The 144,179-nt window shown below is 46.3% G+C and overlaps 1 protein-coding gene across 1 annotated transcript; it reads right to left on the reverse strand.

Annotated features, from left to right (window-relative positions):
• Positions 1-229: 229 nt before the first annotated feature.
• On the reverse strand, positions 230-83,068 carry ENTPD2 (ectonucleoside triphosphate diphosphohydrolase 2). The gene is made up of 9 exons (XM_088459138.1): positions 82,911-83,068; positions 41,893-42,010; positions 34,016-34,166; positions 27,870-28,029; positions 20,075-20,302; positions 16,431-16,700; positions 15,179-15,298; positions 13,520-13,657; positions 230-4,322 (listed from the first exon to the last, which is right to left on the reverse strand). The coding sequence occupies exons 1-9, from the start codon at positions 83,025-83,027 to the stop codon at positions 4,119-4,121; spliced, it is 1,506 nt and encodes a 501-aa protein (XP_088315264.1). The 5' UTR covers positions 83,028-83,068; the 3' UTR covers positions 230-4,118.
• Positions 83,069-144,179: the final 61,111 nt, after the last annotated feature.

The raw sequence follows: 144,179 nt of genomic DNA on the forward strand, positions 1-144,179 counted from the left end.
CGCATGCGTATTAAGATGCATGCGCAGTTGGCCAAACTTCGCTCGGAACGAACGAGCGGCCGCTTACGAGCGGCTCTGAATCGGGCCGCATGCTTTACCAGTGTCTGCAATCGGTCCAGAGTTCAGCCATGCCTATGCTATAATCCTACCCAGCCAAACCCAGTAAGCTCTGACAAAACATCTTCTTACACTAAATGTTTATTTTTGAATAATAAAGAGTCTAGAGACATAGTTTTATCGCCTTTATTCCAGTCATGAACAAGCATGAAAGCACCCACTGGTTATGCCCGTCCATAGTATTCCTTCTGTTACTCAATAACCACATTAACCTTTTAACCTTCAAAAAAAGGAAAAGAAAACTGTCCACAACAACCGATGGTTTAATGCTATTATAACATGGGTACATTTTATTATGTTTGTCAACCTTATGGCCCGTATTCAATTTGAGGCGAAAAGTCCAGATATTTCGGCTGCTGGACTTTTCGCCTCCTTCGCCTGTTTTCCAGGCGGAAAAGTATCGCGCGCGTGCCTGCTATTCCCCGTATTCAATTCCAAAGTAGGCGAAAACGGGAACAGACGAAACTTGGATCACCGAAAAAATACGGGAATTTTTGGGAAATAATTGTAGGACCCCCTAAAGATGTCCAGACCTGGGGGATCACTATGGGTACCCCCGTTTTTGCCTGCAGAAGAAAGTCGGGGTTTTTAAATAGATGCGACAGGTGGTTATTTTTCCCGACATTGAAGAAGTGATGCAGAAGAGCACTTAGGTTTTTTTTTTCATTTTTAAAAGTGGTCCCATCAAATTTGCGGTACATGAAAATGGGGGTAAGCATATTTTTAAGTCCTCTAAAGTTATTTTTACAAATCTGCAAAATTGCACCTGCCGCTTGTCCCCGCAATGAAGAAAACACCTGCCGCATACATGGGGACCCGACCTGAATTAATTTAGATAGATTGGCACTTTGTTCCCCCTTTTTTTTTTTTTTACCCCCAAAACTAAACAATTTTTTTGGGGTGTCCCGAATATTTTTCAACTTTTCTTTGACGCAGTTTACCTTGGACTGTCTTAAGGCTGCACGGGGGTTCCCGCAATATTGTAGCCCAAAAACGCAATTCTGCACTTTTTTCCGCCTGCTATTCATAGGCGAAACTTTTTCGCCTATTACATTGCATTGACTCTCCGCTTAGGCGAAAAGTCTTCCAAATTGAATACGGAGGAAACTCAAAACAGGTGAAAATTAAGTCATCGGCAAAAAAGTATCGCGGAAACGGACTTTTCGCCTTAAATTGAATACGGCCCTAAGTTGGAGGCTGGATACAACGGTACTGCTATTACTGACGGCGCCTTAGTTAGTACCAGATTATTGCCTGCAGGTGTCAGCATAGCTCTCCTCACTGTGGTGTAATCTGTATAAAGCTCTTATCTTAATACACAGCGAAAGCAACACCGACTCCTGCAAGCTATAACAAACATACTGGCATCATAACCAAACTATAATCATTTTACACAACATTTACACATACATATAGCTTGTTAAGATTTCCCTTTTAAAACAATGCAGTGTAATGGTGCATACACACGATCAGATTTTTTCTTCAGATATGGACGATAACGATTTAAAAATCGTTCAGTCGTTCATATCTGAAGGAAAATCGTTCATATCTGACATGCCTGAACGATGGACGATCAACGATGCGCGTTCCCGTTTGTCAGATAACGATATCTGACATCTGATGGGTTTGCAGTCAGACTTGGACGATTCCATTCATTTTAATGCAGTCAAAAATCGTTCAATCGTTCAAATCGTTTAATCGTTCAAATCGTTCAGTCGTTCATCTGACAAGTCTGACAAATCTGACCGTGTGTACGCTCCATAACAAATGAAATGTGTATACACATCAAAGAATTTTTATTCAACCTTCATTATTTCCATGTAAACCACCAATAAACCTCTGTGCAGGAAACATACACAATGACAACTGATTTAACAGATTATCTAAAGGGATATGGTCACACAAGTCAGTAAAACAATGGCTTTTTAGTATGGCGTCAAGGGGTCTATGTACTAAGTCGTGAAGAGAGATAAAGTACCAATCAACTCCTAACTGTCATTTTTCAACACAGCCTGTAAAGTGACAGTTAGGAGCTGATTGGTTGGTACTTTGGGGTCTATTCATGAAGCAGTGAAGTGTCCCGTTTAGCTGAAAACAGGGCGCTTCTCTGCTTCGAGCTATTCATAGAGCATGTTTCTGCTGGAGAAGCTTATTAGGGGAGAAGAGCAGCGAAAACAGCGGTCTTCCTGAGGAGGGGGAGGATGTAACAGTGCAAAAAGGGTTCAGATTGGCATTTGGAAGCCATAAAAAGAGTACACTCTGTAGAATTATAAATATTTAACAGCAGCCTGAAAAACAAGCCAAAGAAAATAGTGCACATCAAGATTATTATAGTCTGCCATGGTGATTTATCTATTTAACAAACTGTATATGCTAGATGTAGTTGCAAGTTATCCCTCTTTGTAAATTCAGAGCTTTCTATCGGTTACCTATTTGAATGCTCATCATTATTTTTGCACACATTTATTGCCCTGGCCACACCCCCCCACAACGTTCTACTCTGCTACCAAAGTCATCATGTATATATAATGACATTAGGCCACACCCCCTCCAAGCTAATGTATTGTGAGAAGATTATCACAGCTCTGTATGACTGACAAGAAGGTACCTGGCATGTGATAAGGGGAAATAATGTAACGCTACTAAATGAGCCCTGCAAATAGACTTACTGGCACCACCATAGAAGCTAGGCACAGTTCTAGAACAAAAAATATTTTTATACAATTAACATGTTTGTATTAAAAAAAAAAATACAAAAAGGAAAAATAAAAAGAAATATTGGGTCAAAATCCCTTTAAAATCATCCTATGCAATAAGTGTCAGCTGATACAGCAGTCAGGTTAAAAACAAGCCCAGAGATCTACATATCGGACAAGTTATACAGAACAGTTGGTACAAAATAAAAAAACAAATAAAAATAAGGACAATTTCCAAGGACAAAATTTTCAAATGCTGGGACTGAAAATAATGGACAGTTCGCTACTGTGGTGAAATAGACTTTAGTAAAACTATGCAAACCTAAGTTATTTCTTTCCTCAATTACCTCTTGAGAGACCAAATGTAATGACTTACTGGACAATGCACAGGTGTCCTAAAATATATGTGTTTAATTGTGTCTATGTTATATGTGTTACTATTCATTTATGTTATCGCATGTGCAATATACATCTCAGCGGTGCCTGCGGTTCAATTATCTCAGACCAAAGATTGCATTGTTAGGTGTTACCATGCAGAAGTACAAGATTGTTTTGTTATCAGGGGATCATGGAACCAGGACACCAACAAAGGTGGTCTACTGAATGCTCAGCTCTGGCAGCAAACTTTATGACGCATTGATAGAAGCGAAGTAAAAGTCTTTTTAAAGTATTTTTCGGTCATATTGATTTCTCTTGTTTTGTGTTGTTTATTTTTACACAAATTTAAAAAAAAAACCATAAAATACATTTCGTGTGCCTTTAACTTACGGAGATAGCATAATTATCCTGCATGTTTTTGCACACGAGATCAACAGTACATGCATAGTCTGACTGAAAAGTCTTTCAAAGAGATTCTAATTCCTGTAATCGGTAGTGTGTGTGTGTGTGTGTATGTGCGTATAAATGTATGGGAGTGTATAGATGTTTGATACCATAGGAGTTTCACATTATAGCAGACTAGACATTTCTGGAAAAAAAACAAACAACATTGTGCGCAAGACGTGAATGAGAGTCCACTTCAGGGAAAGGGATAGCGAGCAGACTTTTGATTCCCATAGTGACAATTAGAACATAAACGTCAAAGAGGTGGAAATTTCCATCCTATCAAGAGAAGATGTGACCTATATTTCCAATTCATTATCATGTTTCGTTGCCCGGGCTTTAGAAAAAAAAGTGACCAGCTGTATAAAGGTCATCAAATCGCTTTGTGAAGAGTATGGAGCTTGTACTGAATATGCGGCAAAATCCTCTTCGTTTTGCACGGGGATGGCATGTAAGGCTCAAAGCATTGTCCTCCGGTGGGAATCAGATGGTTTGCTGCTGTTTACTCGACCTGAAGGTGCTGGAAAGGATGATCACAGCCAAAATAATAAGGAGGACGAAGAGGAAGATTAGAGCAGCCCAGGAGCTGAAGTTGGTAGCTTTGAGAATGGAGGTTTCCTCAGCGGGGATCATGTTGGTGAGATTCAGCATGTATCCAAGGGCCCAGCCGATAGAGGTGTCTCCAGCCTGCGGAAAAAAAAAAACATGTACCACAAGATCAACATCATCTCACATCTTAACCCAACACATTAATCATCATCACTGAATGTAACACAACACAACACAATGACCATAACCTATCAAAACATTTTTAGAATAAACATGAAAAGTAACTAAATGATATACCCAAGGAAGAAGCCATTGCATAGGTGGGTGGTGCACCTCTATCCTACAACAGTGCAAAGCCAAAGCTTGTAAGATCGCCTGGCAAGTTTCAAAAGTTACAGAGGTTACAGTACGTTTGGTGATGGCAATGTGTGGATTCATACACAAAAATAGAGCCAGTTATGTCACATGGAGATTTTTTTTCCCCCTGAATAAAATCCCAATGGAGTTTTTCCTTAGGATATGGCTTTCGGCCTACATCAACAAAGAGGAAATCAATTATTTATTTATTAATATGTGTTTATATAGTGCCACCATATTACTTTGTGCCATTAAAATACAATAATCAAATGAGACTGGGTTATACAAGACAGACAGACAGAGAGGTAAGAGTGACCATTTTCAACCTTACAATCTAGAGGGGAATAGGAGTTTGATACATGACGTTAAGTGCTAACATAATGCATGTAGGTCCAGCCAGATTGTAAGGGTACTAAGTGTTTAGTTGGCTATGTGATCCAGTCACACAGCAATGACGGCCTGGGGTCAGGGGGTTGTTTGAATATGAAAACGGAACACAAGTAAAACTTGTGTGAACTGTGTAGAGGGGTGGCAATCGGGGAGAATAGCTTAGGGAGGTTATGTGGGTGGCTCTGGAATACGATAAGCTGCCTGAAGCGAGTTTTAAGGGAACATCTGAAGATTTAGTGGCCACAGGAAAGTCTTGTTGTGCAAGGGAAGGCGTTCCACAGAGTGGGTGCATCCTAAAATAAGGAACTGTGAATGGGAGCAGGTAATGAGGCTGGATGATAGACGCAGATCTTGTGGAGAGCGAAGGGGGTCAAACTGGGTGATATTTTCGAGACCACAGAAGAGATGTATGTTGGTGTCATTTTATTTGTGGCCTTGTATAGTAGCAGAAGTTATTTATATTGGATTCTGTAAAATACAGGCAAACAATGCATGGACTGACAGATCGGAACAATAATTAGGGGTGAGCGGGTTCGGATTTCTGAAATCCGAACCCCCCCGAGCCCCCCCGATCCGAGTCCGATCCGAGTCAGGCTCGACTTTTCCCGCCTGACTCGGATCTGAAATCGAGGCAAAACGTCATCTTCCCGCCTTCCGAGTCTCGCGGGTTTTGGATCCTATATAAGGTACACACGTCGGCGCCATTTTCTCACTCGGCTGTGGACAGTGAAGAGGGAGGGTGGGAGTTAGGGCTGTGTAGTGTAGTGTAGTGTAGTGCTGCTGTTGTCCACTACTTCAAAGTCCATAGGGGCTGGCTGTGTTGTGCTGTGCTGCTGTTGTTAATAGGGGCTGTGTCCACTACTTCAAAGTCCATAGGGGCTGGCTGGACTGTGTTGTGCAGTCAGTTCTCCATAGGGGCTGTGTCCACTCCAAAGTCCTGTGCAGTGTCCCAGTCCTAAAGGAGTGCTGTAGTGTTGTCCAGGGGGTGCTCTGTCCATCAGGGGTGCTCCCCCCAAGTGCTAAAAAAATAATATATTTTCTGTGTTTGTGAATTGTGTGCGCAGTAGCCGCACGTGCATCAACAAAGTAGTGCCAAGCGTGCGCCTGTGTCATAAGTAAAGGGCCGGCTGGCTTGACCGTTAAGGGTGCTGTAACCCCCGAAAGTACACTCCAGTCCAAACCAAAAAAAAAATTATTTTCTGTGTTTGTGAATTGTGTGCGCAGTAGCCGCACGTGCATCAACAAAGTAGTGCCAAGCGTGCGCCTGTGTCATAAGTAAAGGGCCGGCTGGCTTGACCGTTAAGGGTGCTGTAACCCCCGAAAGTACACTCCAGTCCAAACCAAAAAAAAAATTATTTTCTGTGTTTGTGAATTGTGTGCGCAGTAGCCGCACGTGCATCAACAAAGTAGTGCCAAGCGTGCGCCTGTGTCATAAGTAAAGGGCCGGCTGGCTTGACCGTTAAGGGTGCTGTAACCCCCGAAAGTACACTCCAGTCCAAACCAAAAAAAATATTATTTTCTGTGTTTGTGAATTGTGTGCGCAGTAGTCGCACGTGCATCAACAAAGTAGTGCCAAGCGTGCGCCTGTGTCATAAGTAAAGGGCCGGCTGGCTTGACCGTTAAGGGTGCTGTAACCCCCGAAAGTACACTCCAGTCCAAACCAAAAAAAAAATTATTTTCTGTGTTTGTGAATTGTGTGCGCAGTAGCCGCACGTGCATCAACAAAGTAGTGCCAAGCGTGCGCCTGTGTCATAAGTAAAGGGCCGGCTGGCTTGACCGTTAAGGGTGCTGTAACCCCCGAAAGTACACTCCAGTCCAAACCAAAAAAAATATTATTTTCTGTGTTTGTGAATTGTGTGCGCAGTAGTCGCACGTGCATCAACAAAGTAGTGCCAAGCGTGCGCCTGTGTCATAAGTAAAGGGCCGGCTGGCTTGACCGTTAAAGGGTGCTGTAACCCCCAAGTACACTCCAGTCCAAACCAAAAAAAAAATTATTTTCTGTGTTTGTGAATTGTGTGCGCAGTAGCCGCACGTGCATCAACAAAGTAGTGCCAAGCGTGCGCCTGTGTCATAAGTAAAGGGCCGGCTGGCTTGACCGTTAAGGGTGCTGTAACCCCCGAAAGTACACTCCAGTCCAAACCAAAAAAAAAATTATTTTCTGTGTTTGTGAATTGTGTGCGCAGTAGCCGCACGTGCATCAACAAAGTAGTGCCAAGCGTGCGCCTGTGTCATAAGTAAAGGGCCGGCTGGCTTGACCGTTAAAGGGTGCTGTAACCCCCGAAAGTACACTCCAGTCCTAACCAAAAAAAAATTATTTTCTGTGTTTGTGAATTGTGTGCGCAGTAGCCGCACGTGCATCAACAAAGTAGTGCCAAGAGTGCGCCTGTGTCATAAGTAAAGGGCCGGCTGGCTTGACCGTTAAGGGTGCTGTAACCCCCGAAAGTACACTCCAGTCCAAACCAAAAAAAAAATTATTTTCTGTGTTTGTGAATTGTGTGCGCAGTAGCCGCACGTGCATCAACAAAGTAGTGCCAAGCGTGCGCCTGTGTCATAAGTAAAGGGCCGGCTGGCTTGACCGTTAAGGGTGCTGTAACCCCCGAAAGTACACTCCAGTCCAAACCAAAAAAAAATTATTTTCTGTGTTTGTGAATTGTGTGCGCAGTAGCCGCACGTGCATCAACAAAGTAGTGCCAAGCGTGCGCCTGTGTCATAAGTAAAGGGCCGGCTGGCTTGACCGTTAAGGGTGCTGTAACCCCCGAAAGTACACTCCAGTCCAAACCAAAAAAAAATTATTTTCTGTGTTTGTGAATTGTGTGCGCAGTAGCCGCACGTGCATCAACAAAGTAGTGCCAAGCGTGCGCCTGTGTCATAAGTAAAGGGCCGGCTGGCTTGACCGTTAAGGGTGCTGTAACCCCCGAAAGTACACTCCAGTCCAAACCAAAAAAAAAATTATTTTCTGTGTTTGTGAATTGTGTGCGCAGTAGCCACACGTGCATCAACAAAGTAGTGCCAAGCGTGCGCCTGTGTCATAAGTAAAGGGCCGGCTGGCTTGACCGTTAAGGGTGCTGTAACCCCCGAAAGTACACTCCAGTCCAAACCAAAAAAAAAATTATTTTCTGTGTTTGTGAATTGTGTGCGCAGTAGCCGCACGTGCATCAACAAAGTAGTGCCAAGCGTGCGCCTGTGTCATAAGTAAAGGGCCGGCTGGCTTGACCGTTAAGGGTGCTGTAACCCCCAAAGTACACTCCAGTCCAAACCAAAAAAAAATTATTTTCTGTGTTTGTGAATTGTGTGCGCAGTAGCCGCACGTGCATCAACAAAGTAGTGCCAAGCGTGCGCCTGTGTCATAAGTAAAGGGCCGGCTGGCTTGACCGTTAAGGGTGCTGTAACCCCCGAAAGTACACTCCAGTCCAAACCAAAAAAAAAATTATTTTCTGTGTTTGTGAATTGTGTGCGCAGTAGCCACACGTGCATCAACAAAGTAGTGCCAAGCGTGCGCCTGTGTCATAAGTAAAGGGCCGGCTGGCTTGACCGTTAAGGGTGCTGTAACCCCCGAAAGTACACTCCAGTCCAAACCAAAAAAAAAATTATTTTCTGTGTTTGTGAATTGTGTGCGCAGTAGCCACACGTGCATCAACAAAGTAGTGCCAAGCGTGCGCCTGTGTCATAAGTAAAGGGCCGGCTGGCTTGACCGTTAAGGGTGCTGTAACCCCCGAAAGTACACTCCAGTCCAAACCAAAAAAAAAATTATTTTCTGTGTTTGTGAATTGTGTGCGCAGTAGCCGCACGTGCATCAACAAAGTAGTGCCAAGCGTGCGCCTGTGTCATAAGTAAAGGGCCGGCTGGCTTGACCGTTAAAGGGTGCTGTAACCCCCGAAAGTACACTCCAGTCCAAACCAAAAAAAAAATTATTTTCTGTGTTTGTGAATTGTGTGCGCAGTAGCCGCACGTGCATCAACAAAGTAGTGCCAAGCGTGCGCCTGTGTCATAAGTAAAGGGCCGGCTGGCTTGACCGTTAAGGGTGCTGTAACCCCCGAAAGTACACTCCAGTCCAAACCAAAAAAAAATTATTTTCTGTGTTTGTGAATTGTGTGCGCAGTAGCCGCACGTGCATCAACAAAGTAGTGCCAAGCGTGCGCCTGTGTCATAAGTAAAGGGCCGGCTGGCTTGACCGTTAAAGGGTGCTGTAACCCCCAAAGTACACTCCAGTCCAAACCAAAAAAAAATTATTTTCTGTGTTTGTGAATTGTGTGCGCAGTAGCCGCACGTGCATCAACAAAGTAGTGCCAAGAGTGCGCCTGTGTCATAAGTAAAGGGCCGGCTGGCTTGACCGTTAAAGGGTGCTGTAACCCACAAAGTACACTCCAGTCCGAACCAAAAAAAAATTTATTTTCTGTGTTTAGCCGCACGTATATATCAAATCGATATAACATAAATGGAGGACCAAACTTTCTCCGATAAAAATAAAATAGAGAAAGATCAAGAACCACTTCCTCCTAGTGCTGAAGCTGCTGCCACTAGTCATGACATAGACGATAACATGCCATCAACGTCGTCTGCCAAGGCCGATGCCCAATGTCATAGTAGAGGGCACATACAATCCCAAATGGCAAAGTTCAGGAAAATGACCTTGAAAAAGACATTTAAATCAGCTGAAGAGAAACGTAAACTTGCCAATATGCCATTTACGACACGGAGTGGCAAGGAACGGCTAAGGTCGATCCCTAGTATGTTCATGACTAGTGGTTCAGCTTCACATGACGATGGAAGCACTCCTCCCACTAAAAAAATCAAAAGAGTTAAGCTGGCAAAAGCACAGCGAAGAACTGTGCTTTCTAAGAAGATATCACAAATCCCCAAAGAGAGTCCAAGTGTGGTGATGGTTGCGATGCCTGACCTTCCCAGCACTGGACGGGAAGAGGTGGCTCTTTCCACCATTTGCACGCCCCCTGCAAGTGCTGAAAGGAGCACCCACAGTCCACTTGCTGATATGCAAATTGAAGATGTCACTGTTGAAGTACAACAGGATGAGGATACTGGTGTAGCTGGCGCTGAGGAGGAAGTTGGCGAGGAGGATTCTGATGGTGATGTGGTTTGTTTAAATCAGGCTCCGGGGGAGACAGTTGTTGTCCGTGGGATGAAAAAGCCCATCACGGTCATGCCTGGGCAGAAGACCAAACATTCCACCTCTTTGGTCTGGCAATATTTCTATCCAAATCCGGACAACAACTGTCTTGCCATATGTACCATATGTAAAGGTGAAATAAGTAGGGGTAGGGACGTCAACCACCTAGGAACATCCTCCCTTATACGGCACCTGCAGCGCGTTCATAAAAAGTTACTGTCAAGTTCAGAAACTTTGGCTCAGACCGTAAGCAGTCCAGGGACACCTAAATCCCGTTGTCCTGTTGTATCCAAGCGCCTGCAAACCACACCGTCAACTCCCTCCTCGTCAATTTCCTCCTTAGTCAGGATCGGAAGTAGTCCTGCAGGCCATATCACTGGCATGACTGACTCTCCTATCCGGGATTCCTCCGGAGGATCCTGCATTGCTACGCCTACTGCTGCCGCTGCTGCTGTTGCTGCTGCTGCTGGGAGTCGTTCATCATCCCAGAGAGGAAGTAGGAACACCACTACTTTTACTAAACAATTGACCCTCCAACAGTCCTTAGCGAGGAGGATGAAGTACGACAGCAGTCATCCTGAAGCAAAACGTATAACTGAGGCCTTGACTGCTATGTTGGTGTTAGACGTGCGTCCGGTATCCGCCATTAGTGCAGTGGGATTTAGACAATTGATGGAGGTAGTGTGTCCCCGGTTCCAAATCCCGTCTAGATTCCACTTCACTAGGCAGGCGATACCGAGACTGTACAGAAACGTCAGAAAAAGTGTCCTCAGTGTCCTGAAAAATGCCGTTGTACACAATGTCCACTTAACCACGGACATGTGGACAAGTGGAACAGGGCAGACTAAGGACTATATGACTGTGACAGCCCACTGGGTAGATGTATCACCTTACGCAGCAACAGCAGCAGCGTCACCAGTAGCAGCATCTCAGAAACGCCAGCTCGTTACAAGGCAGGCTACGCTGTGTATCACCGGTTTCAGTAAGAGGCACACCGCCGACAACCTCTTAGAGAAACTGAGGGAAATCATCGCCCAGTGGCTTACCCCACTTAGACTCTCCTGGGGATTTGTGATATCTGACAACGCCACCAATATTGTGCGGGCATTACATCTGGGCAAATTCCAGCACGTCCCATGTTTTGCTCACACAATAAACTTGGTGGTGCAGAATTTTCTGAAAAGCGACAGGGGCGTGCAGGAGACGCTTTGGGTGGCCCGAAAAATTTCTGGCCACTTTCGCCATTCAGCGACTGCGTGCCGAAGACTGGAGCGCCAGCAAACACTCTTGAACCTGCCCCGCCATCACCTGAAGCAAGAGGTTGTGACGCGGTGGAACTCAACCCTCTATATGCTTCAGAGGATGGAGGAGCAGCAAAAGGCCATACAAGCCTATACATCCACCTATGACATAGGCAAAGGAGGGGGTATGCACCTGACTCAAGCGCAGTGGAGAATGATTTCCGTGTTGTGCAAGGTTCTTCAGCCCTTCGAACTTGCCACACGTGAAGTCAGTTCAGACACTGCCAGCTTGAGTCAGGTCATTCCCCTCATCAGGCTTTTGCAGAAGCAGCTGGAGAAAGTGAAGGAGGAGCTAAGACGGAGCGATTCCGCTCGGCATGTGGGACTTGTGGATGAAGCCCTTCATTCGCTTTGCCAGGATTCCAGGGTGGTCAATCTGTTGAAATCAGACCACTACATTTTGGCCACCGTGCTCGATCCTAGGTTTAAAGCCTATGTGGTGTCTCTCTTTCCGGCCGACACAAGCCTGCAGAGGTGCAAAGACCTGCTGGTGAACACACTGTCAGCTGAAGCGGAACGTGACACGTCAACGGCTCCTTCTTCATTTTCTCCCGCAACTGGGGCTGCCAGGAAAAAACTTAGGTATCCTAAGCAACCCGCTGGCGGTGATGCAGGGCAGGCAGGACCAAGTTTGGACATCTGGTCCGGACTGAAGGACCTGGCAACAATTTCTGACATGTCTACTGTCACTGCATATGATACTGTCACCATTGACAGAATGGTGGAGGATTACATCGGTGACAGCATCCAAGTAGGCATGTCAGACAGTCCATACCTGTACTGGCAGGAAAAAGAGGCAATTTGGAGGCCCCTGTACAAACTGGCTCTATTTTACCTGAGTTGCCCCCCCTCCAGTGTGTACTCCGAAAGAGTGTTTAGTGCAGCCGGGAACCTTGTCAGCGAAAGGCGTAGGAGGTTGCTTCCACAGAATGTGGAGAAGATGATGTTCATCAAAATGAATTATCAGCTCTTCCAGGGAGACCAGCCTCCAGAAGGTACAGAGGGACCTGTGGTGGTGGATTCAAGTGGGGACGAGTTAATACTTTGTGAGGATGAGGATGTACACACTGAAGAGGGTGAGGAATCGGTGGATGAGGAGGATGAGGATGACATCTTGCCTCCGTAGAGCCAGTTTGTGCAGGGACACATTAATTGCCAGCTTGTTTTGTGGGGGCCCAAACGAACCAATCATTTCAGCCACAGTTGTGTGGCAGACCCTGGCGCTGAAATGATTGATTTGTTAAAGTGTGCATGTCCTGTTTATACAACATAAGGGTGGGTGGGAGGGCCCAAGGACAATTCCATCTTGCACCTCTTTTTTTCTTTGCATTATGTACAGTTTGGGGCCTAGTTTTTCTAACTGCCATCCTGCCTGCCACTGCAGTGTCACTCCTAGATGGGTCACGTGTTTGTGCCGCCCACTCGTGTCGCTTAGCATAGTCATCCAGCTACCTCGGTGCAACCTTTTGGACATAAAAACACTATTGTGAGGTGTGAGGTGTTCAGAATAGACTGGAAATGAGTGGAAATTAAGGTTATTGAGGTTAATAATAGCATAGGAGCAGAAAAACCTACAAATTCTGTGATTTTAGCTGTTTTTATGCTTTTTTTCAAAAAAATACAGATCCAAAACACAAAACCCAGAACCCAAAACACGGAAGGGTGGTTTTGGCAAAACCAATCCAGATCCAAAACACGAAGAAAGATCCAGATCCAAAACCAAAACACAAAACACGAAAAGTGGCCGGTGCACACCCCTAACAATAATAAAAGAAAATTTTCAAGGAAAACTAGTCTAGGTGCTGCATTCAAATCAGATTGTAGGGGTGAAAGTCTGGTTAAGAGAAGTCCAGCAGGGAGGCTATTGCAATAGCTATTACGGGAGATAATGAGGGCATCAATGTGAGTTTTTGAAATGTCATCTGAGATATTGTCGCATTCTGGAAATATATCTTGGGTGTATGCAACAGGATTTGGATTGAATGTGGGGAACATAGGACAGTTCTGAGTCTACTTCTGCAGTACAGTCTGCTTCATATATATATATAAAAAATTATACCAAACGCATTGGTGCAATATTGAATCAAACTTCATAAGAAGGATAAAATTGATGCGCAAAAGAGGAAAATATTGGGGGACAAGCACAGGGATTCTGTACTCACCTTCCGCTCAAAAGAGATGCCTGGGAAGGTCTCATTGTCAAACTTGTATCCTTTGCTGACTAGCAGGTAGATGAAGCTTGAGGTGGTGCAGTAACCGTGGAGGTGTTTCTGCACGTTGGGCGGTGACTTGCTCGACAGCTGTAGGACACAGAGAGAGAGAGAGAGAGAGGAGAATTTATATCCTGGTCAGACAGTGGAATGGGACATGAACCTAGATCAGGGACACATTGGGACAGAATTACAGGTAGGACACAAAGGTGGTTTCCAGTCTCACTAGTCACAAGGTCACACCTACTGCTTCTAATGTGCAATCTCCAATTGCAGCCCGACTTGGGAACCGTACTGCTGGCTGAACCCCCCACACAGGATCATATGGGAATAAAGGATGGATTATTAAATGGCTTCAATAGAAGCAGAACAATTGAAGCCATTCAATGATCTAACTGCCTCGGGTGAGTTCCCAACTGCCTTGGGAATACACCCAAGGCAGTTGCTAGGGTACCCGACGCGTTTCAGTGTGCAGCCACTTTTAGAAATGAGAGTGGAACCATCAGTGCTTTGTATCTGGGAATGTGAAATAAGACATTATTACAGGAAAGTTGCACAATGAACCAGTTTTATGATGAGAAATGTCAGCCATCTGACCCACCACTGCCATTCAAGTTCCAGAGCAAATATTCCAGCTATGGTAGTTTTTTCCCCCTCCCAAACAGTTAGAGGTCGATGTGTTATGGTGTCCCGTCAATGATGACCCTAACCATTCGGGTAACTGCCTAACACTAAAGTAAGTGCCTAACCCTAACAAAACAAAAAAGCAGCATATGTCAACCATTTGACCCTGTCGACCATTTGTACATGTCAACCTTCTTTTAACTGTCTGTCTATAGTCTGGATACCATTATTTTAAATCTAAAATAGAGTAAAATTAAAAATAATTGTTTTTTTTAGATTTTAGACCCAGTTTTCGGGGTTTTTACCGCATTTTCATATGTACTAAGCCCCGGCCGCCCGATTTTTTATGCGGAGAGTAACGCCAGGTTTTTCTGGCCTATGAGTTTCTTACCGCATCCTGCTCCCCGCCGCTTCACCGCCCCGCACCTCTCCCTGCCCCCCCCTGTCCTTTGCGATACTAATCGCATATGTTAGTACATATGCGATTTTGTGGTGACTGGCAGGATGTACACCGCAAAGTTAGTACTTCCCGGCCTAAAACATTTATTTTAATGATAATAATCTAACATTAAAAGTTATTAGATTATCTCCACACGAAGAAAAACTTACGAAGTTTACAAACATTATCCATCTTTGACCATTGAATATCCAACCTATAATGATCGTCAACTTGGGTAATCTAACAGAACAGCTATTGCGGCAAAATTGAAAAACCCCCTATGTGAGCCAATGGATGCGGATTGTAGCGTAAGAAGGTCCATTAAGGCAGGGGGCGTGCTCAGGTGCAGTAGTAAAGTGTGAATTATTTTAAAACATTGGTAACTATGTATTGATGAACAGAAAATGTCACGATGAAAACGGAGCCACGACGTGTCAGGAATAAGGATGATTTTAGGAGTAACTATAGAATCATACTTGTTGATTAAGCCCCCATGTAATGACATTACACAGAAACCATGGAGTTATTCCGCTCATAGAGTGACTCACCTCAGTGTAAGAGGAGGAACAGATGGCATCGGTAGCTGTACGGAGATCCTCCAGGGATTCCACTGGCATCTTCATCACCGATTTTATGAAGTCTATGGTGTAATAAAAAGCTGCAAAAGCCTGAAAGAAAAGCAACAGTCATTAATGTACCATTGTGTCCACTAACAGAGGTCTTTTATAGAGCTATAGATTGGTTTTATTTTACGATCGCTATAGAGGCCTGAAACCTGCGCTAGAGTGTTGTCATGACAACAGCAGACCTGGTTTGTAGCGGATTGCATGTGGGATGAATATTAAACATATGGCAAATGTTGTGCAAGATGATTTGTTTTCCAGTAAACGCTAATTCCCAAAAGTATCAAGTGACCGTACAGGAAGTAAAAGCGTTAATACAGTAAACAGAAATTAGAACTAATGTGTTCAAAGACCGGAATAATGAACTACAGGTCTGATGCTGGGTGAACACACGTAAGTTTTAAGAGCAACTTGCGTATTTTCGTATTGGGCACGCATGAACGGGAAATGCTGACTCATGCCCCACTTGCGTCTTCATTGGCAACTAAAGGGGCAGTATTTGGTTATAACGAGGTGTATTCACGTAGGCAGTGAGGCAAACTCTGTCCTCAAGGCACCTTAACAGTCCAGGTTTTCAGGATATCCATACTTAAGCACAGCATACTTGTGTAGCAGACTGCAGCAATTACTTACAATATACAGACTGATATTATTGTGTTTCCATTTGCATCGGGCAGCTTGCCCAGAGTGACGGCTATTAAAAGAATTGGTCAATTCCCTTAAAATGTAGTTTAAAGCTGCATTACCATCACAAGTGACCATTTTAGAGCAGGGGAGAGGGTGGGGGGTGCGGGCGGGAGAGAACCAATCAGAAGCCTCAATGTCCCCGAATCCAGATTACCACTGGCTCACACACTCCATCCGATGTGCCACATTCTGTTTAGAAACTATGCAAAACAGGGGCGGAACAACGTATCACCACACGCCCAAGCAATGTTTCATACATGGTACCAGGCGATGCGGTCCATGGTCATGTGACCCATTCATTGCAGGGAATTTGCGCATACACTGTGAGGCCATGTTTCGGCTTCACCGCTCTGACAGGATAGTGGTTACGGGCAGCGATGGAACTACCTCCCTCCGACCTCATAGGTGCTGCAACGGCAACAACGCCGCCAATGATGCAAAAAAAAAAAAAAAGATAGAAGTTATATTTTTAATATAGCGTTAAACTTACGATGAATTTCCCAGACACTTGGGGCTGGAAGATTTTATCAATGGAACAGGAGGAGAAAGGGCAGACCGAGAACTGAAAGAGGTTATTCACATGTCTCTGGCACTGTCCGCCGTCTCCGCTCCCAGTCATGGTGATGGCCACGGTAGGATCATAGTTCGCAGGTCTCTCATTGGACGTGCAGGGGCTCTCATAAATGTCTGCAAAGGTCAATGGTTTGGTGTAATTTTTTGGCCAGCACGGATTCTGGACGGTAACGGAGTAGGACTGTTCCTGCAAGTAAAAGAATCACATACTGAATATAATACATTTGTAACAGGAGACTTCCCTTTGGTTATTTTAAGAACTTTAAGTTACCAGACTGTGTCCTATGTCCAGGGAAAATATTAATTATTCATAAACAAAACAAAAGTAATAATAATAAAATAAAATAAGCTTAAAACACGTTTACACTTTATTCTACCACAAGATGGCGCTGGAGTTCCAGATTTTAAGAAGTGCATTTCTCAATGGGAGCAACTAAACTTTTTCTTTGGCAGGGAAACATTTTTCACCCCCGCAAAAGTGAACTCATTTCACACGGGGGCTTCTTGCTTTTGCATGGAAGAAAAATGAACTTCTCATGTGCAAAGTATGTGAAAAGCTCTGGCAGCACACTGTTCAATTCATGGCATAAGTACTGTTCTCACATGTGCCGTGGATGGTTATCCCCTGAATCTGCTCCATGGGTGGCGAGAAGACTCTGGGACAGCGGGACTGTTACCTTATTACAATAGAATTTACAGATGTGTCCGCATGCACTGTTGCTCTAGTAGCGCCAAATAGCCCCTCTCTGCGGGCAAAGTCCCTTTGTGCTTCATCTGCAACTTTGTATGGTTGTTTTTCCAATTTCTGTGCGTGGAAAGTCGCAGCCTAGCATCTCTAAGTACATTGAGTGTCTTATCGCTCTTCTGAGATGCGACTAAGCCGCGACTAAGGACCGTATTCAAATTAGAAGCGAAAAGCATTTGTTCGCATGGTTTTTAGCAATGATTTTGCTTCTTTTTTTTTTTCACTCTGTATTCAATTCCATTCCGTTTCGCCTATGCGGAAAGTCAAGGCACTGAAATAGGAGATACCTTTACTCTACAGAATAGCAGGAGAAAAAAAAGTGCAAATTCTATATTTTGAGGTGCAGATGTTGGGAAACCACCCAGAACCCTTGGTCAGGGGTGTATCTAGGGATCCAAACACCCCTGGCAAGGTAATGGACTGACGTCCCCCTCCTCGCATAATTTCAGGAAGTGCCCCCAATAGTAGTAGTCCCCCTATGCAGTGCCCTCAGTAGTACTAGTCCCCCGTATGCAGTGCCCCCAGTAGTAGTAGTCCCCCCTATGCAGTTCCGCCAGTAGTAGTAGTCCCTCCTATGCAGTGCCCCCAGTAGTAGACCCTATGCAGTGCTCCCAGTAGTAGTAGTCCCTAAGCAGTGCCCCCAGTAGTAGTAGTCCCTATGCAGTGCCCCCAGTAGTAGTAGTCCCCAATATGCAGTTCCCCCAGTTGTGGTAGTCGCCCCCTATGCAGTGCCCCCAGTAGTAGTAGCCCCTCCTGTGCAGTGCCCCCAGTAGTAGTCCCTATGCAGTGCCCCCAATAGTAGTAGTCCCTCCTATGCAGTGCCCCCAGTAGTAGTAGTCCCTCCTATGCAGTGCCCCTAGTAGTAGTCCCTCCTATGCAGTGCCCCCAGTAGTAGTCCCTATGCAGTGCCCCCAGTAGTAGTAGTCCCTATGCAGTACCCCCAGTAGTAGTCCCTCCTATGCAGTGCCCCCAGTAGTCCCCCCTATGTAGTGCCCCCAGTAGTAGTAGTCCCCCCTATGCAGTTCCCCCAGTAGTAGTAGCCCCTCCTATGCAGTGCCCCCAGTAGTAGTAGCCCCTCCTATGCAGTGCCCCCAGTAGTAGTAGTCCCTCCTATGCAGTGCCCCCAGTAGTAGAAGTCCCTATGCAGTGCCCCCAGTAGTAGTAGTCCCTATGCAGTACCCCCAGTAGTAGTCCCTCCTATGCAGTGCCCCCAGTAGTCCCCCCTATGTAGTGCCCCCAGTAGTAGTAGTCCCCCCTATGCAGTTCCCCCAGTAGTAGTAGTCCCTCCTATGCAGTGCCCCCAGTAGTAGTAGCCCCTCCTATGCAGTGCCCCCAGTAGTAGTAGTCCCTCCTATGCAGTGCCCCCAGTAGTAGTCCCTATGCAGTGCCCCCAGTAGTAGTAGTCCCTATGCAGTACCCCCAGTAGTAGTCCCTCCTATGCAGTGCCCCCAGTAGTCCCCCCTATGTAGTGCCCCCAGTAGTAGTAGTCCCCCCTATGCAGTTCCCCCAGTAGTAGTAGCCCCTCCTATGCAGTGCCCCCAGTAGTAGTAGCCCCTCCTATGCAGTGCCCCCAGTAGTAGTAGTCCCTCCTATGCAGTGCCCCCAGTAGTAGAAGTCCCTATGCAGTGCCCCCAGTAGTAGTAGTCCCTATGCAGTACCCCCAGTAGTAGTCCCTCCTATGCAGTGCCCCCAGTAGTCCCCCCTATGTAGTGCCCCCAGTAGTAGTAGTCCCCCCTATGCAGTTCCCCCAGTAGTAGTAGTCCCTCCTATGCAGTGCCCCCAGTAGTAGTAGCCCCTCCTATGCAGTGCCCCCAGTAGTAGTAGTCCCTCCTATGCAGTGCCCCCAGTAGTAGAAGTCCCTATGCAGTGCCCCCAGTAGTAGTAGTCCCTCCTATGCAGTGCCCCCAGTAGTAGTAGTCCCTATGCAGTGCTCTCCGTAGTAGTAGCCCCTATGCATTGCCCCCAGTAGTAGTCCCTCCTATGCAGTGCCCCCAGTAGAAGTAGTCCCCCCTATGTAGTGCCCCCAGTAGTAGTAGTCCCTATGCAGTGCCCCCAGTAGAAGTAGTCCCCCCTATGTAGTGCCCCCAGTAGTAGTAGTCCCTTCTATGCAGTGCCCCCAGTAGTAGTAGTCCCTATGCAGTGCCCCCAGTAGTAGTAGTTCCCCCTATGTAGTGCCCCCAGTAGTAGTAGTCCCTATGCAGTGCCCCCAGTAGTAGTAGTCCCCCCTATGCAGTGCACCCAGTAGTAGTAGTCCCTATACAGTGCCCCCAGTATCAGCCACCCCCCCCCATAATGTGCCCCCAGTAGCGCCCTCCCCTACACAGTGCCCCATCTTTTTCTGGGGTTCAATGTGATTCCCCCAATTCTGGCAGTACTTTTCGCCTGTTTCACATTCGCCGAGTCCAGTTTTCTCCTGTTTTGGAATTGAATACGGAGTAAATCGGGAGCGCGCCTGATAAGTTTCTGCAATGTCGGCAAAAAGTCCGGCAGGCAAAACTTTTCCGCGGGGGTGAAACGAATGGAATACAAGCCTAAGACGCAAAATTTTAAGAAAAAGACAATACGCTATAGATCTCGTGACGTAAGATGCTAGGTGTATGTAAAATGGTCTATTAAATCTAAACAGACAAACTCTTGGGCGGGAAACTCCACTAATGACAAGTAAGGCATTAATCCCCTTTTTCTTCTCGCTTGGGAGTGATTCGAACCATTGTGTATTATAAATCGCGCCATGCCTCTACCCTACGCTCGCAGGTATCGCACCCCAATCTGCTATACTGCATCACATTGGACCAGGCTATTATCCGTTTCCATACCTTCATCACTTTGGACAGGACTCTCTTCAGCACCTGGTCCCTCCCGTAGCAGAGGAAGCTGTGGGTGTACAACCGGTAGGACTGACCGTAAAGCCGCAAGTTCAGTTCGTTCTCTCCGCTGTCTATCTTGGCCGCGGTCTCGAAGGTAATTTGGGTAGAGGCCCCACCAAGATCCATGGCCCCAATTGTCCCTTTCCTGGGTTGGAACCACTGTCCGATCCAGCTAAACTGTGGAACAAATGTAAGAGCCGACACCGCGGCGTGACATCACATAGGACGTAAAGAAAAATGCATTTGTTTAGAGAATATCTATAATCAGAATATTGTTCATTTGGTCTTTCAGACATAACCCAACTTCATCTATCTAATGTAATAATGCGTCTTACACAAGTGAAGTTCAATATTTAATCTATGCATGGCTTGCAAACGTTACCCCCTGATGCCAGCCTTGTTGGGTATCTGCTAATTAGCTCCAGGGCGGGGCTAATCGTGCTTTGGATACAATGACATTAGCAGTTCTAGAAGATGGGGACTACATTAACATGCACACAAATCTACTTCCTGTGTGATAATCATGAAGCTCTTTATAAGCTCTTTATAAGCTTGCCTGACACTATGGGCCTGATTCAGACCCACTCGCGAGCGGCTGTCCGCTCGCAAGTGGGTAGATGTTATGGACTGAGCATGCGCACGACGGAGGGAGCTCCGTCGTGCGCATGCGCCAGACGCGACGAGCGAAGGAAAGTCCTTCGCTCGTTGTGTCCGATCAAAGGGGGCGTGCTGTCAATGTTGATTGACAGCACGCCCCCTTTGGTGGGCGTGCCGGGGGCGTGCCTCCCTGACGGGGGCGTTCCCACGGGAACGCCTCCCGTCAGAAGCCGGCCCACTGACATCACTAGTGATGTCAGTGGGAGTGATTTTGGCTCTGATAGAGCCAAAATCACTCCGGAGCTTGCGGTTGAAAACCTCAACCGCAGGCTCCGGCTCGCAAATTCGATGGTCGCGATGGTCTCGACCATCGCGACCATCACAATGCACGCTCGTATAGCCTGTGGGTGGTGAACCACAGCTATACGAGCGTCCAGGAGGACGCTCCATGAAAATGGAGCCCGGCCCTCATTCAGAGCGTGCGCTCTGCTCAGAGCGTACGGCTCTGAATGAGGGCCTATATTGCTAAACATGAAAAAGTGGAATAGTCTGTTCATCCATTACCCTTATTCATCAACCTCTTCAGCTCATGGATAAGAAAACACAAATGCAAATAGCAGCTGTATGGTCTGTTATTTTTATCTTAAAAAGTAGACACTCTTTGAGAATGACGCACTGTGGAAGCAGCCATTTTATGGGCTGGACCAATCATAAGGGTACTCCCTGTAATTTAGGAGCAAGGGTCACCATTTTGTTTGGTGCCACAGTGATGTCACTAGTTCCAAGCTCATAGGCTGAGCACTGGCTCATCACACAAAATGGTTACCACCCAATGAAACGATGACTAGTTGCGGGGTTGCATAAAATTTGGATTTAAAAACAAAAAACAAAAACTGATTTATTTGATTTAAATAAAAATTATTTAAATAAACGTTTACAAATGTAAAACATTTACTTGAAAAAAAATTTTTTTTGATAAAGAAAATCGTATTTAAATGCAAAGAATCTGATTTAAATCAAATAAATCCGTTTGATTTTTTTTTTTTTTTTTTTTATTTCTTAAATCCAATTTTATGCAACCAGATAGGCACCTTGCAGTTCCCATCCCTGACCAGTTCCTTCAGCATAACCTGGGTCAGACGAATGGGAATGAAACCCGGAACTTCTTGTTTTACAGGGGAAATCTGCGGGTTACAACAGGTGAAGTTCCTCCAGATTTTCAGACGTCATATACTGTAACTAGTACGCTTCAGAACTTCTACTCCCCGAATAAATAATAATTAGCTCAGTGACAGGCTGAAATTATGACCCGCTCCACGTCAGTCATCACTTCCACAGACAGACTGACTATCAGGGGAACAGTAGCATCCGGAAGAGTTAGGGCCGTGCACCGTTTTCCCAGAGCATGAAAGTGATACTGTGGTTCTGGCAGAGGTGCCAGGTTATACGAGCCGCCAGGTTCATGGTTCTGGAAACCCATCATGCCCTACCGGGAATGGTCCAATGAATGTAGGAAGCCCGTTATAAAGCCCCATAATTCATCTGGGTTTTAAGGAAAAATAGAGGGTTTTGGTGCCTGCCAGGCGTTACTGCTCAGGGAACGTAGGGTTTTGATTGACAATGTTAAGACGTTTACATTTAGTCCTTCTTGGAATTAGCCAGGGTGCTGAGACAATGGTAAATACTGCCCTAGCGCTAAAGATCCAATTAGGTGCGAGTTGGCTTGTGCTAGCGGTTCTCATGGGGAACTCCCACTGAAAATTGCAGTTGAAATCTAATCCTTGCAATTTTTTTTTTTTTCAGAGGAAAATCACAGGGTTTTTTTGTGCGCACCGATTTGAAGGTGCGAAAAGGTAGAGAGACATTGGCCCGATTCATTACTGATCGCAACTGCGATTGCAATAGTGATTACGCACGCAGTCTCACTGCGATGATATGCTTATACATTGCGATCGCTATGCCACCGCAGCACAACATAATGATGCCCACTTTACCTTACACACATCCGTAATCCTTAGCAAGACTGCGAAACCATCGATAACATCGAGTACCATCGCAGCCTCACGCACACTTGCACAAGCTCTGACCTTACTCAGGAATTGCTAACTTCAGCGCACGCTGTGAGTACTCAGGCTGCGTGGGGCATCGCGGTGGATAGTTTATGCACGCCCCTGCAACGGCGTTCAAACGCACTGGAACGCCTGCGTTTCGTCACCTCCCACAAACGGCACTTCCTGTCAATTACTCTGCGATAGGTCTGCGTGGTCACTGCGATCGCAGTTCCGATTGCAGTGGCCGGTTCGCGCACTGCAAAATGCATACATTATTGTATGCAACAATCGGCCGATTGCGTGCGTAACCGCAGTTGCGATCTGGAATGAATCAGGCCTACAGTACAGAACACCACAAGTTCCGGTGCCCTAGACTGCAGCCTAATGATCCTAATGGTTAATCAGGTGCTGAAGATATGCTCAGAGTATTTTATGCGGTTTATAATATAACAATGGGTATGTGACCAATTACGAATCAAATTCATAGTGTCGATAGTGTCTTAAAGTCAACTGACATGTCGACATTCACAATGTTGACTCTGGCATGATGCCGACATGCTCATCCTGTCAACATTATCCATTCTGAACATAACTACATACCATAAAACCAGCCCTGTGAGTAACACCAAATAACTGTCCATACTTTGCTTATGGCCAATAAAAGCCTCCAGCACAGTAAGATTTACTTATTTTTGACACTTTTTTGGAGTTAAGGATGATTCCTCCCTTCTTTCATACACTACACAAAGGGCCAGATTCAGAGCCGCTCGCGAGCGCACAGCGCTCGCAAGCGGTTCGATGTTTGGCCTCTGCGCATGCGCTACGTCCGGTGTGCGCATGCGCGAGCCCCGCCGAGCAACTGTACTTCAGTCGCTACGGGGCTCGCTACAAGACGGGGCAACTGTCGATGGTGAGTGACAGCTCGCCCCATTTTGTAGGCGGGGTGGTTACACAAACGCAGGCGTTCCCTTAGGAACGCCTGGCGTTTGTGGGAGGACCTACTGACATCACTAGTGATGTCAGTAGTGGACTTCCTGCTCTATTAGAGCAGGGAGTCCACTCGGGCTTGCGGCAGCAGAGACCCTACCCCAGGGTCTTGTCGCAAGCCCGATGGTCGCGATAATCGTCGGTCTCCAGCCCGCTCGCACATCCACAGCTTTGCGAGCGGCCTGGACACACACACAAAAAAAAAAAAAACGCCCACAGACGCTGCAAGAGCCCCAGAGAGCAGTTATCGTCCTGTAAGCTCAGACAACGTGCTGCTAGCGATTGGAGAACCTTACAGATAAGTCCTGGGTCCTATATGTGTAAGGTTTCCTGCTTGGCTAAAACACTCACTCTTGAGAAAGGCGGGCTTGCCGAAACGCGTTGGATAATGTACACCGAAGCTGAGCCGGCACAAATGTATCTGTAGCACATCCCCGGCACATGCACCATGAAAAGCCCAGCTGCCTGTGATAACCGGTAAGTGGAAACCATAAACGGTGAGACGCCGCCGTCAAATACAGTTTCTACACACTGGTGACACACAAAGACTTTGCCAAACCAGGGCCACACCAGCAATGGGTGCAGGATATGAGATGCACACGGGACCATGGGTCCAGGGGGGCCCACACCGCACACCCTGCACCCATTATTAATACGTACCTCTCCGGCGTCACGCGTCGGCACTGCTGTAGCAGTGCACATCACCGGGAAAATGGCCATTCTCCCAGAAGTTTGCAAAATGCGCAGTAGAGGTGTCTCAAGCTCCACGTTACCGGAGACCTGCGCAGTAGACTGGTGCAATGCCAGAGTCTACTGTATCAGAGAGAGATGGGGGGCTCGCACCTGGGCCCCCTCCTCTCTGACACCACCCCTGTATATAGCTAAGCTATGCCTCAAGTGTATTCTTGAAGCAAAACCGTACCCCAGATACCAGCAGGGGTCCTCATTGACAAATGGGAGTATACCGGTCTCCTCCCGGTTCACACACTCACCGTTCACATCACACTCCATCGGAGCTACATCACCCCTACGGTTTTCACTCATTTCACCCCCACCGTTCCCCTACTGCAGTGCTACCCAAAGTCACACCCACCGAGCGCTGTGTACCCACCATCATGACGTCACTCTCGCTGCCACAACACCATGGAGACTCCGTGTGAGAGCCCAAAATCAGGATCTCTGGGGGAGGAATTACCACAGCTTTTGCCTTTTCTGCTCAGAGTCAGGCAGCTGCAGGGGGGCCCCCCCGAAACTTGTGGGTAGCTGAGCCAGGGCGGCACACCGCCACTTGGACTGGCACCCCTGGCGAGTGCCATCCTGGCCCATCGATAGTTACAACCCTGGGCAACATATCAGTTGCTGGACATGTAGAGCAGGGGTATTCAACATGCAGCCCTCCAGCTGCTGTGGCACTACACATCCCAGCATGTGTTGCCACAGTTTTGCCATTAGGGGATGTAGAGCGTAGAGTGAAGTCGGGGACAAAAGTGCAAAAGTGATAGGATAGAAATATTTAAATCTATCAAAAGAAATATTAGTGGTTCCGGAGGGCAGAATGTTTTTCAAAAAAATATAATATAAAAGAATGTCTGGAAAAAACGAGAACACACAGAAATTGGAGGGAAAAAAAAAAAAGACTGAAAGGGAAGGATTTTATACAGAAAGGGTGATCGATGCGTGCCGTTTGCCAGGAGTTTGGGCACAGTTAAAATGAAAAAATACCACCACAAAAAATGGGAGACTAGATGGACCTGTAGGTCCTTTTCTTCCGTCAAAGTCTATGTTTCCATATGTACGAATCCAGTGCCGTAGCTAGGGTAGTGTGGCCGGTGCCATCGCACAGGGCACCACAGGTCAGGGGGCGCTGTTTGGGCCTGTCAAATTTCTGTTTATTATCATTCTTGCTTGTAGCTTCCTCTTATTTCATCCCCAGCATCTCCTGGCCTCCCCTATCTCTTCCCTGGCCCTTCCCCATGAAGCCATGGACCTTTCTTGGGTGCATTATGTCCCTTTGAAAAATGATGGGGGCGCCAATGCTCTTTCTGGCACAGGGCAACAAAAAGTCTAGTTACGGATCTCAACAAATCTACTGCAGGGGGTCGGCCTTTAAACTCAATACATAGGAGTTTTGTCCGACTTGCCTAACTGCTCCCAGTTTTGATTTAATGTTTGATTGTTCTACAGTTGCTAACATGGAACACTTTGACTTCGTGACCAGGTCTCCTAGGTGTGCGCAGGTGCACAGAGGCTGCACGTATCACCTGTTCACGTCCTGGCACAGGGAGCAGGGAACCCGTCCAGGTTTCTCGTCTCTTTTCATGCCCTACAGAACGATTAATCCTCCATGAATACTCCGTCCTCCATTACCACAAACTCTGTTCTATAGAAAGCAGACGGCCATCCCTTATCCAGAACAAGCAGCCATTAGCGAGGCCTGGAGGCACATAGACTGGGGAACATAGACAGTGGTGTTTTCCCTGAGACACACCCTGTGCTTTCCAAACAGGGCCATGAGGTTATAAAATAATTAAAGCTATTCAATCCAATAAGCACAATGGGAATACTATATTTATTTATTTTATTTATTACTTATATATTTATATAGCGCACACATTTTCCGCAGCGCTTTACAGAGAATATTTGGCCATTCACATCAGTCCCTGCCCCAGTGGAGCTTACACTCTATATTCCCTATCACACATACACACTAGGGGTAATTTTGTTAGGAGCCAATTAACCTACTAGTATATTTTTGGAGTGTGGGAGGAAACCGGAGTACCCGGAGGAAACCCACGCAAGCACAGGGAGAACATACAAACTCCACACAGTTAGGGCCGTAGTGGGTATCGAACCAACGACCTCAGTGCTGTGAGGCAGTAATGCTATCCATTACACCATCTGTGCTGCCCACTATATCTGGATTTGTATTGCAATAAATAATGGGTGAATAATGCTAAATATCAGAGATAGATAACTGAATTATATTCTGTTGTAGAACTACAAATCCTACAAGAAGATTGTGTAAAGTCTATACCCGCTTTACACAATGCTCCAATACGATTGCATTCCAATTATGAACCTATAGGTGGGTTGTATTTGATATCAGTAACTACTAATTGAATTCCATACCCCTTATGAAACTAGTTATAATTCCTGGAGAAACGCGTTAGAAAAGTGTTATCGGCTTGCTGGGATTCTAGGCTTTAGTCACACGCTGCTATTTGTAGCATTACAATAGGATCAACTTTGCACTCTAAGGATGTAACCAGTTGATGACAGAATTATCTGACTTCCACTGCGAGTCACAATTGGGATATCTGGAGCTTGGCATCAGCCCCCATTATACATGGGCCAGTTGGGTGCAAGGAGGACAATAAATTACAGCCGTTGGCAAGCGCTATGGTTCATTGAAAGGTCATGGAGTTACCATTATTTCTGGAGGACTTTTTATCCGCATTAGCCAGAATATAACGTCTTCTCCCATATGGAGAACTGTGGTGCTTCATTCCATAATACATAAAGCAAGTTACTTGGCAACTCACTCAGTTATCGTCAGATGGGGGAGATGTATCAAAGCGTGGAGAGAGAAAAATTGGAGCGATAAAGTACCAAACAATCAGCCCCTCATGCTGGGTGCAGACTGGGCGATATACCAGCCCTTCAATCGAACGTCTGATATGTCGCAAGTGCGTCCGCGGGTGTGTACCCCGATATGTCTGTGAACGACGTCGTTCACAGACATATTGTGTCAGCTGTGCAGCACAGCCAATAGCTGATGTATCTGTAGACATACCGACACATCAGGCGATGGGCACGGGCGTTCCGTCAACCAACCGAACGCTTGCTGCAGGGACTGCAGTCACAGCTGGGCGAACAAATTCAAATGTCCCGTGATGTCGTGTCGAGCGGCCAATTGGTAAGTGTGTTTACTTACCTGAATCGGCTGCCCGCTTGGCAAAGTGCCCGTCGGCTGTCAAGTCGACCTGGTGTGTACCCAGATTAACTGTCATTTTTTCCAACACAGCCGGTAAAGTGACAGAAAATGATTGGTTGGTACATTCGCTCTCAATAAAGAAAAGTTTTTTTAGGGGTTGCACTAATTGAATTACCTTGATAAACTTTTCCAGGAGATAGTTGGCAGTGACCCAGCCGAAGACCCCCTCATCCTGACCCGACAGGATCTTGGCCCCTCGAAAACTGAAAGGATAGGACTTCAGGGTGGAGCCAACGGCTTCCAGAACCAGATCAGATGCACTCGGATTGGTCCAGCTGCAGACAGAGAACACTCCTTATAAATGGCGCCTGTTTACATTTCCAATTGTAAAGCGCAACGGAATATGCTGATGCTATAGAAGTAACTGATAATTAACGTTAATAAATAAATACATTTTCCGGCTTGTTTTCATTTCTCTACATAGAGGTTTGCTGCCGTCGGTTTCATGCATTACCTGGAATTGGAGATCTAGACCATAGCCCCAGGGTGTTATGCTTGCCACGCAGCTAACAATCCAACCAATCTATCGCTCTGACCATTGAACTGTACAAACACTACAAACAATTCAGAGCAGTTCAGGTAACATTGATCATTTGTGGCCCCACTCACAGTGCAAATCCCATCTGGCAACCCAGACCAACCGTCTATAAAGAACCTAATGCTGGGTACACACTTAGCGATAAATTGCTGGTTCTATCGACGAGCGATATATCGCGAGTGTATCGGCGGGTGTGTACACCCAAGATGTCTGAACGCTGTTCGCAGACATATCAGGTTGGCCCTGCAGGTCAGCTTATGCATTTGGCTGTGTGTACGAGTGACCCGCCGTCTGTCCGTACACTGGCTGCAGGGAATTTAAACACCCGCCTAGTTGTGATGTCAGCCTAGACACATGGAGTGGCTGATTGGTAAGCTATACGCACTTATCAATCGTCCAATTTGTTGTCAAAGTGTGCACCCAGCACAGGGGTGCTCAGCAGCAGGGCCAGATTAACAATGGGGCAGATGGAGCTACAGCTCCAGGCCTCCACATAAAAATAGGCCCATTGTCATGACAACATGATGTTGACTGGCCATCTGCTCCCCACATGGTCAGCCATAAATCATAAGTAGTAAAATTGTATTCTGTTTACCTCACAAAATTAAGCATTTTTTTATTTTACGTATTTAGGGAGACATTTGGACTGAGAGTATAGGGGGTACACGCCAACGTGACACTGGTCACACCTCCTGTGCTCCTCATAATAGGCCCTTGTTCATTTTCAGCTCCAGGCCCATGTGGCCCTCAATCCGGCCCTGCTCAGCAATAATGATTGTTTTTAAAACTGGACGCACTGACGCAGTATTTTCCAATACTAAGGGGTCTATTTACTAAGCAGTGTTAGGAGACAGAGTGAAAAGTGATAAGAAAGTGATAAGGTGCCAGCCAATCAGCTCCCAACTGTCATCTCACAGGCTGTGTTTGAAAAATGACAGTTGGGAGCTGATTGGCTGGTATCACTTCTCACTCTGTCTCCTAACACTGCTTAGTAAATAGACCCCAAAGTATTTTGGTGCCCAGACACTCAAATAATATGTGGAGAATTAAATAAACTAATCCCACACATTAGTGCCCGATCTTCCACATGGTTAGTCTTTAATTGGTTACCATTTCAAAGGGACAATTGGTAAACATGTTCAGGCTGATGTGGGACTTTGATAAGAGTTAAAGGTTGAGAAAAACTTCCTGTTTCTGAGGAAGGATACTATTCCTCTGAAACGCGTCACAGAGAACACTACAGCCTGGCGGATCCACCATTACCAGGGCGGACATCAGAGGCTGCCTAACCACTATGGGGTTAAATAAGTCAGCTTCCATGAGAACTGATCTCTTTCAAAAATGGACAACATTGATCATTTAATATATATTTGAATGTCGCTTTTCAGCAGGTTTGACCTAGAAAATGTAAACGCGTCACCAATATTAGGTCCGGCCTGTTCTGCACTTAATATTAGCGACGCTTTAAATTTCGAAGGGAAGAGGCGGCATGCAGAAGTCGCCATTTAGTAAACATACTCCTATGATTTAAATCACCTGCTGTAACAGTGGGGGGGGGGGTGATGCAGCACTGACCAGGCACCTGTGTCAGCACGCATCTAGTGCGTTTTCCCAAAGCCGAGCATACTGAAATACAGCCAGTGCAAAATGGCATCTCCACTTGCGAATGAAGAGGCGTAACTGGGAAAGAACGCTTGCTTCCAGATGTATCATTTGCACTAAGAATAAGAGCCGGATTAAGGAGGAGGGTGTTCAAAAGTTTCTGTTGAGTAATCCTCGCCTTACATCACGTTTTTTTTTTTTAATGTTTAAAAGTAAGGATGTGCAGGCTCGGATTAGTTCGGATTTTCCCGCCAAGTTCGGATTTTTCCCGCCAAAAATCGGGTCTCAGAAAGAGGCAAAATTTCATCTTTCGTGGACAAACATCATCATTCCTGGGCAAAGGTCCATTAAAGATGATGTTTGTCCATGAAAGATGACGTTTTGCCTCTTTCTGAGACCCGATTTTTGTCGGGAAAATCTGAAGTAATCCGAGCCTGCACATCCCTATTTAAAAGTAGATTTTGTTGAAAGTACCAATAAATCTAAAGGTTTTATTCTATTAAGAGTTTACATTTTTATTCCCGTGAATGGGTGGGTAGGGGCCCCAGTGCATTGCGGTAGCCAGGGTCTACAATTCTGCCATGACAGCCCTGCATACCAGTGAATAAGCGCTTTTATATCAGTGCACACTAAGCAGGAGCATATACTGAGCATCACGCCCCGTAAGTGCCATTCATACGCTTACTTAGCAGTTTATTAATTTTGCACGTGATCTACTGGAAGTTTATCCCGGTCTCCAGCATTCTCCATACTTCCTATAATTCTATAAAAGACTGATGGGCCAGCGTTTACTGGGCCTAGGTGCACAGAGCCGTAACTAGACTTTCTGGTGCCCTGTGCCAGAAAGAGCATTGGCACCCCCCTCATTTTTCAAAGGGACATAATGCACCCAAAAAAGGGCCATGGCTTCATGGGGAAGGGCCAGGAAATGATAGGGGAGGCCAGGAGATGCTGGGGATGAAATAAGAGGAAGCTAAAAGTAAGAATGATAATAAACAGAAATTTGACAGGCCCAAACAGCGCCACTGACCTGTGGTGCCCTGTGCGATGGCACCGGCCGCACTACCCTAGCTACGGCCCTGCTAGGCGGTCCCAGTTTAGCGTAGCAACAGGACTAACATCACTAGGATTTTAAAAACACTTCCCTTGAAATAGAAATTGTTATTGCCACAAAACGCATAGAGCTTCTAGTCTCCCTTTAAAAGGAATTTTTTGCATAAATCCCTCCCCAAGATCAACCTGCTCTAAAAATAAAACACCACACATGATGGGGAATCCGCGCCAAGCAATGTCAGGTGCTGCACAAGGGAAGGGATTTAATAAAAGAAAAAAAAAACTGGGATGAACTTTTAAACTCAGCATGACTGTAAAACAGAATGTTATACGAGGGACTCGTACATAACCAAACACATGTTCCATTTATGGAGAGTCTGCTGTCCCCATAGGTGGTCTCCAGAGCAGATGTTCTCCAGTAGTAAACACAAAATTACACTAGATAGGCCCGAAGCAAACTTCTAGCCCAGGGGGTGAATACATTATGGACAGTATATATAAAAAATTAGCAGAGTTAGTGTATGGAAACCAAAGACTACTGACTGAGGGGCTGATTCAGCAGAGGTCAGGATGGCGAAGTCGCACACAAACAGCTTTGCAATTGCGTCCTTGCAAATACGCAAATGCAGCAGGTGTGTCTGACACCACTAAAGTCGCAGGCTGGGATAATTATTGTGACGTGGACGGCGCCAGCCACTGAGTAAGTCCAGGATTTTACATCCATGGACGCAGATCCTGTCCCCACCCCCTCAACGTCTCTTAAATGCCTCTGCTTGTCAATCAGACAGAGGCATAGTAGGAACTGAGGGCTTCATTGAAAGGCGGCCGTACGGTCTACGACCGCCTCGATGTTTGTCCAGTGCGCATGCGCACGAGGGAGCCGACTCCTTCGTGCGCATGCGTGAGACCCGCTACAACCGACAGCGACGGTCGTAGCGGGTTTCTTTCCAAAGGAGGCGAGCTGTCGATGTTGATTGACAGCTCGCCCCGTTTGGAAGGAGGGCCGGGGGGGTGGCAGCCCAAACGGAGGCGTTCCCATGGGAACGCCTGCCGTTTGGGGGAGGCTCCACTGACATCACTAGTGATGTCAGTGGAGAGCTTCCGGCTCTGACAGAGCCAGAAGCTCTCCGGGGCTTACGACAAGTGAGACCCTACCCTAGGGTCTCGTCGTAAGCCCCGACCATCGCGACCATCACCCTAGCGGTCGTTAGAGCTGTGGGTGTAAACCCACAGCCTAACGACCGAAACAGAGGCGGCCGGTCAGGATGCAAGCGGCCGCCCAGTTTCTGAGAGACCGCTTGCATCCTCCGACCGCCTCTGAATGAGGGCCAGCGTTTGATCACGCAGGACCCGTCCTGCACATTCACAGAACGGGTCCTGCACAGATTCACAATAATCAGGAATCTGCGTACAGCAGTGCACGTAATCAGGCCCTTAAGATGCGTACGCACAAGACGATATTCTCCCCGAACGAAATCATCCAGTGTGTCACCGGCAGGGCTGTGCTCAGGGTTGTTAACGACACTGAGCACAAACACTGAATGAAATCAAGAACGATTTAGTTTAGTGCCGGGCTCCCTCCCTCAACCCCGAACATGTTCAACCTGACATTATCGTCAGGTTGGACTGGAGGCTTGGGCGATGAACGGCAACTACCGACTACAAACGGGAGCGCGTATTGGAAATTATCGTTCACTGTTTTGGGGCTGAAACTGGACGTTTTTTGGACGACTGAACGATAACGGCATCGTTATCGTTCAGTCGTCCCAAAAAAACAATCGACCCGTTTGTACTCATCTTAAGGCTGCTGGACTGCGTCCTGGTCCCATAACCTATCGGCAGAGTAACTAGCGCTGTGGGGTGCAATGGAATGATGCTATATATATTTATTATCCAGCCAGATTATCTACCAGGATGAAAGACACTTGGCCAGAGTATTAAAGAACAAGAAGCAGCAGCTCATTTATAAATTAATACGTCACTCATAATTTATAGGATACTATCCATAATTAATTTCATAGCAATTCCATGGAATATTCGCAACCTAAGCAACAACGCAATGTAATAACCCCAATATAGGGCCCGATTCAGAATCGCACGCTATGCCGATAATGATCAAACAGCCAATGTTGTTTCTTACGCGCATGTGTCTAAGTCGCGCAGAGCATGCGGCACAAACTTGTTCGTACAGAGTCGCAGATTTAGATGCACGGTAGGAGAAATGTAAGAGCGTTCCTGGATGGTGACTGGGAGGAACCTGGGGCGGGGAATGGGACAATAAAGATACAGGGAGATGATGAGTCTTATGCGAGTGTCACGGGCGCATCGCTGGATAGCGGCCGTGTACAATGACGCACAGCCGCTCACGTAGGCCATACTCTGACAAAAACTGTCCAGGGACTTCGGAAGTTGGAAAGGCTGCTGCCAGGTCCCCATTGCCGGAATTGGGGGGACCGCATCGCACTCGCCATCTAAAGATGGCGAGAGTGACGCAGTGACAAATAGCGGTAATCTTAGATTACCGCTGCTTGTTAAATACAGAAAGGAGTGCCAGTGGCGTCCCTCCCTGCGGTGTCACGTTTTGAGCGCCCCGAAAAGGGGGTGTGGCCTCGTGCGAAGGGGCGTGGCCTCGTGGTGCGGGGCATGGCCTCACGGCCCGATCCCCTGTGGTCCCGTTTCTTAAGATTACTTGGAGAGGGGGGTGCCGACTGCTTGTGTTGCAGTGCCGGTTCCCTCACAGTGTCAGGAGCTCCTGTCAAGGGGTCAAGGTGCAGCTCCTGTCTGCACCTTGGTGTCACCCCCCGGTGGGTGACACACGGGTGCGGGCCGCACCCCCCTTGTGACACCACTGAGGAGTGCTAAAGGGGGTTATGCTTCGTTGTTAAATGTCCTATAAGCTTTAGTATGCTATACAATTCTGCTTCTAGCCTGCCAATAACTTGCAAACACTTTGGAAATAATGTAAGGGGGATGTTTTTTTTTCCCGTCCACATATTGTCAGAAACATGAAGTTGAAGACTAGAGAAAGACCTCTTTATGCCTGCACTTGGCCCCCAGCCCATACATACTTAAGGAGCCTCATGCCTGCCGTGGCCCCCAGGTACAGGGGGGTGATGGAATGTCGGCTGGACGGCACCTCCTCTACCGCCTTGTTCAGACAGTCTTCCAAACTCTTTCCAGCATCTGGGGGGCTCTGCCAATAGCTGGATATCCCGGGACCTGGCAGCGGAAGACACAGAGCAGATGCATGAAGACAAGGTCAGCGCACACTTTATAGGGATCACATTCTCATGGACTAAAAGCTCATGAGCCTGGAAAAGCATCAGGAGCCAGAGGAGAACGGCAAAACAATAAAACAAAAGAAAAACATTATTTCAGGGGTTCTTATCTTTGTTTTTTGTTTTTTTTTAAAAGCAATTATTTATTTAGCTAACAATTCGTTGTAATGAGCATGGAAAGGAGGAGGGGGAGCAAGAATAAGTTACAGATTTCTTTTTTAAAGTTTATTTTACAAATCTAAGGGGGAGATGTATCAAACCTTGGAGAACAGGTGGATGAAGATAAAGTACCAATCAATCAGTTCCTAGCTGTCATTTTTCAAACATAGCCTGTAAAGTGAGTTAGGAGCCAATTGGTTGGTACTTTATTTCTCTCCACGATGTAATAAATCTCCCTCCAAGGGCCATATTTAATTAGAGGCGAGAAGTCCGTTTTTGGTGATAATTTATCGCCGATTACGTCATTTTCACTTATCCCCATATTCAATTTCAAGGACTTTTCACAGGTGCTTTGTTAAAAAACGGGGATAAGTTTCACCACTGCATAGGTGGCGAAAAAAAGTGCAGAATTGGGTTTTTTGGGGTGCAGAATTAAAAAAAAAAAAAGTACCCTGCAGCCTTTGGAATGTCCCCTTAAAAGTAAATGTTTAATAAAAATGTTTTAAAAAATATCCATAGGAAACCCCAAAAAAAAGGGGTTTCATTTTGGGGGCAAAAAATAAAAAAATAAAAAGTTGGGGGACAATGTTAAAAACTAGCGAAATTGACTCAGGGTGTCCCCAAGTATGCGGGAGGTTTTTTCTAGAATGCGGGTGGTTGCGCCAGGTAGATTTTTTAAAGTTTTTAAAAATCTTTTTAGGGACTTAAAAATATGCTTACACCCATTTTCATGTACCCCAAATTTTATGGAACGATTTAGTTTTTCAAAAAAATAAAGCTAAATGTTATTCTTCACCACTTCTTCAAAGACACATTTATGCACCTGCCGTGGCTGTTTAAAAACCCCAATTACCTTCAGCAGGCCAAACCGGGGGTACCCATAGTGATCCCCAATGTCAGACCATCTTTTAGGGGGTGACAGGCTGATTTCCCCAAAAGTGACAGGACTTTGATACTTACCTTTCCGCCGGGTCCCGTTTTCGGCGATTCCTAATTGAATATGGGGATAAGCGGGCACGCGCCCGATACTTTATCCCTTACAAAAATGGCGATGATGGCAAAAAGTCCGACCTCGGACTTTTCGCTTCAAATTGAATACGGACCTAAGTTTGTTAATTACTCCTGGAGCAAACAGGCCTGTCTTCACAATGCAGTTCCAGTAATGAGCACAGGGGGCGCTGACTCCAGGAGGGTGGATCGCAGATCACACACTTTAGGATAGGGATGGCAATCGGTGGTCTTACCATCAATGGTTACCATCGATGACAATTTAGCAAGTGACAATCGATAGTAACCAACTATGCAGTGGATGACAATCGATAGTTTCACCAGAGCATGGTCATTCATGCTCTTTAACTGACTGGCCCGTGGGCCAATCAGAACCTGGGGGCTGGGCTATGCGGTTGTCAGGACCAGGCTCTGCATTGTACACTTGGCCACTAGGAACCGGGTTCTGCACAGTACACGGCTACCAAGGACCGGGTTCTGCATCATACATGTGGGGTTAATATTTACTAAAGATCAGTTTTTCAAAGCTGAGGATTCTCTTTGGCTATGAAGGTTGGTTTTTAATAATGCTAAATGCAAAACAGGCCTGATTGCCCGTGCATTACTGTTACCCATTAAAATCCAGCCCTTAAACCCGCTGAAAATTGTCAGCTTTGCCGCACGTTGTATACAACCTGCTCTAGGCTGTAATTTGTCCACCAAGAAGATGTCGTTGTATTACCAATCTCAGAAAACATTTCATCATTTACTACCCCACTGTTTGTGCTACTGACATCCCACCTCCCCCAACACAGCACTAGATCAGTCACCGCCTGGTGCGACAGGATGGGTAGAGCAGTAGAAAGTAGCGATGAGGGTAGTGGGGATGAGCCCCTTCTGAATCTGACTGCAGGCAGGGGAAAGGGACTGTGCCGACCAATAGTGTCAACTTGGTCAGACCCCCTACTAGGCTGTATGTGCAGCGCACTCTCCTTTCACCAAAACCGTCCAAGGAACCTCAGGGTGTCAGAGTACACAAGCAGCCGCATCGGTGCCTAAGCTGGTCTTGTGACAAAGATAAGAGGCTGACTCTCTGGCACCCCCTTTCTGCCTGGCTCTGCCCAAATAATGGAGTCCACACACATTTTTGGGCAAAATCGGTCACAGCTTTATTTATTCACATATCACACAAATACCAACACCAGAGATCGCAGGGCACGGAAAGAATTGGTGGGCAAGGCTCTCTGTGGGGGGGAGGCATGCTCTGCTGACCTTGCAAACACGCAACAACCACCCTCCCTCTTCGCACCATATGGGTGAGGGCATGCGCGGCCGACCTTGCGGACACGCAGCAAACCGACCCCCTGTTCCCCACATGGGAGTGCATGCTCGGCTGACCTTGCGGACACGCAGCAACCAGCCCCTCCCCTTTTCCAACCTGAGGACCAGCTACCATGCGCCATATCACCCTCACTTGGCACGCAGCCCGTATGGCCCAACCGCCACAAGCTGGCACCAGGCGTGCGGCCTATTCCTTGGTGAATATGCCTGGCGCTCTGTAATGCCCCTGCATAAGATTCCATTTCATGCCTTGCTCACCTCTTTCCCCCACTGCTTGTCAACGGTGACATTCCTAAGATGGCCACATCACCGTTCTAGGCACTCATTTATTTATATATTATTTTTTTTGACATTTATTTTTATCTCTTTATTCATTCATTCTTTTATATTCCAAACATACAATGACATGATCAAATATTTACACACATAAATGAACACACAGCAAATGCAAACAAACATCTGCCTACTACCTCTACTGCTGCCCCCACAAAACTACAACTGTACGCAACTATCTAATGGGATGGGTGGGCGGGGATCTTCTGTACGAGAGTACTAACCCCTTCCTCCCCGCTGCACTTTATAACTGTCTCCCTGCTCCTTCCCCCTCCAGGTCAGCCCATTTAGGGGAATTCAATTAGAGGCAAAGTTATCGCCTGTCCGACTTTTCGCCTCATTCGCCTGTTTCAGAGGCGAATTTATTCCGTGCACGTCCCCGCTTTTCACCTAATTCAATTGCAAAACAGGCGAAAACGGAAATAGGCGAATGCGGAACAGGCGAAAAGTACTGAAAGAAGTCAGTCTGTACCCCAGAAAAAGATGCACTAACATAGGAAATCAATATAGATGTGTACAAATAGCGCTAATAAGACTATTTTGGGTACTTAAGTTGTGTAAATTGCCTGCTATTAGCGTCTAGGTAAAAGTGGTGAAGAATGGCATTATGCAGTATTTTTGGGGGAAAATAAGTAGTCCTGTCAAATTTGGGGTACTTATAAATGGGAGCTGGCATATTTTTATGTCTCTAAAGTGAACTTTTTCAAAACATGAAAAATCCCCCTGCTGCACGCACCTGCAATCCCAAAAACACCTGACCCATACTTGGGGACCCCCAAGAAGTTTATTTCGCTACTTTTTATGTTTATCCCCCCACTTTTTAAAATTTCACCCCAAAAATGACATGTCTTTATTGGGGTGTTCTTAGGCTTTTGTTTTATTTTTGCAGATTTGTCCTTTGGGGGGCCGTCTCAAGGGGTCTGAGTCGTTTCCCCACGTTTGCACCCCAAAATAAAGATTTAGCATTTCTTTTCACCTGCTATTGATTGGAGAATCTTTTTTGGAGAATTGTTTCCGCTTAGGCGAAATTGTCCTGGAATTGAATTTGGCAAAAAAAATTTTAGGCAAAATTTTCTCCAAAAAAACAGGCGAATATGGCTTTTCGCCTCTAATTGAACATGGCCCATTGTCTCACTGGCCAACTGGTTGCCTGAGGTGTTGAAACGTGGATGGGCCCACTTGCCCATCCCCACCGATTTTGTGTCGCAGGCCTGCGGGGCTGCCTCGCCCCCCTCTCCCTTACCGAGCGCCATCGCCATGTTGGCATCCTCTGCCCCCGTTCTCTTTCCTATTGCAGATGCCAGCTGTTTGTCCGTCTCTCTCTCATTATTGGCAGGGAGTGGCTTGGATGAGATCAGAGTAGGTCTCCTGTTATTTGATGCTAACCGTGGATACTTGCTATACGCCTGGTCGGTGTGTACGCGGAAGGGATGCTCAGCCCTCCCTGTATGCTTTATCGGTGATCCAGCGTGGTTTCCCTGCTGCTGTTGGCGAACAATGCCTCGGCTCCGTGTGCCAGATCACTTGCTTGCTGCTGCCTCTTCCTTCTCAGGCGGACAATCTTGGGGCTCGTATTTAATAGGGTCTCCCTGCCTCCTCTTTACTGCAGGCTGGTGGATTATGTGGTCCGATCGATCCCGCCATAGAGACGGAATCGGTATGAAATACCGCTGGCCGCAGAGTTCCCGGCAGCGGAAGCCCGACAGCGCTGGAAATCCCGATCGTCGATAGGTAAGTACTGACTAACCTAACCCCCTAACCCTAAATAGGGGTGCCTAACCCTAACCCCCCCCAAGTGCCTAACCCTAATCCCCCCTCTAAGTGCCTAACCCTAACCCCCCCTTCCCCGCTGCCTAACCCTAAGTCCCCCCCGGGGGTGCCTAACCCTAACCCTCCCTCCCCCTAGCCTAACCCTGACCCTCCCGGGGGGGTGCCTAACCCTAAGTCCCCTCCAGGTGCCCTAAACCTAACCCTCCCCCCCCAGCGGCTGTCCGCTCGCGGCGCCCGGCATCCCTTCGATCAGGATGCTGGGCGCCGGTCTCCGGCGTCGGGGAAATGTCAGGCATCTACATCTAGACGCCCGCCATTACACCCTCGCCGGGATATGACAGTCGGGAAGCCGGCTGCCGGTATTAAGGCAGCCGGCTTCCCGATTGTATACCATAGAGACCACCACCTTGCAAAGTGCGAACGCTCCATGGGAAAATGCACAGCGCACGTGCCTGTCACTGATGGCCACTGACTGCACATGTCAGGGACAGATGCCTTAGGTAATTATATAATAGATTAAGGGATGGGAAGACGCACCCCATGCTGTACACTGTACGGTTATAAAAGCACAAGGCTGTCTATCGAACACTTTTACCCATGTTACCGATATCGAAGGTGACTTGTAATATCTTTAATAGTTTACAGCAGAGGGTGCATTACGCCTAATACAAGTTTTCCCGATAACACTGCAGTGATTACATAAGAAAACACCAATTATAAGAGGTTACATTGGAATATGGATATTATTTACAAAAATAAATATTGCGTATTGCAATAAAAAGGAACTTCAGTAATAATACTAACAATAATAAAATAGTTCAATTATCAGTCTTCTAACTAAACATTTTTAATGTAATAATTTGTTTAAAAATGCAACAAAATCTCATTAGACAACCAGCTGTTGTCGGCGGCTTCGCCAGCGATGAAATCGCTTCTGCCCACATTGTTTTATTTGTGGTGTTCTAGTTGTATTGCTTTGCATAGGGGCCCTGTGGCAGGAGTTGCCCCACCTGACCAGCAGCACTATACAGACTGGTGGCAGCAGCACCTTCACCCACCACTCACACCAATGTCACTGTGTGCCCTGTGCACAGACTGCTATGTAACCTATCCTATTCACCCACCACTCACACCTATGTCACTGTGTGCCCTGTGCACAGACTGCTATGTAACCTATCCTATTCACCCACCACTCACACCTATGTCACTGTGTGCCCTGTGCACAGACTGCTATGTAACCTCTCCTATTCACCCACCACTCACACCAATGTCACTGTGTGCCCTGTGCACAGACTGCTATGTAGCCTCTCCTATTCACCCACCACTCACACCAATGTCACTGTGTGCCCTGTGCACAGACTGCTATGTAACCTCTCCTATTCACCCACCTCTCACACCAATGTCACTGTGTGCCCTGTGCACAGACTGCTATGTAACCTCTCCTATTCACCCACCACTCACACCAATGTCACTGTGTGCCCTGTGCACAGACTGCTATGTAGCCTATCCTATTCACCCACCACTCACACCAATGTCACTGTGTGCCCTGTGCAGTGGCGGGCTGGGCCGGGGGGCAGGGTGCCATGTGCCCCCCCGGCCGCAGCGTCATGAGGGCCGCGGGCCGTCTGTGTCACTGTGACACAGACTGCACCGCGTGTGTAGCGCTGACCGAATGGAGTTCGGTCAGCGCTACACAAGTGACAAACACACAGCCGCCGGCTCCGGCAGCTGTGTGTTTGTTTTGATCAGCAGCCAATGAGAGTCTGTCAGACTCTCATTAGCTGCTGCTGCGCCCACTGAGGGAGCCGCTCCATCTTCCGGCTCCCGCAGTGGGCAATGGGAGAGGCGTCATGACGTCATATGATGTCTCTCCCATAATGCAGAGCGGCCCAGCCCCGGAAGGACAGACGGAGGAGCGGATGGCGACGGCAGGAGCGGGGATTCAGGTAAGAGGTTTTTTTTTCTTACTACGCGTGTCTACTGGGGGGGAGGCTGGCACTACAAGGGGGAGACCACTACTGGGGGCACCACTACTGGAGGCACTGCAAGGGGGGGACTACTACTAATGGGGGCAATACAAGGGGGGGACTACTACTACTGGGGGCACTACAAGGGGGGGGGGCTACTGGTGGCACTACAAAGGGGGAACCACTACTGGACTGGGGGCACTACAAGAGGGAGGGACTACTACTGGGGGTACTACAAGGGGGAGATCACTACTGGGGGCACTACAGGGGGGAAAGCACTACAAAGGGGGACCACTACTGGGGATTATAACTGGGGGCACTTCAAGGGGGGGGACTACTACTGGGGGCACTACAAGGGGGGGACTACTATTACAAGGGGGGACTACTACTACTAGGGGCACTACAAGGGGAGGGGACAACTACTAGGGGCACTGCATAGGGGGGACCACTACTGGGGGCACTGTATAAGTGGCACTGCATAGGGGGGATCACTACTGGAGGCCTGCATAAGGGGGTCCTCTCCTGGGGCACAGGGGGGCACTGCATATGGACACCACGATGGGGCTGTTCCTAATCTTTATTTTCACTTTACATTAATCCCATATGGACCCGCCTCCTCCCTGGAACACTTGAGGGGGGGGGGGGGGGGGGCGCCGTAGCACGCACGTTCTTCAGGCACCCTGGCTACACGCTACCCCTCTGCCAGGGCCGCCTGCATGCATTTGCCCCCCAGGCTAAAAGTTGCCAGCCAGCCCCTGGCCCTGTGCACAGACTGCTATGTAGCCTATCCTAGTCATGTGACCGCGGGCCCAAAGCACCTCTCCCCCCGCCCCTTACCGGCTGCACGCATGGTGCCACACCTATCTCTTGCATTGATGTCAAATAAGTTTTGCTTTTGTTATTGTTCAGCTTTAACTTGACGGATGGAGATGAAACAGAGTGCAGGTTATTTCTAGGCGTTTCCAGTACACAATGATGCAGTTTTCATGAAAAGTAGTTCAGTAGTTTTTGCGCCAACTAGCAACAGACAAACAGACACAACGTTCACATAATAGTATAGATAGGTAGAGTGTTGAGCGAAACATGGAGGGCAGCGGAGCTTCCACTTACCTTTCACATCGCACATACTGTACTGACTGACAATACCAGTATCGTTCTCTTTATCTGCCGGCCACTTGTAGATGAAGAGAGCGGTGTGGGAGGAGCCTGCGTCCAGGACGATGCCATACTGTACAAAACAAATGCAGAGACCATGAGCACATCGAACATTAAGAGAAGGCGGCTTAAACAGATCTACTCATTTGTGCATTATTATAATATAGTAGAGTAGCCTTGTATACCGTCTGTACAGATACAGGTGGCATGAAGGTTACCGTGTCATGGTTGTTACCATGGTCACCGATGCCGAACTGCACCGACATTCACATTATCTAAGCCTAACGTTCACCATTTCCCTGCCTGTGGTGGGGGGGGGGGGGATTTCCTGTAGTGTGAATAGTCCTTGCTATGTCCTACTGTAGTGATGGGGGAAGGGAGCAGTTTAATAATTAACAATCATCTATTATTCATCAGGTCCAAAAAACGGCAGAAATCTTTGTGACAACACCACATATGGCTGCCCTCAGGCATCAATGAACTGGAGCTGTATTGTAAGCAGGAAAGGGCCATAACTATTATAATATAATGTAAGAGATACAAACAGAAAACGATTGCTTACATATCGTCTACAGATTATTGCACAACTACTGAATCATGGGGTGTACTGGCAGTGAAACACATGGCTTCTACTGATTGTCATTACTTACAAAAAAAAAAATTAATAAGACAAATTAAATCAGTTATGGGTTATTTGTCACATTACATCGCACTCGCCTATTCTCCCGGGATGCCTAGGAGACTCACAAATCTCGGGTGGCTCACCCAGACGCCCGGAAGAGTAGGCAAGAGTCCCAGAGGCCGGCTGCCTGCCGGAAACCCACCTCCCGACTGAAGTGAGTGTTCAGGGAGGTCAATGACGCCATTAATTTGCGCTGAAGCACCGCCCCTGTGGTAATCACAGCATTGTATGGAAGGGGACAGGACATCGACGATGCAATCATGCTGTCAGACCCCTTCCCCTACCCTGCGCCGCCCACTTAGCCATGCCACGCTCCCTGCATCTCCAACCTGGCCATATATTTATCACATTTTAGGCCTTGGTGATGAATAGATGATTGTCAAAACAGATTTGAAAATGAGTGTATACAGCAAACCCTTTAAAGATGGGATCAATGATCCCAACAAAGCAATTTGTTTATTTTTCCTGTGACGGAGACCACTTTGTCTACACAGATTACTGAGCAAAATGGGCACAATTCTGAGCTGCACACAGGTCCGTATTTTTTCCCGCATCTAGCGAATCTCTACACTGGCCGCGGTCTGCAATCAGAGGCCCGCCCCCTCACAATGTAATGACGCAATTTGCAAAGTCTGTGGGGTGGGGAAAGGTCCAGGACTACGTGATTCTATGAGAAACGCTTCATTATGGTTTAAAACCGCTTGTGGTGATCCAAAATGGGTTTAAACACAATGCACTCCCATACAATAATGGACTATTTTAAGTGCAGTACCACGTTTTGACAGCCTGAAATCGATGAAGCATTTGTCCCTTCCTTCCCTCCCCCCAACAAAGTGCAGCAACACAAGTGCACTCACACAAAGGGGCATGCATGGCATTATAGGCACAAGTCAGGTGCGGTGTTTCCGTGTCAGTGGGTAACTAGCCTAATGCTGGCCACACACTAGACCAACTTATATCCAACTAGTTGATTGGTTGGAATGAAAATCTGGTAAGGTATGAAAGCAAACGACAATCAGCAATTTGCTCCCAAACACCGGAAAATGGACAAAAAAACTGTTGTTTGAACAAATTGTTTAGATCAAACATTTAACAAACTTGTCTGACGACCATTTTCATCTGTTTTCTGGCATTTAGGAGCAAATTGCTGATCGTCATTTACACCCATACTTTACCAGATTTTCATTCCAACCAATCAACTAGTTGGCTGGTTGGATGAAAGTTGGTCTAGTGTGTGGCCAGCTTAAGGCGGTTATTATTACAGAAGCTTAATAATAACAGTCCTGCAACACCGTCGTGCCCTCTAAAGCTGGCCACACACTAGACCAACTTTCATCCAACAAGTTGATTGGTTGGAATGAAAATCTGGTAAGGAATGGGAGTAACTGATGATCAGCAATTTGCTCCTAAATGCCAGAAAACAGATGAAAATGGTCGTCAGACAAGTTTGTTAAATGTTTGATCAAAACAATTTGTTCAAACAACAGTTTTTAGTCCATTTTCCGGCATTTGGGAGCAAATTGCTGATGGTCATTTGCTTTCATACCTTGCCAGATTTTCATTCCAACCAATCAACTAGTTGGATGGTTGGATGTAAGTTGGTCTAGTGTGTAGCCCGCTTAAGCCTTCTGCTTTACAAACTGGAAGAGAAACTTCACTCATTCTCCTGGCAAGACCATGTGAATGAGGGGTAATGGAATTATACTATTTTAATGAACTATTGGTCAAGGATGTTACATGTATATTGGCATACAAAGACTTTTCCTGTATCAATGATCCCTATTGTTCTCCCGTCACTAATGGTTCTTGAACGTGAACAAGACTCTTTGCCAGAGGTAACAGGAGATTATGTCTGTATACAGGAACAGAATACATCTAATCAGAAACTTGTACCCTCTGCGAAGTTCCACTTTTGCATCAGAGGTGCCCCAAACCCTTCATCAGACACACACACACACACACACACACACACACACACACACACACACACACACACACACACACACACACACACACACACACACACACACTTTATATATTACACACACAAATACTGTGTATTAATTATTTATGTTGTTAATTGAGCCTATGCTAAATGATCAGCCTGCTGAGATTGGAACATTTGCGGTGATTGATTTCATTGGAAGGAGAGTTGGATACCTCTGAATTGTGTGTGGAAATGGGCTTACAGAGGGACCCCCGTTTTCTAGGCCGATGGGCTCATAGAAAGCCCCCCCCACCCATTTCCTAGGCTGATGGGCTCACAGACAGACCCCCACTTCCTAGGCTGATGGGCTCACAGATTGTCCCCCATTTCCTAGGCTGATAGGCTGGCCGGAGGAACCCATCATGGGCTCAAGGGCTGGCAGAAGGACCCCATCATCGGTCCAATTTTCTGTAAATAGCCTGGCAGGTGGAGATACTGTAATAATTGGGCTTTTTTTTAAAAAAAAATCAAATAAATTTTATTGTGTAAAGCACCAAAAAGTGTCAACATACATAATTCTAACTGGCCGTTCTTTTCTTCATCACTATACATTCCCAATACATACATAATGTGAACAAAAGCCGACAGGTTACCCTGACAATACTTGTCTGGCCTCATTATTTATAGAGATTACATGTTAAGTGGTTACTGCTGAAGGGGATTAGCAGGGCTGTCATCAGCCAATAGGCTCTTCTCTTCGACAGCAATGCATGCAAAGTCGTTATATTATGTATAACCGTTAATAAAATCTGCAATGCACATAGAATAAGTGGTATAGTGATAAAGGACAATAGTCGGGAAAACGAAAACTCACTCGTGGAAGAACTTTAAGTTTCATTCCTGTCTCTGTCCTCAAACAGACCTCTGGTTTTCTTCACGCTGAATGGATAAGTAAAACTTTGGCGTCTCGGGAAATAAATGGAATGTCCGTACTGTATATACACTGGAAAAAACACTGTACTCTAAGAAATTCTCTAATGGCTAATATTATATAAACAGAAATCCATAAATCAGAAACAGCTGGCGCGTCGCACAGGCCACTTATGTATTCTAAGTTTTGTGCTTTTCAACATAAAATATATTTATTCCGATGATAAGATGCTGTTCATGCAAGCAGCTGCGGGACAATTATCATTGCTGCAATATTTCCAGCGTACACGGATGGTGTCCCGACCTCTACCCTCATTTAAATCCCCATGGTGACAGGACAGAGCTACAGACATTTAGCACATTGTGAAATCTACAAACGCGGCGCTAGGAACCTGGAATGCAGATATTCCCAGTTCGCCAAAAGACCTTTTGTTTGAAATATGGAGAAAAGATACGAAAGCATGAAAATATGGCAAGAATGTGTGAAAGACGAATTTTCACCATTGCACACACACAATGCCGCTTATTGCAAACCAAAAATAGACTGGACACACGGAGCTACTGAATAATTAATCTAATTTAATTGGAGAGAAATCTTTGTAGCCATGGGAATCCCCGCACGGTAGTAATGCAGAGGACGCTAATGGAATGTACATTAACTTTGTAGTGTCAATCAAGTGCTTCCTTTCTGTCTGTTGTAGGACCACAGTCAAGAGCCTCGCCTGTGACTGCATGATGTGTAGGCGTGAAAGGGTTAATCAAAACAAAGGGCCCTGATTCAGATCCACTCGCGAGCGGCTGTCCGCTCGCAAGTGGGTCGATGGTCTGCACTGCGCATGCGCACGACGAAGGTAGCTCCGTCGTGCGCATGCGCGAGACGCGACGAGCGAAGGACTTTTCTTTGCTCGTAGTGTCTGATCAAAGGGGGCGTGCTGTCAATGTTGATTGACAGCACGCCCCCTTTGGCGGGCGTGCCTGCCAGACGGAGGCGTTCCCAAGGGAACGCCTACCGTCAGAAGCCGGCCCCACTGACATCACTAGTGATGTCAGTGGGAGTGATTTTGGCTCTGATAGAGCCAAAGTCACTCCTGGCCCTGCGGTTGAAAAACTCAACCGCAGGCTTCTGCTCGCAGTGGCGATGGTCGCGATGGTCAAGACCATCGCGACCATCATCCTGCACGCTCGTATATGCTGTGGGTGGTGACCCACAGCTATACGAGCGTCCAGGAGGACGCTCCATATTTATGGAGGTGGGCCCTGATTCAGAGCGAGCGCTCCGGTCAGAGCGTCCGGCTCTGAATCAGGGCCAAAGTCAACTGATCTACAAATGATGACATATCTCCTGTGGTACCTCCATATCCAATGGCAAATGCAGAGTCTTCTGGACCATCGCATATTTTACTGGAGAGGGATCCCCCGGATCCCTTCCAGTCGTCTCCCACTGACGCATGCACAGGCCGACAGCCGCGCATGCGCAGTACACGGAAACTGAGTGACAGGGGTAGCCATCACTTTCTTTCCAGCTCTTCGCCAAGACAGTTTTTTCCAGAATCTCTGTCCCAGTGCCCCAACTTTGGTAAATGCATGCCGTCATTTTCATGATACATTGGGCAAAATTTACTAAGCGGTGGTTTGACGGCGGTTTCTATTCTATTCTAAACCCCGGCGGTTTGGTGGCGGTTTCTATGCTATTCTAAACCCCCGGCGGTTTGGTGGCGGTTTCTATGCTATTCTAAACCCCTGGGGGTTTGGTGGCGGTTTTGCAGTGGTTTCTAAATGACAGCCCTGTTCTATTCTATTCTAAAATGTGTTCTGACTGTGGTTTGGCGGCGGTTTTGCTTTCTGCAGATTTACTAAGGCCAAAACCGCTGCAAAACTGCCATCAAAATACATTTTAGAATAGAATAGAACAGGGCTGTCATTTAGAAACCACTGCAAAACCACCACCAAACCCCTGGGGTTTAGAATAGAATAGAAACCGCCGTCAAACCGCCGCTTAGTAAATTTTGCCGATTGAGAGTTGGGGTGAGATTTTCATGCCACAACTGTATTTTACATGTGGTTGGTGGTAAAAATGTCCCTTAGTTCCAGATTGCATTCTGAGGAAATCCTTAGTTATTCCATAGCCAATCCCAAAATACAAATTAATCATACACCGTAATCCAAACAATTTCCTGAAATTATTTATGTAGCCGCTTGTAAAACCAAGCCTGGCAAGTGAAATACTTAAGAAGACAAAGACAGAAAACTATTAACTGGAATTTATTATGACAAAGTAAGTCACAACGCTAAAGGCACACATCCACTAGAAGACCTTCAAACGACTGCACAATTACGACATTGTACTGTAATCATGCAGTCGTTTGTCAATCTGTGCTGTGCCTACACTGAAAGAGCAGTTGTTCAGTGTAGACACATCAATCATTTCCTAAAATGCTCAACCTGACGTTATCGTCAGGTTGTACAGCTTGTTTGGCCAATGATAAATGTCTAAAACGACCAGCGAGAGCGCGCATCACTGGTCATTTTAGTGAATGATTTCCAAACGATTATTGAACGATATCGTTATCGTTCAAACACTCAATTTAATCGTCTAGTGCACAGGTTCTCAAACTCGGTCCTCAGGACCCCAAAGTGCATTTTTTCCAGGTCTCCTGACAAAATCACAAGTGAATTCATTATCACCACCTGTGGCTCTTTTAAAATGTGTCAGTGAGTAATGACTACACCTGTGCACCTGCTGGGTGACCTGGAAAACGTGACCTGTTTGGGGTCCTTAGGACCGAGTTTGAGAACCATTGGTCTAGTGGACGTGTGCCTTTAGAGTATACCAAAAAAAAGAAAAGAAAATTACAAATAGAAATACAACTTTAAAACAAAAACAGGTTACAAAAAGAAAAAACACATGCCGATACTCTGGACCAAGTGAGCATAAATCATTTGTATTCTGAACTGAGGATTATGCCATAATACAACAGCAATAATTTATTTCTTTTATTTTTTTTAAGCAGAAGTCATCCACTCTGCCTTTGAGACCTTGCACTCTACAGGAAGAGAGTCCTCTCCACCCAAAGTCTCACGTCTGTCCACCTCACACAACCCCAATGACATGTCTTCTGGCAAACCATCATCTCTTTTTCTTCCCGTCACACGAATGGAATTTGTACCTGCATGCGCGCCAACTGTAATTGCAGGCTCAGGACTCTCTATTTATAGGTTATTATGCTTATTTGCATTCATGCAGCTGTTATTATGTTTATTAAATTTGTGTAGGTCATATCGGTAGGTCGATTACCTGGTGCTACACAATCCGCAGTGCCCTACGAATAATGAAGCTTTATTTGACCACTTGGTCTCATCTTAGTTCTGCTATCAGGCTTTCCTATACCACTAAACAGTTCTCCTAACATAGAAAGGGAACAGGCGGACGGACCGTTGCAGTTTGCTCTTGTACAGTAACGCCTTCACTGCATTTTGTGTGCAAATTTACATAAGAGGCAGATATTTATAACAAGTTGGATGTCTAAGCTTAATTTTATGCAGAGGTCAGAGCAGAGCCGTAACTAGACTTTTTGGTACCCTGTGCCAGAAAGAGCATTGGCGCCCCCCCCCCCCTATATTTCAAATAGGGACATAACGCACACGAAAAATGGGGAAGGGTCAGAGAAGAGGAACACATGGGGGAGGGCCAGAGAAGAGATAGGGGGGGCCAGAATATGCTGGGGATAAAATAAGAGGAAGCTACAAGTGAGAATTATATTAAATAAAAAATTAACAGGCCGAAACAGCGCCCCCTGTCCTGCGGTGGTAACGCCACCCTAGGTGCGGCCCTGGGTCAGAGTACATCCCTGCCCACACATGCCTACCCTCCCGGTTTTCGCGGGAGGCTCACGATTTTTCGGGTAACCCCCCGCACCCCCGGAAGGGTAGGCATTTCTCCCGCTTTCTGCCCACTTCCTAGTGAAGTGGGCAGAATGCGGAGAACTTCCGCAGCACTCGCGGCTCTCTGTGTAGGGGGCGGGGCTTAATTACGCGATTCTGCGGGAATCGCATCATTTAGCCCCGCCCCTTATGCAAATCTACGCCAATTTGCCGTGAAGGGGGTGGGGCCTAATGATGCAAGATGCCAGGCCCCGCCCCCATCACGACCCGATCTTTCTCCTCTCTCCAAGTCTCCCGCAAAAGAGTACTACAATGTAGGTAAGTATGTCCCTGCCCCTACACCATAGCTTCCAACATGACCCTCTCCAGGAGGGACACAATGCTCTGGTCCTGGACTTCCCTGGTAAGAGGCGGGGCTGCAGCACAGGCCAAAATTCAAATAGGGGAGCCCCACCAACTGTCATTTCACACACTGCCAAACATCACTGGCTGGGACTCACTGGCAGTTGGTGAGACTCCCCTATTTGAATTTTGGACTGTGCTGCAGCCCCGCCTCTGGAGCTGCCACCAATCATAAATTACCAGGAAAGTCCAGGACCAGAGCATTGTGTCCCTCCTGGAGAGGGTCATGTTGGGAGGTATGCTACATGAATGAAAACAGATGTAAAAGCTGGAGGCCGGCACTTGCAGAAAACCTTGGGGTCTATGTACTAAGCAGTGATAAGTGACAGAGTGAAAAGTGATAAGTCTGTGATAAGGTGCCAGCCAATCAGCTCCCAACTGTCATTTTTCAAACACAGCCTGTGAGATGACAGTTGGAAGCTGATTGGCTGGTACTTATCACTTTTCACTCTGTCACTTATCACTGCTTAGTACATAGACCCCCTTTTCTTTTTCGATGAATGGAAACCTGCACAGCAAAAAGTTGTGGAAGAAGTGCATTTGCGCCATACTTGCCGACATTCAGCTCCCTCCTTCCGGGATGGAGCTGAATGCCTGCATTCTGTGGGGGGTGTGGCCGGACTGTGATGCCGTTTTGGGGGCGGGGCTGGGGGCGTGACCCACCGATTGCGTCGTCGTGGCCCCGCCCCCTCTTCACAATGCCGGAAAAAAGGCATTGTAAAGCAGGAGGCGGAGCCTCGATTACGCGATTCAGCGCGAATCGCGTCATCGGGTGTTTTACTAGTAGTCTGGGGGGGTAGGCAACAGCCGGGAGGCTTGCCTGCCTTTCCGGGGGGTCGGGAGCGGCACCCGATATTCGGGAGGCTCCCGACCAAATCGGGAGGGTAGGCAAGCCTGATTTGCGCTTTTGATAAGTTTTTCAGGTATATTAATACACTGAGTGGGACTCCATTCATTGAGTGGTAGGGGTCCCTGAAACAGGACTCCCTCACTTATGTTAGTTTCATGGAGTAGTGGGTGTTGGCTAAAAATTTGTTACTGGAAGTATCCTTTGAGCACAATTATTGCAAATTAATACAATTGCCATGTGGTTTTATAAAAAGATTTTATTTATCTTTTTGATACAGAGGTTGGATGCAATCACCTCTAATTCCGGAATCATTTCAGCCAATTGCAAATGTTCTTTATGTTCTAGACCAAGAGCATTGGATCAGCAGGAAAAAGGGACTTTGGAAAGTTAACCTGGGTGTTGGCTAATCTTCTAAATATAAAACCTCTTCATGGACGTCTTGGAATGGACCCAGAGACTATTAAACCGCCTAGAGGTACATAATTGTATCATAACCCTCCCCGAGAGGTTCATAAAGCAATTACGGGGGAGGGATTGATCTGTAAAAGGGAAAGAGATCCGTCTACCAAGAAACTCTCCACTTTCACAGATAGATATCGATCCTCCTGCATAGCGGCTGGGAGATTCTAGAGCGCAGATAATGGTCTTTTCGCCAGACGATTTTGTAAAACCAATTAATTCAATTTAGAATTAGCAGAAATAGGTTTTAAATGGGGTCTCCGCCTTCGTGCTGCTTTTATTTGACCTCCTGCAACTTTCACTTATAATGCGTAGTATGGAAGGTAAGTATTCTTCCATGGAAGATCAGTATTAGATCACATGGCCTAAAACTGGAGGGCAGAAACTTTAGAGAAAATCAGAGGCAGGAGTACTTTGCAAGATGGGTAGTATATAGAGCCTTCCAGTAGAGGTAGTAATGGTTTATATCAGGGCTTGACAAATTTTTCTAAAATCTAGGAGCCAGGATGAAAGTGTAGGAGCCAGACCACCATCCTCCCAAAAAATTACATGAGTGAGTGAGGAGCACAGCTCTGTGTGTTATGCAACTGCTATACACACTATACTAGTCCACAAAATGGTCACGGTTGAATGGATACAGTAAAATGAAGGCCCCCTCACTGCTCTGCACAGCCTCCCTGCTTCACCCCCCACCCTCCAGTAATAACTAGGGGTGTGCACCGGCCACTTTTCGTGTTTTGTGTTTTGGTTTTGGATCTGGATCTTTCTTCGTGTTTTGGATCTGGATTGGTTTTGCCAAAACCACCCTTCCGTGTTTTGGGTTCTGGGTTTTGTGTTTTGGATCTGTATTTTTTTTAAAAAAAGCATAAAAACAGCTAAAATCACAGAATGTGTTGGTTTTTCTGCTCCTATGCTATTATTAACCTCAATAACCTTAATTTCCACTCATTTCCAGTCTATTCTGAACACCTCACAATAGTGTTTTCATGTCCAAAAGGTTGCACCGAGGTAGCTGGATGACTATGCTAAGCGACACGAGTGGGCGGCACAAACACGTGACCCATCTAGGAGTGACACTGCAGTGGCAGACAGGATGGCAGTTAGAAAAACTAGGCCCCAAACTGTACATAATGCAAAGAAAAAAAAGAAGTGCAAGATGGAATTGTCCTTGGGCCCTCCCACCCACCCTTATGTTGTATAAACAGGACATGCACACTTTAACAAATCAATCATTTCAGCGCCAGGGTCTGCCACACAACTGTGGCTGAAATGATTGGTTCGTTTGGGCCCCCACAAAACAAGCTGGCAATTAATGTGTCCCTGCACAAACTGGCTCTACGGAGGCAAGATGTTATCCTCATCCTCCTCATCCACCGATTCCTCACCCTCTTCAGTGTGTACATCCTCATCCTCACAGAGTATTAATTCGTCCCTGCTGGAACCACAGGTCCCTCTGTACCTTCTGGAGGCTGGTCTCCCTGGAAGAGTTGATAATTCATTTTATGAACATCATCTTCTCCACATTTTGTGGAAGCAACCTCCTACGCCTTTCGCTGACAAGGTTCCCGGCTGCACTAAACACTCTTTCGGAGTACACACTGGAGGGGGGGCAACTCAGGTAAAATAGAGCCAGTTTGTACAGGGACCTCCAAATTGCTTCTTTTTCCTGCCAGTACAGGTACGGACTGTCTGACATGCCTACTTGGATGCTGTCACCGATGTAATCCTTTAACAGACAGACGCACGCTTGTCGCTGCTGCTTTAAGGATGCAGGTGCGGCTACAGCCCACACAATTCACATAGACAGAAAAAAAAAGAACAATATTTTAATTGTTTCTGTAGCACACTTTGAGGGTGTCACCACCCTTTAACAGACAGACGCACGCTTGTCGCTGCTGCTTTGAGGATGCAAGTGTGGCTACATCGCACACAAGTCACAAACACATTAAAAAAATAGTTTTTTATTTTTTGGAACACTTTGAGAGTTACACCACCCTTTAACAGACAGACGCACGCTTGTCGCTGCTGCTTTAAGGATGCAGGTGCGGCTACAGCCCACACAATTCACAAAGACAGAAAAAAGAACAATATTTTAATTGTTTGTGTAGCACACTTTGAGGGTGTCACCACCCTTTAACAGACAGACGCACGCTTGTCGCTGCTGCTTTAAGGATGCAGGTGCGGCTACAGCCCACACAATTCACAAAGACAGAAAAAAGAACAATATTTTAATTGTTTGTGTAGCACACTTTGAGGGTGTCACCACCCTTTAACAGACAGACGCACGCTTGTCGCTGCTGCTTTAAGGATGCAGGTGTGGCTACAGCCCACACATTTCACAAAGACCAAAAAAAAAAGAACAATATTTTAATTGTTTGTGTAGCACACTTTGAGGGTGTCACCACCCTTTAACAGACAGACGCACGCTTGTCGCTGCTGCTTTGAGGATGCAAGTGTGGCTACATCGCACACAAGTCACAAACACATTAAAAAAATAGTTTTTTATTTTTTGGAACACTTTGAGAGTTACACCACCCTTTAACAGACAGACGCACGCTTGTCGCTGCTGCTTTAAGGATGCAGGTGCGGCTACAGCCCACACATTTCACAAAGACCGAAAAAAAAGAACAATATTTTAATTGTTTGTGTAGAACACTTTGAGGATGTCACCACCCTTTAACAGACAGACGCACGCTTGTCGCTGCTGCTTTAAGGATGCAGGTGCGGCTACAGCCCACACAATTCACAAAGACAGAAAAAAAAAGAACAATATTTTAATTGTTTGTGTAGCACACTTTGAGGGTGTCACCACCCTTTAACAGACAGACGCACGCTTGTCGCTGCTGCTTTGAGGATGCAGGTGGAATCTAGACGGGATTTGGAACCGAGGACACACTACCTCCATCAATTGTCTAAATCCCACTGCACTAATGTCGGATACCGGACGCACGTCTAACACCAACATAGCAGTCAAGGCCTCAGTTATACGTTTTGCTTCAGGATGACTGCTGTCGTACTTCATCCTCATCGCTAGGGACTGTTGGAGGGTCAATTGTTTAGTAAAAGTAGTGATGTTCCTACTTCCTCTCTGGGATGATGAACAACTCCCAGCAGCAGCAACAGCACTAGGAGGAAGAGGTTCTTGATCTTTCCCTATTTTATTTTTATCGGAGAAAGTTTGGTCCTCCATTTATGTTATATTGATATATATACGTGCGGCTAAAGCGCACACAAACACAGAAAATATTATTTTATTTTTGCTGGAGAGTAGTGCACTTTGTGGGTTACACCACCCTTTAAGAAATGAGCCAGCCGGCTCTTTACTTATGGGACACAGGCGCACGCTTGGCGCTGCTCCTTTGTTGATGCACGTGCAGCCACAGTGCACACAATTCACAAACACAGAAAATAATTTTTTTTTTGGTTTGGACTGGAGTGTACTTTCGGGGGTTACAGCACCCTTAACGGTCAAGCCAGCCGGCCCTTTACTTATGACACAGGCGCACGCTTGGCACTACTTTGTTGATGCACGTGCGGCTACTGCGCACACAATTCACAAACACAGAAAATATTTTTTTTTTAGGTTTGGACTGGAGTGTACTTTCGGGGGTTACAGCACCCTTAACGGTCAAGCCAGCCGGCCCTTTACTTATGACACAGGCGCACGCTTGGCACTACTTTGTTGATGCACGTGCGGCTACTGCGCACACAATTCACAAACACAGAAAATAATTTTTTTTTGGTTTGGACTGGAGTGTACTTTCGGGGGTTACAGCACCCTTTAACGGTCAAGCCAGCCGGCCCTTTACTTATGACACAGGCGCACTCTTGGCACTACTTTGTTGATGCACGTGCGGCTACTGCGCACACAATTCACAAACACAGAAAATCATTTTTTTTTAGGTTTGGACTGGAGTGTACTTTCGGGGGTTACAGCACCCTTAACGGTCAAGCCAGCCGGCCCTTTACTTATGACACAGGCGCACGCTTGGCACTACTTTGTTGATGCACGTGCGGCTACTGCGCACACAATTCACAAACACAGAAAATAATTTTTTTTTTGGTTTGGACTGGAGTGTACTTTCGGGGGTTACAGCACCCTTAACGGTCAAGCCAGCCGGCCCTTTACTTATGACACAGGCGCACGCTTGGCACTACTTTGTTGATGCACGTGCGGCTACTGCGCACACAATTCACAAACACAGAAAATTATTTTTTTTTTGGTTTGGACTGGAGTGTACTTTCGGGGGTTACAGCACCCTTTAACGGTCAAGCCAGCCGGCCCTTTACTTATGACACAGGCGCACGCTTGGCACTACTTTGTTGATGCACGTGCGGCTACTGCGCACACAATTCACAAACACAGAAAATATATTATTTTTTTAGCACTTGGGGGGAGCACCCCTGATGGACAGAGCACCCCCTGGACAACACTACAGCACTCCTTTAGGACTGGGACACTGCACAGGATTTTGGAGTGGACACAGCCCCTATGGAGAACTGACTGCACAACACAGTCCAGCCAGCCCCTATGGACTTTGAAGTAGTGGACACAGCCCCTATTAACAACAGCAGCACAGCACAACACAGCCAGCCCCTATGGACTTTGAAGTAGTGGACAACAGCAGCACTACACTACACTATACTACACAGCCCTAACTCCCACCCTCTCTCTTCACTGTCCACAGCCGAGTGAGAAAATGGCGCCGACGCGGGTACCTTATATAGGATCCAAAACCCGCGAGACTCGGAAGGCGGGATGATGACGTTTTGCCTCGATTTCAGATCCGAGTCAGGCGGGAAAAGTCGAGCCTGACTCGGATCGGACTCGGATCGGGGGGGCTCGGGGGGGTTCGGATTTCAGAAATCCGAACCCGCTCACCCCTAGTAATAACGGACCACATTTCACATAAAATAATGGTGCCAGAAAGTACAACGAAATCCCCCTCCCCTCGTGGTCATACCACTATCCCTCTGAAGCCGCTCTGCAATCCCTGGCCACGCACAGACCCTACTACCGGAGAGCACTATGCAGCTGGAGATAGGAGCCAGTAGACAGCCAGGACGTACAGGGGGATCAGCGTAGACTGGGACAGACAGCAGGGATCAGAGCAGGTCAGGATGGAGAGGAGTCGTCAGTGCAGGCCAGGACGGACAGAGGCACAGCAGACACCGCAGGCGGGATTTGTCGAGCCCTGGGTTATATGGTAAGGGAAATATGACATGCTTGGGACAGCATTAAGGAGATCCTAAATCTGATGGTGAAAAAAAAGTAACTACAGATCGGATAGTGTCTGAGATGGTTAGCGATACATATAGGCAGACTAAATGGGCAACGTGGCTCTTTGTCTGCTGTGAAATTCTATACGACTTCCATTTCTGACTTACAGCCTTGAATTTATATCATCAGGCAACAGAGCCAAAACTTCAACGTGGTGGGTCCCCCAATGCTTTGGACACTCCAGCACAGCTGATCCCCTCTCAACCCCACGGTGGGCATTTGTAAAACTTACACGGGGGTTGTCAATGCCCCGCCTCTTAACTGTTCATTTTCCTGAAGGGGCCGTTCAGAGGAGGGGCACTGACAACCCAGCTGTTGAATAAGGTGTTGCCTAGCAACCAAACAAAAATGGCATTCACCTGTGGGATGCCTTGGCAGTATTGTACCCAGAGCATGTGAACAGAATGCAGGGACACTTCACAGTTTGGGGTGTTGGACTACTCTAAAAGGTGCGTACACAGTAGACAATATTTTGCACGATTCGCCCGATTTCGATTCATCGGGACAAATCGTGTAAAATATGTCCAAATTGTGAGTGTGGGCCCCGCACAGGGAGTGCACACAGGCCCCCTCCTCTCTTAAGACGCCCCTGGTGAGCACATTGTCTAGTGTGTACGCACCTTAAGGTCCACAGTCCTGGCTGCAGCATGTAGGATGTACCCTTATTGCTCATAATGGAATAATGGTAGGTCTTGCATAAAAGGTCTCAGTAGGGCTGGTGATTTTGCCTTACATTTTGAAACCCAACATAAACCATAGTAAATTCTGTCACCGTGGTTGTTTATTTCCATCGGGAGAAGGCTAGCTTACTTTGCTACCTGGGGGCAGGGATCCAAATAGTGTGGAACATATTTTGCAAGCCAGGAAAATACCTTCAGGGTCTACATAACCGGTTTCTGACAAGCTAAATACATGTGGTCAAAGGTTGTACTGCTGGGATCCAACCTCGAGATACACATTGTCAGCTGCATGGAAAATGAAGCCAAAAGCCATCACCGCCAGCAATGGGAGAAACAATACTGGAGCCAGCATCACTGGTCAGCTGTAAGTTAATAAACCAGTCGCTGTAGTGATAAGCTCCTAGCATCCAGGCTTTGACAACACATGGAAAAACACAGGTGGAAAACCTGGCGTTGCTCATAGCAACCAGATTCTGTCATTATAAAAAAAGCAAACAACTGGTTCTTATTGGTAATAATATCCATTTTTGTTTGCACCAAATTGGTTCCAATCCCTACAAAAATGAAAAACTTTCACTTGGATTTAACCTTCCTTAATAAAAAAAAAGAAAGAAAAAAAAAGGAAAAATAAAAAAAATAAAATAAAAAAGAAACTTATAAATTATCTTATCAGCCAACAAAGCTGTTCTGATATTTAAATAACTCCATCTTCTTAAAATGTAATGTATTTTATGTTCAGCACCATTTATTTTTGTATATATAATAACGGCCCACCACGTAATCACTTTTGCAGCGATTTGTAATAAGGGGCATATTTACTACATACTTACTGACTTTCTGGCAGCCAGGCCGCTGCAGCAGGGGATGTAGGCAGCACTGTATAGCAGGGGGTGGGGCTGTGAAGAGGCGATTCAGCGCTAATCACGTCACCCCCCCTGACCGCCCACTTTCGCTTGTTAAGTGGGTGCTACCGGGTGCAGGGGGACGGGCACCATGCTGTCTTGCCTACTCTTGCAGGGGGCTGGGAGCGGCACCTGATTTTCGGGAGGCTCCCGGCGTCCGGGGAGAGTAGGCAAGTATGATTTACTAATTATCGGTTTCAGACTCAATAATTAGAATTTCATATTGCCGCAATAAAAAATTCATTAATGTACTAAAAATGACACACAGGCACCATAGGCTATTATACGGTAACGCCAATCTAGAAACCTACGGGGGCTGCGGCTGCTGTCGGAGAAGGAGAGAGCCTTAAGGTGTGTGGGTATCCCCCGAAAACAGGCGTTTTAATGGTTGGGGATGGTGAGAGTAGGGATAGCCAAATATAATCGTAATATAGGAACAATTACAGGACAGAACCAGACAGTGTTTGCAGAAAAAAAAACCAGTGGTGAATCCATAATTGGTGCAGAGGGGCCCACACCACACACCCTGCACCCATTTTAGCTCTTTAAGGGGTCTAGTTACTAAGCAGTGTTAGGAGACAGAGTGAAAAGTGATAAGGTGCCAGCCAATCAGCTCCTAACTGTCATCTCACAGGCTGTGTTTGAAAAATGACAGTTGGGAGCTGATTGGCTGGCACCTTAATACTTTTCACTCTGTCTCCTAACACTGCTTAGTAAATAGACCCCTAAGGTTAATCTCTTTGGAATTCTGGTGCCTGCTCCATAGTTCTGAAGTAATCAACTGGAACATTGCATTGGCCGGTGCCATATTCCTGAAGAGAATGCAGGTTGATTGCACATGCACAGAAGAGACTGGCACAGTGTGTATGTGCTCCAGCTGAATTTTTTTTTATTTTTTTTTACAGATGCATATGAGCCCCCTCCAGTCTTACAACGCCACTGGAAATAACAGGATTTAGCAATCGTCGGGATAGCCGCTTCCTGACCCAGCAGCCACAGTATGAGCAAAATGACAAAAGGCCACAAAACAACATCCCTTATGGCAGTGACTCATGGTGAGAAGGGATGTTGGTTACTGGGGCAAATCTGCAGGAATGATCAATATTGACCCCCCATGGGCTGAATGGATGTTATTTTTCTTTTTATAGGCTTTCAGCAGGGCAGATGCTAACACTGGGTGAACAGGGTTTAGGAGGTCCCAATGCTAGTCATGGACTGAGAGTGTGGCACTGGGCAAGGATGTCACAGCCCAGCAACACACTTCTAGTCTGACAGAGGAGCAGAGGCTGCCGAAACTCCTCCAAGCTGGAACTCCTCAGCTACCCATGTCAGTGCCAAACAGACCATGGGGGAGTTGTATCAAGATTTGGAGACAGATATTGTGGAGCGAAAAATTACCCACCAATCAGCATCTGTCATTTTACAGGTAGTGTTTGAAAATTCAGTTAGGACACTGATTGGTTGGCACTTTATCTCTAAGGCTCAATACATCTCTCCCTATGATCCCTACTGACTTCATGAACTTTGGTCAGCTTAAGCCAACTAAATTAAACCCCTTTGGGGTCTATTTACTAAGCAGTGTTAGGAGACAGAGTGAAAAGTGATAAGGTGCCAGCCAATCAGCTCCCAACTGTCATTTTTCAAACACAGCCTGTGAGATGGCAGTTGGTAGCCGATTGGCTGGCACCTTATCACTTTTCACTCTGTCTCCTAACACTGCTTAGTAAATAGACCCCTAAAGACACTAAAGAACCATCTGTGAATCTAAAAGGGCTGATAACAGAGGGCAATAGGATGATGTCAGGTAGCTGATAAGGTTAAATGCTCTCACAGTATACAGGATCTATTACACACTTATTTTTGAGGTTTATTAGACAATTATTTTTAGGTTTTGTGGCTACGTACTGTGTTGCTTACGTCCGCGAGATGCCGGATGGTAAAATGCGTGGGAGTGAATAACTTCATCAGGTCCCTGGACCGCCTACTTCTCTACAACCCACCAGAGTAGCAGTGTATGATGTACTGTGGGGTACATCAATGTGTTCCCCACAGCCTCATTAGGCCGTGCTTTACCAATCGCTGTATAAAGGTCTACATGAAGGGATAATGGGTTTTACAAATATCAGGGTCTTGGAGTTTCCTATGGGAACCAATCACATTCTAGCGATCACCACTCTAGCACAGTTTAGAAAATGAAAGCAAACGTCTGATTGGTGTCATAAACATCCTTAATGTGCTCATGAAAGAAACCCTTCAGTGTGTAGCATGTGACATAAAATCAATGGCAGAATATACTGCCCACTAATGGCATTTCCCCATTGATCTGGCCTTTTATAGTTTGAGCAGATTTCTGAATGAATGAGGGAGACACCAACTAATTCATTTTAGTATTGATCCGCTCTCCACTTAATCTGAACTTTGGGCTGAGAAGCTGCTATTTCTATCATCTATCCTGGTCGTTCCCGAAACACTCTGCAGGTTCACATATCAGAGCCATTATCTAGATGTTATATTGTGGCTGAGTCCTTTTCATCTCCAGAGAGGTTTCGGGATCCATATTTGGAATGATTTCCAGTTTTTACAAATTTATCACTCAAAAGAGGCTTCAGTGCTAAAATCGTGCAGACCAACCACACAGATAGGTTTCAAATAATCTGAAGTAGAAAAATTATTTTTTTTAAGTATCCCTCCTATTACCCCCCCCCCCCCCCCCACGACCTTCTACGCATTTGCAGAAGGTTGCTAGAGAAACTTCTGGGTGTTGATCCCGGAAGTCCCTCTGCTCGGCAGCATCGCAAAGGACAGCTCTTATCGGAAGAGCTGACCTTTGCGATATCTTGGTACATACCGCAGCAATGACCAGCGGTATGTACCCGAAGTCAGGGGGAGGGGAATGTACCGCATCACGGAGGCGATGCTTAGTACATCCCGTCCATAGTTGGTAACTAACCTGTTTTTATAACCAGCTAAATAAAAGCGTGCTTTAATACAATCCCGTGCGCTCGGATTTCTAGTTCACATTTTACATTATCTTAGAAAGACTATTATTTTTTCTCGGTACTTTGCCTGATCTGTAATGGATGACACATACACCATCCTGTTAATTAGCACATGATATATCACACATGTACATGCGGTAAAACCTCAAACAACTACTGTTTCGGAGGTTAACCACAATACACGTGGATCGCCATATGTATTCTATGTTGCTGCCATGTGCCCACATGTAGCAAACTCCCAAAAGCGTAACCTACCGGAGCTTCTGTCAGATAGGCAAAGCCATCTATAGATGCCAATGCCTATAGATCTCTCTCTGTCCCCGGGTGGCTGCACATGCACATTAGGACTCCCGGGGTCTTGAACCCGAAAGTCACTTCTTCGTCTGGCCAACTGTATACCGGAAGAGCTGTCCCGGCAGGTAAGTACTCATGCATTAAAAAAACACCGGCATGCATTCGAATAGTGGCGGGATGTATCGTAATCAAATTGCTCTCTCTCCCTCAGGACACATCGCGCCATTTCAGATGGTCATCGACTACGCAAGTCGAATGTTCCGATAAATATAATTATATCTACTTGTCACACAGTAGGTATCCAATTTTGTTTGAGAGTATGCCATCAAAGTAGCATGACCATTCCGGGTGGTAAACTGCTTAATTCCCCTATTGAACTTTGTCTTGTTATATTAGGCCTGATTCAGAGAAGCGCGCTAATGCCGCCATTGCGTCTTTGTACGCAGCTGCTGTGCGAAAATATGCAAATGTTGCAGACAGCGAGGAATGTATTGGGACTCCCATCTGCGGCTTTGCAAATCCAAGCATCCGCATATAAAAACACATCATCGGTCACAGATCATTCCATTATTGGTCTTCTGAGCACTGGGAGCAAAAACCGAGACACTGGAGCAATTTTTCTTATGTACGGGGGTCGCAGATGCAGGATGTGGAGGGCCCCAGGAACGGTGGCGACAAGCTGGAGTTCTTTGCCACCACTCCTCATTACCTCCCCAAATGCTCCCTGACTGTCAATCACAGTGCGAGTAAATAGTCGCTGCGAGTCACTACGGTAATGTACCTTGACGCATGCGCAGTGAGACTTATCATGCACAGTTCCAAAGGCAAATTGCCGTATACGCCATTATTAATAAAGTCACAGGATATTATTAGCACAGATCCCAGACAGACTGTGCCTTATAGAATATAGAAGACAGAAAAAAAATTCACATACGCACACAAAAAAAACAAACAAAAAACTTCAACTTTGAAACGCGTTATAGTTTGCTGTGCACTCTTCTTTCTCATTTCACCATCCTATAAGCATGATTAGTTAATAATCAGAGGGAAAAGATTTTAGCGAGTAGACATCAGCGTTTCACTTATATTATAATAACTCCAAGTTGGACTTGGACATCTGTTTATATATATATATATATATATATAAATAATGAATTTTCATATACTATGATACTCTCTAACCACTAAATTACTTATTTATTGAGGATGTATGAATAATGCATTGAATAATTCATTATTGAACTTTGTAGGACTGTACACAGATGTGAATTATATGGTTGTAAAAAAATGTTACAGTACTACATTTGTTTTATATACATAAACTAAATAACTAAACTAATTAATTCACATATTTTAAATTCCAGTACCTAGATGTGCAATTTGAGTGCTTACTGTTAATAAATGTAGTGTTTTAGTTTAAGGGATTGTACTGGTACTATTTTAAAATATATTTTGTGATATATGTTTTGGTAGTAAGCAACTCAGCAGCAGCAGCCATTTAACAAAACCCCTCCCAAAAAAAAACCATATTGGGTAACAGTATAGATGTTTAAAAAAAAAGGCTTTAAAAATGCTGGTTTCTTTTACAAACGTAAAAATAAATAAATTCGAACAAAAAAATTAAAAAGTTATTTTGAGGCCACTTAAAAAGGTTTGTAAAATAAAACAAAACAACAAGTAAAAAGAACTTTAAAAAAAATAAATAAAATACTTTAGTTAAATTTGGGGAGCATAAAAATTGTTGATTTTTTTGGGGAGTAATTTGATGCATTTTCTTTTTTTTCTTTTTTTTTCTCAACCAATTAAGCTAAACTGAAAATTTCCAATTGCCTAATTAGTAATTCGTGGGGGCTTTATTCTGAACCAAGCACTGACATCTTTACCTTGCGATAGGTTTTTCTTTTTTTTTCAACTTTGCACCTGCTCCTGACATGCAAGAAAAAAAGGGGCAGACATTTGGTGAAATCTCTCGCGCCCAATTGAATAGCAAAAACATCATGCCTCAGACCCAGTGGTGCGAGATTTTTGAAAAATTTGTGGCCAATTGAATATGCCCCTAAGCGACCAGGGGGGAGATGAATACGACGCTCATACAAATGCATTAATTACCAGCTGTTTTTGTGCCCTATGGCGTAATACGTATGGAACGACTTAAACACTCAGCCAAAGGTTGCGACTCCTGGACTTCATACTTTTAAAATTAGCATCTGCGCCGCACCACAGCTACATCCAAAGTCGCTTATAGTGTCCAGGTTGCTTAGGATTTATGTCTTTTGACACAATCGAGCTGCTATATAGTCACACACTGAGCACAATGCTGCTTGGCAGTACGCTTGGTGTGCCTTACTTGCATCGGTTCCCAGTTTTTTGCAATTTTTTAGGTTAGCATCCGTGTGGCACACCACTACTGCATGCAACGCCAGTAAAAGTGCACAGTAATTGTGCGCTATACTATAATGGTGCAAATATGATGTACATTTGGGACAAAACTGTGTAGTGGGAGTCATGGTACTACTTAGTAAAATGTCTGTGGTGTGTCAAAGGGGGCTATTTAATAACGATAAAAAAAATATACTGTGTTTATACACAACCTTAAGATGCACAGAAACTCTAGGAAGGAACCTGAATTATGTCTTTAAATACGCTCCGAACCAGCTCTCTGGAATCTAAACAATCTCACCCTGTTTATTTCATAGTTCTAGCAAGAAATTGTCAAACTGTTTATGTAACAACCACACAGTCTGATATAACGGAGACCTCACGGTGTACATGGATTCCATTTCATTGGTACTAATGCGCTATCATTCCCCCAGCGCAACACTGTTCATTGATTTGGATTATTTCTGAAAAGCTCAGTGCTGGACATGCTCATTATTTGGACTCTTGAAGAGGAACGCAGTAGAGTTTCTGGAGTAATCAATTCTAAACAAAGCCTCTTTCTTCTATGGCAGTGCGTGTCTTATAATCTACAGGACGAGCTCAGTAAAAAAAAAAATATTGGTTTTAAATTAAGTTTCCGTTATGATGGTCCCTTAAAGGGAAAGAGCCACCGCTAAAATTATATACATTTTTGAAAAACAATAATAGAGTTATTTGCTTTCCATTGAAGACTATTTTTATGGGGCTCATTAATTAATGCACCAACTGCAGTCAATTCTCAGATACGCCTAATTCAGGCGCATCTGTAGCCGCCCTTCGTACGGCTGCAGCAGCCTGCTTGCTAGTTTATCCTAATGCGAGACCCCGCCTTTTTGTACACTAAAAATCTGCGGAAGCCTATCCCGACCACTGTTTTTACATCCATAAGTACGAGCCATCTCTGTCCAAGTGCGGGTATCTGAAAGCGCAGAATTCTCTCTTTGGCGCACGCACAATATGCTGAAATCTGCAAGATCCGTGCGCATTGCCTTTCACCCAGAGTCAGTCCCATTCTTTTATATATAAAGAAAAAAGGAATCAATTATTGGTGCGGGTGCACTCAATCCCTCCTAGAGGATTAAAATACTTTATCTTTATTGAATATACTTTAAAATTGTTCGGGCTATTTTTAATTGTAAATATTAGTGCTATTTATTGCTCATTACTCGCACCTCCTTACAATATACCAATACTATTTATTGCTGACTTCCATTCGATGCTTTTACATCATTAACAATATGCCCTAAAATAGGACCCTATAAAGCAAAATATAAAAAAGAGGTAATATAGAAATATAGGGCCTGATTCAGAACCACTCGTAAGCGGCAGCTCGTTCGCTCCGAGCGATGTTTGGCCAACTGCGCATGCGTACGGATCGTTATACGCATGCGCAAACCAGTCAGTGCGGTCGAAATTCATGTGCTCGCAAAATAGCGAATGCCTGACAATTTGAGTGACAGAATGAGGCGTATGTGGGTGATAACAGGGGAAGGTGCTTGAAAACGGGGAGTGGAAATCAGAACGCAGGCGTGCTTAAAGGTCAAAACGGGCGTTTTATGGGTGTGCATAATTAAAACAGCAGCGTCATTGACCACGTCACTGGGTTATTTTATAGCCAGAACTGCTCGCAAAGTTGTGGTAGCAAAAACCGACCACAAGAATAGCGAGCAGTTCATACCCTGTTTCGATGTACTCTATTAATCTAATAAATAGCGGACATGACGTAGGATGCGAGCGGCCAGGGGGCGTAGTTTCTCAAAAAACGACCGCAAGTTTTGTACGCTCGTTCAGACCTAGAGGTGTGAACAGACCGCAAACAGCGAACGGTTCATTTGAACAGCCACCCCTATTTTCAGGACGAGCGAGTGCTAATTGCGTCCGGCTCTGAATCAGGCCCATAGAGAGATGAAAAAACAAGAGGTTTGTGAAAAAAGTAAAGTACATTTAAAAACAAGGCCGTGTACTGTCTTTATTTGTGGAGGTATAGTATTATTTTGTGTATGTTGTTGTTTGTGTGAACTGAATAATAGTTCTAAATATTAGTGACTCCGGGCCTGATTCAGAGCCGGACGCTATTTGCGAACGGTCGTTCAGAAAAAGGGGCTGGCTATTTAAATTGAGCGCTCGCTCTTTGCGGTCTGTTGACGCCTCTATGTCTGAGCGTGCGCTCGCTATTTTGTAAAGACGCCCCCTGGCCGTTCGCATCACACGTCATCTCCGCTATTTATTAGATTAATCGAGTACATCGAAAGGCGTCTGAACTGCTCGCAGTGCTTGTGGTAGGTTTTACTTCCCGCAATCACTGCGAGCAGTTCAGGCTAAAAGACAACCAAGTGACGTGGCCGATGACGCTGCTTTGTTAATTATGCACACCCATTAAACGCCCGCTTTGACCATGTGGCACAACTGCGTTCGGATCTCCACTCCCCGTTTTCAAGCACCTTCCCCTGTTACCACCCACAAACGCCTCATTCTGTCACTCAAATTAGCAGGACCTCGCTGTTTTGCGAGCGCACGATTTCCGACCGCAATGACTGGTTGGCGCATGCGCATTACGACGCATGCGCAGATGTGCGAACATCGCTCGGGGCGAGTGGCCGCTTACGAGCGGCTCTGAATCAGGCCCTCTGTTCCAGTGTCCCAGCTGGTATTATTGGATAAAATTACCAAATTTATTTATGCACTAAATCAGAGCTGCTGTTTATTCGGAGATCTACTCCCAATTGTCTATTAATTCCATAATAATAATAATTTTATTTATATAGCGCTTTTCTCCTAAAGGACTCAAAGTGCTTTACATTTACAGTACAAAATACAAAATAAGCTTAAACAAGGGACATTAGTGAAATGCTTGGGTGAAGAGGTAAGTCTTGAGTCTGCGGGCCTGATTCAGAGCCGGACGCTCGCTCTGAATCAGGGCCCTCCTATCTAAACTTGGAGCGGCCTCTTGGACGCTCGCATAGCTGTGGGTTACCACCCACAGCTTATGCGAGCGTCCATGATGATGGTCGCGATGGTCAAGACCATCGCGACCATCGGGCTTGCGACGAGACCCTGCGGTAGGTTCTTGGTGACCGCAAGCCCTTGAGTGATTTTGGCTCTATCAGAGCCAAAATCACTCCCACTGACATCACTAGTGATGTCAGTGGGGCCGGACCCAGCCAGTAGGCGTTCCCATGGGAACGCCCCCGTCTGGCAGCCACGCCCCCGGCACGCCCACCAAAGGGGGCGTGCTATCAATCAACATCGACAGCACGCCCCCTTTGGTGCGAGACCTGGAGCGATGGAAATCGTGCGCTCTCGCAAAACGGCGAAGGGCTGCTAATTTGATTGACAGAATGTACCGTTTGTGGGTGGTAACAGGGGAAGGTTCTTGAAAACGGGGGAGTGGAGATCCGAACGCAGGCGTGCCTAACGGTCAAAAGGGCGTTTGATGGGAGTGCATAATTAGTACAGGAACGTCATCGACCACGTCACTTGGTTGTCTTTTAGCCTGAACTGCTCGCAGTGATAGCGGTAAGAAAATCCTACCACAAGCACTGCGAGCAGTTCAGACGCCTTTCGATGTACCCAATTAATCTAATAAATACCGGAGATGACGTGTGATGCGAACGGCAAAGGGGCATCTTTACAAAATAGCGAGCGCATTTTTCGTTTGCTCGCTCAGACATAGAGGCGTCAACAAACCGCAAAGAGCGAGCGCTCAATTTAAATAGCCGGCCCCTTTTTTGGAATGACCGTCCGCAAATAGCGTCCGGCTCTGAATCAGGCCCTGAGTTCCATAAGGTTGGAGCCACAAAACTGAAAGCTCAACCCCCAGACGAATTCCGGGAGAATCTAGGTACTGTTAATAGTCCTTCATCAATGGATCGCAGTAATCGAGTAAAGAGTCAGAAGCTGCATCAGGTACCCTGGGCCATGGTCATGTAGGGCTTTGTAAGTTAGTAAGACAATCTTGAAAACAGCTAGGTTTCAATCTCCATATGATGTAATAGATATTATGGCTGTGTTTTATAAATCAGCGTAAAGTCATATACAGTTGTTTATTATTACCATCATTCTGCCTTATTATACATAGGATGCTAGAGGTGATTATTACATCAGTAACACTCAGACCCTCTGCGATGTCTGTTTTCTGAATTCAACAATACTTTGCCATTATTATACTTTGCTTCATGCACGCTGGAATGTGAGTCATAGTAGCAAAATCAATGGACCTAAAACAGAGCCACATATATTTACTATATCTATATCAGACAGTACTCATGCGGCACGTCCCTGATACCCGGATCGGCATCACTAAAGTGCCCCCTGCACTATTCCACTAATATGAACGCGGTCTTTTGTGCTTAAATTACTATTCGCTAATGAAACCGATCTGGTTATTAATTTGATCATTTGTAACGGATGGCATTTCCTCTGGACCTCATTCAGAGTCGGTCGAAGCGGCCGCACGGTCGTACGGGAAAAGGGGCCGGATATGCAAATGATTCCCTCGCAAGTTGCGTCCCTAAGTTCCGATCGGTAGCTGGCCGACCAAGGGGAGGAAGCGGTCGGAAGACAAAAAAAATACGCCCCCTTCTCGTACGCATTGCACGTCATCTCCGGGCATATAAGGATTAATCGAGACCATCGGCAACCATCGAAACTGGTCGTAGAGCTTAAGGTTGACCATACCCTCTCTTAAGCTCTATGATCATGTCAGTGTAAAAACCTCCCATGTCACATGTGCCATGACGCTACTTAGTTAATTATGCACTCCCATAATCCGTATGCACTCCCATAAAACGCCGTTCGCATAATTAGGCACGCCTGCGTTCGGATCTCCACTCCCCCGTTTTCAAGCACCTTCCCCTGTTACCACCCACAAACGCCTCATTCTGTCACTCAAACTACCGACCTGGCTGTGTTCAAGGGGAGAGAAATTTCTGATCGTAGCGGCTAGTTTGCGCACGCGCATTGCGAACTTTATGCATGCGCAGTATAGCGAACATCGGTGGCGTACGACCGTGCGGCCGCTTCGACCGACTCTGAATGAGGTCCTCTGTCTTTCCAACAGTTACCTCGGTGTTGCTTAGACCCTCGGTGATATCTATTTCATACAATCAGCAATACTTTGCTTCTATTGCACTATGCTCCACACAAACAGCAATATCATTGCAGCAAAATCCATACACTTAAAGCTGCACACACACATAGCGATATTAATTTGGCCAATTTCGACGAATTGTGACAACAAATCGTGCAAAATATGCCCAAATCTTGAGTAAATCGTGAGTCCCAACTCACGATCACGATGCGATGCGCATCACCGCAGGTCGCACATCGCATCTTCAGATCTGCCGTGCTGTAGGGCAGATTTGGAAATCATACACGATGTCGGATCGTGAGCACATCGCTATGTGTGTGGGCACCTTTAGATAGAGCCACATTCATCTAATATATAGATATCAAGCAATCCTCGCGCAGCGCACCTCTGATGCCGGGATCGGCATTACTAAGGTGCTGTCTGCACTATTTCTCTAATATCCTCGTGGTCTCATGTTAAAGGTACTGATTGCTAATGCAGCAGATCTTGTTAGTTTAGTAGAAGCGGATGGTACTTCCTCAATCTTAACACCAACAACATATATACAGATCACATTTATCACATCACAAGACGAGCACACGGCAAACTCCAATGCGCATTTCGCTTAAACAGTTTTATCAAGGCTAAGAGAGAATAAATTTGCACCTCTCCCTCTCCCTCTCCCCTCTCCCCCTCTCCCCCCTCCCCTCCCCCCCCCCCCCCCAGATTTTGGCCTCTATTCACCACCACAATAGTTTTGAAATGAAACAAACAAGATGTGCTTTAACTGCAGACTTTCAGATTTTATTTGAGGGTAATTACATCCAAATCGGGTGAACGGTGTAGTAATTACAACAGTTTCTATATGTGCCTCCCACTTTTTAAGGGACCAAAAGTAATGGGACTATCAACTCAAAAGCTATTTCATGGACAGGTGTGGGCTATTCCCTCGTTATTTCATTATCAATTAAGCAGGTAAAAGGTCTGGAGTTGATTCTAGGTGTGACATTTGCATTTGGAATCAGTTGCTGTCAACTCTCAATATGAGATCCAAAGAGCTGTCACTATCAGTGAAGCCATCATTAGGCTGAAAAATCAAAACAAACCCATCAGAGAGATAGCAAAAACATTAGGTGTGGCCAAATCAACTGTTTGGAACATTCTTAAAAAGAAAGAACGCACCGGAGAGCTCAGCAACAACAAAAGACCCGGAAGACCATGGAAAACAACTGTGGTGGATGACAAAAGAATTATTTCCCTGGTGAAGAAAAACCCCTTCACAACAGTTGGCCAAATCAAGAACACTTTCCAGGAGGTAGATGTATATGTGTCAAAGTCAACAATCAAGAGAAAAATTCACAAGAGTGAATATAGAGGGTTCACCACAAGATGCAAACCATTGGTGAGCCACAAAAACAGGAAGACCAGATTAGAGTTTGCCAAACAACATCTAAAAAAGCCATTACAGTTCTGGAACAACATCCTATGGACAGATGAGACAAAGATCAACTTGGACCAGAGTGATGGGAAGAGAAGAGAAGGAAAGGAACTGCTCATGATCCAAAACATACCACCTCATCAGTGAAGCATGGTGGTGGTAGTGTCATGGCATGGGCATGTATGGCTGCCAATGGAACTGGTTCCCTTGTATTTATTGATGATGTGACTGCTGACAAATGCAGCAGAATGAATTCTGCAGTGTTTTGGGCAATATTATATGCTCATATTCAGTCAAATACTTCAGAACTCATTGGACGGCGCTTCACAGTGCAGATGGACAATGACCCGAAGCATACTGCATAAGCAACCAAGGAGTTTTTTAAGGCTAAAAAGTGGAATGTTATGCAATGACCAAGTCAATCCCCTGACCTGAATCCGATTGAGCATGCATTTCACTTGATGAAGACAAAACTGAAGGGAAAATGCCCCAAGAACAAGCAGGAACTGAAGACATTTGCAGTAGAGGCCTGGCAGAGCATCACCAGGGATGAAACCCAGCGTCTGGTGATGTCTATGCGTTCCAGACTTCAGGCTGTAATTGCCTGCAAAGGATTTGCAACAGAGTATTAAAAAGTGAAAGTTAGATTTAGGATTGTGTAGTTTGTCCCATTACTTTTGGCCCCTTAAAAAGTGTGAGGCACATATAGAAACCGTTGCAATTCCTACACCGTTCACCTGATTTGGATGTAATTACCCTCAAATTAAATCTGAAAGTCTGCAGTTAAAGCACATCTTGTTTGTTTCCTTTCAAAGCCATTGTGGTGGTGAATAGAGGACAAAATATGAAAATTCTGTCAATGTCCCAATATTTATGGACCTGACTGTGTATATATATATATATATATATATATATATATATAAATAACCTTGAATCAGTGGGTGGCACCTACATAGCATCTATAGTTTAATAAATATATTGAAATCTACAGGGATAGCTATGGGATTATCCCTCATTTATTTATTTTCAGTGCCATAGTGCGGGTTTTTCTTACATTTTTCAGTAATTTCAGTCCCATTCTTTGTTATTGGGGCTTCATAACATAAGGGTATAGGACAGAGGTTCACAAAACCCCACCATGACAGTCCACGTTTCAAGAATATCCATACCTGAGCTCAGGTGACTTAACTAGTACCTATGACGATTTGATTTAACCATCTGGATGCAAGCATGGAGATCCTCAGAGATTCCATCGTCTCCACTAGCAGCTGCTGCCGCCCTTCTGGCTAACTCTTGTATTACTTCATAAAGTTCATGGTGTGAATATTTTCATCTGTAACCCAACGGGTGTGGTATGAAAATGCAACGTTCATGTTTTTTTTGCTTATTTTAGTCTAAAACCAGATAAAAAAAATATATACATATCTAGAATAATAATAATAATAATAATAATAAAAAAAAGGAGGATAGACAGAACTTGCCCTAAGAACAGTTCCAAACACAAGTTTCTTATTGCTAGAGATAGTTCAATTTCCACACAGTATTTTTTTACATTGTATCAAATATTCTACCAATGGCAATGTAGGGCCTGATTAAGATCTGCATGCAAAGGCCATTGCAGCTGTGATCTCTCACGGTCGCAATTGCAAAAATATGCTAATGGCTCATCCGCTGCCCAGTGCCTAGAGACGCCCACTGACAGTGTCTCACATCTGCCGCTGACGCACAAAACCAAAAATATCGAATGCAGATACTGCATAAATATCGCCATTGCGTGCCGATCTGAATTAATATTATTATTTATTACCAGTTATTTATATAGCGCACGCATATTCCGCTGCGCTTTACAGAGATATTTGGCCATTCACATCAGTCCCTGCCCTAGTTTAGCTTACACTCTATATTCCCCTACCACATGCTCAGACACACTAGGGTTAATTTTACTGGGAGCCAATTAGCCTACCAGTATATTTTTGGAGTGTGTGAAGAAACAGGAGCACCCGGGGGAAACCCAGGAAAGCACAGGGAGAATATACAAACTCCACACAGTTAGAGCCAAGATGGGAATCGAACCCACGACCTCAGTGCTGTGAGGCAGTAATGCTAACCATTACACGGTCTGTGCTGCCCATAAACAAGAAAAAAAAACCAAACATTAGTGTAATACTGACTGGAATTTTCGCCACCATGTGACAATGCAGATAGAGAGAGAAAATGTCTCTATCAGGATCCCACCCGCCTGCGACCTCACAGAACTGCAATGCCTCATCTTCACATGTCTCTCAGATTGCAGTTCTCTAAAAAAAAAAAAAAAAAAACCCTCACTCTCTGCTGGACACTCACTCGCCCCTGCACTTCTTCTCCCGCTGTATCATCATGTGCCTGAGCACAGGGGTGAGTCAGTGTACGGCAGGGAGTGAAGCTTTTTTGAGGATTTGCCCATAAAATATACAGTATTATTTTAGCCTAAAAAATAAAAATGTATTGTGGACATTCTGGTGTCGATGTTAAAGGTCGACATACTGACCATGAGAATATTTGGGAATGTCGACATTTTCCAAGTCGACCATATGTCTATGGGTTCCTGACTGGCCTCCACGGTCACAGCTCTGATAATTCTGTCAGACAATTTGGCAGGTTTACACCATACAGAGGTCTATGTACTAAAGCCTTGGACCAACAAATCAGCTCCTGTCACTTTATAGGCTGTGGCCCCTATTTATCAACGATATTAAACATCAGTGACATTTTTCATTTAGGATCACCGGGATAGGTATGCAGTGGGGAAGCCGGCAGACTTGGGGCCTGATTCAGAGCCGCTCGTAAGCGGCCGCTCGTTCGCTCCGAGCGATGTTTGCCCAACTGCGCATGCGTACGGATCGTTATACGCATGCGCAAACCAGTCAGTGCGGTCGAAATTCATGTGCTCGCAAAATAGCGAATGCCTGATAATTTGAGTGACAGAAAGAGGCGTATGTAGGTGGTAACAGGGGAAGGTGCTTGAAAACGGGGAGTGGAGATCGAATCGCAGGCGTGCTTAAAGGTCAAAACGGGCGTTTTATGGGTGTGCATAATTAAAACAGCAGCGTCATTGACCACGTCACTGGGTTATTTTATAGCCAGAACTGCTCGCAAAATTGTGGTAGCAAAAACCAACCACAAGAATAGCGAGCAGTTCATACCCTGGTCGATGTACTCGATTAATCTAATAAATAGCGGACATGACGTAGGATGCGAGTGGCCAGGGGGCGTAGCTTCCCAAAAAACGACCGCAAGTTTTGTTCGCTCGTTCAGACCTAGAGGCGTGAACAGACCGCAAACAGCAAACGGTTCATTTGAATAGCCACCCCTATTTTCTGGACGAGCGAGCGCTAATTGCGTCTGGCTCTGAATCAGGCCCTTAATGCGGCTTCCCGACTGCTTTATCCCGGCGTGGGTTCAATGACAGATGTCTAAATCTAGACGCCTGTCATTTTACCGACGCCGGGAGCCCGGCATCCCGATCGAAGTGATGCCGGGCGGCGAGCGCGGATAGTCGCGCAGGGGGGGGGGGTTAGGTTTAGGGCTCCCGGAGAGGACTGAGGGTTAGGCACCCACCCTGGAGGTTAGTGTTAGGATAGGGGGACTTAGGGTTAGGGAGCCACCCGGGGGACTTAGGTTTAGGCGGAGGGGAAGGGGGGGCTAGGTTTAGGCACTTACAGGGGGGATTAGGGTTAGGCACTGGGGGGGAAGGCTAGGGTTAGGCACCCCTAATGAGGGTTAGGGTTAGGGGAGGGAATTAGGTTAGTGAGTACTTACCTGGGGACGATCAGGATTTTTACCCATGTTGGGCAGCCGCTGTCGGGATTCCAACCGCCGGACAAGTCGATTCCCTGCGATGCAAACTCAAAATGGTCTCCATTGCAGGCAATAGGGCCCACAAGCGATGCTTGACAAACAGCGGTAATCTTAGATAATCGGTTTGTTAAATCCAGAAATCTGGCATAACCCCTTTAGAGAGTGCTAAAGGGGTTATGCATAGTTGATAAATGGGGGCCTTTGTTTGAAAAAAAATGACAGGAGCTGCATGGTTGGTACTTTATCTCTCTCCAAGGCTTAGTACATAGAGCCCACAGACTTTAAATCTGCCTGTGTGCACGTGTTTCCTTCATCCATCATTGATGTGCGACACCTATTAAAATCTGTCTGGATTACAGTGCTGGCCATAACTGGAGCCAGTCAATGTCCAGTACCATCGCGTGTGGGGTCATCGGGTGCTGAAAAATCCATTGGAAGTCACGTTAGAGCAGGCCTGAATAACCTGTGGTTTGTAGGTGTTGTTAAAGTCCATACTCGCCTACTCTCCCGGAAGTTGTGGGAAGCTCCCAATTTTTCGGATAATCCACCACCCTCAGCCCCACTTCTACCGCATCCTGCCCTAGAGAAGTGGGCACGATACGGAGAGACTTAGAGACTTACCTGCAATCGGCGGATATGTGAGGAGGCGGGGCCTAATTATGCGATTCCCTAAACCTAACCCTCCCACCCCCACCCCCACCCCACCCCCCGCAGCTAAGATCTAACACTGCCCGGCTTACCTTCGTTCATGAAGCAGTCTGCCTAGAATCCGGCGTCAGGATATAGACGGGTGTCGGGATTTCGACACCTGTCTGTAGTCCCACGTCGGTATTTAGACAGCGGGATTTAGTCAGACGGCTTCCCGGCCTTTGGCATTTTGATTGTAACCCCTTTTACAAAGATGAGAGAAAAAAAAAACTGCATACACACAAATATACGTATTTAGTTCCACACACGCAACGCAGGAGCAATTAACAATGACTTGCGTACAACTCTGGTGCTTAGCGAGGAAAGGGGGTACTTGTAAAGAAGATAAAACCTTAAAAGACACTAATTTACACTCTTAAGCTGGGTACACACTGACAGATACATTGGCCGATCAATTGATCAGCCAATGTATCTGCTGCCCATCGGGGAGCGTGTACCCGCGATATGTCGGTGATCACCAACATATCGCATTGCACAGCCGATGGACAGATATGTCTACAGACATATCTGTCCATCGGCAGGTGTGTACGGGCGGCAGACCGCCCGTACACATACAGAAGTAGTCACGAGGAGGGGGACAGGAACACGGCCCTGGTCACCGGGACCTGCGGGCAAGCACAGATGATGGTTGTTCAGTGTGTACAAACAGCCATCATCTGCAGATATATCTGTATAGTGTGTACACCCACCATTATACATATCCTCCAACATTTTATAAAGAAAACCCGGTACAGGGGCGTGGCCACGTCCCAAAAGGGGGCGTGTTTACATATAAAGGGGCGTGTCCACTGGGCTGTACATGGGGGCTGGAGGCAGCTGGTACTGGCTGGGCTCTGACTTCTGATCACCGGTGCTGGCGTGATTACGTCAGGGTCAGTGCTGACTGCACTACAGACCACCAGGCGGAGGGCGGAGCGGCGCCGCCTGTCACTCGGCAGCGCTGCGGGAGTCCTGTGTCCCAGCAGTGCCGCTAAAGAATTAAGAAGATTGTACCCCACCAGTAGAAAACGGTACAGCCCCTGTTGCCGATACAGACCTTTAAAAAATGGTACTGTACCGGCTAAATAGGTATAGTTGGAGGGTATGCATTATATAGCCTGGACGCTGAGCACTGCTGATCTGAGTTCCAATTGTTGAACGGTCATATTGTGAATACACCACCCAGCATCTATTTACTGCTTTTGTTAATGGTGAATGATCTGCAGATCCCCAGCCGGCATGCGGGGGAAGGAAGGATCCCAGGGACACCGAATGATAATAGGACTCAGTAGTATACAGTTTAAAGGCAGCTCTTTCTTCTATAAGGAATCCCAATACAATATACCAGTTAGTATGCTGCACTATACACTGCGAGAGGTCAGTATTCACAGACTATCACTTATCCTGATTAATTCTGCCCACGCGGCCCCCTGCCTTGTTGATAGCATCTAGAACCAGTGTATATATGGAATATTTGTGCAGCACGGCGTTACGTAATTATAAGTCAAGACGCAAAGACCCCGAGTTGCACGCAAAGCGGTCACATATAAATCCGATTATCTGCCAGTATTCATAGTCAGCCGCATCTATGTGACCGCCCCCCACCCACCACTTGTGAAAGTGCGAGTTATCACTATGAATGCGGACTTGCGCCTGACCGACCTTTGGCGCAGGAGATCTGGCTGAAATCAAACGGATCTCTCCCTACACTCAACTTTGAATAGCGAATAGCCCGCAGTTTCATCTACATGCCCACAGAAGATGGATCCTACGTGCTAATTACCCCACTGCCGCCAAGTTGCCCCCACTGAGCCGCAAGTGGAAATGTTGCTGAGATGCGCAGGACCCTGACCCACCCATAGTTGTGAAAAACCAGAGAGATTTTAATTTCATTTTGGAATCTAAAAACCATCCTATAATGCTAACAGGACATGTATTGCACAATTACCACTGGAAGCCTTGCCGCCATTGCTGGTAATATGCCCGTTTAGGTATCGGGTACTGTCAAAGTTTGTATCATTCGGAAAAAATGGCTATAGGGTTTTTCATAAGTATATCCTGTAGCCTGATCACAGGAAAGACTTCTATTTCTAAACATTGGGTGGGGGGGGGGGGTGAATTGAACTAGAGATGGTTCCCTTAAGGATAAATTGCATCCGCCCCAGGAAAGATAAAAGGGGTGATTTAGTACTGGACAGAATTGCAAGCGGTTTTGCAATACCATCCTTGCACATACGCAATGTCTGACACCCCCTGCTGCATTTGCGATCCCAGCACTGAGGTCGCAGGCTGGGATAAACATCGGTAGCGATGGTGGCCGGCGCCGGCTAGCTGAGCAAGCCTCAGCTTACGCAGGCTGACCAGTTTGCGAGGCCAGGAAACTGTGTCCGTGGACGCAGCCCCTGCGACTACCGGAAAACAGGGCTGACGCGCCCCCCGTTTCAGCCGTGCCCATCCCAGCACCGCCCCTTAAATGCCTCAAAAGGGGCGACTTGCTTGCATTCGCAGAACGAATCATGTGCACACACGCAGGTTCCCAAAAATCGGGAGTCTGCGTCCAGTGCTGAGATAGCCTCAGTAAGGAGCAGGCAACCTGCAACAACTTGGAATTGAAATAACTTTATTTAAAAGACCATTTCTGGGCGGCGATCCCAAATATTTATTCTCCCAACGATAGTACGATATAACAGACGATGGATATTCTGTCATATAACAGACGATGGATATTCATTTCTCCCTGGTGGTAGGATAATAATTCCATATTACACCCTAGGTTAGAATGATCCTCTGGCACAGCCCTACATGTCTCAATCAAGGGATTTACTGAATATTTTGTATACATGGAGATATTCCAGGGGGTGTTCTAAGGTTACACATTTTTCTCACACCAAACTTTTGTATTCGGTGCTACAAAACGGATGATATATTTGCACATTAGCATATGTGCTGTAACACTTATTAGTACAATTACCTGGTCAGACCCAGTGCTTAAAGTGGTTCTAGAGAAGTGGTGGAACTCACCCCCTCCCCACCTAGGCAGCCTTTTAAACAAAGGGACAGCGCGCACCGAAAAAAGGGGCGTGGTCTCAAATAAAGGCCCGTGGTCGCCCAATAGTATATCCAATTCAAAATTATGCCACACAGTAGCACAATCTTGATTCACATTACTCCACATAGTAGTGTCCCTTATTCATGTATGACACACAGCAGTGCCCCTTATACACAAAGCCCACAGTAGTGCCCCTTATACACAATGCCCCCAGGAGTGGCAGTGCCCCAGAGTGGCAGTGCCCCATATGTAGTGCCCAGAGGAGTGGCAGTGCCCCTTAAGCAGTGCCCCCAGGAGTGGTGCACCTTGTAGTAATGCCCCCTGTAGAAGTAATGCCCCTGACTAATGGCCCCTATAGTGAAGCCGCTTACACCAAAACAAATAAAAATACTTACCTTAAGCCCCGCTCTTGCGTCCGGTCCACCTGGCTCCTCCTCTGAACTATGGGAGAGACGTCATGACGTCTCTCCCATAGTGGCTGTGAGCTCCAGCCTCCGGTTACCGCTGCGGGGAGGGAGCTGGGCGGCCGCTGGAAACTAAATCCGGCAAATGGAGCCTCCCTGCGGCGCTGGGCTGAGGTGGGTCGGAGGAGGCAGAACTGGTTCCGTCTCCAAACAGTTGTGCCGGAACACAGGGCCTGATTCAGACCCGGTTGCTAGCAAGCGATCGCTCGTTGCTGGCGATGTTTGCTAATGTGCGCATGCATCGCAGTGCGCAAACTAGTCCGAGCGAACGGGAAGCGCTCGCTCGCCCACCAAAGAGAGGCCAGTGGAATGAGTGACAGGAGAGGCCGTTTGTGGGTGGTAACAGGGGCAGGCCAGTAGTAACAGTGGAGTGGAGGTGCGAATGCAGGCGTGCCAGAGTTTTTCAATGCCGTTTCAGAGGCGTGCATAATTAACAGGCAGAGTCATAGTACACATCACCTAGCTGGATTTTACACTGAAATGCTCGCAGTGCTTGCGGTAGGGTAAAGGCAACCGCAAGCGCTGCGAATGCTCCCGATGGTACCTGATGTACAGATGGTTGTATACACTTCCTGGAGATAACGTGCGCAAGTGGGCGTCTTAAGACAGGCTGATGGGCATCTGCACACACAAAGTGATCGCACGCCAAGACATAGTGGGTGCGCTTATCCCTTGCCGTGTGATCGCCTGCCTTGCTGGGTGTGTTCCGAATTTGCATACGCTGGGAGCGAGTGTACGCATCTAGTGACCGGGTCTGAATCAGGCCCATAGTTCCGCTCTGTTCCGGCCCACTTTAACCCCTGGTCAGACACAAGGAACCTCCTAAAGCAGAACTGGAGACACTTGAACGGGATGTAGTCAGCTTCTAGACAGTGAGAATGCCGGCGGTTACAATTCCGATAGTGAACGATATGCCAGATCGGACGACATATAGGGCACGTTGTCTAGTGTGTACCCTCTAAGTCACTGACGACGCGCGCTCCCGCAAGCAGGTCCGCCAGGTGACATTGTTAGCAAGGGTCATGCTGCTGAATGCAGCATGGCCCCCACAATTGCGATGTTATTCCCGACATCTGTAAGTGTGTGTGCACTTGCTGATGCCGGGTCCCGCTGCTTGCGACATCGTGCCATCGTTTCATGTGTACCCAGCTTTAGTGTTAGGGTTAGGGATAGACTGCAGGTGGGCCCATGCACCATCTTCCCGTATAAAGTGGGGAAGATGGCGCCGCGGAGGAGGAGACCCATAAACGGCACTGAAATCAGAGCATGCAGTAGCTGCCTTTCCTTCTCCGAGACTCTTAAGAGAGAGGCCAAACAAACCACCCTGGAGGTGGGCGGGGACATGCTGCTATGATACAAATTGCATCACCTATGCCCCGCCCACCTCACCGAACGCGAAGTGGGCATTGCCACGGTGAGGCAAATAGCCACGTATTCTATCTTGTCCACTTGACGACCCAAATTGCGCTGTCTCCTCGCCTACTGTATGAGAAGTAGGCAAGTACGAGTTAGATTTGCAATCAAATTTAGTGAAGTCATTGAGTCCCCTGGACCAGTTTGTCCGGAAAGGAGATATTACACATACACAAAAAAAAAATAAAAAAATTATAAAACCAAGGACGCAATTGCCGTACTACTTGTTGAAACGTTCAATGAGTTTTTACATAATGACAACATTCCTCAATAAGACGACAGCCATTGTCACTGCAATACACAGAGATCCCATTGTGCTATCTACAGGCCTATACCTGATCAGTTATCAGTATAGATATGAAGCTATTGGCAATTATACAGCTTACACAGATAACAAACACAATGTACTTATTTACCTCAGATTGTTGTGTGATGCGTGGGAAGGTTACAGATAATACACACACACACACAACTTATACATCTTCAAATATGCCCATAGTTCAACAACTTTAGAACCTTGAAGAGGTGTTACAAGTGCCAGACTAAACACAGAGCAGATGGGGCGGTCAGCCAATAGGCCCCCACACATAACTGCATCACCAGCATTGGGGCCACTGCTATATGTGAACTGGGGTTTCTGTTTGGCATAATGTGAACTGCGGGCACTACATCTGTGGCGCTGGGAGTATTTTTACTCATAATACACTTTTAAAACATCACTAGCATATCTTATTGACCAGTTTTATAGCTAGTTGCCCTGGGACCCCCCCCCCCACACAAACCTTAATCGGGCCCTGAGCGTGACCACACTATAGGGTCTATGTACTATAGGTTGTGCCAAGTGCTCATGCCTTATGCCGGGTACACACTAAGCGATATGCCAGCGGAGTGACACATCGGCCAGTGTGTACCCACTATGTTGCTGATGATGTGCGCTCCCACACGTCTACTGCGACATCGTCCATCAGACCTGTACGTTAGGTCGTTCCGTCGCTGTCGGACACTTGCCGATACCGGCACCCCAGCGGATCCAGTCGCTAAGGAGCTCGGTACACACTAAACATCGTCTAATGGGTACCGGCCTTTAAAGTTCATCTAACTAAAAGCTGGCTACACAATACACAATATATCGTATGACCTTGGTACCATCAACCATCTGCACAAATATCGTATAGCGTGTACCCCCACAGTCCGTCGGTTTCACAAGTTCATTGCATCATCCCATCACATGTTCTGCACGTCCAATGAGACGATTCCACAGACAACGTGGTGTTGTTACATGAAGCATGTAACAATATATCATGTCATCGTACGACGGATCGCGTAGGATGTAGGAGAATGCAATATAATCATCAAATTGAGTCGATGGGTCGCACCGTTGTTCAGGTTCTGTACCCAGCTTAGTGCTCAAACAACGCTCTATACAGCAAATTACTCATACATTTATTTAAGTGGTGTAATCTTTTGCCAGAGTAGTAGAATGTACTTTATAGAAACTAACATTACTCGGAAGGGAAAATATCCACTAGCAGATACTGAACAGAGACACAAGGTGACAGTTTACGAGTCGCATCAGTGTAATCCCCTTTAATAGTTGTCCCATTGTCTCACATCTAAGTGGAGCGGTGGCTCGGACTGTAACCTTTGAAAACCTGGAACAAGGTCCCCCTCACTTCTTACTACAATATATAAACCATCCTGATATATCCTTATAACAATACAACCCTAAGGTTAGTCAAACAGAAGATTGTCTATAGGAGCCAACCTTTTCCATGAGGTGAAGCTGGTCAGTAGTGATAATGTAATATATCATTGTCTGTTCTATATACAACTACAGACATTACAACAATGGCACGGTCCCCAGATACATGACTTCTAATTACTCCTAATCCAGCCAAGAGAGAGAAAACAACAAGAATAGGAGAGGGGGTGTACCCATTCCGGAGAGAGGATGGGAATATATACTGAAGCAGAATGGATATTACTTTGCATATATTGGGTCGCTCACTGCCAGGGGCGGACAGCCAATGGGGGAAACCCCCAATGCAAGAGGCAGCCAGCCAAATGGGGATCTCCTCTGCTGGGGGCAGCCAGGCAATGGGGATACTCCCACTGCTGGGGGGGGGGTGGGGGGTAGCCAAATAGGGATTCCCCCACTGACAGAAATGGAACTCCCAATGCCAGGGGTGGCCAGTCAACGGGGATACCCCCACTACCAGGGGTGGCAGCCATTAGTGGGAATCCTACTGCCAGTGGTGGAACTCCCATTGCCAGGGGTTACCAGCTAATGATGGTACATCAAATGTAGCTATCCAGATAATATTCCAAACAATGGGTTTAACCTGTTAATTAATATGGTTGGCGTAACAGAAAACTCAAAATATTGCTAGTAATATAAAGATGCATAAATATGGCAAACATCAGGCTTATACTAGCTCAAGAATAAATGAAATATAAGACTGTGCTTGGTAAAGCTGGCACTGCATACTGTACACTAAGCAATGCCTGGTAATGTAGTAAGTAATATTGTAATTACAATGTTAATTAATTTACTGATGATAGTGGTACTCAGCACTTTGGGAGTAACTGCAATAACAATGCAATACAGCATCTCTAATGGATGTTCCAGAAGTACAGCCAAACATGCTTAATATTACACAGCAAAAATATTATAGACCATGCTATATATATATGAGATAAGTGAATAGAAGATAAGTAAGTAGAGATGAAAGTTACGCAGCTAATGAATAATACAACTTGCGCCCACACTCTATAGATAGCTGAGAAGGAGGGGAGAGCACAGATTAATTTTCCATAGGAATTATAATTGGATGATCTCTGCCTCCCCATCCGTCCATTAGATCATTTACCAGCTGTACCCAACCCTGCACATCGCATTGATAGTCAATTAGTAGCTCTGGTGGAACTAATAAACCCAGCATGTCTTACAGAGAACAAAAAAAAAAAACCACACACTTAGTGACTCCTTGCAAGGCATCCAACAAATTGCATGACTTAGCAGAACTTGCTGGGACTTACAGTTCCCCAGCAGCTGGAACAGGAGGCTGTACAATCTTTAGTATGATGTGCATACAGCAATGTGCTTTATGTACATACTATATTTGTGTGTCAATATAAACTCATGCGCTCTGCCTGAGAGATCAGCACCACAGATGACGATGATAATAATAATAATAATGAATAATATACAGCCATCTCTGCAGAAGGCACTTGTATATAACACATTGCATACAGTGGTGAGTCTGGTTCCCTCCCGTGCAATACCCCAGGGCTGCTCAGTGCACACTCACCTTGAACCCTGGAGGCTCCTGCACCTCCTTAGCAGACAGGGACAGCAGCAGTATCCCGACCACCCCGATCAGGCAGAGGAGGATGGGTAAGACCACGGCGAGGAGCTTCTTGGCCATCTCTGCTGCTAACAGCTGTAAGACTTGTGCCGGTCCCAGCAGCAGCTCTTACCCGGGGCAGGGAGGGGGGAGGAGGCGGCCAGGCCGGGACTCTGCAGCAATTGGTCGGGAAGGTGCATTATTAGGTGGAAGGGCTGGAAGTAGGGGGGTGTCAGGATAGCCGGGTTTACACTGATAACTTTCACCCTCTGTAACTGCACTAGTGCCTCATCTTATACACAATAGGAACATTCCAACATACTATTATCATATAGGTAAATCAAGACTGTAATGCACAGATATAATACAGAAAGCCAAAATGATGCATCTGTAGCTGGCTTCCTATAGATCTAGGTTTGACTAGGTCTATTTATCCGTGTATACATACACTACCGTTCAAAAGTTGGGGTCACCCAGACATTTTTGTGTTTTACATAAAAACTGACTTTTATTTATCAAATAAGTTGCAAAATGAATAGAACATATAGTCAAGAGTCCAGGGCCGGCTCCAGGGGTCGGAGCACCCTGTGCCGGCCCCCTCAAGAGCACCCTATGTCCGTGCACGGCGAAGCCGTGCGCGACTGAAAATGGGGTTGTGGTCTAATCACCATAGGCCACGCCCCTACATGACGTTATTAGGAGGCGTGTCCGCCTCCAACTAACGTCAGGCTGGGGGGAGCCTCACTAGCTGGGCTTCCCCCAGCCGGCTCCCGTCAATGAATGGATGCCACGCGCATGCACGCAGCATCCATTCAGAGTCTCCGGGGTCTGCACCACCGCACAGCTGCAGCGATGGGGGTCCTCAACCTCCCAATTTAACCACCCGTGGGCCACTTCAGCCCATGGGTGGAACAGCGGGACAGTAATGCCCCGCTGAAATCGGGATGTTGGGGAGGGGTGCGCACTCTATGAGTGGCGCCCCTGTGCGCCCGCTCAGGTCGAACACCCCTAGAGCCGGCCCATTGGCAAGGTTAGAAATAATGATTTTTATTTGAAATAATAATTTTGTCCTTCAAACTTTGCTTTCGTCAAAGAATGCTCCTTTTGCAGCAATTACAGCATTGCAGACCTTTGGCATTCTAGATGTTAATTTGTTGAGGTAATCTGAGGAAGTTTCACCCCACGCTTCCTGAAGCACCTTCCACAAGTTGGATTGGCTTGATGGACATTTCTTGCATACCATACGGTCAAGCTGCTCTAAGGCAAACGCAGGGGGGGTTCCGGCTGCCTGGAAACCCCCCTCCCCAGCACACTTCATGACCACAATAGAAATAGTAATATAATAGAATGTTACTAGTGCTGCATGTTCTTCTCAGTATCACAAATGAAATGATTAGCACCACCTGTGGATCTTTTAAAATGTGCCAGCCAGTAATAAATATACCTGTGCACCAACTAGGAGATGTGGAAAACATGCACTGTTATGGGTGCACTGCTATAGACCATCAATAGGGTTAATTATTAATACTGTATAATAATACACTATCCAGTACATAAGGAGACCAATATGTGCATACATGTCCAGGGCAGTGTTAGGTTCTTCTGCCGCTACCCCAGACTCCCAGACTTGCTCCAATGCTCATGAATGATGCCCACATCTGAAAAAAACCCATTCTGCTCAGACAGGATGGACCTACTGCCGTATCTAATGCCATACTGTGATCGCTGGTCCTGTATATGTTGGAATTATGCAACACAATATACTTTGTATGATGCATATTAAAGCTGGATAAGTGCTAATTATACCCTCTTCATGGACTGGCCGCACTCGCTCTAAAATCAAGCATTTGGAAACCCCCTATAGAAATCCTGCGTTTGCCACTGCTGCTCCCACAACAGCTCAATGGGGTTGAGATCTGGTGACTGCGCTGGTCACTCCATTACAGACAGAATACCAGCCAGTGGCGGAACTCCCGGAGACAATGGAGTCATTTGCCGCCGGGCTCCAGCCCTTAAGGGGGCACCTGGCTCCATTGTTCCCCGGGCCATTCCGGGCACTGCTATGGAGATGGAGCACCGCTGATCGGCACTCCACCTCCAGCGGTCGCACCCCCTGCGGTCGCACCCCCTATTTGCCGGGCGCCTGGCTCCTTCTTTCCCTCCGGCGGAAGCCGGAGGAACGGAGCTAACTCTTGATTCCTGACTCCGCTTCCGGGTCCCGCAATGCACTATGGGAGTGATGTCATGATGTCACTCCCCTGTAGTAAGCCCCCTGTAGTTACTACTGGGGGAACTGCATAGGGGGGCGGCAGCTGGTGCTGGGGGGGTGGTACATTTTAATTTTGGGGGGCACCAACATTTATCTTACCTCCGGGCACCTGGGATGAAATTACGCCACTGATACCAGCTGCCTGCTTCTTCCCTAAATAGTTCTTATGTAATTTGGAGGTGTGCTTTGGGTCATTGTCCTGTTGGAGGAGGAAATTGGCTCCAATCAAGCACTGTCCACAGGGTATGGCATGGCGCTGCACAATGGAGTGATAGCCTTCCTTATTCAAAATCCCTTTTACCTTGTACAAATCTCCCACTTTACAAGCACCAAAGCAGCCCCAGACCATCACATTACCTCCACCATGCTTGACAGATGGCATCAGGCACTCTTCCAAGATCTTTTCACTTGTTCTACATCTCACAAATGTTCTTCTGTGTGATCCAAACACCTGAAACTTCAATTCGTCTGTCCATAACACTTTTTCAATCTTCCTCTGTCCAATGTCTGTGTTCTTTTGCCAATATTAATCTTTTCCTTTTATTGGCCAATCTCAGATATGTTTTTTTCTTTGCCACTCTGCCTACAAGGCCAGCATCCTGGAGTCGCCTCTTCACTGTAGACCAGAGATTTTCAACCTTTTTGAACTCGCGGCACACCGAACAAATTTTTTAAAGTACCAAGGCACAGCATCTGTCCCCATGAAGAAAAACACGCTCATTAGTCCCCAAGGGGGAAAATAAAGCACATTTATTGGATTCTACATAAAAACCCCACAGAAGGGATAATAATACACATGGTCCCCACATAAAACACAATTACACTGGTACCTCCAGAAAGCAAAATAAAACAAACTGGCCCACAAATGAAAAAAAAAAAATTAAAATCACTCTATCCAGAAAGCAAAATAATATAAACTGCACCCACATAAAAAAAAAACATATTTACGCTGCCCCCCACAGACAGCAACATAATACATATAGACCACATACCTGCAGCTCCCTGCCCCTCGGTAGCATTACTGGGCAGATCCTTCAGTCCCTCAGCGCCAGTTGGTGCAGGTTTCCAGCAGTCACATTCACTGCTCATCAGCAGTGTGCAGGCGGGACAGCGACGCGGCGTGCGTGACCTCTGATGTCACGCCGCCGCATCTCCATTGGTATGGCCCGGGCAGCAGCTGAGCCACGCGGAAGAGCTCAGCGCTGCCCCAGCACAAAGTTAGGGAAATAAATAGATACAGCTGTGGGGGGCATCTCCCGGCGGCACACTTGGGAACCGCTCACGGCACACTAGTGTGCCGCGGCACAGCGGTTGAAAACCGCTGCTGTAGACGTTGACACTGGCGTTTTGCGGGTACCATTTAATGAAGCTGCCAGTTGAGGACTTGTGAGGCGTCTATATCTCAAACTAGAGACTCTAATGTACTTGTCTTCTTGTACAGTTGTGCACCGGGGCCTCCCACGTCTCTTTCTACTGTGATTAGAGCCTGTTTGTGCTGTTCTCTTAAGGGAGTAGTACACACCGTTGTAGGAAATGTTCAGTTTCTTGGCAATTTCTCGCATGGAATAGCCTTCATTTCTAAGAACAAGAATACACTGTCGAGTTTCACATGAAAGTTCTCTTTTTCTGGCCATTTGGAGAGTGTATTCAAACCCACAAATGTGATGCTCCAGATACTCATCTAGTTCAAAGGAAGGCCAGTTTTATAGCTTCTCTAACGAGCAAACACATTTTCAGCTGTGCTAATATAATTGCACAAGGGTTTTCTAATCATCCATTAGTCTTCTAACGCGCTTAGCAAACGCAATGTACCAATAGAACACTGGAGTGATGGTTGCTGGAAATGGGCCTCTATACACCTATGTAGATATTCCTTTAAAAACCAGACGTTTGCAGCTAGTATAGTCATTTACAACATTAACAATGTAGAGAGTGTATTTCTGATTAATTTAATGTTATCCTCATTGAAAAAAACAGTGCTTTTTTTTCAAAAATAAGGACATTTCTAAGTGACTGCAAACTTTTTAACGGTAGTGTATATTACACACACACTGTATTATTGCATAATAGAACCTCACACCTTCTAATACAGCTTCTCAAATCCAGTCCTCGGGACACACTAGCAGTGCATGTTTTCCAGATATCCTCACAGAACTACAAGTGAAACAATTAGCACCCCCTGTGGATTATTTAAAATTTGTCAATCAGTCAGATTCAGTCATGAATACACCTGTGCTCCAGCAAGGAGATATGGAAAACTTGCACTGATAAGCTAGCAACACACAATGCCATTACAGTCCGGGTTTTAAGGATATCCATGCTTGAGTCCATATGGTTAAATCAATTTGACTGAGGTACAAAGTAAGTCACCTGTGCTCAAGCATGGCTATCCTTAAAACCTGGACTGTAATAGTGGAGTTTGGGAAACTGCAGTATGAGATTTTTTGCTGAAACCGATAATCCGCCCAATTTATTTGTCAGTGGAAGCTCCCGATATCGGCGGCACACACTATGCAATTTTTTGTTAAAAACCTGCCGATTGTCAGGCACATGGATGGACAATTTGCATATGCCACAATAAAGTTGAAGTAAACATGAAACATCAGGGGAAATAGGGTTAGATTATTGTGAATGCCAACACACCACATCACTATACGATATCAGGACCTTTTGGCCGACATCATCTGGCCAGTCTGACCGTATCAATAATTGTAGCTGAGTGTTTCTGGCAATTTTTGGACCGGTGTTATTGCCGTTTGGCTAAAACGTTCATGCCTACACACTACACTAAGAAACAGTACGATCAACCGATTATCGGCCCAATAATTGTATAGTTTGTACCTAGCTCAAGTGCACAGTTTCCCAGACTCTGCTGTTACAGTCCAGGTTTTAAGAATATCCATGCTTGAGTCCAGATGGTTAAATCAAACGGACTGAGGTACTAATTAAATCACCTGTGCCCATTACAGTCTTCAAAATGTGGACTGTAATGGCAGAGTTTAGGAACCTTTGCTGTAGTCGTGTGTTAAGAGGACTGGATTTGAAAAAAGTGAATATAAATCTATATTAGGAGTTGTGGGGTTCTATTATGCAAATATAGTTCCTATCCGATGTTAGTCACTCTGTCTAACATATATTTTATGATGATGTTTACTGAGCAGATTCTACATCTTTAGGGATCATCGCTCAGCCCCCCACAGTGGTGTCAATTACTCTAGAGCCGCATACACACTAGACCAGTGGTGGTCAACCTGCGGCTCTTCCATTGTTCTGATGCGGCTCCCCTGAGTGACACTGACAACTGTTCAGAGGAGGTTCGTCCTTTGTTGCAGCAGTCTTCTCCGCTCCGGAGGCATGTACAGTATGGGCGATGTGGTGATGTCACGCCGCAAACAGGAGGCGGTGCTCAACTTGTGACTGAACAAGGAGGATGCGGTTACAGATGCCAGAGCCTACAGTACCTATTTTTTCATTATATTTGTGACATATGAGGGGCTGGAGTGGCCCGTGGAGTGGGATGGCATGTGGGTGAAGTTGGCTGGACTGGATTGGCCCAGGGAGAGAGGAGGGGGGGGGGCTGGAGTGACACCTTGGGGGCTGCAGGAGTGACACATGGGGGTTGCTGGAGTGACACCTTGGGGGCTGCTGGAGTAACACATGGAGGGCCTGGAATGACACGAGGGGTGTTGGATTGTATTATGTTAATTGTTTTATTTTTTTTTAGTGGATGTGGCTTTATCAGTGTTTTATGTGGATGTGGCTTGTTTCAGTGTATTTTATGTGGATCTGTTTTTTTTTCAATGTTTTTTTATATTGTTCTGGCTTTTTTTCTCCCATTTATAGTTACGTCAACGGTGATTGTGTGCATTCACTTTTACATGCTCCTACAAACATCATACCAGAAGCGTGACATAGCTGACCACGCCCCTTTCTGCACGTGCGCCTTCGGCGCATGTATGATCTAGGCTCTTTGACATACATACAGATGTTTTGGGGCTCTTTGCATCCGACTGGTTGGCCACCCCTGCACTAGAAGATGTGTGTATGCGGCGATATCATCAGCGATGGGACCCGGCAGAGGTGCCGACATCGGTAAGTGCATACACACTTACCGATGCCGGTGACGACGAACGATGGCGCGGGGGGGAGTGGGGCCATTCTGCATTCGGCAGCATGGCATCGTTAACGATAACCCCAGATTGAGCTACATATACAGATATCGGTAAAGACCTGCGGGATTGCGCATCGTTGGTCGTTTAGTTCATACACTGTGGACGATATGAACGATATATTGTTGAACAATATCGTTATTGTTCATATTGTTCATAAGAATTGTCTAATGTGTATGAGCATTAGGAGTTCTCAACTCCAGTTATAAAGTACCACCAGCAGGTCATGTTTTGTGGATTTCATGCACAGGTGAGTTAATCTATTTTGCTGGGTCTGTAATTATCTCATCCTGAAAACATGACCTGTTGGGAAAACATGAGGGTTGAGCATACTTCCCAACTCTCCCTGATGGTCAGGGAGACCCCCTGAAATAGTAGCAATCTCCCTGAATCCCTGATTGTCTAGCAATCTCCCTGATTACCCCTTACCTCCATTATGAAGCTGTTATATAAAATAAAAAACAGAGATATATACATTCAAATGGGATTATTAGTATAATTTCCATGCATTGGTTATAAGGCACAATGGGCCAGATTCAGCAAAAATCGCGGAGGAGTTCGCATAGGCAGATGGCCGATTGTTGCGTACTGTGCATGCATCGCAGTGTGCGCCCGCCAATGCCCCACTGAGATCGGGACTGCATTCGCAGTGACTACACAGACCCATCGCAGAGTGATTGACAGGAAGTATCATTTGGGGGGGTGACTGGGGGTGGTTGGAAAAACACAGGTGTGCCAGTGCGTTTGAACGCCGTTGCAGGGGCGTGCATAAATTATCCACTGCGATGCCATACACAGCTTGTGTACTCACTGCGTACAGGAAAGGTAGCATTTTATAAGTGAGGTCTGACTTGCTGTAAATGTGCGAGCAGAACTTCGATGTTACTGATGTTTTGGCTGGTTTGCAAGGTTTTATGGATATGCGAGAGGGGAAGTGGGCGCCTGCATGTTGTCCGTGCAAGTGCTTTGTGATTGCAGCATATTAGCATACTTTCGCAGCAGACCTGCGTACGCGATTTCAGCCGCGATCGTATCAGCAATCCTTGCTGAATCAGGCACAATGATCCCTATGGCTACATGTATTTTCTGGAAAGTATTAGTGTGTTTATATTAACAAGTAGATCTTTCTAACTGCTTTGGGGCTTATTATTATTAAGTCAATTTTATGACACGCCTCTCAGATGTAACAGGACACGCCCACTTTACCACCGCTCTCATAGGTGCTGCTTTCACACTCTGCCTGAAATGCTTTTTCAAAAGTAGGCAAGTATGGGGTTGAGGCTGAGAACCACTGATATGCTCTGCGGGGTTCATTCAGACCCACTCGTAAGCGGCAGCACGCTCGCAAGTGGGTCGATGTTCCCCACTGCGCATGCGCACACGATGGAGTGAGCTCCGTCGTGCGCATGCGCGAGACTCGGACTGCGACAGCCAAGCTGTCGCTCCGGGTCTCGCACCAAAGGGGGCGTGCTGTCGATGGTGACTGACAGCACGCCCCCTTTGGTGGGCGTGCCGGGGGCGTGCCTGCCAGACGGAGGCGTTCCCATGGGAACGCCTACCGTCTGAAGCCGGCCCCACTGACATCACTAGTGATGTCAGTGGGAGTGATTTTGGCTCTGATAGAGCCAAAATCACTCCAGGGCTTGTGGCAGGGAGACCCGAACGCAGGGTCTCCGTCGCAAGTCCGATGGTTGCGATGGTCAAGACCATCGCGACCATCTTTTTGGACGCTCGTATATGCTGTGGGTGGTGACCCACAGCTATACGAGCGTCCAGGAGGACGCTCCATTTTAATGGAGGAGGGCCCTGATTCAGAGCGAGCGCTCTGGTCAGAGCGTCCGGCTCTGAATCAGGCCCTTTGTCTAGATCTTTAACTGGAAAACCCAATGACATTGGGCTTTTGACCAGTCCGTGCAGAGAATCTGCTCATAAAGGTATCATGTGTCAGATATGTTCTATAAGAGAGTGTATCTAATCTAACCAATGTTTACTTGGAAAAAAAAATAAAAAATCCTATGGGCCTGACTTAGTGTTACGGGTACAAGAAAAAAAAACAGCAATTTGCACTATGGCAAAACCATGTTGCACTGCAGATGGGCAGGGCCGCAACTAGCGGGGGTCTGGAGGTGCACATGCACCAGGTGCGCCGCTGCACCCTCCGCCAGTGTCCACCAGTGCAGCGCCGCAGGGGGGCTCCAAGCCGGACGCCTGCTGAGATGTTATTACCAGCGGGCGCCCGGCTCCTTCCCTGCAGCGCCGCGGTAGCCGGAGGCTGGAGTTCTCTCCTGAACTTCAGCTTCCGGCTCTTCCCACAGGCACTATGGGAGAGGCGTCATGATGTCTCCCCCATAGTTCCGAGGAGCAGCTGGACGGACCGGACGTGGCGGACGTAGGAGTGGGGTTTAAGGTAAGTTTTTTTTTTGTTAAGCGATACTACAGGGGCATCACTATGGGGGAAATTGGAATATGGGCATTACTACAGGGGCATTACTATGGGCGCATTACTATGGGGGCATTACCATATGGGCACTACTACAGGGGCATTACTATATGGGCACTACTATAGGGGCATTACCATATGGGCACTATTACAGGGGCATTACTATGGGGGCATTACAATATGGGCACTACTAAAGGGGTATTACTATGGGGGCATTACCATATGGGCACTACTACAGGTGCATTACCATATGGGCACTACTACAGGGGCATTACTATGGGGGCATTACCATATGGGCACTATTACAGGGGCATTACTATGGGGGCATTTCCATATGGGCACTACTACAGGGGCATTACCATACCCTAGGCATTACTATGGGGGCATTACTATATGGGCATTATTATATGGGCACTACTACAGGGCATTACTATGGGGGTATTACCATATAGGCACTACTAGAGGGGCAATACTATATGGGCACTACTACAGGGGCATTACTATATGGACACTACTACAGGGACATTACTATGGGGGCATTACCATATGGGCACTACTACAGGGGCATTACTATATGGGCATTACTATGGGGGTATTACTATATGGGCACTACTACAGGGGCATTACCATATGGGAACTACTACAGAGGCATTACTATATGGGCACTACTACGGGGCATTACCATATGGGCACTACTACATAGGCATTACTATATGGGCACTACTACAGAGGCATTACTATGGGGGCACTGCTGCAGGGGGCATTACTATGGGGGAATTACCAGGAGCGGCGCCTAATTACTGTCTTGTCCTGGGTGACAAAAATGATGACGGACGTATGTGTCGGGAGAGAAGCAGGGGGCTGCCCAGAGTCTCCTGGAGTGCTGGGCATGCCCCCAGCATGACGAGAACAGGCGCATGACATTTGAACAAGCCCCCCAAAAATGTCATGTATCAGGGAACGTGGCTTCATTGGCACAAGGCCATGCCCCTTACACTATGGAGCGCACATCTCTGGCGCGCGCAGGGGACCATAGGAGGGGTGACAGGGTGAGTATAGCGCACTGGGTTTCACCAAACCCCAGTGACGTCACTGGTGTGGATTAGGGGTGAAGTTTATTTTGTCCTGATTTCGCATGTTTGAATGTAGGGAGGTGTGTGCAAACATGATTCACACATGTGCAAAGGTGAAACTGGAAAATACTATATTGCTATGACTCACGGTAAATGTAATGTGTATATATGTGCCAGGCACATGCACTCTGATATAATAGTTTCTAACATAACACCTGAGATTCAGTTGTAGAGAATATATTGGGACATATTTATAGAAAGTGATCCATGTAACTGATAATGGTTTAGTTGCCTTAAGCAACCAATCACGCACTTTTATGAAGTGCAGATTGAATAGAGATGCAATCCCCTGATTGGTTGCTAAGGGCATTTACTCCATCTTGTTTAGGTTTAGGAAATCATGCATGCCAGCCAGGACACATAGGAACATCAAATGCCTAATTGCAATTACTAATGCTTGTAGATTTTACTATGCAGGCATGAAGTATGCATGTGAACTAAGGGCCTGATTCAGACCTGGACGCTATTTGCGTCAGCTCACTGGCTAGAAGAGGCCGGCTATTTTAATCATGTGCTTGCACTCCGTCGCGTAAAGTCGCCCACTAAGTAATAGCGAGCGGCCGCACTAAAGACACCCCTTTGCCACTCGCAACACACGTCATCTCCGGCAGTTGTAGGATTAATCGGGAACATTGAGAGCCATCGGAGCTGCTCGCAGCACTTGTGGTAGCCTTTTCCCGCCACAACATTGCAAGCAATTCTCACTAAAATACAACCCAGTCACGTGTGTAATGACGCTACTTTGCTAAATATGCACACCCATTAAACACCGTTCTGACGGTCGGGCACGCCTGCGTTTGCACATCCACACCCCCGTTTACAAGCCCCTTCCCCTGTTACCACCCACAAACGGCACTATCTGTCACTCAAGATAGCGGCCTGAGGGGGTCATTCAGACCCGCTCGCGAGCGCAGGACGCTCGCAAGCGGGTCGATGTTCCCCCACTGCGCATGCACCATCTTTTTGGACGCTCGTATATGCTGTGGGTGGTGACCCACAGCTATACGAGCGTCCAGGAGGACGCTCCATTTTAATGGAGGAGGGCCCTGATTCAGAGCGAGCGCTCTGGTCAGAGCGTTCGGCTCTGAATCAGGCCCTGACTGAGGGCTACGGGCGAGCACTTTCCCATCGCAATGACTGGTTCGCGCACGTGCTTTGCAACTCATATGCATGCGCAGATTGTGAAAAATCGCTCAATGCGAGCGAGCGCAGCATAGCATCTGAATCAGGCCCTAATTGCAATGGAGTAATTTTTGTTCAAGCCCAGTGTATCCTCATAAATAGGTTTATCTAACCAGCTGAAAACCGAACACAAGCGAACTATGGCGTTCCAGTAGAACTAAGGGCCTGATTCAGCAAGTATTGCGGTTGCTTATACGGACGCAATCGGTCGATTGTTGCGTTCTGACCATGCTTATGCATCGCATTGCGTGTGCGAACTAGCAATTGTGTACGGGATCGCAGTGGCTACGCCGACCCATGGCAAAGTGATTGACAGGAAGTGCCGTTTGTGGGTGGTGACGGGGGCTTGTCGGCTGAACGCAGGTGTCCCAGTGCGTTTCAGCGCCGTTGCATGAGCGTGCATAAATTAACCACTGCTAACCCATACGCAGCTTGAGCTGCCATAGCGTGCTTGGAAGTTAGCAATTTCCGTGTAAGGTCTGGGCTTGTGCAAGTGTGGATATGGGTTCGACGGTACTCGATGTTACCGATGGTTTCGCTATTTGGCTGAGTATTACGGATGTGAGAAAAAGGGAAGTGGCCGTCCTTATGTGAACTGCGTTCGCAATGCAATTGCAATTATTTGCATCTCATCGCTGATATTAAGCAACTGCGCTGCATGCGTATAAGCAGAATAGCGATCCATGCTGAATCAGGCCATACATCCCAACTCGGATCACTTTAGGGTTTCCGACAGGGCCGGCTCCAGGGGTCTGAGCACCCTGTGCCAGCCCGATACTATGCGCCCTGTAATCACGCGCGGCAAAATTGAGAGCGTGGCCTCATTACCATAGGCCATGCCCCTAAGTGATGTTATTTGGAGGCGTGCCCGCATGGCACGCCTCCAAATAACGTCAGGCTGGGGGTAAAGCTCAGCCCTCCTCCGTCACTGGCTGGGCTTCCCCCAGCCCTCTCCCGTCAGCGCGCGCTGCATCCATTCACACTCCGGGGGTTCGGCACCGCCGCACAGCTGCGGCGATGGGGGTCTCCAACCTCCCGATTTGACCACTCGTGGGCCACTTCTGCCCACGGGTGGAACAGTGGGACAGTACTGTCCCGCTGAAATCGGGATGTTGCGGAGGGGTGCGCCCTCTATGGGTGGCGCCCCTGTGCGATCGAACTGGTCGAACACCCCTAGAGCCGGCTCTGGTTTCCGATTAGAACTGACTCCCGGTTTGGGTCTTTCTCATACTTGCCTACTTTTAAAAAAGCATTTCAGGGAGATTGTAAAAAGCGACACCTAGGAGCGCAGTGGTAAAGTGGACTGTACTGCTCTATCTGATCTACAAATGTGTTCTTTCTTTAGAATAATACATTGCAGCTATTGGGAAGGGCTTGACACACCACCAGGATGCAGGACCATTCCCTTAGGTTGCAATGTCATGATCCCTTTTTCGTGCAGCTACAATTGGCCGGATTCTCTAATACTGGGAGGTATGCTAACATGTACTTTATGAAAATGTCTTAGGGCTGCACAAATGCCAAAACTTATCTAACTGCAGATAAGAGAGATGGCAGCAATTCATATCGAGCTCTAGCGTAACTCCACAAAATGTTTACTCCGTTATCACAAAGTATTCATCATTTCTGCACATTTTATGCTGCACTAAACGCTTACCGACATCTACTGATAAGCCCTAAAGAATTTGTTAGATTCTAACTTGGCAGTAAAAAAAATAAAGAGGACAGTACATAACATGTAACTTCTCTCAGCACTAAATGTAATGTACAGTTTGGTCAGTATAGGGTGAGGAGTGTGCAATCTATAAACCTGCTCATCCTATTACAGTGTTTGTTGAAACCTCTATGCCAGGGGTATTCAACAGTGACGTGTGGTAAGGTCAATGGCTGGGGAGGCACACGTGGAGATGGGTCTGAGTGCTGGGAGCCTGTCTCACCCCCTACTCACTGTAACTCTTCCCTCACTGCACTAAGCTTCAGTGTCTATTGATTCTCCTACCTGCATCACTGTGTCTTCTCTTGTTTCTGCTGACTGAGATCTAGGGGGTCATTCAGACCCGGTCGTTAGCGCCGATGCGCTCGGACCGGGTCGATGGCCCCCCACAGAGCATGCGCATGACGGCGCCGGCACCGTCGTGCGCATGCGTGAGACCCGCTACGACCGACAGCGCCGGTCGTAGTGGGTCTCGATCCAAAGGGGGCGAGCTGTTGATGTTGATTGACAGCTCGCCCCGTTTGGAAGGCGGGCCGGGGGGGTGGCAGCCCAAACGGAGGCGTTCCCATGGGAACGCCTACCGTTTGGGGGAGGCCCCACTGACATCACTAGTGATGTCAGTGGAGAGCTTCCGGCTCAGACAGAGCCAGAAGCTCTCCGGGGCTTACGACAAGTGAGACCCTACCCTAGGGTCTCGTAAGCCCCGATGGTCGCGATGGTCTCTGACCATCGCGACCATCACCCGAGCGGTCGTTAGAGCTGTGGGTGTAAACCCATGGCCTAACGACCGCAACAGAGGCGGGCGGCCAGGATGAAAGTGGCCGCCCAGTTTCTGAGCGACCGCTTGCATCCTCCGTCCGCCTCTGAATGAGGTCCCTAATCTCTAAACACTGCAGTGCACTTCCTGGTCACATGAAATATCCAAGGTGTCCATCAGTGCTCAAGGCACGCTCCCCCATACTCAGAGGCATGCCTCTATTAACTCTCTGTGCAGCTTACTGCCCATGGTGTGGCCCCGCCCCCAGCTCTGCAAGCAGTGTCTGACTATACGGAAGGTTCACTCTCCCTATCCTAACCTTTCCGTGTAGCTTTACGTTGTCCGTCTCCTGTGTTTGATGTGCCGCGATGTATACAGTGCATCGGATAGGGTAAGATCGGGAGAGTGAACCTTCCGTGGTCCCCAGCAAGTGTGGGACTTTTTTTATTAACTCCTAAAAAGAGCTATAAGCAGTAAACATTGCCAGGTCACTGTGCTTTCTCATGCTTCCATTTATTTTTATTTTTATTTACTTTGTGTGCATTAGTTCATTTGATTTTCATTTATTTATTTATATATTTATTTATTTTAATAGTGTCACATTCTTGTGCTGATTTTTATGTGCACTACATTGATACTATATATATAATATATATATCTCTTTCTCATTTATTCCTATTATCAGCGGACTTGTTCGGCTTACCAGAAAAAAGGAAGCGAGTGTGTTATAATTTATGTTTATATATATTTATAACCAGTGGCTGCTCCAGAGATATGGCTGCAGCGCAGTCCAAAACTCAAATAGGGGAACCACACCAACTGCCAGTGAGTCCCGGAAGGCGAAGTTTAGTGGCAGTTGGTGATGTGGCTCCCCCATTTGAATTTTGGAGCCATCACTGTGTATAACTACCAATAAGTTTAACATATATGCATGCCGTAGAAGTGCTAACAACCGCTAAAGAACAGGTATTAATCCCCACATATATCCAGCCCACTGCTAGGCATAAGATAGGTAACCCTGTACAGAAGACGGGTTAAGGAACAATAAAACAGTTTCACTGGGAGAGGGGTGATTATGGCGCCAGAAACGCTGAAAACCCCTCTCCCGCAGTGGCTGACTAATGCTATAGCCTTCTGCAGAGCGGCAGCGTCACCCGGTCACAAGGTCACCTTCAGCGGTGCTGTGTACCAGGGGGTGTGAATCATACATGCCTATTCTCTCGGGAATCATGGGAGGCTCACGATTTTTTTGGATAACCCCCCACACCCCCGGAAGAGAAGGCATATCTCCCGCATCCCGCCCACTTCATAGTGAAGTGGGCAGGATGGGGAGATTTTACCTAGAATTTTCGGGTCTGTAGGGAAGGGGCGGGGCTAAATGGTGCAAATTTAGTCATTTAGCCCCGCCCCCTCCTCACGGACCCGCAAATCGCAGGGGTTTCCTGTAAAGGGGGTGAGGCCTAATATTGTCTATCGTCTGGCCCCCGCCCCCCGAAGAGGAGAGCAGCAGGTCCCCTCCTGCTGCTCCCAGAAAGCTGCCCAGGAATATCGGCAAGTATGGTGTGAATATAGGGATCATAGCCCAGCGCTATCACAGCAGTAGGCTGTGGCTGCTTAATGGACCACAGAGCGCCAATTAGTCACTTACAGCAGTCACGTTTGCGGGAGCCGCTGTGTGCGCTAGAACGGCAGAGACAGCCAGTGACGGACCTATGAAAGGGTCGCAACCCATCGCTACCAGGGTATCCTGTGGGTGCTCTTACCTGACCGAGGGCCTCATTTATCAACGAGTTTATCACTCCAAACTAATGAATCACTTTTTATGATAAATGGTGCTGAGCCAATCAGCCCCCAACTGTCAACTGTTAGAAAAATGACAGTTGGGAGCTGATTGGCTGGAGCACCATTTATCATAAAAAGTGATATTTATCATTAGTTTGGAGTGATAAACTCGTTGATAAATGAGGCCCTTGCCTCCTCTGTAATGTGTCCAAGCATGGTAGAGTCCCCTAGAGCAGCACAGCTGATTGGGTGACCCCCCAGAGGCAGTAGACAGTAGGTCTAAGGATCACACTAGCTGTCTAACACTGGCTAACTTCCGCTCTGCCAGCGCACTGACTCGCCTGTGATCAGGGACTGCAGCGCTCAGAATGTAAAAACAGAAGATAAATAAAGAAACCTAGCTAACAGCCAGGAGAAAAAATAATTGTGCCTTACACCTATTTACTAATGGCGCATACACACGGACCGATCACACATCGATAACGATATCGCTGTCTGATCGTCCTGCACCCTCTGCGATCATCCAGCACACCACCAACTCACCGAGTATAGCGACGGGGGTCCCTATAGTAACCTTGTCGATAACGACCAGGTTGGCGTGCATGCACGGGCGATGGACGATACAGGGCAGAGTTTTCTTTTAACTATTTTAGTGCCAAACTCCTAGTGCAACACACTCTAACTCATGTGTTATGCTGGGTACACATTAGCCGATATGTACCCAGCATGATCTCGCTAACGACGGGACCCGGTGGAGGTCCCGGCATTGGCAAGTACATATACACTTGCTGATGCTGGGAGTGACGGCGGGGGCCATGCTGCCATGCTGCATACATTTCAAGGAGTATATTCCTTCCATGATGTAAGCACCCACTAAGCAGGGTGTTTTTGAAATTTGACCCCTTAAGGGGGTGAAAAGTGGTAAAATGTTTCCTTGACTAAGGTGATTGTTTGATAAAGCAACATGTCCTAAGTGTTGTGGCACTGTAAGCGCATTGTTTGGGTGGAGTGGTGACTTCAGAGGTGTGGCTGCAGCACAGTACAATATTCTAATAGGGGAGCCGCACCAACTGCCAGTTATGTTTGGCAGCAGTTGGGGTGACAGTTGGTGCGGCTCCCTATATAAATATTGTACTCCTCTGGAGCCGCCACTGGTAATTCTTTCTATTTGGATACATCAAAAATGGCAATTGAGTTTTTTCATTTTAAAGGGGAGATGAGGCCTCACACCATAGTCCCCATCAAAGGAAACGCAGCCTGCCTGTTCCCGTCCTCTCCTATCTCATGTATGACACTCAGCTAATGGCTAGGGAGGTGCGTGAACTATTTGTGAGGCACGTGGTGGACAACTGGGAGGAGTCCTCCATCATGTCCCATGACAGCAAGTAGACGACTACACAAGTTCCACTGGGTATTTCCTTGACATGTCCCAACGCCTTTGTTCAAATATAATTGGTTTTTTTTTTTGCGCTTACTGTCAATAAAAATTGTTTAAAAACACAACTACTTAATTTACTTAATCTTGATGCTAGCGAACTCCTTTTACACCAGAGGCATACAATAAACTAAGCATATAAATTAAGTTAAGACGGTATGAAGGAAATTAAGATATATAAGTTCTACCTGGGTGAAACCAGGTACATCAGCTAGTAAAATATATGGACAGATCTAATAAAAAAATATATATTTCTACTTTTTTTTTTTTTAAATATAAACTTTATTAACAAAAACAAAGAGGGACACAGACTGCCATTATGATGTCATAATGGTGTTTGTCACAGACCTGTACTAAAGCCCTGCCCACTGTACAGACACCACTCACTAGACAGTTAGCAGCTAAAACTTTGGTACTTGATGTTTGATCATACATCACATCAAGCAGAAGGTGAAATGGATTCCTCTGAGGACCCCATAGAGGAATCTGTTACTCAGAGTGTGGAGGATGTAAATGAAGAAGAAGATCTAGTTGATGATGAAGTGGAGGTGCCTGAATACACCATTGGTGACTCTATCACAGAAGCAGAGGAGCAAGCAGGGGATAATGAGGCTGAGGTATGTGATGAGATTGTCATTGAAGAAACATTGACCCAATGTCTGGGAGATAACCAAACGCTGGAACAATACTATGCACTCAGAGAGCTGACGGCAGAAGATAATGAGGAGGAATATCTTATAGTGGCCACCGGAAATGGCTCAGTAGAGATAACCATGGTTGGCGGGACGACTGCATACCTCTGGGACCCTCACACAGGCTGCCGGCCCATGCAAATGGAATATCTGGCAAGGTGGACGCACAATGAGAGGCCACAAAGTGCCATAGATGCGCCTGGTAGTGACCTGAGGGAAAACGCCAGTAATGGAGAGAACATCATCTCAGCTGCAGAAGCCCAACACCAGGAGGAGGAAACAACATCTATCCCTCATGATGACACCTTAGAGGCCTTAGAACATCATAAGAGAGAGTTAAAGGTGCAAATAAAAGAGAAAAAAGCCGAATTAAAAGAACTTCAATGGCAAAAGAAGAAAGTCAATCAGAGAATTCATGAGAAGACCTCATGTTTTGGGTGGATCAGGAGAACAAGAACATTGCTGTAAAATATTTTTCGCAGGCACGACAGGGACTGAGGTCATAATGCGGGGTCCCTGCTGGCTCAGATATTTACAAGAAATATCGTGGAGCCGGAGAGCAGTGCCAGATGGGTCCACAGAGGCCGGCGATAACCAGGCTGGTTATGCTGAAGTTTTTAAACTTACATGTACGTGTTTCATGTTTTTCATTACATAAAATTGTTTATACTCTTTGCAATTGAGTGCTCCAATTCACTTGTGTCTGTTGTATTCACTTATTTGATATTAGATTGTAAGCTCGGGTGATCAAGGCCCTTATACTATTTGATTCAATTGCGGAATATATTGGGAGACAAACACCAGCGTTCCCCACCCTTACTGCTGAAAACCACAGCTTCAATAATCCAAAATAAAGTAAAGGCTAAGGGGGGGCTGTGTGCAAGTGAATAGGACGGATGCTGTGACCATTGCTTCACCATTAATGTGAAAGCTTCTCAGGCCCAGAGCACTGAAGGACGGCCCATGTGACGAAGGAATAACCAAGGAAGACTACACAAGACGGTGCTCCAGCTGCTGCCTACTGAAAACAATAACTTGTACTCAGGGACAGACTGGAGCACGAAGGACCCACAAAGGAACGCAAGAAAAGAGGCCCACAAAGAGGTGTGGCCAGTCACTGGAGGGGGTGTGGTCAACTATAATGGGAAAAAGTATTGGTATAATTTATGACCCTTTTATATACAGGTTGAGTCTCCCATATCCAAAATGCTATTTTGGATATCGGAATATTCCATATTTTGGAATATTTGCATACTATAATGAGATACCTTGGGAATGGGACCCAAATCTAAACACAGGATGCATTTATGTATTATATACACATTATACACACAGCCTGCAGATAATTTGATATTTTTAATAATATTGTGCATCAAAAAAAGTTTGTATACATAAATTAAATTCATTTTTGTTTCATCTACACCTTACACACACAGCCTGAAGGTTATTTTATACTATATTTTTAATAATTTTGTGCTTTAAACAAAGTTTGTGTACATTACACCATCAGAAATCAAATGTTTCACTTTCTCAGTCATGCTACAAATATTCCGTATTTCAGAATATACCGTATTTCGGAATATTTGGATACGGGGGACTCAACCTGTACTAAAAATAGAATTCTATCTATCTATCTATCTATCTATCTATCTATCTATCTATCTATCTATCTATCTATCTATCTATCTATCTAAGTATGCAGGGGTTAGTGAGAGTTAGTGTTTGGTAAGGAGGGATCCGGGGGGTAGTGCAGATAGTTAGTGGTGAGTATGGAGGGATCCGGGGGTAGTGCAGATAGGTAGTGGTGAGTATGGAGGGATCCAGGGGGTAGTGCAGATAGGTAGTGGTGAGTATGGAGGAATCAGGAGGTAGTGCAGATAGGTAGTGGTGAGTATGGAGGGGTCAGGGAGGTAGTGCAGATAGGTAGTGGTGAGTATGGAGGGGTCAGGGAGGTAGTGCAGATAGTTAGTGGTGAGTATGGAGGGATCCGGGGGGTAGTGCAGATAGTTAGTGGTGAGTATGGAGGGATCCGGGGGGTAGTGCAGATAGGTAGTGGTGAGTATGGAGGAATCAGGAGGTAGTGCAGGTAGGTAGTGGTGAGTATGGAGGGGTCAGGGAGGTAGTGCAGATAGGCAGTGGTGAGTATGGAGGGCTCAGGGGGTAGTGCAGATAGGTAGTGGTGGGTAGGGAGGGGTCAGGGAGGTAGTGCAGATAGGTAGTGGTGAGTATGAAGGGGTCAGGGAGGTAGTGCAGATAGGTAGTGGTGAGTATAGAGGAATCAGGAGGTAGTGCAGATAGGTAGTGGTGAGTATGGAGGAGTCAGGGAGGTAGTGCAGATAGGTAGTGGTGAGTATGGAGGGGTTAGGGAGGTAGTACAGATAGGTAGTGGTGAGTATGGAGGGGTCAGTGGGTAGTACAGATAGGTAGTGGTGAGTATGGAGGGGTCAGGGGGTAGTGCAGATAGGTAGTGGTGAGTATGGAGGGGTCAGGGAGGTAGTGCAGGGAGATAGTGTTTGGTATGGAGGGGTCAGGAGGAAGTGCAGATAGGTAGTGTTTGGTAAGGAAGGGTCAGGGAGGTAGTGCAGATAGGTAGTGGTGAGTATGGAGGGGTTAGGCAGGTAGTGCAGATAGGTAGTGTTTGGTAAGGAAGGGTCAGGGAGGTAGTGCAGATAGGTAGTGGTGAGTCTGGAGGGGTCAGTGAGGTAGTGTAGATAGTGGTGAGTATGGAGGGGTCAGGGAGGTAGTGGTGAGTAAGGAGGGGTCAGGGGGGTAGTGCAGATAGGTAGTGGTGAGTATGGATGGGTCAGGGAGGTAGTGCAGATAGGTAATGTTGAGTATGGAGGGGTCAGGGGGGTAGTGCAGAGATAGTGTTTGGTATGGAGGGGTCAGGGAGGTAGTGCAGATAGGTAGTGGTGAGTATAGAGGGGTCAGGGAGGTAGTGCAGATAGGTAGTGGTGAGTATGAAGGGGTCAGGGAGGTAGTGCAGATAGGTAGTGGTGAGTATGAAGGGGTCAGGGAGGTAGTGCAGATAGGTAGTGGTGAGTATGGAGGGGTCAGGGAGGTAGTGCAGATAGGTAGTGGTGAGTATGGAGGGGTCAGGGAGGTAGTGCAGATAGGTAGTGGTGAGTATGGAGGAGTCAGGAGGTAGTGCAGATAGGTAGTGGTGAGTATGGACGGGTCAGGGAGGTAGTGCAGATAGGTAGTGGCGAGTATGGAGGGGTCAGGGAGGTAGTGCAGATAGGTAGTGGTGAGTATGGAGGGGTCAGGGAGTAGTGTAGATAGGTAGTGGTGAGTATGGAGGGTTCAGGGAGGTAGTGCAGATAGGTAGTGGTGAGTATGGAGGGGTCAGGGAGGTAGTGCAGATAGGTAGTGGTGAGTATGGAGGGGTCAGGGAGGTAGTACAGATAGGTAGTGGTGAGTATGAAGGCGTCAGGGAGGTAGTGCAGATAGGTAGTGGTGAGTATGGAGGGGTCAGGGAGGTAGTGCAGATAGGTAGTGGTGAGTATGGAGGGGTCAGGGAGGTAGTGCAGATAGGTAGTGGTGAGTATGGAGGGGTCAGGGGGGTAGTGCAGATAGGTAGTGGTGAGTATGGAGGGGTCAGGGAGGTAGTGCAGATAGGTAGTGGTGAGTATGGAGGGGTCAGGGAGGTAGTGCAGATAGGTAGTGGTGAGTATGGAGGGGTCAGGGAGGTAGTGCAGATAGGTAGTGGTGAGTATGGAGGGGTCAGGGAGGTAGAGTAGATAGGTAGTGGTGTGTATGGAGGGGTCAGGGGGGTAGTGCAGATAGATAGTGGTGAGTATGGAGAGGTCAGGGAGGTAGTGCAGATTGGTAGTGGTGAGTATGGAGGGGTCAGGGGGGTAGTGCCGATAGGTAGTGGTGAGTATGGAGCGGTCAGGGGGGTAATGCAGATAGGTAGTGGTGAGTATGGAGGGGTCAGGGAGGTAGTGCAGATAGGTAGTGGTGAGTATGGAGGGGTCAGGGGGGTAGTGCAGATAGGTAGTGGTGAGTATGGAGGGGTCAGGGGGGTAGTGCAGATAGGTAGTGATGAGTATGGAGGGGTCAGGGAGGTAGTGCAGAGATATAGTGTTTGGTAAGGAGGGCTCAGAATGTAGTGCAGATAGGTAGTGGTGAGTATGGAGGGGTCGGGTGTAGTGCAGAGATAGTGTTTGGTAAAGAGGGGTCAGGGGGTAGTACAGATAGTGGTGAGTATGGAGGGGTCAGGAAGGTAGTTGTAAGCATGGCGGAGTCAGAAAAGTAGGATGAGCCACCCAGTAACCCTTGCAAAGCTGGTTAGTTGTGGGTAAATGAGACCACTACACAAGTACTAACATTATGCCATTATATAGTGCACCCCCGTATTATGACACAGTGTAGTTCATGTATATTATATGACACTGTAGTGCACCCCCGACATTATGCCACACTGTAGTGCACACACATTAAAACACACTGTAGTGCCCACTACACATTATGCTACACTGTAATGCCACACTGTAGTACCCACATTATATCACACTGTAGTGCCCACACATTATACCACACTGTAATGCATCCAAATTGTATCACACTGTAGTGCCCATACATTATACCACACTGTAATGCATCACCATTATACCACACTGTAGAGCCCCTCCTCACATTATATCACACTGTAGTACCCTCACATTATACCACACTGTAGTACCCCCACATTATACCACATTGTAGTGCCCACACATTATTCCACACTGTAATGCATCCACATTATTCCACACTGTAGTGCCCACACATTATACCACACTGTAGTACCCACACATTATTCCACACTGTAGTGCCCACACATTATACCACACTGTAATGCATCCACATTATGCCACACTGTAGTGCCCCCCATATTATGCCACACTGTAGTACCCACACATTATACCACACTTTAGTGCCCACACTGTAATGCATCCACATTATACCACACTGTAATGTCCCTTACATTATGCCACACTTTAGTGTCCACACATTATGCCACACTGTAGTAGCCACACATTATACCACACTGTAATGCATCCACATTATGTCACACTGTAGTGCACGCACATTATGCCACACAGTATACTCACCAGAAGTCACAGCAGCCTCAGGCAGCCGGGCACAGCAGCAGTCACAGCCTCACAAGGAGTCACAACCATGAGGCTGTGCTGCTGCATATCTACATGGGTCAGATGATGGGATCCTCCAACCAGAGCTCAGCACATGCTCCTCTGACACCTCTGCAGAGACTACTGGGATAGGTGAGGTAACACTTTTACTATCCACGTGGACAAAGAGTGGGAAAAGTAACCTGCCTGAAGCTAGGTGAGCAAAGCAAGCCCGTGAGGGTACAATTTGGGCCAAATGTTCTGAACCTTGCTCCTCCCCATGTTTTCGCAGGTGCCATGGTTGTGATGCCAGAGGTCCTGTAGCTCACTTCATTTTAGACCAAACCCTAGTGCAGTGCTGAGTCTGACTGCAGTGTGCCCTGGTCCTCTGCGTGTAGCTGTCAGTCGGGTCAGTTGATTACTGCCTAGCAAGCAGCTGCACTGTAACCTGCTATAGCGAATGGTGCCATAAGCCCCGCCTTCCCATGACATAGGTTACAAATCAGTGGAGCCCACCGACGATTTCACTCTCTCCCCGGGGCCCCAGTCTGAGCCTGGATGTACTGGAATGATGTTTATGATGTGATTTTGCTAAGGCAGAGTTTCTACAACTACACCATTACAGTCCAGGCTATAAGGATATCATTGTTTGAGCATAGGTGACTTAGGACCTCATTCAGAGTCGGTCGTGGGCGGCCGCTCGGTCGTACGCCTAACGACCGCAAATCTGAAAAAGTAACCAATCGCACGGCCGGTCAGTCGCAACCAAAGTGATGCCCATACGTGAACAATGCACCTCCTCTAGCTAGCGAGTGATAGCAGCTAGCGATTGAGTCAATCGTTGTCGGTCGCTGTATGTTAATTTTCTTCTGATGGTTGCGGCCGCTTGTGTTTTGTGCAAATGACATCAAAAATTAACAAAAAAACGCATAGAATAAGCCATCCCCCTGAAATATATCTATTCTTATTATTCTCTAATGCAAACGCAACTGAATCAATTACAAGCCAATTAGCAATGTTATTAGCAACAACAAACGATTATTAGCTGCTCGCACTGTGTGGCACAAAATAGAAACATCAAACATAACATCAGTCACATTCGATAGTATCGATTGTACTCTGGTGCTTGAGAGAGCACATACCCAACCTCAAGCTATACGGTCAGCCAGGCCTCTAACCTGCTCGCAGAGTGACGTTTTACTACTTCCGGCCTTCTATGTCGGTCGTAGCAGGAAATTTATGTATGCCCCTAAAACGCCCTGAAAACGGTGAGGAACGCCTGCGTTTTCAGACCACCACACCCATCACCACCCACAAACGGCCTTTCATGTCAATCAACTCTCGGAAGCCATTTCCTGCTCGTAAGCCGTACAATCGATACGATCGATAGCATTTTGGATCGCACGGTCTCGTACGCACATGCGCACAACTAACCGTACACATGCGTGGTTTGGAAACATCGTTTGCGACCGACTCTGAATGAGGTCCTTAATTAGTACCTCATTCAGTTTGATTTAACCATCTGGACACAAGCATGGATATTTTTAAAATATGGACTGTAATGCCTGAGTGCCTGATTCAGAGATGGATGCTAATGTAATCGCATCTGCGATTCCGCACGGAACGCAGCTGCGAAAATACGCTAATGCTTCCAAAGCTTCCCCGAGCTTATTCGAAAAACAATCACAGCACGTGCGCACAATCAATCAATCTGCGTAATTATCGCCAATGCGTCCGTCTCTGAATGTGGCCCAGAGTTTGGTTAGTGTGCTAAGGTGTCAGTGGAGCAGAACTGTGAGTAACACTATTATAGCATCCTTAAAACAAAAAATTACATTTTCCTTTGTACAATACCAAAAATACTTGTAGGAATGGGAATGAGTCAGGATATCCCGCCCCTTACATCCCGTCATGGGACTAAAGATAGGCGTTGAAATCCTGACGCCTATCATTAGCCCCACTACGGAATCCCGACACCCGGCGTACCAAACGAAGGTATGTCGGGTGTCTTAGCGTCTAGCCATAGAGTGGGAGAGTTAGGCTTATGGACCCCCAGGGCGGACTTATGGTTAGGCACCCCCCGGGAGGGTTAGGTTTGGGGTGCAGGGAGGGGGGTTAGGTTTAAGCACTAACGGGGGGAGGTTAGGGTTAGGCACTAAGGGGGAAGGTTAGGGTTAGGCACTAAGGGGGAAGGTTAGGCACTAGGGGGGAGGTTAGGGTTAGGCACCCCTAAGGGAGGGTTAGGGGGAGGAGAGGGGAGGGTTAGGGTACTTACCTGCAGCTGTCGGGATTTCCACCCGCCAGCCTGCCGCAGTCAGTATTTGATCCGCCAGCTAAACAGCCGCCAGCATTACATATCGATTCCGTAGGAATATCTCTATGGAATGTTCATGGGTGACGAGAAGACGGAGGCTCACAAGCTGGTTGGACTCACATACAGCCGTTCTGCAACTTTCCTGCCACAGAAGCATTTGTGTTTGCGGACTCTGACATCTCCTTGCAGAAGAAATTGTTAGAAGTAAACGTTATATCAGATTGCATCTTCACACTGGTCTCATTACTCCCCTGAAGCCAATGTAACATGCAATCACCACAAAGAGACCTATTTTATTCTAAGTAATCTTACATCACCACACAAACATGAAATTATGTTTAAATTCATTGCAAAAATCTATGAGCTCATTTATAACGAAAGCAGGCATAAAACACGTAGAGAAATCAAACTGAGGATATTTTTATTTTCAGGAAATTGAGGCAAACAATTAAATCTGAGTGCGAATCTTGGGCCTGCTTCAGAGCAGGGTTGCCCCTTCCGGGAGGGAGCAGCTAGATCGGCCATAAGGGGGCTGAGACGAACAATGTACCCGGCATTTGTGGGCGGAGCGGGGGCATGGCCAGGCAACATTTTGGCTCCGCCCCGCTACACATTGTTGAGATTACCGGCATTGTGAAGCAGGGGGAGGGGCCAAAGTGACATGTCACCGCTGAGGGTGTTTCTCTGTTACCGTGGGGAGAGTATCTGCATACAGGCATCGGTCACAGATCATTCGGTGTTAACAGTCCCAAGTAACTCTGTGGTCACGCAGAAATGTCTGCGGGAACTGAGACGCTGGAGCCATGTTACGGGATCGCAGATGCAGGATGTAACAGGCCCCGGAACGGTCGAGACATGGCTGTGTTTTTAACCGACACTCCCTGTTACCGCTCCAGAACGCTCACTACGAATAAATACTTGCTGCGATCAACTACGGTAATGAACTTTGGACCTGATTCAGACCAGCTCGCAAGCGCTATGCGCTTGCAAGCGGGTCGATGGTTGTGCATTGAAATTCACTCGCTCCGGGGCTCGCTACAAACGGGGCGGCTGTCGATGTTGAGCTACAGCTCGCCCTGTTTTGTAGGCATTGGGGGTGGCTGGACAAACGGAGACGTGCCTGAAGGAACGCCTGCCATTTGTGGGCGGCCCTACTGACATCACCAGTGATGTCAGTAGTGAGCTTCCTGCTCTATAAGAGCCGGAAGCTCACTGGGGCTTGCGGCAGACGAGACCCTACCACAAGGGTCTCCTCGCAAGCCCGATGGTCGCGACCATCACCTGGCCACTCGCAAAATCTGTGGGTGGTCACCCACAGCTTAGCGAGCGGCCAGAAGGCCATTTTTTTTTTTTAAAAAGCGGCCGCCCTGATTCAGAGCGAGCGCTCGCTTTTTGTGAGCGGCTCTGAATCAGGGCCTTTGACCCTTGCGCAGTGCGGCTCAGATGCACGCGCAGATGGCCGATGATCGCTCATTATAGCGTACAACAGTGAATCAGGCCCCTTGTCCATTAACTGATCCGCAACACAACTCAGAACTTAGAGAAAAGCAAAACTTGACCAGAAATCTGCAGGTCACATTCTTCATAGCCGTCTCAGGAATAATAAGTATATTCTCGTTAGACTTGTTGCCACTCAGTTATTTCCGACTGTAACAGGAAGATCTCGTACCCTAAAGCCAGAGGTTTCCTGCATGCACAGACCTGCAGCAGGACTACAACCCTTCTCCTGGCATATTCAAAATCCATTTGTACAGGTCGCTTTGCTAATTCGCACGGGAGTGACGGCAGCCACCGCAGTAGGAGGCAGCTTCTTGGACTGCGCACCAGATTGTCACCGATTTGTGAAAGTTCGGTGAAAGGCTTAGAGGGTTTTATTGCATTTTTTCTGCAATTATTCTGATTTTCACATGAGGTTCAAATTGACAGGAGTAGCGAAAATATACAAATGACGCTGACGCCGGGATATGTACTGAGGCTTCCACAGGTGTCATCGCAAATACGCAGCCACCGTCGCAGACTATTCGATAATCAGCCATCTGAGTAGTCTCCTGGTCAGGCAGAATGGCCACCTGAACTGAGACGTAGGAATCCCTTTATCTGCGCAGGGGATCGCAGACGCAGGCAGGGAGTTGCACGGTCGGGACACGCTTTTGTTTCTTTTGGTCGCCACTCTCCGTTACCACACCCAAACGTCCCCCTGACTGCCAGTCACTTTGCAAATGAAAAGTCGCTGCTAGTAATGAACAAAGGCCCTCATTCAGAGCCGTTCGCTATTTGCGGTCGTTCGTTCAAAAACAAGGGGTGGCTATTCAAATGATCCGTTCGCAAATTGCATTCTGTTCACACCTCTAAGTCTGAACGAGCGTGCAAAACATACGCTCGTTTATTTGTTAAAAACGCCCCCTGGCCGCTCGCACCATACGTCATGTCCGCTATTTATTAGATTAATCGAGTACATCGACCAGCGTATGAACTGCTCGCTATTCTTGTGGTTGGTGTTTGCTACCACAAATTTGCGAGCAGTTCTGGCTATAAAATAACCCAGTGACGTGGTCAATGACGCTGCTGTATTAATTATGCACACCCATAATACGCCCGTTTTGACCTTTAAGCACGCCTGCGTTCGGATCTCCACTCCCCATTTTCAAGCACCTTCCCCTGTTACCACCCACATACGCCTCATTCTGTCACTCAAAATAGCAGGCACTCGCTATATAGCGTACAAACGATTTTTGGCCACACTGACTGGTTCGCGCATGCGTACTAAAAACCGTACGCATGCGCAGATGTGCAAACATCGCTCGGAACGAGCGTACTGCCGCTAACGAGCGGCTCTGAATGAGGGCCAATGACGCTTGCGCAGATGGCCAATATTGGCTTAACCGCATGAACATCAGAATAGCGTCATCTCTGAATTCGGCCCAGAGCTCCCTGTCGGCATACAGAATGTCCGAGGGGGAGCAGCTGTGCATGCCCGGCCACAGCAGCTCTGTCTTCATCTCTTCCGGCAGGAGCAGCCAGTCTACTTCTCTCCTCAGCCCCAGGTATGTATTTGTGTGTGAGTGTGTGTGCCGTGCAGTAGCGCATGCAGGGGGGGTTTCTGGGTACTGAGAAACCACCCTGATAAGACTGTAGTGAAGGCAATGTGACTCGATTTCATTAGAATCTAGTCATTTGGACCAGCCCCCTTCCCGACTGACCTGCAAATCAGCGCGGGGCTTAAGAACATGGTGCCAGCCTTCTAGATCCTGTCCCGATCAGATCTGCTGCAAGGTAAGTTTGTCTGTAATGTACTGTATATGTGACGTGTGTGGCTGGTATGTGTGACATATATATATATATATATATAAACCCCCCCATACAAATCCTGCGTTTGCCCCTGCCGTGTATATACAGTAGGTGCACATATTAGTGTACTACTGTACACACTGGTTATTTATGGCTCCAATCTGAATAATTAGCTCATCACAAAGGAGGTGACTGGGGGGTGACAATCAGAGGTGGGCCACCTCGGGAATTAATCTCAATACTAAATTATTATTATTATTATTATTATTATTATTAATTTTCAAAATAAAACAAACTAGGAAAAAAAAAACCTCCATGACAACGTCGTCTAACCCACAACATCCTGTAAGCTGCTTTCATGACGAAAGGCGTTAAACGTGGTTTTGTTCAATTGTTGAAGCAGATCCTCTGTAACAGTCACGGCATTGTGAGTCCTCTCTTAGGGCACGACGATTTGGTGAGAGGTGTCTATTAATAGAAGGACTCATGTAAACTTTTACTATGATGTGGTTTTGTTATATGCCTGAAACATTCCAATAAAAATGTAACAATAAAGAAAGTCAACCTTTTTTTTTTTTGCTAGGGGGAGGGGGATCGTGGGCACTGACATGGGGGTCTATTCATGAAGCAGAGAAGAATATTTGGTCGATTTTGGTGAATAGAACACATTTAGAATTTCATAGAAACCAATGCACCATAGCAGGGCCAGCTCTAGGGGCGTTCGACCAGTGCGGTCGCACAAGGGTGTCACCCCTAGAGGGCGGTCCCTTCCCCAGCATCCCGATTTCAGCGGGACATTACTGTCCCGCTGCTCCACCCGCGGGCCGAAGTGGCCCGCGGGTGGTCTAATCGGGAGGTTGGGGACCCCCCCGCCGCAGCTGTGCGGCGGTGCCGGACCCCCGGAGTGTGATGCGTGCGGCATCCATTCACTGACGGGAGAGGGCTGGGGGAAAGCCCAGCCAGTGACGGAGTACTGGGCTTTACCCCCAGCCTGACGTAATTTGGAGGCGTGCCATGTGGGCACGGCTCTAAATAACGGCACATAGGGGGCGTGACCTATGGTAATTAGGCCACGCCCCCAAATACGGTCCCGCGCGCGATGAAAGGGGGCCTTCTGATGGGCCGTCACAGGGTGCTCTGACCCCTGGAGCCGGCCCTGCACCATAGAAATCAGAATGGAACCCAAAATCGACTGTTGGTGATCTATTTTGAATAGAAACACTGTGGTCGATTTTTGTGGTGATGTTGGTTATATTTTGGTCGATTTTAAATGGAACCAAAATAGACTTAGTAAATATACCACCAGAAATCTTGAGTCTGGGTACACTCCTTTTTCTTACTCCGTCCATCCCTCCCCGCTAGGTACAGACTGGTTGGCTTTACATAATGAATCTTCCACCTATATAAGACAACCCCCTTCGCTGGTTCATAAAATGTGTATAGGACTGAGGATTTCTTAAGTGAAACAGATGCTCTTCTGGTCTCACGCTGGGGTGCTTTGTAATGTGATTACATGCTGGTGCCATGCCTTCTTTTTTGCTGGAAATATGCATTTACACAAACATCAGAAGTGCAAAGCTCAGCCTGGACACCTAGGAGCAAATCTGTCGGACACTCACATCCCAGGCTGTCAGTTTGCTGCAATAATACAGATATGTGACCTATTTAATTGTCACTCCTACTAATTGGAGCTAATTTGTCGAAGTCAAAATCTCATCTAACATTTGGGGCGGGATGTACTAAAGGGGAAAATGCTGTAAAACCCCCAAAAATGCAGTTTTAAGGGGTTTTACTGCATTCCCTGAATGTATTAAGCACCAGAATGTGATGCATTCTGGTGCTTCGCATTCCTAGGTAACGCCACCTTCAGTTACGTCTCTGGTTTGCGTACTAATCCGATTGTTTAGGGTCTGCACATGTGTATGACCTGTTCTGCTAACTCAGGGGGGCAGAGCGGTGCCATGTCAGGGCAGCATTCCCACTAGGCCTGAGGCCAGGGTCTGCTGAGTCAGTGGACTCAGATTTCATAGCCTCGCAATCTGCCAGACTGCCAGCAATAGCTGGCGTTACCCTCCGCATCGGAACCCGGTCGGCCACCCAATAGTAAATATGGAAAATGCGGTAACTCCCCGAAAATTGGGTTTTTATTGCATTTTCCATTTAGCACATCCTGGCCATAAGCAGGGCAGATGATAGCCAGTGGCCTAGAATTCTGTTAGGATCGGTATACTCTCACATCAGTACAATTATGACAATCGTGTTATAGACAAAGTCCTTCTCTTGCAGGTCTGCCACTTTCCTCTACTCAAAGTGAGCCAGCCAGTGTGATTCTGTGACTGGGCCCAGTGCCTGGTGATTTACAGCAGGTTGCCATGACACAGAACGCCTTGTTAAGCATCAGATGGGGGAGAGCTAGAATGTTAATTAGAAAAGAAATTCCAGGACTGCAACTCCAGCCAGGAAACAAAACACACAGAGTAAGACACAGAGGGGCCTATTTACTATAGTCCGCAATTGAAATGCGATTATAGTGTGCTATTTTCACTTAAATTCGCAAAATCCCTCACAGGGACAGAGCTTGCGAGAAAGCTCTGTCCCTGCGAAACCCCTCGGCACAATTCTCACTGAATTTGAGCATGTACCCGGTAGGCCTAATAGAAGCCTATGGGCTTCTTACTGCATTCTTCCTTGGGAGGAATCCAATAGTATCGCTCCCAGTGACCCCCCGCGGCTCACGCATTGGCGTGCGCATGTGCAGAAGGACTCCCAGGTCTGAGGGGTCCGATTGGATCCTTCTCAGGGAAGGCGTCCAGAAAAAAAGCCTATAGACTTCTATTGGGTAAGATGGCGTTACCCATTGGGGAATGCGGTAAAACCCCCCCAAACACCATTTTCAGGGGTTTTACAGAATGTTCCCCTTTATTACATCCCGCCCCCAGTGTCTTGAATATTGGGAAATCCACTGTCATGGTATTATTGATTCCTAATTTTCGGTAGTCGCTATTAGCGCTGCAAGTCGCTTAAGAAAGAATTGCTTTCCAGTCCAATTGTGTGGTTCCAAAGCACAAAAAGTTATTTATGTAAACAGGGAAAGCTTTAACAATTAGAATAAAAAGCAATGAAAATAGTACGGCCGATACATTTCGCTTTGCGCTACTCGTCCCAGTATGCAGTATTTCAATCCTGAACCCTGCGGTCACTGTCACCTACTGCACCCAGCTCACAAGCCTATATTTGGTAAAGATTACAGAGACAACAAAGGCACGTAATAACAAATTCTCATTGGTTCTTGCTTCAGGTCACTCTGATCATTGGTTAGTTCATATGGTGTCATTAGGGGTATGTCTCAGTTCTCCAACAGCTTCTTTGTGTAGTTTCCCCACCAAAGAACTAGTTAAACTGGCTACAGACACTTCATACAAAATGGTAACATGCTAACCAATAACTCCCTATGATCCATAACTAGCGGACGCGTGGTGCGCTCTCCTTGCTGATAGAACCAGAGATCTGCAAATAAAGAGGGATTTAGTATAATACGAAACACGACCTATCCGCTGTATTCCGAAACCTCAGATCTCATTTAAGTACATATTACATCTTAATCATTATCTCACAATTCCTTAAATAACTCTGATTATTAACCGTAGTGAATGGGAACCATTCTATACATATGCGTTCGCATATGTGCAACCGTGTAATGTTCATATGTATGAATGTGAGTACGCATGTGAGCATCTATGTGTATGCATATATTTTTGTGTGTGTATGTTATGTGCATCAGAGTATGTGTAATGGATTAATAAATATATATATACGCATTTGTGCGCATCGGATTGCGCCGACGCAGAGTAGTGTCCGATTTACTCTTTATCAGCCCATAGATGACTAGATCGTCAGATAATAATTGCAAGCGATCATATCTAATTATCTGACTTCGACAGTCCACCCTTTGATAGCAAACATAAAACTATCACATTCTGATCTTCACCTTTCCAGTCATGCATAATAATTTATTATTCAATGTTCTAAACGGTATGACATGAGTCGGTCATTGTACCGTTAATAATGCATTTCAAGAGGGTAGAACAACCCTTATACGCCATCTGCGGATCTATAGGGGATCATTGGTAGGATGTGGGATCTCATCGAACCTATAAAGGAAGTTTGGGGGAATTGAGACTACATTATATATGTTCACGGAACATTTACAATAATTATTATTATACATGACTTAGCCTATTCGCATATTGTTATCTGACAGCACATTCAATTTCAGGATTGTAATGCAGTTCTTTATCAACCTTAGTACCCATATCACCACCACTCACCACCACCATGATTTCATTTTTACTGTTCACCTTAGTGGTACATTGTCCACACTTCACCACAGCAAGAACACATCTGACACAAAAAACAATTACTAAAATGACAATCAGTATAAGAATAAGGAGTTTACCTATGCTAGCAACCATCTTCTGTACCCACTCTCCCAGACAAGGAACCATTTCTCTACCTTTACCTCTGTCTCATACAACAAAATATTATGGTCCTTTCGAAACTTCCACTTCAGTTGTATAATTTCATCCATTTTCCGGTCAATTACCTCTTTGGGGTCATTCATTTTATTTGTAATGTATGTGCAACACTTGACACCAAATTGGGTGGCCAAAGTCACACAGTATCCACCAGTAATAGATGTTAAATAGTTTAACACTAGCCTATGTTGTACCAACCTTTTTATAAGCTTGTAGCTCTTTACCAGTATACCTGAAAGTGTCATCATACATCTCGGTGATGTTATCTATTAATTTAGCCAGGTCTTGAATATATCTAAAATTTAAAGTTCCCCGAGTGATCCTGGTGGGATCTAATGCTACCAATATTGGGAAGCCAGTTGTTTCACTAATCAACTGTGTGGCTGTATGATGTTCACCAGGTATCATATTTCTTTTGTCATGATGCTCATACTGTGTGTGTACATATGGAGGTGGTGCGGTTCTATGGATACCAATCATTTCATCATGTGTGAGTGTCATAACCTCTGGGATCAATTTACCAATAAAACATAAACTTTCAGAACTCGAAGAGAGCCACTTGTACACTTTCCTTCCACATATAAAATACACATCATCCAGGAGTAAGTAAGGAACAGAATGCATCATTATCATTGAACACAATAGCCTAACAAAGAATCCTGACCCTTTTTCCCTCATTTGCCTGGTACACGTTTCTGGTTGTATAACATCTGCACAGTACCCTAATGATACTGTACCAACCATTACCTTATCATAACTATGTGTGTACCTATACCGGAAATATCTCCCACTTGCAATAATTTTGCGTACAAGTTCAGAATTGATAAGCTCATAATCAGCTCTGTGTGAAAAGGTCATTGATTGTTCCAGGTCACCTCCCAATTTCCTGGTTTCCAGAAATTAGTGATATTTAAGCATAACAGGGATCTATTTACCTGGTACTGGTGGATCCTAAAATTAGGGGGCCTAGATATATTAAATTTCTTACCCATCGGTCCTCCCCCATGTAATTCAAGAACCTCAGAGAAATTTAATGGGAATGGTACCAATCCTACATTATGTTGTCCCTGAGGCACGTGAGTGCATACCCAACATTCAGTCTAAGGAATGATACCCAACATTCCCACTAAGGAATGATAATCCTCTAAAGGATGCCCGCCCAAATAAAGATTACTCTTGGACTGGCACGGTTGGATGCACTTTTCATCAACTAGGGATCCACAGAACTCACAAACACTGTATTCCTCAGACAATAACCCCTCACATTGTCTCCGAGTCTCTTGGATAACAGATCTCTTAACAATTACTGTACTGAGTTTGACCATATACCGCCCTGATTGTTTTATCGCTCCCTCTCCCGACTCCACTCCATCTATATCACCATCAGCTTCCCTCTCTGTCATCTGTCCTCCATCACAGAAACAGGAAATCCCGAAACAAACAAGGATGATGAGAACCCTGGAAGGAAGCAAAAACACAACCCCAGCCTGCCACTCCATTGCTGGAATAGTGGTCTGCATACTTCTCTAGCTCAGGTGTTTTACACTGCGGTCTCTAGCTCTCCCGGAACAGGCTCGCAATCGACAGGTCCACGTTATCTGTCTCGACTCCGCCTTGTACCTCCTTCGGATAGTTGACCTTTCTGCAGTGTGTGGAATGGACCCAAGTATCTCTCTCTGCTACTTTCAAGGATGTCGTACTTGTCAGCAACACTTGATACGGACCTTCGGAATTTCCGACCGATCTGTCAAGCAACCTGAGCGTAAGAAATTTCTGATCATAACAAATCTCCAGGTTCAACATCATGACAGTTTGTTTCTGGTATATCAGGTAACAACATTTTCAATTTTTGTTGCTGCTGTTTCAGCTGTTTACTTATTTTTATAAGATATTTCACAGTAACCTCGTTATTACTATTCAGATCATCCTGTGGACTTATAATCAAATGACAACTCCCATCCGTGTAAAACGTCAAATCTGCATTTTCTAATGGTGTATCACGCATGTCAGGTCTTGCAGTAAAGGTCTGATTCAAATACTCCATACAATCATGTGTATCAGTATACCTGCAAAACTCACCTTCAACCAGCGACTCACCTCTCTCCACCCTTTGTGCATCCCGAGGCACATATGGTAAGTACGTTGCTGGATTTAACGTATTGCATTGTTTAATGGTAATATTTGCAGGTGCCATTAGAGCTAGTTCCCATTTCGTGAACCTAGCTGAAGAAACATGTCTGGTTTGGGCAGAATTCAGCAAAGCAGATACAGCATGCGGTGTATAAACAATTACATCATGACCTAATACTACATCCTCGCTCTTATTTACCAGAAGAGCGGTTGCTGCTACACTTCTTAAACACGTTGGGAGTGATCTTGCCACAGTGTCCAATTGTGCACTGTAGTATGCTATAGGTCTGCTAGCATCACTATGTTTTTGTGTGAGGACACCTGCTGCGCAGCCATCAGCTTCCGTACAATATAACGCAAAAGGTTTTTCATAATCTGGTATTCCCAGGGCAGGTGCTCTTGTCAGACTATCCTTAAGGTTAAGGAAAGCCTGCTCTGTTTCCTCTGTGTGTATAACACGGTCGGGTTTTGAGGATGACACCAATTCCTGCAATGGTAATGCCAAAATATAAAAACCTGGGATCCAAGTTCTGCAGTATCCGCACATGCCCAAGAAGGAATGGATTTGCTGCTTGTTTTGCGGCAGTGTCATTTTCTGTATGGCCTGTATTCTGTCAGTCATCAAGTGTCTTAGCCCCTGGGTTAGACAGTGTCCCAAGTATTTAACCTTAGTCTGGCATGGCTGTAATTTGTCCTTTGCAACCCTGTGTCCTGTTTGTGAGAGATGAAGCAACAACAGTTCAGTATCATTCAAACATGACACAAACGAACTAGAGCACAACACATATTCAGCAAACCTTCCAATCATACTCAGTTATAACTGCAATATTATATGTGGTTTACATGCGATCTAATACACAGATAATACAGTGTAACAGACCACATGTTATAACTTACTCAAAAGTGAATTCCTTAACTGCTGTATTGCAAGGATTTTTTCAGAAGTACATACAAATGAGCACATACAAAACTCCACACAGAAAATTCTCATATGCAGCATGTACAAACTATACATATAGAACTTTCATATTTGGGTTTGCTGTGATTAATTATGAATTCTCCAGTACTTTGAAACATGCACTGTATGTGTACCTTAAATGCATAAGTTTCACTGCAGATAATGGATCTGTTGTCTAGACTTCCAAGTAGATCAAATAAGAAAAGTTAACATATATAGTACCTATTCTGGCCTCAGTTCTCAATCTCAATGTTTACTGTAAACAAGGACACCTGATCTTTTCCACACTCCTCAATGACTAAAGTTTGCAAACACTTAAAATTACTTAAATATCTAAAATGTTAAATTATCTTGATCGGCAAAAGATTTGAACTAACATAACCATTACTTTTTACACTCATCTCACCAATTTCAGCTGCTGCCCCTGCTGGTTGCAAATTAACAGCTTGGGCAATGGCTAAAATTACAGTGGGTTCATCATTTTCTATAATTAAATTTTGCTGTAGGTGACTTAAAACAGGGTATGTTACTTGTTACATTTTTATTATTTTTGGTATCGGCCGTACTATTCAATGCGCTTCTCTTTACCTTTGGTAGCGCTACCTTGCGGTGCGTGCGAGCTCCCATGCGGCACGTACACGATGCTGTTTTGCGTCGCGTACACGCCACTCAACCACGTGTTCCCCTCGTGCTGCCACAACTTTAAACAGTCATTGTATTTTACTCGTTTCTTCAGTGATTTGACTAAACATGTTATTTCTAACATTATTCAATACCTGAAAATCGAAACTGCCAACTTTAGGAAAGGGTTTCACACATCCTTTGGTCATTTTGACACCTATGTCACGGTACACAGTTGCATACGCGCCATACTTCTCATTCATTATATACCTTGCCGATCCAATCGGCCCATTCATGAGCAGTACATCATCGACCATTTCTAGCATTTGCTTAGCCCCCATTCTGGAAAATGCTTAGCAACTTTCGCTAGAGAGTTTCGACTGGTGAACAATTTCTAAGATCTACGTTCACGCACTCCTTCCCGTTATGCACAGCTGGCCCGCTAAGTGTTTCAGTCAGCTTACACAATGAGGAGCAAAATACCCGCCTATTGCGATCTATCCTGCTTGCTGCGAATTTAACCCAAGCTTCGTCCGCTCGCTTCCTACTTTGAGTTACTTTCGCCTGGTAGAATTTAAGTGTTCCAATAACACTTACCCTTGCCAGTGATTTCCTCCCCACAACCACCCAAGTCACAATCACAGTTTACGCAACTATGCGGTCCGATCGCATTGCCCCAGAGAACCTAACCGATCGATGGGCTTTGCGATTACTATTGGGTGTTGGACCGAAAAACTACCGCTGGTTTTTCGTACCACAATATACCTGCTTTGTATACTGGCCCGGTAGCAGTATGCCTCGTCAGACACCTACCGAGTTTCCTCTGTCTCTTTTCAACAGTAACCTTTTCCACATCACAAGCACACGTTCACATTCAAATACCTTTGTTTTCTGGCCAGAAACATACTTCCCCCTTGGCAGTACCTATTCAGAGGTGTTCTAACAAATGCAAGACTAGCTGTTAAAACAATTGTTTAAACATGCAGCAGCGATACAGGGAAGACGCATACGCTATTTGCGAATCGCCTATTGCATCGCAAAAATTACAATAAAAGAAACGGATTTTTCTCCTTTGTCCCTAAGTCCTAATCAGCGCTCCTTAGATCATCCAAAAAAATGGATTTTTGATTTCACAACACTGAGTACAAAACAGGCTTAAAACACATTGGCGTTCTTACCCGTATATGACGCGTCCACCCTTTGTTGAGGGATTGAAATCCGGTAGCATCGAGTCATTTCTGGTAGCGTGACCTCACGGCTGAGCCCCCATCTATTGATTCCTAATTGTCGCTAGTCGCTATTAGCGCTGCAAGTCGCTTAAGAAAGAATTGCTTTCCAGTCCAATTGTGTGGTTCCAAAGCACAAAAAGTTATTTATGTAAACAGGGAAAGCTTTAACAATTAGAATAAAAAGCAATGAAAATAGTACGGCCAATACATACGCTTTGCGCTACTCTTCCCAGTATGCAGTATTTTAATCCTGAACCCTGCGGTCACTGTCACCCAAAGAAATGGAGAAATGACTGCCTACTGCACCCAGCTCACAAATCTATATCTGGTACAGATTACAGAGACAACAAAGGCATGTAATAACAGATTCTCATTGGTTCTTGCTTCATGTCATTGGTTAGTTCATATGGTGTCATTAGGGGTATGTCTCAGTTCTCCAACAGCTTCTTTGTGTAGTTTCCCCGCAGACGAACTAGTTAAACTGGCTACAGACACTTCATACAAAATGGTAACATGCTAACCACTAACTCCCTATGATCCATAACTAGCGGATGCATGATGCGATCTCCTTGCCGATAGAACCAGAGATCTGCGAATAAAGAGGGATTTAGTATAATACCAAACATGACCTGTCCACTGTATTCCGAACCTCAGATCTCATTTAAGTACATATTACATCTTAATCATTATCTCACAATTCCTTAAATAACTCTGATTATTAACCGTAGTGAATGGGAACCATTCTATACATATGCGTTCGCATATGTGCGTCCGTGTAATGTTCATATGTATGAATGTGAGTACACATGTGAGCGTCTATGTGTATGCATATATGTTTCTGTGTGTGTTATGGGCATCAGAGTATGTGTAATGAATGAATATATATATATATATATATATATATATATCCCTAACTTTTATCCATTTCTGGCATATTTGACATTAAGCTTGCCTGGACCAAATTCCAAGGTGTCATTTAACAAAAAGGTTGTTCTGCTCAGAGGAGACGAGCAGATGTCTGTTGGAGTCACAAAGTCCGATAGCTCAACAAAGGCTTTCCTCTGTTTATTTGGGGTGTAAATGTCAGTTCCTCTTAACTACATTAGCATTGAACAAAAGGCATACAATTGCTAAAGATATGCAGGTTTCTGACAATGGTCTTCCTCTGCACATACCAATATCTGTGTGCATTTTAATTATTTGGTACAGACATACACAGAACCTGTTTCCCATACACTGACTAAACCTTGCATAAATATATATATATATATATATACGCATTTGTGCGCATCGGATTGCGCCGATGCAGAGTAGTGTCCAATTTACTCTTTATCAGCCCATAGACGACTAGATTGTCAGATAATAATTGCAAGCGATCATATCTAATTATCTGACTTCGACGGTAGCATCTAGTTTTAAGATGTATGTGTACAGTATGATATCACTGTCTGAATAAACCGTCTGCCTGAAAAACAAGTAAAGGTGAAACGTTACACATTATGATTATACTATGTTGTACTCTTTAACAAACATTATTCTTGGTTTGGATTTACATGTCTGGGCACTGCCAGTCCATGCTTGGCATGAAAGAGGAATGTTGCTGTTGCATCACACCGCGTGGTATGGGGCTACAATGATGCAGTTAGGCTATTAGGATATATAGATGTATTTTGAGAAATGTATATCTATACAGAATGTATGTATGTAATGTATACGTACAACTCACAGTGTAGATTTTACCAAGTTCTCACCATCTCGCAGTACAAGACATCTGTTTCGTCTAGCTGACAAACTATTATGCTGCTGTGTGTGGGGATTTTTGCAATTAGGGCTCAGCACAGAGGTTTTACCGTTCACTTTTGTATAAGAGACCGCGTATTGCTACAGGGAATTGTCAGAACACGCCTCCGTGTATTCAGGAAGATGTGATTAAGGAAAACATGACTGCAAATTGTTGCCAGAACATATTTTGCAGACATTGCCAGATGCCAGAGGAAGATCCCCAGCTAGAGAAACCACAAAAGTCTCTCTATTATACCACAAGGCAATGTGTTGGTAGCTTGGGCACCTGATTCAAAGCATTAGGGCTAAGTCCATAATTGGACAGAGCCATTATCCCAAGGTTCTGCAACCTGTGTGTATCCCTATTTATATGGAATGATAAATGTGTATGAATCTCCAGAGACATGCAGTCAGGCAGAGACTCGCCTGTCATACTCCCTCCCCTATCATACTTTGTGTCATGATCCAGTGTTTCTATATAAAAAAAGATTAGAATAATACAAAAAAGATATTGATAACATAAACATCTTCTTTGCTTATTGCAATTATTTTTTTAGTTAACTGTAAGTAAACTGGCCAATCCCTAGAATTGCAGGGAGAGACGAACACTGCATGCAGAGCTGGGAGCGGGGTCTCACCATGGCAATTAATACTGCACAGAAAGAGAGCCAAAAGAAGCATGCTTCACTCTGTGTGTGTGTGTGTGTTTCTGTGTGTGGGGTGGGTGCCTTGAGCACTAATGAACATCTTGGATGTGTCATGCAGGAGGTGCACTGCTCAGAGAGTCACCGGAGCTCAGTCAGCAGCAGGGGGAGGGAGAGAAGGGACACAGTTTGCGATGCAGGTAGGAGAATTAGTAGACACTGAAGCTTAGTGTAGTGAGAGAGTTACAGTGAGTAGGGGGTGAGACGGACTCCCAGCACTCAGACCCACCCCCATGTGTGCCTCCCCAGCCATTGATCTCACCGCACGTCACTGGGTTGAACACTCTGGAGTGGTGGTTTAACCGAAGAATATATGTAAGCATGTGTATTCTGCTGTGGAGAGCGTACAAGTATGTAATATTCATGTTGCATACTAGCAAGGTTATTACACAGCAATGTAACATGTACAAGAACTAATCGCAGACCCCTTTGAGAAAGTTTACAGGTGAGGCCATTTTCCGCTCTGCAGATTGTAATGAATTAGGGATGGCCATTGATCATCAATAGTTATCAAACATTGATGGTTAAGTACCGATGGTAGTCTGCCATCGATTGCAGAGACCCAGTGGTTCCATAAATGTCAGAGTAGAACCCGATGTTTTTTTTTCCCAGTCCGCACAGAGCTTAGCCCCACCCCCTATTTTGATTGGCCCATGGCCCTCCATGCCACCCCCCCCAGCAGCAGTGGCAATCAAGTCTTGCAAGCCATCGATGGTTTACTGCCATCAATGGTAATTACCAATGGAACCACCAATGGTAACCATCCATGAACAGTAGGGATGGCCATCGACCATCAATGATTTCAAAACATCGAAGATGTGCGCTAACCATAGGTTTGCATATATTTCTGAATCAGGCCCTAAGGGCACTACAACTGGCGTAATGCGAACTAAGGGCTCTACAAAGTGGCATAATGTGAACTAAGGGCTCTACAAAGTAGCATAATGTGATCTAAGGGCTCTACAAAGTGGCATAATGTGAACTAAGGGCACTACAAAGTGGCATAATGTGAACTAAGGGCTCTACAAAGTGGCATAATGTGAACTAAGGGCTCTACAAAGTGGCATAATGTGAACTAAGGGCTCTACAAAGTGGCATAATATGAACTAAGGGCTCTACAAAGTAGCATAATGTGATCTAAGGGCTCTACAAAGTGGCATAATGTGAACTAAGGGCACTACAAAGTGGCATAATGTGAAGTAAGGGCACTACAAAGTGGCATAATGTGAACTAAGGGCTCTACAAAGTGGCATAATGTGAACTAAGGGCTCTACAAAGTGGCATAATGTGAACTAAGGGCTCTAAAAAGTAGCATAATGTGATCTAAGGGCTCTACAAAGTGGCATACTGTGAACTAAGGGCTCTACAAAGTGGCATAATGTGAACTAAGGGCACTACAAAGTGGCATAATGTGAACTAAGGGCTCCACAAAGTGGCATAATGTGAACTAAGGGTGCAAAGTGGCATAATGTGAACTAAGGGCTCTACAAAGTGGTATAATGTGAACAAAGGGCACTACAAAGTGGTATAATGTGAACTAATGGCGCAAAGTGGCATAATGTGAACCAAGGGCTCTACAAACTGGCATAATGTGAACTAAGGGCACTACAAAGAGGCATAATGTGAACTAAGGGCTCTACAAAGTGGTATAATGTGAACCAAGGGCACTAAAAGTGGCATAATGTGAACTAAGGGCTCTACAAAGTGGCATAATGTGAACTAAGGGCTCTACAAAGTGGCATAATGTGAACTAAGGGCGCAAAGTGGCATAATGTGAACTAAGGGCTCTACAAAGTGGCATAATGTGAACTAAGGCACTACAAAGTGGCATAATGTGAACTAAGGGCTCTACAAAGTGACATAATGTGAACTAAGGGCGCAAAGTGGCATAATGTGAACTAAGGGCTCTACAAAGTGGCATAATGTGAATTAAGGGTTCTACAAAGTGGCATAATGTGAACTAAGGGCGCAAAGTGGCATAATGTGAACTAAGGGCTCTACAAAGTTGCATAATGTGACTAAGGGCACTACAAAGTGACATAATGTGAACTAAGGGCTCAACAAAGTGGCATAATGTGAACTAAGGGCGCAAAGTGGCATAATGTGAACTAAGGGCTCTACAAAGTGGCATAATGTGAACTAAGGCACTACAAAGTGGCATAATGTGAATTAAGGGCACTACAAAGTGGCATAATGTGAACTAAGGGCTCTACAAAGTGGCATAATGTGAACTAAGGGTGAAAAGTGGCATAATGTGAACTAAGGGCTCTACAAAGTGGCATAATGTGAACTAAGGACGCAAAGTGGCATAATGTGAACTAAGGGCTCTACAAAGTGGCATAATGTGAACTAAGGGTTCTACAAAGTGGCATAATGTGAACTAAGGGCTCTACAAAGTGGCATAATGTGAACTAAGGGCTCTACAAAGTGGCATAATGTGAGCTAAGGGCTCTACAAAGTGGCATAATGTGATCTAAGGACTCTACAAAGTGGCATAATGTGAACTAAGGGTGCAAAGTGGCATAATGTGAACTAAGGGCTCTACAAAGTGGCATAATGTGAACTAAGGGCGCAAAGTGGCATAATGTGAACTAAGGTCTCTTCAAAGTGGCATAATGTGAACTAAGGGCTCTACAAAGTGGCATAATGTGATCTAAGGGCTCTACAAAGTGGCATAATGTGAACTAAGGGTGCAAAGTGGCATACTGTGAACTAAGGGCTCTACAAAGTGGCATTATGTGAACTAAGGGCACTACAAAGTGGCATAATGTAGTCTAAGGGCTCTACAAAGTGGCATAATGTGAACTAAGGGCTCTACAAAGTGGCATAATGTGAACTAAGGGCACTACAAAGTGGCATAATGTGAACTAAGGGCTCTACAAAGTGGCATAATGTGAACTAAGGGCTCTACAAAGTGGCATAATGTGAACAAAGGACACTACAAAGTCGCATAATGTGAACTAAGGGTGCAAAGTGGCATAATGTGAACTAAGGGTTCTACAAAGTGGCATAATGTGAACTAAGGGCGCAAAGTGGCATAAAGTGAACTAAGGGCTCTACAAAGTGGCATAATGTGACTAAGGGCACTACAAAGTGACATAATGTGAACTAAGGGCTCTACAAAGTGGCATAATGTGAACTAAGGGCGCAAAGTGGCATAATGTGAACTAAGGGCTCTACAAAGTGGCATAATGTGAACTAAGGCACTACAAAGTGGCATAATGTGAACTAAGGGCACTACAAAGTAGCATAATGTGAACTAAGGGCTCTTCAAAAGTGTCATAATGTGAACTAAGGGCGAAAAGTGGCATAATGTGAACTAAGGGCTCTACAAAGTGGCATAATGTGAACTAAGGGCGCAAAGTGGCATAATGTGAACTAAGGGCTCTACAAAGTGGCATAATGTGAACTAAGGGTTCTACAAAGTGGCATAATGTGAACTAAGGGCAGTACAAAGTGGCATAATGTGAACTAAGGGCTCTACAAAGTGGCATAATGTGATCTAAGGACTCTACAAAGTGGCATAATGTGAAGTAAGGGTGCAAAGTGGCATAATGTGAACTAAGGGCTCTACAAACTGGCATAATGTGAACTAAGGGCGCAAAGTGGCATAATGTGAACTAAGGTCTCTTCAAAGTGGCATAATGTGAACTAAGGACTCTACAAAGTGGCATAATGTGATCTAAGGGCTCTACAAAGTGGCATAATGTGAACTAAGGGTGCAAAGTGGCATAATGTGAACTAAGGGCTCTACAAAGTGGCATAATGTGAACTAAGGGCACTAAAAAGTGGCATAATGTGAAATAAGGGCTTTACAAAGTGGCATAATGTGAACTAAGGGCGCAAAGTGGCATAATGTGAATTAAGGGCTCTACAAAGTGGCATAATGTGAACTAAGGGTTCTACAAAGTGGCATAATGTGAACTAAGGGCGAAAAGTGGCATAATGTGAACTAAGGGCTCTACAAAGTGGCATAATGTGAACTAAGGGCGCAAAGTGGCATAATGTGAACTAAGGGCTCTACAAAGTGGCATAATGTGACTAAGGGCACTACAAAGTGACATAATGTGAACTAAGGGCTCTACAAAGTGGCATAATGTGAACTAAGGGCGCAAAGTGGCATAATGTGAACTAAGGGCTCTACAAAGTGGCATAATGTGAACTAAGGCACTACAAAGTGGCATAATGTGAACTAAGGGTACTACAAAGTGGCATAATGTGAACTAAGGGCTCTACAAAGTGGCATAATGTGAACTAAGGGCGAAAAGTGGCATAATGTGAACTAAGGGCTCTACAAAGTGGCATAATGTGAACTAAGGGCGCAAAGTGGCATAATGTGAACTAAGGGTTCTACAAAGTGGCATAATGTGAACTAAGGGCACTACAAAGTGGCATAATGTGAACTAAGGGCTCTACAAAGTGGCATAATGTGATCTAAGGACTCTACAAAGTGGCATAATGTGAACTAAGGGTGCAAAGTGGCTTAATGTGAACTAAGGGCTCTACAAAGTGGCATAATGTGAACTAAGGGCGCAAAGTGGCATAATGTGAACTAAGGTCTCTTCAAAGTGGCATAATGTGATCTAAGGGTTCTACAAAGTGGCATAATGTGATCTAAGGGCTCTACAAAGTTGCATAATGTGAACTAAGGGTGCAAAGTGGCATAATGTGAACTAAGGGCTCTACAAAGTGGCATAATGTGAACTAAGGGCTCTACAAAGTGGCATAATGTGAACTAAGGGCTCTACAAAGTGGCATAATGCGAACAAAGGGCACTGCAAAGTGGCATAATGTGAACTAAGAGCTCTACAAAGTGGCATAATGTGAACTAAGGGCGCAAAGTGGCATAATGTGAACTAAGGGCTCTACAAAGTGGCATAATGTGAACTAAGGGTTCTACAAAGTGGCATAATGTGAACTAAGGACGCAAAGTGGCATAATGTGATCTAAGGGCTCTACAAAGTGGCATAATGTGAACTAAGGGCTCTACAAAGTGGCATAATGTGACTAAGGGCACTACAAAGTGGCATAATGTGATCTAAGGGCACTACAAAGTGACATAATGTGAACTAAGGGCTCTACAAAGTGGCATAATGTGAACTAAGGGCGCAAAGTGGCATAATGTGAACTAAGGGCTCTACAAAGTCGCATAATGTGAACTAAGGCACTACAAAGTGGCATAATGTGAACTAAGGGCACTACAAAGTGGCATAATGTGAACTAAGGGCGAAAAAGTGGCATAATGTGAACTAAGGGCTCTACAAAGTGGCATAATGTGAACTAAGGGCGCAAAGTGGCATAATGTGAACTAAGGGCTCTACAAAGTGGCATAATGTGAACTAAGGGTTCTACAAAGTGGCATAATGTGAACTAAGGGCACTACAAAGTGGCATAATGTGAACTAAAGGCACTACAAAGTGGCATAATGTGAACTAAGGGCTCTACAAAGTGGCATAATGTGAGCTAAGGGCTCTGCAAAGTGGCATAATGTGATCTAAGGACCCTACAAAGTGGCATAATGTGAACTAAGGGTGCAAAGTGGCATAATGTGAACTAAGGGCGCAAAGTGGCATAATGTGAACTAAGGTCTCTTCAAAGTGGCATAATGTGAACTAAGGGCTCTACAAAGTGGTATAATATGATCTAAGGGCTCTACAAAGTGGCATAATGTGAACTAAGGGTGCAAAGTGGCATAATGTGAACTAAGGGCTCTACAAAGTGGCATAATGTGAACTAAGGGCACTACAAAGTGGCATAATGTAATCTAAGGGCTCTACAAAGTGGCATAATGTGAACTAAGGGCCTGATTCAGACCCACTCGCGAGCGGCTGTCCGCTCGCAAGTGGGTCGATGTTATGCACTGAGCATGCGCACGACAGAGGGAGCTCCGTCGTGCGCATGCGCCAGACGCGACGAGCGAAGGAAAGTCCTTCGCTCGTTGTGTCCGATCAAAGGGGGCGTGCTGTCAATATTGATTGACAGCACGCCCCCTTTGGTGGGCGTGCCGGGGGCATGCCTCCCTGACGGGGGCGTTCGCACGGGAACGCCTCCCGTCAGAAGCCGGCCCACTGACATCACTAGTGATGTCAGTGGGAGTGATTTTGGCTCTGATAGAGCCAAAATCACTCCGGAGCTTGCGGTTGAAAACCTCAACCGCAGGCTCCGGCTCGCAATTTCGATGGTCGCGATGGTCTCGACCATCGCGGCCATCACAAAGCACGCTCGTATAGCCTGTGGGTGGTGACCCACAGCTATACGAGCGTCCAGGAGGACGCTCCATGAAAATGGAGCCCGGCCCTCATTCAGAGCGTGCGCTCTGCTCAGAGCGTACGGCTCTGAATGAGGGCCTAAGGGCTCTACAAAGTGGCATAATGTGAACAAAGGGCGCTACAAAGTGGCATAATGTGAACTAAGGAGGCAAAGTGGCATAATGTGAACTAAGGGCTCTACAAAGTGGCATAATGTGAACTAAGGGCGCAAAGTGGCATAATGTGAACTAAGGGGGCGCAAAGTGGCATAATGTGAACTAAGGGCTCTACAAAGTGGCATAATGTGAACTAAGGGTTCTACAAAGTGGCATAATGTGAACTAAGGGCTCTACAAAGTGGCATAATGTGAACTAAGGGCTCTACAAAGTGGCATAATGTGAGCTAAGGGCTCTACAAAGTGGCATACTGTGAACTAAGGGCTCTATAAAGTGGCATAATGTGAACTAAGGGCTCTACAAAGTGGCTTAATGTGACCACTGCTTTGCCCCCTTCTTCCACCTTTATCATTTCCCTCTTATCTCCTCCACCTCATCCTTCTTTTATCTCCCCTCCTCTGTCTGCCTTCCTCCCTCTCCTCTCCCATTACTCCACATTTGTTCTCTTCTACCCCACCTGGGTCCTACTACCCCACCGCTAATCCCTCCTCCAAGCCTCCTCTCCATGCCATGCCACCCCACCTCCACCCACATCTCATTAAACTCCCTCCCTGCCCACCTCCTTCAGGTTCTCTTCCCAACACTGGTGCCCGCACAATCTCTCCACTACATTCATTTCGATCACCCAAATTAATCTCACCTTCTCATCACAGCAACCCTGATAATCTTATTCACATCTCTCCCATAAACACTGTCCCTCTATCTTGTACCCTCTGGAATGCCAGATCAGTCTTTAATAAACTGGTTCCCACCCATGACCTTTTCATTTCCAAAAACTTGCATCTCCTAGCCATTACTGAAACCTGGATTTCACCCTCTGACACCACTTCCCCTGCAGCTCTCTCTTCTGGGGGCCTCACCTTCTCTCACACCCCTCGCCCCGGGGATCGCCATGGTGGTGGTGTGGGGGTCCTTCTATCCCCAGGTTACTCCTACCCTCCGAACCATCTCTTACATTCTCTACATTTGAGGTACATGCTATTCGCCTCTTCCAACCAGTACACCTGCGAGTAGCTGTCATTTACCGTCCCCCTGGCCCTCCCTCTAAGGCCCTCATTCAGAGCTGTTCGCTATTTGCGGTCGTTCGTTCAAAAACAAGGGGTGGCTATTCAAATGATATGTTCGCACATTGCAGTCTGTTCACACCTCTAAGTCTGAACGAGCGAGCAAAACATACGCTCGTTTAGACACGACGAGCGACGGACTTTCCTTCGCTCGTTGTGTCTGATCAAAGGGGGCGTGCTGTCGATGTTGATTGACAGCACGCCCCCTTTGGTGGGCGTGCCTGGGGGGTGCCTCCCTGACGGGGGCGTTCCCAAGGGAACGCCTACCGTCAGAAGCCGGCCCACTGACATCACTAGTGATGTCAGTGGGAGTGATTTTGGCTCTGATAGAGCCAAAATCACTCCGGGCCTTGCGGTTGAAAACCTCAAAGGCAGGCTCCGGCTCGCAGTGGCGATGGTCGCGATGGTCACGACCATCGCAGCCATCAAACTGCACGCTCGTATAGGCTGTGGGTGGTGACCCACAGCTATACAAGCGTCCAGGAGGACGCTCCATAATTATGGAGGGCGGCCCTCATTCAGAGCGTGCGCTCTGCTCAGAGCGTACGGCTCTGAATGAGGGCCATAGTTCCTTGACAACTTTGCTTCATGGCTCCCTCACTTTCTCTCCTCTGACCTCCCCTCCATTATCCTTGGTGACTTCAATATTCCAATTGATATCCCCACAGAATCCTCTGCCTCCAAACTCCTTACCCTCACATCTTCATTTGGTCTCTCACAATGGGCCTCCTCACACTCACATGTGAGTGGGCACTCACTTGATTTAGTCTTCACTCACCACTGTAATATTTCTAATTTTTCCAACTCCCCATTCCCTCTCTCTGATCATCACCTTCTCTTTTAACCTCTCTCTCTCTCCCTCCTCTCCTCTGCCTCCGAAGGCCACCATCACTAAGCGTAACATTGAGGCTATCAATGCTGTTTCTCTATCTTCCCTGCTTGACTCTCTTCTTTCACCTATCCTCTCTCTCTCCTGCCCTGAACAAGCTGCTTCCCTATACAATGCCTCCCTTACTTCTGCTCTGGACTCTGTTGCACCGGCAATCACTACTCACCCTCACAGATCCACACTACAACCCTGGCATTCCAAATGCACCAGATATCTGCAAAAGTGTTCAAGAACTGCCGAGCGACAGTGGAGAAGATCACGCTCTAAGGCAGATTTTCTCCACTTCAAATTTATGCTCTCATCCTACAGTGTTGCCCTTTCCCTATCTAAACAGTCATATTTCAAAAACCTAATTTCCTCCCAGTCCTCAAATCCCCAGCGTCTCTTCACCACCTTCAACTCCCTCCTCTGTCCACCCCCTCCCCGCCTCCCCTCCTCACTCACTGCCATTGACTTTGCTACCTACTTTACATCCAAAATCGATTCCATATGTCAGGACATCACATCCCACCAGTCCCCCTGCTCTACACCTCCTTCTTTCCCTGATCACCCATCTCCATCCATTTCACCGAACTCTGACAGCCTTCTCCCCTGTATCTAGAGAGGAAGTCATGGCTCTCATCCGGTCCTCCCCCCCTTCTACCTCCCCCCTTGACCCTATCCCTTCACGTCTCCTCCGCTACCTCTCTCCTTGTTCCTCTTCACATCTTGCCCACCTCCTCAATCTCTCCCTCTCATCTGGCACTGTCCCTTCTGCATTCAAACATGCGATAGTGTCCCCCATTCTTAAAAAACCTACCCTTGATCCCAACACTCTCTCCAACTACCGTCCCATCTCTCTCCTCCCTTTTGCCTCCAAGATCCTTGAGCGTGTTGTCTACAAACGCCTTACCACCTTTCTTTCCTCCCACTCCCTCCTTGATCCTTTTCAGTCTGGCTTCCGTTCTCTCCACTCCACTGAAACTGCCCTCACAAAAGTCAGCAACGACCTCCTTGCTGCCAAATCCAAGGGCCACTACTCTCTGCTTATTCTCCTTGACCTCTCTGCTGCCTTCGACACTGTTGACCACCCTCTCCTGCTGCAAATCCTTCACTCCCTTGGTTTACGTGACACTGCTCTCTCCTGGCTGTCGTCCTACCTCTCAGACCAGTCCTTCTCTGTCTCTTCTCATGACTCCTCTTCCCCACCACAGTCTCTTACAGTAGGTGTTCCCCAAGGTTCCGTTCTTGGACCTCTACTATTCTCCCTCTATACGTCCTCTCTAGGTGAACTCATCAGCTCATTTGACCTCCATTATCATCTCTATGCTGATGATACTCAGATCTACCTTTCCTCCCCTGACCTCTCCCCCTCTCTCCTCACTCGTATCTCCAACTGTCTCTCTGCTATTTATTCCTGGATGTCCCAGCGATTTCTTAAACTTAATATGTCTAAGACTGAGCTGATCATTTTTCCACCCTCCAACATAACCTCACTTCCCACTATTTCTTTAGCAATTGATGGCACAACTATCTCTTCTAGCCCCAAAGTGCGCTGTCTTGGAGTTATCCTGGACTCCTCCCTCTCCTACAAACCACATATCCAGAGCCTCTCACAGTCCTGTCGCTTCCATCTCAAAAATATTTCCAAGATTAGACCCTTTCTCACCCAGGATGCCACCAAAACCCTCATACACTCACTGGTCATATCCAGATTGGACTACTGTAACCTTCTCCTATCTGGCCTCCCCAACTCCCATCTCTCACCTCTCCAGTCTGTGCTCAATGCTGCTGCTCGACTCATCTTCCTCTCCAAACACTCTACATCTGCCTCCCCTCTCCTACAAGCCCTCCACTGGCTCCCCTTCCCTTTTAGAACCCAATTCAAGGTTCTCACACTTGCTTACAAAGCCCTCACCCATTCCTCTCCCATTTACATCTCTGACCTCATCTCCCTCCACTCTCCTGGCCGCCCCCTTCGATCAACCAATGCACACCGCCTCTCATGCCAACTGATTACTTCCTCCCACTCCCACCTCCAAGATTTTGCCCGTGCTGCTCCCGACCTTTGGAACTCTCTCCCTCTCCCTATCAGACTCCCCTCCTCTTTACAATCCTTCAAACGGGCTCTCAAGACCGACTACTTCATCAAAGCCTTCCAGCTCCCATCCTAACTTGCTGCAACATGCTGCTTCCTCCATTTACCCCATCTGTGTCACACCTGTTTGTCTGCCCCTCCCCTTTAGAATGTAAGCTCTTACGAGCAGGGCCTCTACCCTCTTGTGCTTCTCCTTACTTTACTTTCGCCTACTTCTTACCCCCCTCCAGGGCACCTAACACTTGGTTGCTTACGCTCTGTTGCATATCTAGGTGTTATGGTCACTTATGTATCAATGTATATTATCCAAGTCCTTGTCCTATTTTGTATTGTAAGTCAGTTGTCAAATTATTTGTTTATGTACTTTGTAAGGCGCTGCGGAACACTTGTGGCGCCATATAAACAAAGGATAATAATAATAATAATAATAATAATAATAATAATAATAACTAAGGGCACTACAAAGTAGCATAGGGCTCTATTTATCACAATCTGCATTAACATTGCGGTTGTGATGCGATCATAACGATTTAACTTGCATTGCGAATTATGCTCTTTTCACATGAATTTATTAAAATTGGTAAGCCAGGACAGAGCTTGCGAATAAGCTGTGTCCTGGCGAATCCCCTCCGCAGCCTTATCACTGTATTTTTCAGACAAAATTACAGTGACAAGTGCCCGCGCATGGACCGACTGGCACCCGCTACCCCCACCCCCACCCCCCCGCGATCGCAGGCGAAAATTAATGAACCGCAGCATATGTCGAAGAGATCTGCTGCGATCCCTCCAAAGTACATCTGGGGGATACATACTTAATATTTTTGGTTACCCCACAAATAATTAATGATAAATACACCCCTTAATCTCTCCTTAAGAAAAAATCGTATGGTGCGCCTTGCCAATTTTAGAATCTTGCTCCGTCTGCCGTGAGTTGAAAAAGGTAGAAAATTGCTGGACTAATGTATTCAATTATAATTGAAAGCTGTCAAGGATGTGGGCATTAACATCTGGATAATTGTGTTTTTGAGTTGAGTTTTCCTGTGTGAGGATGCGACTAGACTATTGATTGGTGCATCGATCATGCGAACGCCTTTAATGCAAAGCATCCTGGGTAGTAATCGGAGTATGCATGTAGGGAGATTCTCTCATCCTCTGGAGCAGTAAATGAAATTATCTTTCTAAATCTGAGCACTAAAAAAAGGGTCATTAATAAATGATAATAATTGTTTTAAAAACCACAAACACTACACAACCCCCTCCTGAGCTCCACTTAATGTCTCCATTTGTCTCCTGTATAAAAAGATATACAGATGTCCTCATACACTGTTGCTCAAGATGTGGCAATTAGCCCCTCTCAATAGCGCACGCAGGGGGTTTCCGACTGAGGGCCGTATTCAATTAGGTGCGAAAAGCCGTTTTCGGCAAAAAAAGTTTCGCAGGTGACGTCATTTCACCAGAGGAAACTTATCCCGTATTCAATTGTGGAGACTTGACTTTTTGCCGGATGCAGAATTGCGGTTTTGGGGTGCAAAGGTGGGGAAACAACCCTGCACCCTTAGGACAGGTCCCCAAAGGTTAACTGCGTATAAAAAAAAAAATCAAAAATAAAATTAAAGAACACCCCAAAAAAATGACTTTGAAAAAGGGGGCAAAAAAGTACAAAGTTGGGGAACAAACTTAAAAACTAGCGAAATAGACATTAGGGGGGGGTCTGCAAGTATGGGGGAGGTTTTTTTTTGTTTGCAGGTGCTGGCTGAAGGTGCGTTTTTTATGTTTTTAAACCACACTTTTGCAATTTTTAACCATGCTTGCACCCATTTTCATGTACCCCAAATTTGCTGGGAATAGTGATTTTCACCCAAAAAAACTGCTAAATGCTATTCTTGTGCAAAGACGCTATTTAGCAGCTAATAAGAGCATTTAAGTACCCCAAATAGCTTCAGCAGGGCTATTTGGGGGTATCTATAGTGATCCCCAATGTTAGTGCATCTTCTGGGGTGTGTCAGGCGGATTTCCCCAAATCTGACAGCACTTTTCGCCTGTTTGAGTTTCGCTGGGTGCCGTTATCGCTGATTCCTAATTGAATACGGGGATAAGTGGGTACGCGCACGATACTTTTCCGCATGGAAAACCAGCAATGACGGCGAAAACCTCGCCAGGCGAAAAGCACTCGACTTTTCGCACCTAATTGAATGTGCCCCTGAGTGCCAGAACAACCCCCCCCCCCAACAGACGCGAGGGCAGGCACCATGTTCTTAAGTCTTGCTCCCCTTGCGGTAAAATGCTGCGATTTGCAGGTCAATCGGGAGGAGACGGGGCCAATATGGAGCAATACCATTCGATTTGCGTAATTTGGCCCTGCCCCCTCCCGATTGACCCGCAAATCGCAGCATTTTGAAGTTCTGCTGCAAGGTAAGTTTGTTTGTAATGTATGTGTGAGATATGCGTATGTATATGTGTGTATGTGTGACCAGTGGCGTCCCTACCTCTTTTTGCACCCGGTGCGGGCAGCAGCGGGGAGCTTGTACTATGCGCGGCGCCAACAAATAAGGGGGTGAGGCCTCGCAGGTGGGGGCATGGCCTCGCGACCCGAAACACAGTTTTTTGTCACACCGGGGGTGCCGACTGCTCCCGGGGACCAGCCTGTGTGAAGTGCCAGCTCCCTCAATGTGCTAAGAGCCGAGTGCTGCACATAATGCAGCACCTGGCTCCTGTCACTGAGAGGGAGCCAGCACTTTGGTGTCACCCCTCGGCTGGTGACACCTCGGTGCACCCCCCTTGTGATGCCAGTGTGTGTGACATATGTGTGTATGTATATATATATATATATATATATGTGTGTATGTATCATAATTGCCTACCTTTGCTGTCTCTTCCACGGGAGAAGCCCTGGGAGGAGAGGCAGGTGAGTGGCAACCTGGGCAGGGCCTGACAATTTGCGTCATTAAGCCCAGCCCCCTCGTGGTAAATTGTCTGCGATTGGCTTAAATTTAAATAGGGGCGGGGCCAAATTATGTTAATTGCACCATTAAGCCCCGCCTCCTGCATGGACACCCCCGATTACCACGGAAATTCTCCTAATTCTGCCCACTTCACTAGGAAGTGGGAAGAATGCGGGAGAAATGCCTACCCTTCCAGGGGTGCGGGGGGGGAGGGTTACCCAAAAAACTGGGAGGGTCGGCATGTATGTATATATTTATGTATGTATGTATATATATATATATATATATGTGTATGTGTGTATATATTTATGTGTATAACATATATATATATTTGTACCCCCCCATAAAAATCCTGCGTTTGCCCCTGCCTCTCGGCGCAACACTCGGACGTGCCGAGTGACTTTCTCCCTCAAAACGTGCATCTAATTCACATATATAAAACAACCGGGAGCGACAAACCCACAGCGCTAGATTACACTGATCAATTTCATGTGCAACATTTGTACATCTCTCAGCTGCTGCTTCTGATACCAGGTGCCAATGAGAGAGAGTCACAGGAGTTACACATTTCCCCATGTCCGGAAGATAACAGAATGTATTCCTGGTTAACCACAAAACAGCAAAGCATAAAACAAATAGCACCGTAATTACCCAGCGATCACTTGTGTAGTCATTACCTACCTTCAAAAGAGCATTTATATATTTTAAAGGGAGCAATATTCTTCATCAGTAGTAAAAATAAAGCTGGGTACCCACGTCGACATATCGTTCATTCGATTGACGAACGATATATCGCGAGTGCTTCGGGCAGTGTGTACACCCGATATCTGTTAACGACGTCGTTCACAGACATATCAGGACAGCCCTGCAGCACAGCCGTGCCGTGTGTATGGGGTGGTCAGCCGACCGCGACACAGGTGCTGCAGAGGCCGCCGGTGACTGACATCACAACTGGCCGGCCAGTTATGATGTCAGCGCAGACATATCGCATGGCTGATTGGTATGTGTGTATACATACAGTGCTTAAAATTCGGCCGCTCGGACGGTGGATCGTTCTGCTTAAGTGCGGATCCGTTGTTCAAGAGTGTACCCAGCATAAGTTTTTGAAATGTGTTTTTTTTTTTTTTTTAAACGCCTATTTTGTTCCACATAGAGGCTCCAGGTTTGGTCTGACCAGACTGCGGCTGGTTTCCATTATTGTTAGAGACATGTTATGCATGTTATGGTGCAAATCCACCTCCAGCTGCACAGCTTTGGCGCGGTTAACAACTTGGGGGGCCATGCTGCCCAAATTTTTAATTATTTATGTATTATGATTCTATGATTAGGCTTAACCCCAGCTTAAGATGTCTCCAGTCCAAGTTGTTTGGATGGAATATTGGAAATTGTGTTTATTTATTATTTTTCTTTAATAAAGTAAACCACACGTTAAGAAGTGTTTTCCTAGGCCGTGTATTCCTAGGGAGTCTATTCCTAGGGAGTGTATTCCTAGCAGTGTATTCCTAGGGAGTGTAATCCTAGGGAGTGTATTCCTGGGCAGTGTATTCCTAGGGAGTGTATTCCTATGGAGTGTATTCCTGGCAGTGTATTCCTAGGGAGTGTATTCTTGGGCAGTGTATTCCTAGGGAGTGTATTCCTAGGCAGTGTATTCCTGGGCAGTGTATTCCTGGGCAGTGTATTCCTAGGGAGTGTATTCCTAGGGAGTGTATTCCTGGCAGTGTATTCCTAGGGAGTGTATTCCTAGGCAGTGTATTCCTAGGGAGTGTATTCCTAGGCAGTGTATTCCTAGGGAATGTATTTCTAGGGAGTGTATTCCTGGGCAGTGTATTCCTAGGGAGTGTATTCCTGGGCAGTGTATTCCTATGGAGTGTATTCCTAGGCAGTGTATTCCTAGGGAGTGTATTCCTAGGGAGTGTATTCCTGGGCAGTGTATTCCTAGGGAATGTATTCCTAGGGAGTGTATTCCTAGGGAGTGTATTCCTGGGCAGTGTATTCCTAGGGAATGTATTCCTAGGGAGTGTATTCCTAGGGAGTGTATTCTGGGCAGTGTATTCCTAGGGAATGTATTCCTGGGCAGTGTATTCCTAGGGAGTGTATTCCTAGGGAGTGTAATCCCGGCAGTGTATTCCTAGGGAGTGTATTCCTGGCAGTGTATTCCTAGGGAGTGTATTCCTAGGGAGTGTATTCTTGGGCAGTGTATTCCTAGGGAGTGTATTCCTGGGCAGTGTATTCCTAGGGAGTGTATTCCTAGGGAGTATATTCCTGGCAGTGTATTCCTAGGCAGTGTATTCCTAGGGAGTGTATTCCTGAGCAGTGTATTCCTAGGGAGTGTATTTCTAGGGAGTGTATTCCTGGGCAGTGTATTCCTGGGCAGTGTATTCCTAGGGAGTGTATTCCTGGGCAGTGTATTCCTAGGGAGTGTATTCCTGGGCAGTGTATTCCTAGAGAGTGTAATCCTAGGGAGTGTATTCCTAGGAAGTGTATTCCTGGGCAGTGTATTTCTAGGGAGTGTATTCCTGGGCAGTGTATTTCTAGGGAGTGTATTCCTGGGCAGTGTATTCCTGGGCAGTGTGTTCCTAGGGAGTGTATTCCTGGGCAGTGTATTCCTAGGGAGTGTATTCCTGGGCAGTGTATTCCTAGAGAGTGTAATCCTAGGGAGTGTATTCCTAGGAAGTGTATTCCTAGGCAGTGTATTCCTAGGGAGTGTATTCTGGGCAGTGTAGTCCTAGGGAATGTATTCCTGGGCAGTGTATTCCTAGGGAGTGTATTCCTAGGGAGTGTAGTCTTGGGCAGTGTATTCCTGGGCAGTGTATTCCTAGGGAGTGTATTCCTGGGCAGTGTATTACTAGAGAGTGTATTCCTAGATAGTGTATTCCTAGGCAGTGTATTCCTGGGCAGTGTATTCCTAGGCAGTGTATTCCTGGGCAGTGTATTCCTAGAGAGTATATTCCTAGGCAGTGTATTCCTAGGCAGTGTATTCCTGGGCAGTGTATTCCTAGAGAGTGTATTCCTAGGGAGTGTATTCCTAGGCAGTGTATTCCTAGGCAGTGTATTCCTAGAGAGTGTATTCCTGGGCAGTGTCATAGACCTGGGAGTGTCATGGACCTGTTATGGGATTGTCATGGGCTTGTTATGGGAGTGTCATGGATATGTTATGGGAGTGTCATGGGCATGTTATGGGAGTGTCATGGGGGTGTTATGGGAGTGTCATGGGCCTGTTATGGGAGTGTTATGGGCCTTTTATGGGAGTGTCATGGTTGTGTTATGGGAGTGTCATGGGAGTGTCATGGGTGTGTTATTGGAATGTCATGGGCTTGTTATGGGAGTGTCATGGGTGTGTTATGGGAATGTAATGGGTGTGTTATGGGAGTATCATGGATATGTTATGGGAGTGTCATGGGCATGTTATGGGAGTGTCATGGGGGTGTTATGGGAGTGTCATGGGCCTGTTATGGGAGTGTTATGGGCCTTTTATGGGAGTGTCATGGTTGTGTTATGGGAGTGTCATGGGAGTGTCATGGGCGTGTTATTGGAATGTCATGGGCTTGTTATGGGAGTGTCATGGGCGTGTTATGGGAGTGTTATGGGAGTGTCATGGGCTTTTTATGGGAGTGTTATAGGAGTGTCATGGGCGTGTTATGGGAGTGTCATGGGCTTTTTATGGGAGTGTCATGGTTGTGTTATGGGAGTTTCATGGGCATGTTATGGGAGTGTCATGGGCTTTTTATGGGAGTGTTATGGTTGTGTTATGGAAGTGTCATGGGCGTGTTATGGGAGTGTCATGGGCATATCATTGGAATGTCATGGGCGTGTTATAGGAGTGTTATGGGCCTGTTATGGGCGTGTTATGGGAGTGTCATGGGCGTGTTATGGGAGTGTCATGGGCGTATCATTGGAATGTCATGGGCGTGTTATAGGAGTGTTATGGGCCTGTTATGGGAGTGTCATGGGCATGTTATGGGAGTGTCATGGGCGTGTTATGGGAGTGTCATGGGCCCTATGGGAGTGTTATGGGCCTTTTATGGGAGTGTCATGGTTGTGTTATGGGAGTGTCATGGGAGTATCATGGGCGTGTTATTAGAATGTCATGGGCTTGTTATGGGAGTGTCATGGGTGTGTTATGGGAGTGTTATGGGAGTGTCATGGGCTCTTTATGGGAGTGTTATGGGAGTGTCATGGGCGTGTTATGGGAGTTTCATGGGCATTTTATGGGAGTGTCATGGTTGTGTTATGGGAGTTTCATGGGCATGTAATGGGAGTGTCATGGGCTTTTTATGGAAGTGTCATGGGCGTGTTATGGGAGTGTCATGGGCGTATCTTTGGAATATCATTGGAATGTTATGGGAGTGTCATGGGCTTTTTATGGGAGTGTTATAGGAGTGTCATGGGCGTGTTATGGGAGTGTCATGGGCATTTTATGGGAGTGTCATGGTTGTGTTATGGGAGTGTTATGGGTGTGTTATGGGAGTGTCATGGGCGTGTTATGGGAGTGTCATGGGCGTATCATTGGAATGTCATGGGCGTGGGAATGTTATAGGAATGTTATGGGCCTGTTATGGGAGTGCTATGGGAGTGTCATGAGCGTGTTATGGGAGTGTCATGGGCGTGTTATGGGAGTGTTATTGGCATGTTATGGGCGTGTCATTGGTATGTCATGGGTGTGTTATGGGAGTGTCAAGGGCGTGTTATGGGAATGTCATGGGCGTGTTATGGGTGTGTTATTGGAATGTCATGGGTGTGTTATGGGAGTGTCATGGGTGTGTTATGGGAGTATCATGGATGTGTTATTGGAATGTCATAGGCGTGTTATGGGAGTGTCATGGGTGTGTTATGGGAGTATCATGGATATGTTATGGGAGTGTCATGGGAGTGTCATGGGTGTGTTATGGGAGTGTCATGGATGTGTTATGGGAGTGTCATGGGCATGTTATTGGAATGTCATGGGCCTGTTATGGGACTATCATGGATGTGTTATTGGAATGTCATGGGCGTGTTATGGAAGTTTCATGGGTTTGTTATGGGAGTATCATGGATGTGTTATTGGAATGTCTTGGGTGTGTTATTGGAGTGTCATGAGCGTGTTATGGGAATGTCATGGGTGTATTATGGGAATGTCATGGGCGTGTTATGGGAGTATCATGGGCATGTTATGGGAGTTTCATGGGTGTGTTATGGGAGTGTCATGGGTGTGTTATGGGAATGTCATGGGTGTGTTATGGGTATGTCATGGGCATGTTATGGGAGTGTCATGGGTGTATTATGGGAATGTAATGGGTGTTATGGGAGTATCATGGGCTTGTTATGAGAGTGTTATGGGAGTGTCAGGGGCTTTTTATGGGAGTGTTATGGGAGTGTCATGGGCGTGTTATGGGCGTGTTATGGGAGTGTTATGGGAGTGTCATGGGTGTGTTATGGGAGTGTCATGGGCCTTTTATGGGAGTGTTATGGGAGTGTCATGGGCTTTTTATGGGAGTGTTATCAGAGTGTCATGGGCGTGTTATGGGAGTATCATGGGCGTGTTATGGGAGTGTTATGGGCGTGTTATGGGAGTGTCATGGGCTTTTTATGGGAGTGTTATGGGAGTGTCATGGGCGTGTTATGGGAGTATCATGGGCGTGTTATGGGAGTGTTATGGGCGTGTTATGGGAGTGTTATGGGAGTGTCATGGGCTTTTTATGGGAGTGTTATGGGAGTGTCATGGGCGTGTTATGGGAGTGTCATGGGCTTTTTATGGGAGTGTCATGGTTGTGTTATGGGAGTGTCATGGGCGTATCTTTGGAATGTCATGGGCGTGTTATAGGAGTGTTATGGGAGTGTCATGTGCTTTTTATGGGAGTGTTATGGGAGTGTCATGGGCGTGTTATGGGAGTGTTATGGGCGTGTTATGGGAGTGTTATGGGAGTGTCATGGGCTTTTTATGGGAGTGTTATGGGAGTGTCATGGGTGTGTTATGGGAGTGTCATGGGCTTTTTATGGGAGTTTCATGGTTGTGTTATGGGAGTTTCATGGGCATGTTATGGGAGTGTCATGGGCTTTTTATGGGTGTCATGGTTGTGTTATGGAAGTGTCATGGGCGTGTTATGGGAGTGTCATGGGCGTATCTTTGGGATGTCATGGGCGTGTTATAGGAGTGTTATGGGCCTGTTATGGGAGTGTCATGGGCGTGTTATGGGAGTGTCATGGGCGTGTTATGGGAGTGTCATGGGTGTATCATTGGAATGTCATGGGCGTGTTATGGGAGTGTCATGGGCCTGTTATGGGAGTGTCATGGGCGTGTTATGGGAGTGTCATGGGTGTATCATTGGAATGTCATGGGCGTGTTATAGGAGTGTTATGGGCCTGTTATGGGAGTGCTATGGGAGTGTCATGGTCATGTTATGGGAGTGTCATGGGCATGTTATGGGAGTGTTATTGGCATGTTATGGGCGTGTCATTGGTATGTCATGGGTATGTTATGGGAGTGTCAAGGATGTGTTATTGGAATGTCATGGGCATGTTATGGGAGTGTCATGGGCGTGTTATTGGAATGTCATGGGTCTGTTATGGGAGTGTCATGGGCGTGTTATGGGAGTGTCATGGGCGTGTTATGGGAGTGTTATGGGAGTGTCATGGGCCTGTTATGGGAATGTCATGGGTGTGTTATGGGAGTATCATGGATGTGTTATTGGAATGTCATAGGCGTGTTATGGGAGTGTCATGGGTGTGTTATGGGAGTATCATGGATATGTTATGGGAGTGTCATGGGATTGTCATGGGTGTGTTATGGGAGTGTCATGGATGTGTTATGGGAGTGTCATGGGCATGTTATTGGAATGTCATGGGCCTGTTATGGGAATGTCATGGGTCTGTTATGGGAATATCATGGATGTGTTATTGGAATGTCATGGGCGTGTTATGGAAGTTTCATGGGTGTGTTATGGGAGTATCATGGATGTGTTATTGGATTGTCATGGGTGTGTTATGGGAGTGTCATTGGCGTGTTATGGGAATGTCATGGGCGTGTTATGGGAGTGCCATGGGTGTGTTATGGGAATGTCATGGGTGTGTTATGGGAATGTCATGGGTGTATTATGGGAATGTCATGGGCGTGTTATGGGAGTATCATGGACATGTTATGGGAGTTTCATGGGTGTGTTATGGGAGTGTCATGGGTGTGTTATGGGAATGTCATGGGCGTGTTATGGGAGTGTCATGGGTGTGTTATGGGAGTATCATGGATATGTTATGGGAGTGTCATGGGCATGTTATGGGAGTGTCATGGGTGTGTTATAGGAGTATCATGGATATGTTATGGGAGTGTCATGGGCATGTTATGGGAGTGTCATGGGTGTGTTATGGGAGTGTCATGGTTGTGTTATGAGAGTGTCATGGGCATGTTATGGGAGTGTCATGGGTGTTCTTTGGCATGCGGCTGCGTTCTCTTTCGCAGGAACCGCAGCCACAGGGGCCATTTTTACAGAAAGTAACAAGGGAGATTGAGCCAGACAGGGGCTGCTCTGGGAGTCGATGTTGCAACTGATGGTGTGGCAATGGTGGATAGATAAGGTCCACCAGTGCAGTTAAGCATTGCTCAGATATGTGGGCTCAGTCTG

The sequence above is a fragment of the Taudactylus pleione genome, unplaced genomic scaffold, assembly GCF_031769625.1.
Source record: "Taudactylus pleione unplaced genomic scaffold, aTauple2 ptg000897l, whole genome shotgun sequence".
Taxonomy (NCBI): Eukaryota; Metazoa; Chordata; class Amphibia; order Anura; family Myobatrachidae; genus Taudactylus; species Taudactylus pleione.

What these genes read in the sequence shown, in the direction of transcription:
- ENTPD2 (XM_088459138.1), bottom strand. Translation starts at nt 83,027, where the DNA reads ATGGCCAAGAAGCTCCTCGCCGTGGTCTTACCCATCCTCCTCTGCCTG. An exon ending in AGGAGCCTCCAGGGTTCAAG is followed by an intron (nt 42,011 to 82,910) that starts GTGAGTGTGCAC and finishes TGTTTTGTACAG; the next exon opens with TATGGCATCGTCCTGGACGC. An exon ending in GTTCCTCCTCTTACACTGAG is followed by an intron (nt 13,658 to 15,178) that starts GTGAGTCACTCT and finishes TGTGTCCTACAG; the next exon opens with CTGTCGAGCAAGTCACCGCC.